At 40.5% G+C, this 140,017-nt stretch overlaps 3 protein-coding genes and 1 long non-coding RNA gene across 7 annotated transcripts; 1 reads left to right on the top strand and 3 right to left on the bottom strand.

The window, feature by feature from the left end:
- Positions 1–39,051: 39,051 nt before the first annotated feature.
- Positions 39,052–41,398, bottom strand: bola1 (bolA family member 1). 2 transcript variants are annotated; one of them, XM_028581156.1, is made up of 2 exons: positions 41,321–41,398; positions 39,052–39,669 (listed from the first exon to the last, which is right to left on the bottom strand). In XM_028581156.1, the coding sequence occupies exon 2, from the start codon at positions 39,644–39,646 to the stop codon at positions 39,194–39,196; it is 453 nt and encodes a 150-aa protein (XP_028436957.1). In that variant the 5' UTR covers positions 39,647–39,669; positions 41,321–41,398; the 3' UTR covers positions 39,052–39,193. The 2 variants fall into 2 exon arrangements, with proteins under 2 accessions (XP_028436957.1, XP_028436956.1); XM_028581155.1 differs by lacking the exon at positions 41,321–41,398 and adding an exon at positions 40,888–41,073.
- Positions 41,399–45,387: 3,989 nt separating this feature from the next.
- sv2a (synaptic vesicle glycoprotein 2A) lies at positions 45,388–92,382 on the bottom strand. The gene is made up of 13 exons (XM_028581585.1): positions 92,249–92,382; positions 69,177–69,977; positions 59,191–59,371; positions 57,306–57,457; positions 56,478–56,611; positions 54,350–54,439; positions 53,432–53,539; positions 52,655–52,743; positions 51,415–51,579; positions 50,044–50,177; positions 47,448–47,654; positions 46,204–46,363; positions 45,388–45,571 (listed from the first exon to the last, which is right to left on the bottom strand). The coding sequence occupies exons 2-13, from the start codon at positions 69,787–69,789 to the stop codon at positions 45,388–45,390; spliced, it is 2,217 nt and encodes a 738-aa protein (XP_028437386.1). The 5' UTR covers positions 69,790–69,977; positions 92,249–92,382.
- LOC114557883 (uncharacterized) lies at positions 61,025–62,709 on the top strand. Its single transcript, XR_003692858.1, has 3 exons — positions 61,025–61,116; positions 61,239–61,364; positions 62,176–62,709. It is a non-coding gene; the product is annotated as an uncharacterized LOC114557883 (long non-coding RNA).
- Positions 92,383–101,087: 8,705 nt separating the features above from the next.
- Positions 101,088–137,167, bottom strand: mtmr11 (myotubularin related protein 11). Of its 3 annotated transcripts, none has more exons than XM_028581214.1 (17): positions 136,691–137,167; positions 128,279–128,348; positions 120,083–120,219; positions 119,823–119,892; positions 118,830–118,969; positions 118,167–118,251; positions 116,287–116,434; positions 115,772–115,859; positions 114,885–114,973; positions 114,085–114,212; positions 112,107–112,185; positions 111,614–111,684; positions 109,793–109,965; positions 109,366–109,536; positions 108,826–109,044; positions 107,828–108,148; positions 101,088–103,261 (listed from the first exon to the last, which is right to left on the bottom strand). In XM_028581214.1, exons 1-17 carry the CDS (start codon positions 136,745–136,747, stop codon positions 102,809–102,811), a joined length of 2,499 nt encoding a protein of 832 aa, XP_028437015.1. In that variant the 5' UTR covers positions 136,748–137,167; the 3' UTR covers positions 101,088–102,808. The 3 variants fall into 3 exon arrangements, with proteins under 3 accessions (XP_028437015.1, XP_028437016.1, XP_028437017.1); XM_028581215.1 differs by having other exon boundaries at positions 107,828–108,145; XM_028581216.1 differs by lacking the exon at positions 136,691–137,167 and adding an exon at positions 136,034–136,105.
- Between the last annotated feature and the right edge of the window lie 2,850 nt (positions 137,168–140,017).

Genomic DNA, 140,017 nt, shown 5'->3' with positions numbered 1-140,017 from the left:
ATGATTTTGAATGAATATTTGCATTTTCATAGCTTCTGGATTTGTCAATTAGATGGCAGAAGTATACTCATTTTTAACAAGTTTCAACTTAGTTTGTGTAGAAAACTCTAGTTGCTGTAACTTATTATTCAAAAAGAATATTTGAATATGCTTGTAAAACACGTCTTTAAGATATAAGAAATGATTTGTGTGGGCCCCGGCTGTCTGATTCTCCGGGTATTTTTAGGGTTGATGACATTAAATAAAAATTAATGTTTTTTCAGAAAATATGTGATGTTGTTTATTATTTTGAGCAAGGACTGAAGGTCACAGTATACAAACCGATTTATCTACCCATGCAGCACTGCTTTGTCATCAATCTTGGGTCAGCTGTCCAGTGCATGTCATCCCCATTTCTAACAGATTAGAATCAACATCTTATTCAAACCCACCTTTAAATATTGTGGCCTAAACTGTACCAAAAAACAACCAATCTTGCAGAATGACTATTTCAAATATCCCAGAAAAACTCCTCTCTGCTCCACAACAATAACAAAAGGTGCCAAACTTCTCACCAAGCCATAAAAACTCCCTAAATAGTTTACCAGTCAAGAAAGTGTTGATTCTTTCGGTTTGTTGTGTAATACAACAAAAGGCCACTGCAGTAATTAACAGTGACAGTGTTGTTCTCTAATGGGGCTTTTTCCACGCCGAGAGCAGCAGGGACCTGATTATTTTCCCAGAAAGTGTCTTGATTTGTCATGTGGAGGTAATTCCAACAACACCACTGCCGGGGGGTCGAGTGTCCCACCGCCCCTCTGTTGCATGGGACTGAGGTTTGAAAAGTGATAATGTGTTTAGACACGCTCTCACACTTCCCCTCTCAGTGACATGGATATATTATCATATCATATCTATCTATCTATCTATCTATCTATCTATCTATATATAGTATCTATCTACATATATATATAGTATATATATATATATATATATATATATATATATATATATATATATATATATATATATATATATATATATATATATATATATAGTATCTATCTATCTATCTGATTGTTTTAAATATTTGGGCTTTTTCTACGCCCGAGACGAAACTCCATCATCAATGATAAATATGTTTTTAATTTGATATGTGTGATATATATGTGATATGTGTGCCTATCAACAAACGTCATGACATTTACCCAGCATGTGCTTGTATTTTTTGCCATTAAATCACACCCGTGTTGTAAAAACAATAAACATAATGAAAAAATAACTATAATAATAACAATAGGCTAATAAAAAGGAGGAAAAGTAAAGTAAAAGGCAAGTGAAACAGCTGATGAATAAGTCATTATTCAGCTATATTTATACAACAAGAGCAGCTGAATACAAAATAGCAGGACCTTACAAACCAATCTTATCTACCTTTAGACACAAAAAGAGGAACAGTAGGTCCCAACTTTGCTTTTTCCCCAAAAGTAAAGAAACTGCTAAAAAGGCAAAAGCACACTTAGGGTCTTGAGTGCAGCGGCGGCCTCGCCCGAGGCTATGAGGTTGGCCCTGCGCTCGCTTTAATTGCTGTCACATGTAACCTTACCTGTCTCCCAATTAGCCCTGACTCGCTATTAGGAGATTCCATGAGCTGTAGGCCAGTGACCAAGGGCACCTCAGGGTTTGGGGCCTAATAATTAGAGTGTAATTCTATACAGCTGAGGCTTATGATGAATTTGACCAGAGAGGGGTTAATTAAATGAGGATCAACTACAGGTTAAGTAATGTATGTGGTGTCCACCTATTAATCCCTCAATAAAGACAATACCCATGCTGACATGTATGTGGTCACTCTTATTTCAAGGACATTTTGGTTTTTGCTTTGTTTTTTCAAAGTAAGAGCCCTGGAGCTGCATCCAATTACAGTAAACAGGAAAACTTGAATGGACACTGTTGGTTATTTTCAGTGAAAGAAGTATTCAGATCTTTTTCTTACTTAAGTCAAAGTATGTAAGTGTTAGCAGCAAAATTGATACTTAAAGTATCAAAAGTACTCATTGTGCAGTCGAATGTTCCCAGTGTTCCCAGTGTCAGTGTTTTACTATTATGTTTCTGGATGTTTATCCCTGATGTTGCATTCTACCGTTGTAGATGTTTAAGGTTGTGCTAATTCTAACTCTTTTATATACTGTTGGGTAGTTTAATCTACAGCAATGCATCACATTCTATAAGATCATCATGTGGTTGTAGCGTTGCTGTCCTGTGAGAACCAAGTATCTCTAAAAAGTTCTGTTTTCAGCTTTGTGACAATGCATTTTCCAGCTGATCCAAGAGGCTCTTTAAAGGGTTTATTTAGCTTAAGAAGTAGGAGAATTTTCTCAACACAAAGGAACACTTCACACCTTAGGTTATCAGAAAAATTCCAAATTTTACTGGACAGGAAGGGGAAGAACAATTAGGTCATCTTAAAAGAACAATAAAAAGAACAATAATTGCCTCGGAGATGAAGTAAAATTAAAAAGTAGCATCAAATGGAAATACTCAAGTAAAGTAAGGAAAGAGCAAATATGTGTATGAAACACACTGTATCTGCTTTGTCAAATATTGTTTTCAGATTCAGGCACAAACCTGGGCTGTTACTAAAGATACTTTGATTTGTTTTGTATTTACAGTAGGCTAAGACAATGACACCTGCAATACAAGTTCACTTAGATGTGGACTTAGTATGTACAGTTTATCTACTGAATCCTCTTATAAGCTTCAGCTGAACATTATTTAATGCCTGTGCATTTCGTTCCCCTTCACTTATATTAAAATTGGACGAAGGGATCTCTTCTTGGCCAGTATGGACAGGACAGGAGGAACAATTACAGGGGCATACCCTGTTTCAATGCACATGGGCAAGTGAGTATTGTCTTAAAATAGACATGAAAAAAATGTCCTTTGACGGTGTTGTTATAAAACATAGGTTTAAAGATGTAATCGTTAGTTTCAAAAGCCAACTTTCAAACTCCTAATTCAAAATCATAAGCAAACCTGGATCAAACGGCACTTGTACATTTTGTTTCATCCGACATCGAGGTTACATAGTCACATAGATACATGAACAATATTCTAGGTAGTTCAAACACTGAAAAGAAAGTTGTGGAAAACGAATTTAACATCTTTTCTGTGATTAATTTAGCTGACGTGCCTTAAATCGTAGGTATCTTAAACAAATGCACAAAAATAGTTTGCCAATTTGTATTTGATGTTCAGTGACGGATGGCTGGACCAACTGGTGCGGTGTGACTCTGACACACGAGGGTGTCAGGACGGGGGCAAGGGGTGGTAAACATGACCGCACCGGATGGCCTGGGAAATGCAGAGGCCACCGGTTTGCTTGTAAATTTATGGACGGCCTGACAACACCAGAGCCCACAATGCAACGCTCTGCTTGCTAAATATGATCCCATTGAGGAAAGGAGCCATCAAGCGACCAGGTATGTAATCTGAGCGCGCTACCAAAATAGAAATTCAAAGCTAAGAATGACATGTTTGTTAAGAGGCCTTACGTCTGCAGCCCGTGTCTTGCATGACCCATGAACAGATACTATCCGGAAGCTCTTGTGCTCACAGGAGGTTAATCGCTGATGCTCTGCTCTAAACCCTGTTTCCACCTGGTTTTAAAATGTCCATCAGTGATCCAGAAAGACTCAATGATGGACAAACAAGGAAAAGTGAATTGTAGTTATCTAAATGTACGTGTGTGTGTGTGTGTGTGTGTGTGTGTGTGTGTGTGTGTGTGTGTGTGTGTGTGTGTGTGTGCACAAAAGACATAATGTGAATAAGTGAATACGTGTAACCTAAATGTTAACATCTGAATCTCATTCAGACACACCGATGATGAACTACAGGGAACTTGTAATTAAATTCTCATTATGCAAGAGTGGATGACCCCACATTTCTACACGCACACAGCACTGGTTTTACACTGTGCAAATGTGCGAGGGTGTTTACATACTGCAGAGACACAGAGCTGATAGTTTTTGAAAGTCAGTGCTGTTTCCTTTGGCCGATTGGGGTTGATTAAGAGGTTAACTGCGGAGAGGCATTGGCGTCTTTAAGGGAGATTTATCTGTTCCTGCTCTGACCCCTCGGGGGTAGCTTCCCTCACCCCCAGTGTCCCCAGGATTTATTTGGTTATTTGTTTATCTGTTGGAAGGGGTCACCCTTTTCTCTGCACTACATCTCAGCCCTGTTTGTGCATCTCAAACCCATTTTTCATGTCGTTTCTTGTGGGATTATGGCGCTGGTTCCATTTGCTGACTAAGCGAAGAGGACACGAGCGAAGGCCCCGCCGAGTCTCGTGACCTTTAACATTTGGCAGCGATCCCCTCCCAAAATTGGTTATTTTCATTTAACACTTATTTTGCTATCTGTTCAACTTTGGCCCCCATTTGGAGGAATTATGGTGTTTTCCTAATTGCTTCCTGACAGTTTTAATTCAAATCCACTTTAATTTATGGTCTTTTATTTCCTATTTTTGCATTATTTCATTAAATTGCTTGCGGATGTTTCACAAAGGCAGCGAACCATAGCTTACAATGCTGACAGATGAAACTTTGGTTCATCATTTCACACAGGAAAATGTATAACCTTTCTAGATTCTTTTTGAAAAACATCATCAATAAACATCACATCAATGTATTGTTGCAACCCAGCATCTCATGTATTTACTTTTGCCATTTAGATTCATCACAGTGTCAGAACACTGAAAACTATTTCTAAGAAGTGGCATTTATTTATTAATCTGTTTAACTGTAGGAAATTAGTCAGCCAGAAAATGTTTTAGATACGTATCTATAATTCACAACTTCATTACATGTTTTATTAACACGCTACCAGATTAGACCTCGTTTTGTGTTTGAATCGTGCTTATATGAAAGTTTAGAGTTAATATCGGTTGTCAGACAACATCTCAAAAACCACCTTCAACAACGTAAAATCCTCAAGTGATTGCTAGTACTCACTATCTCTCAAAATGTCACACGCACGCTCACTCAGGCGCACATACTCTCACACCTCTTGTGTAAGGGGGTTTGTCACCGTTAAGAGGCTGCGGGCCTTTTGCTGGGGTGGAGGGGAGGCAGGGTGGGGTGGTGGGGGCTATACAGGGAATGCTATGTGGCTTGCATGACCTGACATGTCTCTGAAGCTGAAGGGGGTCTCGACCTTTGACCCAGGGCTCCAAAACTAGGAAGATGAAAAAAGGGATAGGGTGGGAGGGTTTCGCCTCTAAACAAGGGCTTCTGTTTCGACCACTCCAGGAATGTCAGCTCCATAAAAAGATGCCTACAGAGAGAAAGAGAGACAGAGAAAGAAGGATGAAAGAAGACAGAGAGGAAGAGAGAGTGAGATCTCTCTATCGATCTATCTATCTATCTATCTATTAGGGGTGGTGAAATTAATCATTGCGTCAATGCATAGTGATGCGGACCTGGACGATTCTGCATCGACAGACCATAATCGATTATTGCCTAATGATGTTACTTGTTGATTTTCCGGTCACTGCTTTTTTTGTTTTTGCCTTTTGTCTGTTGTCTGCTGTGTTTAGACTCCGCTACATTTAGGAAGTGTCTTTTTTAAGAGCAGATACGATAAAAATGGGAGTTCATACATATCTGACTGCTTGAATTTGTTGATAATGCCATGTGTAGCAATATCTAATAATATTGAGAAGATGATGCATCGTGATATCGAATCGAATCATGACATCAGTGAAGATTCACACCCCTACTATCTGTCTATCTATCTATCTATCTATCTATCTATCTATCTATCTATCTATCTATCTATCTATCTATCTATCTATCTGATTCATTTCCAGCCCAGAAACATACGGTCTTGTTTGGTCAGTTGTGGTCAAGCAGCCCTGATTATAAACCGTCAGGCGTTCAGACTGTGACCAATGCACTTAACCAAACGGTGTACTCTGTAGGCAGACTCTGATGCCCCACCCTTCCTCCACCGTCATAATGCAACGTTTACTGCCATTTTTACTTCAAACTGCGGTCATGCGATCAGGCAATAAATTAACCTCTGGACCCTGGCTGAAGGCTGAGCCCTTGTGACTCGCCGGTCGAGGCGAGCTGCAGAACAGTGTTGACTCTGCACTGCAGGGGTTGAGTCAGGAGATAACCTTGTTTTTCACAATGTCTTCCTGGTCGTGGAGTGAAATCTGGCCGAATGCCCAACACGACCCAGAGAAAGCCTGTAATCTGTTCCCCTGCAGAGAGACGTGGGGACTGTTGTGTATCTCAGAGAACTTGGGGGTCATCTTCGTGTGCGCTCAGGTTGTGATAAGGAGGCAAGCAAAAAATTAGGCAACAAGGGAGTTGAGTGAAGAGAGACTGGAGATAGTGAGGGCAGTTCTGATTCATCTCCAAGTGGCTCCTGAGTGAGTTGAACGATGTTCAGATCTGTGTAAAGTCAGCTACATCGAGTGTGTTTGGAACCAATGGTGTTTTGATCAGAAATCAGGGTGTATTTTTGTATGTAGTGATTTGACAGAAAATTAATCAACAAACCATTTTAATAACCAAATACTGATTAAATAAAAAAAGGCAAAAAAAGCCAAACATTAACTGTGAGTGTTTCCTGATTTTCTTTGTATTAGCAGGCCAAAGCTCTGGACACATTTTAAGACGTAAACATTTAAAATAATTTGTAGTTTATATTGTTTTTCCACAAAAAAAAAGTCACACATACTTGTTCTCCCTCATTAAAAATCTATGTATCTATGAATAAGTAATTTCTTATTTCAAAAGTTTAACTGTTGCACACAAGATGTCAACTACTTTAATGAAAAGCCCACTCTCAGTGTATGTGCGAGGAAGGTTTCAAGTTTCCACATCACACTTGTGTAAGTTGCAAAGTGGACCAAGAGTTGCTTCCAGAGTAGTAGTGATGTCACAAAATCCTGCCTGTACATCCACATCTTAAACTCCGATTTAAGGTGAACACATATAAACTTTTCTCCTTCAAGAGATGGAACATAGCCTAGAAATCTAGACGCACCCTAGCGGCAGCAAATGTAATTTGCAGCCAGGGTCAGTATATCAACTTGCCGTTGGCTTGTGAGCTGGAAAAACAGAATTCTGGTCAGGCCAATCACATCGGATATAGAGTCGGTGGGCGGGCTTAACATAAGGAGCTGCTGTTGCTGCTGGCGAACAGCGGCCTTTCGAATCGGCTTTAGCCGCGACTCTGGAAGACTTGGAGTTAAGCACTGAAGTCATTCTTAAAAAAAGGAAGATGTGTTAATACGTCAAAAGTTTAATCTATCAACTAGAGTTGCTCTGGTTGGCTATGAGTGTAGATGGAATTTGAAAGACAACCGTAGGCCTACATCCCGCCCCTTGGATCGAGCCCTGCCAATGGTGAGTTCCCAGACCCAACATCTTGATGTGGGTCTGGCTTGTCAGGCTAGATGGAACAGCCTTCTAGTGTCAAACTCTGCTCAGTGAAAGTGAAACATCCAAATTAAGTAATTATAAGAAAAAAACATTTTTGAGCAAAGGGGGACTTTTAATATCTGTATTTGGACTGTTGGTTGGACAAAAGAAGTGACCTATTCATCTTGCACCATTTTTACTATTTTCTCACATGTTCTAATCTATAATAATCAATTAATCAGAAACAATAATTCATACTATAAATCATTTATGTTGCGGCCCTACTCTCCTATACTTAGACTTTACAAATGCATCAGTTGAATGAAGTACAGGTGAGATTGACAACTGGTCAGCAAGCATCTTGATAGTGATTTTAATGAAAGGTCAGAGGAGTTAACTTGTTCCTACAGGTTCTATTTATGGATCGTGAATCCCTATTGACTGTGCCAGCAACTAATCAGAGGCTCATACATGGTTTTCAGAGTTTCCTTGGACTGATCGTAACCTCTGATTGGATCAGCACTAATCCTCCAGTATGACGTCCCTCTGATGGAATTTCCACTGGCCTACCAACCGACAGTAATTACATGACCCGAGAGATCTTCAATACCCTGAATAAGCAATGGTATTCTCTCAACTTTGCTGTCTGGTTGCTGTGCAGCGCCAGTCAACATGCAGTATACAATCCGCAAAATCCGTCACTGAAGCTGCAGTTGAAATGACCCTGCAGTGCTCTGTACTTCAGTGTACGGCTGCTAGCACACAGGTCTACACAGAGCCTGTCCTCTAACTGCTAAACGTGTGTAGGGGTGGAAAAAGGCCAAATTCCCCTCCCTGCAGTTAAAATCTCAGACGGTGGTCTTTAACACATACTCCCACTCCCACTCCCGCTCCCTCCCTCCTTCAATCCCAATAAAAACCTCTGACCAACAGTTGACCTTTTTGCATGGCCCCCTTCTTGCTGCTCCCCCGTCCTACTCCCTTCTTTCCTTCGCTCTCCTTCTCTCCGTCTCTCCGTCCATTCCCTCTTCCCCTCCGCCACAGCGGCCCACGGCGGGCCATTGGGAACCAGCAGCTGCAGGGAGAGAGGGTTGGGGTTTTGGGTTGGGCAGAGGGGGTTGTCAGGGTCAAGGGGGGTCACAGTACTGGTAAAGTCATCGCAGGGGCTCCAATGCGGGGGCATCGCTTCCCCCTTCAAAGACTGTGCGGTGACGTCCATACACCCCTTGCACCCCTTCTCCTCTCCTCTTCCACCCCCCCCACCTCACTCCCTTGCGGCCCCCTTTGGCCCTGCTGTTCCTTGGCTCTCAGGGGTCAAGACAGCCGAGGGTTAATAAAGTGATACCAGGTGTTGGCCAGAGAGAAGCGTTTTTTTTCCCCCCTTCTTCTCTCTTAACTCCCACCAGCAGCAAGCTATGGGCCCCCCATTTCACACCACTGAATCCTGCTGGGACATGGAGCCTGAGAGCGAGCTCGTTGGAAGGGGTGGCCGTGCATGTCAAAGTAAAAACAAGCCTCAGGTAGCGTGCAAGACATGCCCTCTCTGTGTTTGTGTGTATGTGTAAGTGTCACCCCTTTCCTGACTGTGTGTGTGTGTGTGTGTGTGTGTGTGTGTGTGTGTTTGCACATGTACGTGTTGCACAAAGCTGCCACCAGAAGCGGGGGAGATACTAGCAAGCTGAATGGCATCGAAGCACTAAGGGGCCTCCGGGACAATACGAGGTTAACCGACCCAACAAAGTGGCTGGTTATGTCTCAGTGGAGGAACCTTAGCAGCAAAAAGATCCCAAATCCTACCACTGTCATTCCCCTGGATCAGTGGACACACAAACACACACATGGGCAGGGGGAGGGGGTATGGTTGGCTTCAGGGCTGTGCAAAGAGTTGAGGTGGAATGGTAGTTTCTTCTCTTGACCACTAGAAAAGAGGCTCAATAGCAGCGAAGATCAAACCCAGTGAAAGGGAGTCATTGTGGGTGAGAGCTATTGGCCTCTGACAACGAGCATAGAACAAACAGAAGTGATCTGGCTTGTGTGTGCAAGTGTGAAAATGCGTGCATGAGAATTTGACCATGTGTGCACAAACATGAGCCAGGGCATTTGCAAAAACACCAGCAGCTCACCTCCGCCTTTCAATCCAACCCGCTGAATGAAGCGGGTCCTAATTAACGCTTATTAACATCAACGACAAGTTGGGGCCATTAGTCCAGCTAATCCCCCGTTTACATTTTCCCCTCTTGCAGGAACCCTGCTGACCAATTCTTACCCAGTCACAGAAAGGACGCATTGTTAACGGGCTCGGCTTCAAAGATACAAGCCCCCTCGAAATGAGTTGCCTCCATTAGGGCCTGAGAGTCGGTCCTGATCCGAACACTTTGCTCAAACAGCCCGGGGAGTGGAGGAAGGGAGAGACAGGGAGGTCAAGCCCCACGTTTAGACTGCTCCATCCGATCCATCAATGACTCGTTTGCGCTCTTTCATGATCCCTGGCCATGTCAGAAAAGAAGAAAAAAAAACTACAGTGAAGCATGAAATGGGCAGTAAAGGATCTGATATTGTAAAAAGACTTGAGTGTGATAGGTGTTTTTAAAGTGGTAACCTTCCCATGTAGAAGAAGTAAAGGCAGTGAGGCGTGTGTGAGCAAATGGATAACATGTTCATGCTTTTGAACCAGAGCACAGGTGCTGGTGTGAGCGTGTGTGTACAACAGTGCAGTAAAAACTGTGAAACAAAAGCCCTTCTAGTTTTAGATGCGTAAAACTGGTGGAGACCTAAAAATATCTTTGCACATCATGCACATACTCAAGGACTGGCCAGTGTGCAATGTATTTAGGTTGTTTGTGTTTGTATGAATATCTTCATATATCTGTCATGTGAAAGAACTTTAAATATCTGTTGAGTAAAGACCTTAACATACAGTTTTCTCTTTTTGTATTCACATTTCCCCCAAATTCAGCCGGACATATCTGGTATTTTTGGAAACTTCGAGATTGCCACTAGAATTCAATATAAAATTGGGTTTAAACAATATTTGGCTGCACAGTAGGAGTTTGTAATGACTGATGCCCACCGGCTGGCTTGTTAAGGGGTTAAATTAATTTGCATACACTACTTGCATACAATATCTGTTCTGTGTGATTTAACCGATTCTTTGACCTCAATTTCTCCCCTGAAAACAGCGAACGGCACGGAGAGAGGACTACTTGTTCTGGATCTGCTGTCATTGCACAGTCAAAGTATGGCACTTCCTCTGCCCACCACAAAAAACACAAAAACCGCAGATTGCCAAAGGCATAAATCCACAATTCACATATTGTGAGGCAGAATATAAGACAAAGTAAGTGTCATGAGGGAGCTGGGCAGTTTTCTTTGTCACATTGAAACAGCTGACAAAGAGCTTTTATTGTAATGTATAGCATTTGGTGGGTGTTTTTTTGCAGGATGTTTTGTAGTTCATTGTTCTGCTGCAAAGAGCAACGGTATCAAAAATCGAAAGTGTAAAAGTGTCTTTTTTAAATGTATCTGAAATCTCAAGGTTCTGATATTTAATTAAAATCCGTAAGACGTGACCCAAGAACAAGGCAGTCTTTGAATATCTGTCTTTTGCATTTAAGTGTCACAAAAGTGAAACACTGAGTGAAGCCATTCCCTACAGAGTTTACGCTGCTTTGCCTTTACTCTATTCAGTTTTCATGTAACATTATCACCCCTAAAGAAACTTTTACATCCCGCCGACATAAATCACTCTCTGTTTTTCAGTTGCATAAAAGCGCTCTCGTTATCCTCCTTAATGTTTACTACGTGCTGGACCACTGCAGCTTTTTTTTCCAACCTTTGCTTCTTTACGCTTTGGAAAGTAAATACAATAAATTCCAGCAGATAGCCCGAGCTGCGGTGTTGTGTTATTTTTCGGCACCGCGGGTAAGCACAATAGAAACACAGCTGTGGTGATCAGTCCGGGCACCCCGGGAGCCACCGGAGGCCCGGAGCACATGTTCGTTAATGATCAGTTACAAAAGCCACAATGGGAGTTGCAAGTCGCTGAGATCTGTACTACTTTGCATCTCAAACCATTTGAATGACTGCACCTTCTGCTAAATGTGTAAACCCAGGATGTGTCTCCCTCGATTGATTGCGGTTGAGTCGACAGTTTAAACTCTTACTGAGTGAGGTGTTTTAGTTAGTTATAAAGAGACTTCTTCAATCGGTGATCTCTGTAAAAGTTCTTTATTGTCCTTTTAGAATGCAGCTTTTGGATATTTTTGAAGGAAGAATGGTTTCGACCAATGATTAATACAAGTTCCATCCATCCAATTGGAAACCGTTTAAAAAAAAAACAACTCAAGGAACATAATCTGCAGAATACGTGATTAAGATCCGTCTATCTTCTGTACTCCTGCTCAGTTAAGGAGGCCGACGCTTTGATCCATCAGCCCTGGTTACTTTGTCTCCAATTGGCAGAATACAATATTATCTGAGCAACCAAGATGCTCCATCTTAACAAGAATGACCCATTACTAAAAAGCACATTGCAAATAAGATGACTGATAGCATAAAAGTAAACTCAGACAAAAAAGAAAAATGATTTTGTTTTTTACAAATCATGGCAGGTTTCAAGGCTTCTGACCATAGACTGTATAGTCTATGCTCCTGACTGATATACAGCCCAAAATGGACCTAAAGCATTTTTGGAATAGATGTCTTTCAACTGCGGATGATGTGACACTGAGGTCAGGGGAGTTTAGGTGTTGCCTTATGATGGGTGAGTCTCCTCGGTGACTCCCACAAAGCAGTAAACATCAAGAGAAAGTTCCAAATGCTCTGAGCACTAAGGGCACAAAAAGAAGTTTTAAAAAATGGGCTGCCCGAACCAGCTCACACATAAACACGTATTTGTGGACATGCACGCTCACAACACCTACATGTATGTATGTACTCATGCACACACACACACACACACACACACACACACACATATGCAAGCACCTATCCCTCTAGGGCGATCCATGAACCTCCCCCACCCTTGAAACCCGATCTGTCGGCATGCAGCGCGGAATTCTCCAATCGCCCTGACTTTTGACCTCTGCCCTTTTTGGCAGTGCACACAAGAGAAGATGAAGTGCCCAAGCCTCTCTCTTCCCCAACACAAAAAATCCCCTGTTCTAGCAGCCCTCCCACACATAAGCGGGCACGCACACACACAAACATAGTAGGCACACACACACACACTGATTCCCATTTGGGACGAATTTGAGGCCAAACACTCTCTGTGGTTCCTGTGAGGCGCATGATCAAAATGATTCTCGTTATGTAGGTAGCAGATATGTGTGTGTGTGTGTGTGTGTGTGTGTGTGTGTGTGTGTGTGTGTGTGTGTGCATTCGTAGCGAGGAACTTTTAAAATCCCTTCTTTGCTTCGTTCACAAAGAGACAACAAAGCTGTTAAAGCTTTAAAGGCTTTAGTGAAGGGACAACAGAACAGCCAGTACTTGTTATCATTACCATCATCATCATCATCATCATCATCACAATCATCTTCATTGTCCTCATCAACAGAGAGAAAGAGACTGGAGACAGAGTCAAACAGTGTCACAGCCATGTGTTTCTGTCATTTGCCCCCTTACTCTGTGTTTATGTGGTGTCAGTGTGTGTTTTGTGTGTCTGTAAATAACATTTCTTGTGTGTTTGGAGTCTCACCTGCCTTAAAATCTCCATCTAAACTACCTTGCAGAGATATGTATGATATGATATATATTCTTACTGCCACATCTCTACCAAATGGCAGAGATGTGGCAGTAAGAATATATATTCTGATGTAATTTACTCGTTAGTAGCAACTAAGGTTATTTACTCTGTACATTTTGGCTCTACATGTTTCATCACTGCCTCCAGATTGCAGATACAAATAATAAATGATTTTCTTCACTTTCATCCTGTGGTATTTGGTCGTGTATTTCGTTTTGGTTTCATTTGTGAAGACTTTGAGATCTTTGAGATTTCTGCGTCAACCCAAATACAATGGGAGTGAGTGGAATTTAAAAAAAAAGAACTTTAAAAAGTTCAACATTAGCATCTTTTGTCACTCAGAACAATCGTTTTCATAGAGAATATGCCTTCAGTAGAAAGTAGGTTCAACGAAAACTGCTCCTATTGAGGCCTGTGGGTTATCAAGACATTTGTTACATGAAAGACACACTCCAGTTGAATGTTTTGAATGTCATCTTTCAATGCTGTGAGCACCACAAACTCTCAAATTGCATTCATCTCCATATTAATTGGGGTGGCAGAAATCTTACCTTTGTTTAAGCCAAGGTTGGATTGGAACAAACAAAGTGGTGTTGCATTATGCTGTAGACAAATAAAGTGATATAAATAGTTGTGTGGAGCCAATATTCCACACTTTGGTGGGGGGCGCAGAAAGTTTCCGACGCTGTTTGATGATCCGACAAGCACTTTGTTTAAAGTGTACAACGGCCTTTATCTCAAAAGCTGGACAAATAAATTCCAATCTGCATGTCTAGATACCACCAAAGGTAACAGAAAATATGGAGGGCTTTTTTTTATTTGGTTGAACTGATCCCTTAAAAGTGGAAATAAACTAAGCAACAACAATCATCACATCAAAAAACAACAGAAGTTGGCAGAAATCAGTTCCTCAAATGGCTCTTATAAGAGGATATTGTCAGGACATTCTCAGTATTTATTTCCTAAATTGATACAAAGGTGCCCGGGTTGCAACGTTTAAAGCACCTGAAATCTGGTTTTTAGAACAATTTAAATATGTTTTGTCTGTTTATGTACATCTTAAAATCTAAAGGCCATGACCACATTCTCCAGATTTACAATGAAATTCTGACACAGGTCAACCTGTAAACTGATTAACTTTTATCAAAAGAAGCTGTCATATTTTATCTCACTTATGTAATCAAAAATCGCTCACATATTACAAAGTTGTTTACGTGCCTATTTGTGATGTACTGTATGCTGGGTGAGAGAGAGTTTCCCATACGTCTGTCCCTGTATCCCAAAATGCGTCTTTAAAATCTCTCCCCTCCACCATCTGACCACTGCCATTTGTGCATTGTGTGTGTCCGGCATGACTGCTCTCGTCATTTTCCCCTTTGATTGGCCTTCACACAATGTAATCAGTGTTGCAGCTGTCTGAAAAGGCCTCTTGTGCAGTATCTGAGCAATGCCGATCACCCCGATGCGTCCACAACTTTGCTTTTAGTTCCATTCAGGCGCTGTGACAAACGCCAAACTGTCTGGTGAGCATGTGTCAAGCCACTTGATTTAGTGCTTTGTTTGACTGCACTGGCCCTTTTCTGAATGTCGCCTACGTCTTGTATGGCCTTACTGTATTGGTAAAAATTGCCATGGCCGTTAGCTTGAAATTCTAATGTATAGACAGACCGAAAGAATTGTCCCACTGTATGTGTGAGTCATTTGATGTACTTCCAATACACAAAAGCTGACTTATTCCATAATTTTCTGTTTTTTGAACACGAATGAAAAAATTGACTAAATAATCAATCAAGATCATCTTTGGGTCTAACTGCACAAATTCAGTCAGCTCTCAACTGTCGAAACATAACATAGAAAAAAATATAAGAACCAACATATTTTCCATTTCCAAATATGGAATAAAGATCCAAGCGAGTACATTTCAGAGAAGTGCCATGTGGTTTGAGTTAAATTGTTAGCAAGTGATGTGCTTTTAACTAGGTATAACTCGGTATGCTGGACCCCTAAACTGTAGCCAATCCATTAAGACAAAGCTCTCTTGATCCCTTTCTTTAAATCCTCTACCGTGGCTGATTAAATGTAGCTGATTGTCACGCCTGTGCTGTGAAGTCTGTGAGGCCTGAATGGCCCCTCACAGCACGACCACAGTGTGCTGTCACTCCAACCGCCCAAGGAGGAAGGAGAAGATAATCAGCAGGCTGCTTACAGCTGAACAGTGTGAAGGTACATGTTTTAAGAACCTGGTTATACCGTCATACTCCTGTCCAGATACACACACAGACTGTGTGTGATGTGGACTGTATGTCACCTGTGATCCCTAGATTTGAATGCAGAAAAATCCTTTTTCAATCAAAAGACATGCTGGGCAAACCTTTTAGCCATGCAAGAGGTGTGGCTCAAAGGATGGCCATGGCTGTCTGTTGGTCAGTCCCATAGACTGTATATAAAGATGGAAACGCGACTCCTCTTCCTCCCACTGTACAAAAGTGACGCCAAAGTATCCCAGATACGAGCACTGCCATCTTGTAATTTGGAGCCAGAGTCTGCACAGTAGACAGCAGACTGTTCAATTCAATTCAATTCAATTCAATTTTATTTATAGTATCAAATCATAACAAGAGTTATCTCAGGACACTTTACAGATAGAGTAGGTCTAGACCACACTCTATAATTTACAAAGACCCAACAATTCTAGTAATTCACTGTTGGCCGCGGTATCGAAGTCCCGCCCATACACCGTGTGATAAGAACTACCTATAATGACAGAAAGCGTCTTTGGGAAAAATGTATTTGGTCCAGACTGAAAACCAGGTTTCTTGAATGCATCTTTAAAGCGCTCACCTTCATTTTTACTTGTGTGGTTGCAATCGGATGAATGGAGCCAGATTTTATATCTATTTTATAATTTTAAATAATGTGCTGATTAAGGCATCATTGTGAATTCTGATGTTTCTGACCGACTGTTATAATAGTTCCCATGATGCACTGACCTCTTTCACCTACCCAATCTTTGTTTCATGAGCCATTTCAAAGGAAAATAACCCAATTACAGGCAAATCCAGTAAATTCCTTCCCCCAGATCAGTCCAAACAAAGCATTACTTATGCATCACTTGACTCCCAATACGTGACCCTTCGGACAACAAACTGCCCTCCTCTCTCCCTCTCCCTCCTCCCTTCTTCAAAAGGGTGTTAAAGCCTGTCCCTAATATCCCAAGGGAATGCTGGGAAAGGAAGGCCTCCACATCTGTCCCAAGCCTAGGCAGAAAGAGAGAGGGAATGAGACGGAGCGGGAAACATTCCTTCATCCATGAAACAGAAAGAAAGAAGGCAGGTGACCAACAGCAAGTAGACGGGCAATAAAAGAAAAAGAAAAAGTCAGGGCTGTTATCGTTGACATCAGAGAGAAACTGAAAGGAGACGGCGAAAGACGGACTGAAAATGAAAAGGCCATTTAAAGAAGGAGAGATTTTGTGAATGAGAGATGGATCTTGTCTCCTTATGAAGCCATCCATCACTCCTTCAATAGCCCAGTGGGCAGAGGGAGGGAAGCAGGCACCCCGGGCTCTCCTTCAAAAGGCCGGGAGGAGAGGAGGGAGGAGAGGAGGACGGCTGCAATGTGCTGGTGGAGCTGTGATCTTTACCTCCCTCCCTCCTGTGAAGTCAGCAGGGAAAGTGATTAGGCTTGCCTCTCTCCTCCTCCTCCTCCGCCTCCTCCTTCCCTCCATTTTTCCCTCTAATTCAACAGTTTTAGGCCTCTCAGTGAGGCCTGGTGCTAATTTATTCACCTCACTAATGGAGTACTGATGCAGGCTTTCTGTCCTCAATACACAACTAATACACATGCAATACACAATTTAACAGAGTGCTCCTTTTATCTTCTTTAAGACATCAAACTAAAGATTAGAAGAGACTTAGAAAATTTAAGTTAAAGGTGACAAAAGTGCCACAATTCATCATGAATCTTACTATTTACATGCAGCGACATCCATTTATCTCTGAAAATAATAAACAATTAAATTAATGTTAAAACAGACTTCTGGACCACTACTTTTAATTTCATAGATGCATTTACACTCAGTGGCCACTTTATTAGGTACACCTGTACAATCTATTGCAATCCAAAGCAACTGTTATATATACATATACATATAAATTCTACATTTCATGAAGTTTATAATGTTGAGGTTTTGGAGACACTGCCAGAAATGTGTATATTCAATTATAAGTTTATTATTAAGGATATTGTTATGTATAGGCTAATGCAGTCCACCATCACTAACTGTGACATCATAATAATAAAATATATAATTTAATTAACATGTTTAACAAGCACAGGTGTACCTAATAAAGTGGCCATTGAGTCTACTTTTTTATCCAAAAACTAAACTATCCAAAGAGTAAGGGAAAAAGTAGATATGGGCCTAATAATTATATATTGATAATAATAATAATAATAATAATAATAATAATAATAATAATGAGTCAATATTAATCTGATTGGACAAAATAAAGCCTATTAAGTATCTGAATTAGCCTTTAACATTAATTAAGAGTTTATCATTGAGCCCCCTGGCTTTCTTTAAAGTTAACCCTTTTGTTGTCTTCCATTGGACCATTCACTTGTCATCCTCACAGGTCAAGCAACAGTTTTTCTGATGTTTTTGTCCCTTTTTTTGACACTTTTGGCGCTTTTTTAAAATGTTTTTGGCGCTTTTTTTGCCGTTTTAGACTTATTTTCACTACTATGTATAAACACCAACTTATTACCACTAGTTTTACATTTATTTATATGAAAATTATACCTAATCCTTGAGTTAAAAAAACAGAATTTTTTTATTATCTAGACTAATATTAAAGGAAGGATAATCACAAAGTTCCGTGAGGGTACTGTTTCGAAAACATTTCAATTTCTTTTTCAAATGCTAAAAAATTGAACAAAAGTCAATGAAAGTAGAGATCCGATCTTTTGTGTAATCATCCATGTTATTTTGGGGTAATTAAAATTAGGTAGTTAAAAAGAAACCCATATTTCTAAAATAGAAATTCAGAAAATGGGTCAAATTCAGTTCAAATTGCCTCATTTCCAACAGTATAGATAGAGATATGAGATGTAAACAAACTTTCACACCGGGGTGTGACAAGTGTGAGATGTTGTTGACCTCTGTCTGTCCCCTCTCGTTCTGTTAAGGTCCCTTAACGTTAAGGTCACAACCTAGCACTTTTATTGGCCCTCTAAAGTCATCAGTGCATTGGGATTGGATGAAAGCCCTCTAATGGAGTCAGTAATTGGTCCAGTTTATCAGTTTATTAGGTGCTCTGGCTGTGGGAACAGCTTTGACGTATAAAGTAAAGTATACACCATTAGCAAACAACATTAGAGCATTAGAGCATGTCGTTAATTTAGTTTTCAATTATATAATTTATTTATATAGAAATATTTTTTGGTTTGTTAAAAAAAAATGGAAAACACAAAGTACGCTTTGAGATATTCACGGCTACTGTCTTAATAAATAACCTAAATTTTGATGTTTTCTCTGTATTTCATGTAATAATTCTTAAATCTTAATTTCGGTCCGTAAAGATCCAGGGACCAACAAAACCGGTCAGAAATCAACTACTTCATTTCACAAAAAAATAGGAGTCAAAGAAATAAATAAGCACCTTTTTCTCAACGTATTTATTATTTCATCTATTAGTCTGTTTATTGTCTGACAGCCCCATGCACACTCTCTCACTATTCCTAAACCTGCAAGAGAATCGGCTGCAAACAAAATCCCCAACGTAAGCTGTCATCTAGATATATTGTGTCCTATTTGTTGTCTGGTGCTCAGAGGAGTGACAGGCCGTCAAAGGCTCTGTCCACGACCTCCAGTAAAGAGGAAAGCTTTGGTCTTTGGTCTTTTCTCTCGGGTTCCCCATTATCTGTGTGACCCGTACTCTTAAAACACTTTGGACAAGTGAAAGGTCCTGACTCTGCACTGAGCATAGATGTCAACCTTTGCTATCCAACCTGCACACTCGTACACACCCGCTGCAGGACGAGGAAGCACAAACACACACGCACAAACCTGCAAATCTGCAGGTGTGCAAAAAGGAAAGAGACAGAAACACACATGAGATGTAAAAAATACATATCTGAGGTTTGATTCTGTAGCACACACACACACACACACACACACACACACATATGCGCGCACACACACACGCACATACGCGCGCACACACACACATTTGATGCATCCACTGAGGCTTCATGACACCATAGGAGCCTGGTTCTGGATGAGCTGTCAACAAAGAAGAGGAAAACAACTGTATAAAAGCCCCCTCCCCCACTCACCATCCCTCTTCCCTCCTTACCCACGGACTTCTTTCTCCCACTGACCACTGTTCAGAATTGCCCCCTCACCCCTGTGACCCCCCCATTGGGCCCTTTCACTCTGCGACAATGGCTGCCGGGGGCCGTGTTATTTGAGGCACTAAAGAGCCATCCCACCCGCCCGCCTCCAGGACAATGCCCACCCCCGCTGAGAGCTTTCTTCCCCTCACCTCCCTAATGACAGGTTTCATCCTCTCGGCCCTGACCCCCGGGAGGGGCTGCGGCTCCCGGCTCAGCCCACCGCCTTTCTGCCCGCTGACCCGCTCTGCCAACAGGCCCGCCTCCCACTCACTAATACACATAAACACACTTTCACTCGCTCACATGGACTGTATGCAGTAGGGAGCAGTGGTGGAAAGTAACTAAGTACATTTACTCAAGTACTGTACTTCAGTACAATTTTACAATTTCACTTCACTACATTTCTCAGGGAAATATTGTACTTTTTAATCCACTACATGCTTTTAACAGCTACAGTTACAAGTTACTATATATAAAAACAGCATTATAAAATACAATGCATTGTTAAACTAGTGTTTTTCAACATTTTTGGCATGTGATCCCTTATAAGAAAAAAAGGCGATGTCTAGTTGGGGCTCTTTTTCATGTTTCACATGTCTAAACCTCTCAGATGGTTTTATTTCAATACATGTTTGAGGCCCAAAGAGATAAAATGATCAAATATTTCACCAAAAGCTAAGATTACAGAAAAGCCTGAAAAAAATATTAAATTAGTTTTCTTCTTCTTTTCAACCTCATTAATCAATTAGGGACCCTCTGATTTATCTTGTGACTCTTTGGAGGGAGTCCGAACCCGAGATTGGGACCCACTGAACTAAACCTGACTATATATACAGCAGCTACATGAAACTAGCTCCAACTACAACAGCAATATGCTGTTTATACATGGTTGGATCAGTAATTAACAATGACAATAATGTCATGTATGAAAGCAGGACTTTTACTTGTAGTGGAGTACGTTTACATTGTTGTATTGGTACTATACCTTAACTAAATGATCTGAGTAAGTCTTCCACCACTGATAGGGAGGTAGTGGTCTGACAGATTGTATTATGTTTGATTCCTGTGTTGTTTCTGTCTGTTAACTGAGAACAGGATGCAAAAAATCAATAGGTCAAACCGTGTCAGATAATCAGGAGGTTTGTAAAAATGTAGCAACCACAGATTAGCTTCACATTACTTTGGAGTTAAAAAAAACAACCAACAACAACCCTGAATTGTTGCTTTTGTACAGGAAACCCATGCACAAGTACGGCATTTATGGTTTAAATGAGTCACATTTGATCCAGAAAGTCAAGGTTCTAAGGTGTGGTGATTTTTTATAATGGACAGTGTGGGTGATCATTTTAATGTTTGCATTTGATTTACTTTTCCAAATAAATTTAGACTAACCTGGGCTTTTTGTTACAACAAGTATGACTGTTTGACCACAGTTTCTATGCTTTGAGAGCTCAACAATCCCTATGGTGCGTACAGCATCATCATAACCAATACAACTGATGGCTGGAGCAAAAAATAATAAACCCATTGAAATAAACAATGTATTTCCTCCAAACATGATTCAATGATGTTTTTATGTTGCAAAATATGTCCAAAAGGTTTTCCCGCCCACTTCATGAAGGCCGCCTTCAAAACAGCTATAAACACTTTTGCTTTTAGACGTGTTCGGACGACACATCGCACAAACTGGCCTTAAGACGTAACTGATATGTTCCCCTGGTTGAATCTGACTGGGGAATTTTGTTACATGTTATTTGCCTCTCTTCCCCCACCACTGCAAGCACAAAGAAGACAATTGCATTAACTAACAACTTCTTACCGCAGCAAATACTTGTTTGGCAGGTGTCAGTTGAAATTGCATTAACAGGATTCCTCAAACACAGTTTGACATTTTGTTTGTTGCATTAGGTCAAGTATTCACAATAGTTGAAAATAACATGTGCATCTGTCTTTAAGTTGGAAACCTGTCGTTCAGCAGTCGTTAGATACCTTCAGTTACTTTCTTTCATCCTGCTAAATATTCACATAGGAACACACAGCAGCCTGTTCACCTTATTTAACCTCTCCTCACACTCAGCTTACGGCTGTTGACAGATGAAAACCACCTCCTTTCGTTTACCTGTTTTGGAAATGATTCAACGCCCTCCAAACACCCACAGGGTCATGAAACGTACTCAACACATTGACAGCCTCACAAACTCTAAATTCAAGGAAGAAAAAAAAAACACCAAAATTCAGTCGGGCATTCTTCCATGACAGCTGCATTATTCTCTTGGACATTTTGTTAAAGGAATCCTCTAAGTCGTCACTTAAAAGTTGTCACTCACTGGCTAAAATAGTTTAATGGTCATTCATTATCTGAGCCTAAAGAAGTACACTTTTCCTCACAGGGGAAATCAATCTCTCTGCTCTTATGTAACGTCTGCCTTTGTGATGATGATGTATCACCGTCAAAGGGGCTAGCTTAGCAATTAAGCATGGGAAAGCTCAATGACCTCGATCCAGCCAAGACGAGTTACATTTTTATCGTTAATTAATGACAATGATTCATTCAAGTTGGTCATTTTTGTTCAGTTGCATCCTAGATAATGAAACAAGAGCGGAAACGTTCTTCCTGTCCTGTCAAGTCCCAATTTATACTTTGTAATTTACTATCCAGCATTCATACCGCAATTTCTTCCGAAATTGCATTCTCTAGTTGAGTAATTCCTGAGTAATTATTACCTCAGTTGTGTATTACGGAGCCCCTATCCTGAGAACATGGGTCTAAAGGAAATAGGCAAAGCTTTTAGATGTCAAAGTGATATAGAATTTTACAAGAAACTATACATCAAGATTCGAGTTAAGAAACAGCTGATGTTAATAACACAACTGGTACAACTGCGCATTCAGTGGCCAACATGTAAAGGATTGTAATTTCACTGGGCAGTACAAGTGTGAATAAAGGAAACATCAGGCCAACTGCCCTGAGAAAGAGTTTGTAGCTTTGAAAAAGGAAAAGAGAAATTGTCTTACTAGTGAAAATGAGAAAGTACCCCTTACTAAAAAGGCAAGAGTGTCCTTAGTCTGCATAGCATTCTGTGTAGAAGTGTAGCATTTGGTCTCTCTGCCTCCCCTATGGTGGATTTCTCTCTGGAAAACCTGACATTTACTGTTAAAATCTTAGCTAGCTCTACTGAACATTTATCTGGCAGAAAGTGGCTCAGCATCTTTGCAAAATATTTCATTATTGAAGCTTGGTGATGTAGTGACTATACTCACAGGGCTGATTAGTAAACTACTGTAGCTGGCGGGCTAACTGCTAAAATGCTAGCCAGCCTGGACATACTAGCTCTCATCAGTCACAATAGCTCCCGAGCATCTTTCTATATTTCCTGTACTGTGCCATTTAGTACCCCTAGCATTTTGTTCAAAGGATTATACATCCTTTTATTTAAAGGAACACGCCGACTTATTGGGACTTTAGCTTATTCACCATAACCCCCAGAGTTAGATAAGTCCATGCATACCCTTCTCATCTCTGTGCGTGTTGTAACTTTGTCCGACAGCCCCACCGGTAGCTTAGCCTAGCACAGACCCTGAAGGTAATCTGTTCCAACTAGCCTACTGCTCCGAATAAGTGACAAAATAACAGCAACATGTTCCTATTTACATGTTGTAATTTGTATAGTCACAGGGTATACAAATAACAAGGTCACATGAGACACAGCCATCTTCTAACCATATATAAACTGGGAACTATATTCTCAGAAAGGCGACGCACTGCTACTTCTGCTACTTGGGCGGAGTGATATGCTTGCAGCACCTGAGAAGCCCTGAGCAGAGATTAGCAATGTTTTGCCTTTCTGAGAATATAGTTCCCAGTTTATATACGGTTAGAAGACGGCTGTGTCTCATATGACCTTGTTATTTGTACACGCTGTGACTATACAAATCACAACATGTAAATAGGAACATGTTGTTATTTTGTCACTTATTCGGAGCAGTAGGCTAGTTGGAACCAATTACCTCCAGGATCCGTGGCTAAGCTACCGGTGGAGCCGTCGGACAGAGTTACAACACGCACGGGATGAGAAGGGTATGTATGGACTTATCTAACTCTGGGGGTTACGGTGAATAAGCTAAAGTCCCAATAAGTCGGCGTGTTCCTTTAATAAAGAGTTATCAAAGAGGTTGGTCGCTAACGGGACAATGAGTTCACACAGCTGTAAGCAGTAAGCAGAACGTGCCTCTTTTGAGGAGTAGTTTATACTCCAACAGAGTAGGTGAAATAAAAGTAGACTGCGCAACACAGCTAATAATTTATGATAGCTTCCTCCATTTTGGACTCTCCTGCTCTCCATCGCTTCAAAGATCATGCGGGTTTGCTACTGGTCAATTGCACAAATTCACTGGTCAATATTCACTAAAGTTTAACTCAAAGCGAACAAGTGATCTAATCGCGGTGATTCCACCGATTTTTTTAATGTTTTAAATTCTGGTGTTTTTTTCACACTGATATATCACGCCTGTGTGTGGCCCAAAACCTTCTATTAAAAATACTTATAAAAGGCCTTAATCCAAAAAACTGTGTTCAACCAGTTCATCAAGAATTTGCATTATTGGCACCAAGCCTTGAATGAACACGACACTTTAAGTGTTTGGAGAAAGAGAAACTGTTGCTACCATTTAACAGAAGTGAAGGGTGAGTGGCAATGGGAGTGTCGCTGCTGCCGGGCGCTGAGGTGGAGAGAAGGCGAGAAAAGCAGCCGCTGTGCAGCAGTGACGTAAAGGCGACAGGGTGTGACAGGATGAGCCATCCGACTGCAGGGCACACAAGGGAGAATCTTTAACTTTCTCACACAAAGATATATACACACACAAACACACACACACACACACACACACACACACACACACACACACACACACACACAGATACATGTATATACCGATCAGACAGATCACATGTTGATCAAACACTTTCTTATAAGGGACCTTTTTTGTAAAGGGTTTATACGTTGTACAGTAACTTGCCGTTATTAATGGTTATCAGCCATTATGTTAAGTTTATGCTTTTTATTGTATGGGTATAAATGTTGCTTAATAAATGCTTTATAAATAAATAGATTTAGGTAGAGAATGTCTGAAGCCCTTAAGTGGTCATATGGTTTAATCTGTCAAGGGGAGTTTTCACAACCTGGCAACCCAAAATAGGTTCTTATTATTGGCTTATAACTTACGTATGAAGCATTAGTAAATAATATATAACCCTAATAAAGGCACGTATAAATCCTTGATAACAGGCACGGCGCCAGGATTCCAGTTTTGGATGGGCCAGACCAATTGTGGGTGGGCCTTAAATTAAAAACGTTATCAAATCCCTGTTTAACCTAATACAAATGACTGGCTAATATACTGTTATATTATATATATTATATGTGCTTACATAATAAATATTGTAATAGCTTGATGCTATTTATATGTTGTTGCATAGTAAAAAGTTTCGGTGCAAAGGACGGACCTATCCGCGATCGCTCTCCTTGGTTCTGACCAAAAGAAGAGCGCTTTGGACTCTCCATTACGCACCATACCTGGCTGTGATATAGCGCATCTGTCCTAACCTAAGGCCTATAGACTGTAAAAGTGGTCAGGAATCTAATATTTCCCCAAAACATAGTTTAGTTCTGCTCATAAAACATGAGGCCGAATATTTCACAATTCTTTTCAATTGTTTCAAGTTTTCAACAATATACAAATCAACAACACTGCCCGACAGTTTCAATCAATACTCGGCCACAGAACGTGTTCATTGACAACGTCATCTGTCATGTAAAACAAGACTCAAGTTATTTCCTTACTTTAGTGTGATGATTCATGTTATAAACATGTTTAACAAAAATAAATAAATCGCATTAACAAGCACTAAAGCATTATTGGCCATAACAAGAGAAAACCATGAGGGAACAACAACTTGACAACAGTAACAAGCTGTTATAGAAATACAACTGCGCCTGCAGCTCTGTAGCGGGTTATGTATTGATTATTTTAATCCATATATAACGACATAATAAAATACAGGCAGAGTAGCCACATACCTTACTGTTATCATGGCGGTCCTCCACAGGGCTATATCCATAAGGGCTATATCATCCACTCGTGAGGCAGAGGCAAAGGCACTAGGTGGTCGCGCTGGCCGCGCTAACCGCGCTAACATCCTGCGGTGGCCGAGACAAAGATGTGCTCGGCGTTGTGGATCTCAGCTTTCCTTCATCTCCTGGTTGCAGCGATGACTCTGAGACCGTTCGTGCACGTTTAAGGTACCTAAACAACGACTGTTGCAACCTTGTCCTTTACTGGAAATGATTTTCACACTCTGAGATCACTGGGAGCTAGCCTAGCATACCGACAAGCTACATCCGATCCGAAAACCTCACTGTCTGCTGAACTTGCGCAGAAACATAAAAATAGACATGACCAGCTTTTTTAAATTGTTTTTGAAAACTAAACATTTAGACAATTTTAGCATAAATTATGAGATTATTTGCCGATTTTTAATAATTATTCTCCAAATTATAATATATTAATTAATTAATGTTTTTTGAGGAAATGTTTTGGGTGGGCCTGTTGAAAAGTGGGTGGGCCTAGGCCCGTCAGGCCCACCCATAACGCCGTGCCTGCTTGATAAAGGATGCCTTATTAGAGATTGGTGTCGAAAGACAGAGAGAGAAAACACAAAAACTGTTTTGTAACTAATCTGTGACTAATTGCTTTTGATAATATTAGAGATAGTTATTAAATAGTAGCTTTATAAAAGTGCTAACGCAAGTCAAGCTGGATAAGGATCTACACAAGCTAAAAGGATTTTTACACAACCTGGCAACCCAAAAGGTGTCTTTAATGGTTTATCACTGCTTTGAAGAATTAATTGTTTAGTTCACACCAACAAAGCCAATAGTTTAAACTGTAAAACCTTTATAAAGAATGGCTATTACAAAGTGATACCAAACCATTAAATGATAGTTATACAGTACAGAGGGAAGCATGTCTAACATAAATGATGAAAGATGAAACATGACACATCTTGCATGCAAACTTGTGCAGAGATTTCTGACACTGCAAACACTCTAACCGCATGCATTTGTACACATTCTCTTGTAGAGGAAATACTTGAATGGACATGAATACGTGAGTGACACAGGCAGGCCTGAAAAGTCAAACACACACACACACACACACACACACACACACACACACACACAACTGTACATAGCTGGATTTCTGCCTTCACCCTAAGAGCACTTAGCAGCCCTACCAACCTGGAGCATCTGCACTCCATTACATCAGCAGCAAATGTACCTGCTGCCTATAAATGCATTTCTGCCTCAACATGTGGTCAGTTTGATAGTTTTCTCCTTAGAACATCTGATGTCTGCGTTTGAAACCACCTGCCGACAAGAAACTAAACTGCGAGCACTCAAACGGCCTCGGCTTGGACATCGGAAACTTTCCTCAGGGTGTCAGCAAGTTCGCTGAACCATTCTCAATTGTATTTGACAAATTTGTCACTGAGCCTGAGGTTAGGCTGTTTAACAAGGCTGCCATTTGCATGCTCAGGGAAATGCTACAATACTATATTACAATACAGTATACTGTAATGTATTAATACATAAAAAACAAAACAAATCTACTGCAGGTAAATGTTACACCAGAGCTCAATTAATTAACCTGTGTTGCAAGTATTTTTGGTGTAAGTATACAGGTGTAGTTTTTTGTAACCAACAAAAATGTCTTTTAGGTACTTAGGTACATGGAGTTTCATATACTAGCTTCGTGCCACCAATGCCACATATTATGCCCACGTCTTTACTACACTTTGCTATAACACACACGCCTCACTGCTTGTCCACAGCTCCTCCCTGGGGGGGTCACAGTGGCAAGGAGGGAGGGATTTCACGCTTGACCTTCCCCTCACAGCTTTGGGAGCCCCTTTACTCCCGCCTTGATTCTCTTGACCTACTTGGTCATCCCGGAGCAAGCCACTTATAATACCTACATCTTACCCAGCAGCACGCTCTCTCTATCTCATATACACACATACACGTCTGTCTTGCACATCTGTCTGTTGGTTTCTCCCTCTGTGACTGATGCAAACGTTTAGAGATAAAGGTTTAATCCCTTTGTGCCAATATTGTTTTTGACCGCACTCTGAATTCTGGGAAATGCATTGCCCCGGCTCTCCAATCCTTTTGTTTGTTTTTTAAATCCAAATCTCCTGGGATCTCTGTTTTCACAAGTGTGGAGGGCTACAACACACAACTTCACATCAACTTATATGGAGATGACTTCCTGACACAAAAGGACATCATCATAGAGATGTACATTATATCTAACAATTAAATGCTGGATTTCCTCCCTCAGAAATATTCATACTGTTTGTCTGTGGTGGGAAGGTGGCATCATAATCAATAGTTACGTGTTGTTATAGAACATTTACGGTAAATCATGATCATGTGCTGTTAAGGCTCCACCTTTCACAGTCTCTCTTTGTGCCAAGCTCTGGGGATTCCCCTCCTCTTCCTCATCTTCACCCACCCTCACCCATCCACACCCCCAGAGGAGGTGGATGGAGCGTCTGCAGCACTCAGCGGCATCCAGAGCCCCTTGTTTCTCCCCCCGGGCGAGCACCACTTAAGACCTCCTGTCTCACACTGCAGCCCCGCTGGTAGTTGTGAACCATTTTCTACTCAGATGAGCGCAAACAAAGACATGCATGTGTGGGAGCGAGGGAACAGGGAGGAGGAGGAGGAGAAGGCCGTTGGTGTGTTTGGTAAACAGCAAGAAAGCTGAAGGGAGCAGCTACATGGGAAGAGAGGAAGAGGGGAAGGGGAAGTGGAGGAGAGGGAACACGAGAAGGAGGACAGAAGGGAATCGTACACTGATATGACTGAGTCGGAAGCCGGTAAAGAGTTGAGTAAAGGAAATTGCAGGGGCTTCCATGTCACAATCCGCAGTTGGGCTGATCACAAAGGAAGGGGACGGCACACCTGGCACTAAACAAACACCATATGTATACACAGACACACAGCTGTAGCTATGCATAGTGCTCTATGTGGCACACATGCATCCTCCTGCACATGCAATGTAAACCATCAAATAGTAGAAAGTGCAATCAGATGTTAACAACAACCAAACCTCACTCATTTATTTACACACTGAAGATTCATAGAGCATTGCTCCAGCCACTACAAACAGAGAAAGTGTGCACAACTCTTAATGACGCTCTGTAAGCTCTTCAGTGTTAGCCTTGTCCTATTCTGAGGATATGAGAGTTGAACCCAAAGATGACAAAGTCCTCATATCAAAGCCCACACACTCCCAATTGACCCAGCTCTTCCCCTTGACCCTGTTGTTTTATTTGAGCCCTAATAACTCTCCTAATTAAAGCCCCTTCCTATTATTTTTCTCCCTCCACTCCCCTGTAAAAGGCCTGGGTTTCAAAGTGCTAATAAAATAAACTGAAGGGGGCCCATTTCTTTATTTGTATGTGTGTGTGTGAAGAGTGTGTGGGAGAAGCAGCCAGGGAAAGGAGGGGGGAGTTGAAAGGACAGAGGTTTTAGGTTCAGAGGGGGGTAAAAGAAGCAGAGGTCAGTGGAAACAAAGGAGTGCGAGACCCCAGGGTCAAGCTGCCTGGTGTCCACAGTCACCGGGCTGGCGTTGTTGCAGGGCGAATGGCCCCGCTAGTATAATCGCCGGGGTATGTTTTGTCCACGAGTGTAGGATAGAATATATCACGGCGCTGCTGACACATGAACAATAGATCACGTTTTGTGGAAGTCCGAGTGGAGCCTTCGCAGCTCCTTTGAGTTGGCTGGTACATCTGGAAGAGCCAAGATTAACCCTGTGTTTACTGGCCTCACGTATGGCTGACCCCTCTGACCCAAACTGCAGCTTCAACAATATCGCTTATGGGTTAATATAGGACTCAAAGACGCCCTATAGATGTGGCATCAGTGAATCATCATCTTAAAAGTGGATAGGATACAAGCAATACAAAAGAGCTACTTGTTGTTGGGAGATTACCAGCAAATGAGTCTACAGCCACACTAGTAGCTATGTGAGGCTGTACACTGGCGTGCTAACATGCTGATGATTAGCGAGTATAATGTTGACATTAGATGTTTTTCGGACCAAACTGTTCTACGGACTCCCTCAGAGGAACTGCCCACTGGGGTGTAGAGGGTGACACGGGAATCAGTTGTCGCTCCCATCCCATCCCGAGCCCACGAAAATCCTCCCGTCATATCCCGATCACGTGACTGCCCCCCTGGAAAAAAAAATCCTCTCCTGCAAAATCCCGAAAGAAAGACTCCCAAATCCTGTTTCGTTCCCTATGTTTTCTAAAGTTATCAGACTCTGTTGCCCCCATGTAGCATGTTTGGTTAATCACGGTCAAATCACTGAGGTTGCCTTGGAAATTTAGGCTACGCTATAGGCCTACATGCATTACCTGCAGGCCTAGGCGATTTCATTACATAATCCCTAACGGAGATCTTCTCACAGCTCGTGAAAATGGATTGAGGGGTCCTTCGATGACACTTTCAATTGCAACAGCTTCTTTCCAGAATCCATTTTACCGACTCTCAGTGTAGTCGTCGTGAACAGGGCAGCTGCTTTGTCTTGCTCTGATAGGCTAATCTGAAGCTAGCAGTAGCCAACCAACAAACGTATTGTGAGTTGTAAGTGGTTATCTTTTCTAAAAAGAAAATGCCTCGCAATCTTTGGCCACATTGCGGCGTCATCTTTTAATTTAATCTCCGGCTCCGTCCCGCTCCCACCCACTCCTGTTGATTTCTATGCTCTATTCCGTCCCTATCATGTTACCAACAGTCAAATTGACACGTCACGGTATTCCGCGGGAGTCCAGAAAAATTGTCACCCTCTACTGGGGAGCTCCCCCGAAAACTAGAGGCTGACATGAGTGAAAATTCACTCCCGTGTTACCCTCTACCAAGAACTACATACCTTCGAGGGCTTTTATCTGTTTGCATTTGCACCGCCAAAAAGAACGCTGAAGTGACGTAAGCCGGCCGGTGGTTGATATAAAAAGAAGATTGTTATATTTCCCCCTTTGCATATATTCAATTAAATTTTATTTATAGTATCAAATCATAACAGAGTTATCTCAAGACACTTTACAGATAGAGTAGGTCTAGACCACACTCTATAATTCCCAAAGCCCCAACAATTCCAGTAATTCCCTCAAGAGCAAGCATTAGCAGTGGCTGTTGCGACAGTGGCGAGGAAAACTCCCTTTTAGGAAAAAATCTCAGACAGACCCAGGCTCTTGGTAGGCGGTGTCTGACGGGGCCGGTTGGGGGTGTATATGCTCACTAATACCTGGACTTCACTGTCGGTGTCTGTGCTTTCTTCCATTTTTTTCATTAATGTCTTAGTTCAACATTTTAACATGCTAGCATTTGCTAGTGCAGCTTTAGCTGGTGGGAATGTTATTATTTTTGCAGGTGTACTTGGTCATAAACCAAAGTTATTACAATTCAACCTGATGGGAACATGAATGTTTGTGTCAAATTTCATTACAATCCATTCAACAGTTGTTGATACATGTCACTCAAAACCACAAATGTCAGGCTCATGGTGGAGCTAGAGGAAAAGTCAGGGGATCACCAAAGTCACCAGGATGAATCCTCTGGGAACCATGAATGTCTGCACCAAATGTCATAGCAATCCATCTATGATAATAGATGTTTAGATATTTCAGTCTGGACCAAAGTGGTCGGCCAACAAACACTTCCACTCCAAGAGCCACGCCGCTATCACGTAAACTGAGAAATAACAACAAACACAAACATTTATGTATGTCATCTAAAACTAGGGTTCAGCAAGTGCAAAGTGACACAACCGCCCGCATGACAAAACCTGGTGCTAATCAATTTTTTTTTATGATATTTGAAGCTGAGCTATAAATGTGCTCAATCTCTGTTAACTCTCCCTTTGGTTTTATGATGGTAAACATGTCGGAGTGGAGGTTTATGAGTGTGGCTGGGTCTTTCTGCAGCGACTATAAAAGCAGCTATGTGAATATCATATGCTTCATGGCTCTGCTGCATGTTCCTACAGTATGTGCCGGCTGTCATTCAAATACCACAAAATATTCTAAACACTGGTGTTTAAAAAACTTAAACACTAAAACATCGGCACTGAGTAATACCTAAGGGGAGAAGCAATAACATAATATGGTGATATGATAATAGCTTCACGCTGTGCATGAAATACAAACATGATCATATAGGCTGTCGAGAACTCCAGGGGTTTAAGTGAATGTAATCCTCATTCAGACACAGTGCTAAAGAAGGACGGCAGAGAAAGTCATGTGTCAGGGTTCAGCCATGAACAACTGGGAGCCCTGGAGAGGCTGAGGGAAGATTTGAAGCAATCATTATATCAAGAGAGGACTGTTTTCAATGTTAAATAAAAGTTAATAAGAGGTCAAAAGAAGTTTATGAGGAGAAAGCTGCTTAAGGCAAAGGGTAACTAGCCAAAGTGGGTCATAGCTTGCTCGGAAAATGATGTGATTGACAGCGAGTGGAGATGGAGGGGGTGCAATAGGAATGAGGCACAGGTTCAAAGCTAGCGAGCAGGAGTGGGAAGATCACAGAGGTTGAGCAAAAAGGTTGACAGAGGGTACAGAGGGAGCCCAGAGTGAAGGCCTTGAAAGAGCCTTATCTGTGACCCATCTGTCTTGACATGCACACTCCTCTGGTTAGTGCCCTGGAGGGGAGGGGAGGGGAGCAGCATGTGTGTCAGTAACTGAGTGTGCAGGGCTCAGGGCTAAGGCCTTGGCCTGTGCACTCTGGCCCGAAAACCAGCCTAACCAGCCCTATGCTTTAACACCCCCAGGAAAAACTCTCATGACTTACTGCTGTGATAATGGGATTGAATGAACAAAGCAAGGGTAAAAAAAAAAAAAAATACATTAACAAAAAGGCTGTCACACAGTGAAAATACAGATGTTACTTAATTTGACATTTCACTTTTCATCTTTGCTGTCAGCTGATTTCGTTTTCAGTGCCATTTCTTTTCTTTTTGGTCATTAGTTGAAAGACACAGGATCACCAGATCTGAAATGGGCGGTCTGATGACCAAGTGTGCATTTAGGGAATTTGTTGAGTTGTTATTACAACGTTTATTCTTGTCATTGGAGTGAACCACGAAAATGTAACATTCCAACACGTGCCTGATTGTTTTCCTATTTTTCTCCATAACCTAACCACTCGTTTTACTTCATTAGAAACAAGAAAGGTTAAGTGAAGAATTACAACCAGCTGCCTAGTTACTGATACATTTTGGGGACACCTGATCCTCTTGAAAGTAATTTTCAGAACAGCTATTTCAGGAGTTGTTGAAAATCATACATCACAGGACTGCAAGTCTATCGTTCCCAGTCTCATGAAAGTCAAACCATTTGTGACTATTCACTTAAAATGACTCACTTTCACTTGATACTATCTTATTTCTCCTGAGTGGAATTAACCTCTTGACACTCAGTAGTTTGCAGAGTGTTCCTTCTAAGTAACAATAAATATACATATACACACATTAATACATAATTAGACACATAATTTAGACTTTGTTTATGGTGGTCAAGCTTTTAATGCTTCAACAACAATGGTGGAAGAAGTATTCAGATCCTTTACTTAAGTAAAAGCATATGTAAGTATTATCAGGTGCAGAAAATGCAGAAAAATCCTCACATTTTAGAAACTGGAAACGATCAAAACAGTTGTGATTAATTGGCTAATCATTTCAGCTTTACATGTAGGCCTGTATATTGTTGTGTAGTTTAATTTATAATAAAACAATATTTTTAAGAAGTAACTGTTAACTGTTTTGTGTGCAAAAATCCTAATTTGTAAAGTCACTAGTAACTAAAGCTGTCAGATCGATGTAGTGGAGTAAAAAGTACAATATTTCCCTTTGAAATGTAGTGGAGTAGAAAGTGACATTAAAAGAAAAGACTCAAGTAGTATAAGTACCTCAATTATGTACATAAGTAAGGTACTTGAGTAAATGGACTTAGTTACATTCCACCACTGCTCAACAATCTCAGAAAACAAGGTGCAGAGGTCTACCGGGGATTCCATGTCTTATCTCCTGACAGTGCACAGTAATCATTACATGTGGAGCTTGTTTTTCTGCTACAAACAAGTTGTAAAAGCAAAAGAAAAGCTAAAGAACAAATCAAACTTAAAATTGCATCACTAAGAATTACACCAGTGATTTGGAATCAGTTTGTGAGGTCCTTGCCAGTACCCACCCTTACTGTCCTTAGCAAATATCTCATTCCAAGTTGTTTTGCATCAAATCCAACCTCCTAAGATGTTTGACTTTACTTGCATGTTCGGCACACCTGGGAGATTTACCATAATGAATACCTGATGCGGTGAAGCAGTTAATTCCGCCTATAAAATAACTCCCTTCCTCCTTCCTGTGGGCCCCGGCTGTTGTTTATCAAACGAGGTAACGTCCTGTCATGTGACCCCTCCTCCCTCCCAGAAACCCACCTGTGTGGACTTTTCTCTTAATCCCTCTCTAGCCCCCCCTTTTTTTTTTTTTTTTTTTGTGCGCTTTGAATACTTAGACTACAGAGTGTAACTAATTCTCCCACACAAGGATATTGTCTTCTCCCTATCTCTGCTTTTGTCCTTCTCTTTCAAGCTGGCTATTCACTGATTTCATTAGTTGGCGGTGTGGTGAGAGAGAGTTGGCTGAAGGGGGGGTGGGGGGCTTCCCAATTAAAAGCCTTAATAGCCTATTACCATCACCCTAAATTCAACTCTGTTTTTTTACAACATGAAACAAGCTAAAGATTAATCACCAGACCAGCGTGGGAGCTTTTAAAAGCCATTCTTTGATTAATAAACTGTAATTAGGACTGATGACTGTAATGGTTTAGCTACAACAGTGAGCAACATATTGTAGTACTATTTCAATATTACTATGGGACAAAATTGTGCTACAGTTTCCTTTATGACAAACAATTTACAAACATATTGTGCAATGACATGACGTTTAGCGTTAAAGACAATAAAAGTAATGGAAGTTGTTCCTCGTGAGGGTTTGAATTAAATGCATTTAACAGGCTGCTATTCCTAGACACATGCTGCACAGATCCAGCAGCTGACTAGGGGGGCCAGAGGATGAAGCCAGTCCCCTGGGATGACCAAACCACTCTTTCTCAGACACCCATTTGTCGTACCCACCCCACCTCCTCCTCCCGATGGATGACCCTGCAACCAGCAGGGGTCAGCTGCGCAGAAGGAGCCCCCCCCCGCACCCCTGCCCTCGGTCCGGAGCCGCAGCGTAAATCAGCGGCTGTTCATTGCGGGAACCCTGCCCTGCCCGAGGTCTCAGCCCAGCCTGGCACCATCTGTCCCGGGGCTCTGACGCAGAAACAGCGCTGCCAAGGTGGGTTCCCACTGACCTGCTGCACCCTCCAGGCCATATGGGCCAGACCTGGGACCGGAGACAGATCCATCACCACCGCAGTCTGGACATGGTAGAAAAGGCTTGGTGCACGTCTACTGGAAATTGACTCTGAAAGAGCTGATACATTAGACAAATTAAAGGAACTCCTTAAAATAAAATGCAGTCCATTACATCAATGCTACAAATACACAATTGCTATATATATCTGGTAAATATAAGTCAAACGAATAGCTTATTTATGATATTTATTGTAAAGCCATTGTATCAAATTACATTATTGTGTCCATCCCCATGTGGGGACATTGATGGGCCTTTCAATATTTCTAAATATTAGCCTCAGTGGTGGAAAGTAACAATTTACAGGTTTACTCAAGTACAATGCTTAAGGTGTTTGTACTTTACTAGTACTGTATATTTCCATTTTATGCTCCTTTATATTTTTATTAAACTACATTTCAAATGGAAATATTGTCAGTTTTACTCCACTGTTTATCTCACAAAAGTAGTTATACTTTTCAGATTAATATTTGTCATAAAACATACAGTATATATTTTTATATTAGAATATATTGTTGAAACTAGTGATTTCAAACCTTTTTTTGGCTTTCGACATAAAAGCAGTTTCTACTTTTCAAATGTCTGAGTTGTTAGCAGTTCCACCAAGAGTGATTTTCACTCTGAACTTCTCAAAAAAACAAGTACACAATTAAGTACACAATTAAAAGAGTACACAATTAAAAAACACAATTTAGAAAAATAAATATAGATATATCATTTATCTTCCATTAACCATCTCACAACCCCTCTAATTTATCTTGTGACCCTGTGGAGGAGCCCTGACCCCTACGTTAGGAACCACTGGTCTAAAGTACCTCACTATATTACAGTGAAATGCTGATTACACGTTGATGCGTCAGTATTAAAAATCTAAGAATTTAATATAAAATAAATATCATTCACAGGTGCCAATTTTCTGCAGGGCAAGTACTTGCACTTTTTTTTTTTTATCATTTTTGCTAATGGTACTTTTCGTCAGTAGGATTTTGAATACAAGACTTTTTCTCATAATTGTATTTCTACGTTGTTGCTACTTTTACTAGGTAAACAACCTGAGTACTTCTTAAAGAACTGGTTAGCCTAAAATCATTACCATTTTAAACCAACCCCATATAAACATGTCATCTCATTATAGAAAACAATTCTTAGTTTAATGTGCTTGTATCAGCTTGTGTATGTATGAACTTTAATTTGGCTTTTTAATTGAATAGATTTAATTAAAAAACACATTAATTAATGGCCACTCTAATAAAACGCTATTGAAACTACTTGTATAACATATGAAAACCTGAGCAATAAGATCTAAATAAACTCTGACAGTGCATAACATTGTCTGCATAAGAAAGCAATAACAAAGGGCAGAAAGATTACCACAATTATCTAATCATGATGTACAAGTATTGTTACTCGACAAAGTATTACTGAAGTGGAAGATGACTTGTGTAAAAAATGACTCATGTAAAGAAGCTTTTTTGAAGGTAACACAGAGTGTGGCAAGTGTGAAAGGGCCAATGGGGTGGCCTGATCACTCTGAGTGACGATCTCAAAAATAGTGACCATCTCCTGTTTATGAGAAAGTTTGCTCAGACACTGCCCCACAAAGTTAAATACAAACTTAAATAGACTCCCCCATTCTGATTAGGACTTAATTGCAAAGCTGTAGGCTACTCTCAAATTGCTGTTTTTCTTGCCAAAAGTAGTTGAACAGATTACTTTGTCTACATCTATTGAAGTGAAGGCAAAATTATTGATTTTTAGAATACACTAAACAGGAAAAGTGCATGGAAAAAAGTCAATTAGAGCACTTACAATTCCATCTCTGGCCATAACAAGTCAATCTATAAAGGTGAACTGACCGACCCTGTTACTTTGCTGTATACCGGCCACGGACAAAATAGGTAATGTACTACTCACACATGTAAAACAGGCCAACTTTGTAAGTGCAAGACAAGTCTCTACACTTCACCTAATCACCGTTGACGACTTGACGTTTTCTCCCTCTCCATCATAACAGCACCTGGAATCATGGCACGTAAATCTTATCGGCAGAGACAGTCTGCAGGTCCCCGGGCAGTACAGCACCAGCTTATTGCTTTCTCCCACAGCCCCGACCTTGCTTCTTGCCCCCTTAGGCCCGGCTCTAATGGGTGAACAGGGGTCATAAAGTGGTTGTGTTACTGTTTTCCTTTTTCCAAACCAGTGACACCAGTTGTTCACCCTCCTCACCGGGGCCTTTTGTGAGGCCTGACAGCCTGTCAATTCCAGGCGTAGGATGATTGTAGAAGACGACACGCATTACCTTGAAGTGACACCACATTCCACTGAAGGTCTGTCTTTATGAGCCAACAATAACTTTGAATAGCTTTTGCAGCAAAGCATTACAAGTTTGCTTTGGCTCTGTGGTGTGCGTTTGGTTCCGTCTCATTCTGGTCAAACGTGGACGTTTCTAAAAAAAATAAATAAATAAAAAAATATCTGTAGCAAATTCATCTTGCAGATAAATTATAATTGGGGTAAAGGATCCTTGTTTGTTAAGACTCCCACCAACTATTTTTGACGTGTATGTGTTGTCTTATCACGCTCGTGGGCTTGAGGAGTGAATTTTGGCTGTCATCAGGGTTGATGGTAGGACAAGAAGACCTTTAACAGTGACATATACAACCCCAAACCCAAAAAGACCAAAATAGACGCCCACCCACCCACCCACACACACACACACACACACACACACACACACACACACACACACACTAAAGAGTCATTCTGAGAATAAGCGCAAGTACATTTTGTACTTTTGTCCTCTGGTCTGTTCAGCCAATTGCTGAAAAGCTAAAACAATAATAATCCAATAAATATAATTGATCATTATCATTTATAATTCATGGGATAATTGTATCAAAAACTTTTGTCACCCTTGATTTCAGAGACAATTTGTTCTGTTTTTGTGTCCAATCTGTTGTGAACTAAAACATTTGATTTATGTTTATATTTTTACGTTATGTTATAAAATACATTGAGTGGTTAAATTTTATTGCACATTAGTCCTGGGGTTACTTATTTTATTACTATTTTGTGGTTTTAGTAAAACTACACGTACAATGATGAAGAGAAGATAAACACCGCCCCTCCTACCCAATTCAGTTTGTCATGTAATTGTGCACATACTGCCCTCGTGTGTTTAGCCAGCTGTACTAACATTATTCGCACTACTATCTCACTAGATAAGATTACAATTTATAAATTTGGTTATCTGAGATTATTTAGATAAATAAGCATAAATGAAATTGAACTTTTTAATTATAATATTCTATCATAGTGATGTTAAGTGATTATTTGATGATTAAGATGTTGGTAAAAACTTACATTTAACACATTTGACCAACAGGGTGGCAGATTTGTAGAAGGCATACAAGGCGAGACTTAAGTTCACAGGTTCATTTTATCATCTTAATTATGGTAAGACCACTATAACTGAATTCAAGCATGACCCCTGCCACTCACACATTTTCAGTTGTCAGGTTATGTAAAGAGTTATTTTTTAATAAATGTCCTGCCTGGTTATTAAGACTTTCAATCATCAATCGCAGAAATGTTTTTAGGTTTTTTTATTCCAAGAATACTGTTATTTTGACTCACTTGCATCAACGCAGTAATGACCATCCACTGTTGACATTTGGTAAATGCCATTATTGTTCAGGAAATATGAGCTTTTCTGACAATACAGTTCTATTATTTACTCCACCAATCTGAAATCATGGAGACTAAGAACTATGAGCGGTAGCATTGCTATGGAAAGTCCTCACACTAGCCTATGGAATTGCTCAGTATTGTACCAATTCAACACTAGTGCAAAATATACCTACGACTACAAACTACCTGTTTTGCGATGGGCTATTATAACATTTCTTTGATTGCACAAAATGTAGCTCTAAAACACACTGTTGTTTGTAATGTTTACAATTTATGTTTTATTATGATAGAATAACCACAGAAACCCATTTTTGTATTGAAATCTACAACAGAATCCTGACTGCCATTACATTAACAATGATCTTTACAGTTCAGTCCGACAGCTTCATAGTCCAACTCTTTACTCCCGCCCGGCCTTCAGTTTCTCCTCTACTGTGTGATCTCCCCTTGAGCCTCCCATGCAAGGCGGACTCTTAGCCAGGGAGGGGTCACTTCTCCACTGCTCAGGAGTCTTTGCCTGGATAGATAGTGCATGAACGCAGCTACTCAACTCCTTCTTCAAAGCCTCATTAACCAGACGATGGCGCTTTATCAATGGCAGACCCTCAAACTGGGAGCTGACAACCAGGACACGGAAATGGGATTCAGAGCCAGGGGGCACAGCGTGCATGTGGCTTTCATTGTGGACCTCTAAGTGGACTGGGTCGAGTGCGTCGGTCAGTTTGGATCTGATAGACCTCTCAATGGGCCGGCTCGGGTCTGGGTCCATGGGTGGTCTGAAGTGGGCCAGAGGCCGGCTTAAGGCAAGACTGGTAGAGATGGGCCGAACACAGCGGAGGACAGTAGGCAGCATCAGAGGTTGTGGCAGGAGACCACCTATAAAACCAGATGGGTATAAATACAGGTGACGTGCCATTTAATGACCGGAAAGATATTCTTGTTCTGGTATGCATTTCGATTTATTAACCAGCTTTGAGGTGTACTAACACACTACACTAGTATCGGGTTGGTACATGGCATTGGAAGATACCCTGAGTTTAAATATTGGAAACGGATTCAGGAGAAAAAAAGCTGGTTCAGTGCATCCCTAAACGTACATCACCTACTGTACAAATGCCCATTATTACATACATGTCTAACATCTAAGGAAATAATAATAATTAAGAAGATAATCACCTTAGTAGTTCTATATGCTTTATTACATTAGACTGCTGGCCAGTATGAAAAAAAGGCTCTCTATCCATCCTTATTATGCATTGTAAAGCCTCATCTGACTGCTGCTAAGTGGTAGAAATTAGGCTGATCACGAAATGATCTGTGTCAAGGTGAGACACACATTTGGAAACACGTCAGTTCAATTGTAACACTACTAAATTGACCAAGACAACTCCACCTTTAACTAAAACCTCAATGGTAAACATAACTGAGACAATGTCATCAAAAACTAAACAATGTAAAATAAAAAGGTAGAATTCACAGCAGAGCTGTTTGATTGAATTGGATTAGATTGTAACGTTACATGTGTACATAATAAAGTGATCCCTGAAAGCATCAACAAAAAAATTTCAACGTTAGAGTCATCAATGTTTTATTAGACTCAGTAGTAGCAGCATTTTCTTGCTGCCCGTTAGGTGGATGTAAATTTCGGCAGGGATAATTGTTAAGGGGTCTGCATGCATTATTTGGCAATTTTCGGTAGGCATTAAAAGCTCAACACCTGTCATGGCAGTTCCAGTGAAAGCCTGTGTTATCCACTCAAATGAATAACAGAATAAATGTAGTTATATGGAACTGTAGTAGTGAACCGACTTTTAATAACGGTAATGCTTTTGCAGCGCCAGTTTTGCTAGGTAGCGTATCTAACTACTTAGCTAGCTAAATCTTCAAGCTACACTTGAGCTAATTCACTGCTTGTTTGCTAGCATTCGCTGTTAGCTATCATAGCAAACATCACGTAAGGAAACTGAGACTTAAGGAGTCTCTACGCCGAACAGCCCCATTAAAATATAATACATCGGTATGTGTTTATTAATACACTTCACCTAGTCAATAAGCTAAGGTGTATGTTGAATGTTGTTAACTAACGCTACTTACCTTGCGAGTTCTTCTTCTTCTCTTATTTATTGGCGGATTGCAAACAACTTTTAGGTGCTTACCGCCACCTACTGGACTGGAGTGTGTATCATCATGTCATTTTACAATTATTTTAAATTCTACTCAACAACCCTGCAGCTTTTAAAAATGTAAATAACGCCTTCCTGGTGATCCTGATCTCCTCTCCCTCCCCTTCTGATCCCAGTATCCCTATCAGATTCCATTCCCGCCCTGCCTCCTGAACCTTATCTTTAAACACCTGTCTTTCCACCTCATGCAATGTGCAATACAATATTATATGTTCAGCATTTTCTTTAACCCCACAGTTTTCACAGTTCTCACTATTCCTTTTCCCCAGTAAAAACAATGTGGCATTCAGTCCTGTGTGATCCACCCTGAGTCTTGTCATAATAATTTCCTCCCTCCTGGTTACCTTGCAAGTTGCGTCCACAGACATAAACGGTTGCGTCTCTGGTACCATAAACGCAACACTAACCGGAAGTGCTAGAACACCATCTGTGTTGTGTAGTTGTTGTTTTTTTTAACGCTTTGAAGTCCTGTAGCAGCATCGCTGGCAGGTGCATTATTTTAACCATTTCTAGTGTCTGTTGTAAACGCAAAACAACATTTGTAGACAAAGAAATGACAAAGATTGACTTTTCATAATTTGTTTATTTCGTGGTTCTTTGTTATCCATTGTGATTCCAAAGGGTCAGTTGCACAGCATAGCGCAAACCCAAACAAAAATCAACAATGAGAAAATATAAGAAAAGATCTCACACACCGTTTAACAGAACTGATGTTGTCACATTTAGGCTAACTATGATTCATAACCGGTATTTAACATTGATGTAATTACTTGTATCTCATTCTCATTTACAAAATACACAAAATCAAAGACAACATACAGCATTGTTCATTTACACTTTTTTTTTTATAACTTTTTTTTTTTATATTCATGGTTCCACAGTTTCTATACTTACAATCAACTAGTTTCCACAGCACAGTACAATGACAAAGGTGATAAATTCTTTGTTACATTTAATTAATGGCAATGCAATCTTGTTGACAAAAGCCTCAAGACTTAGGGTTGTTGTAGAGAGTACACGAATGTTAGCTGTTTCATTATTAAGCCAACACTCAGCATTTTAGTGGACAAGGCCAGCATATAGTAATGTTCTCCAATTCCCAGTAGCTTCAAAGAAGAGAATAAGAGACAAATACCCAAACACTTATTGCTTTGTTAACTTTTTGCACTCACGATTGACTGTTGCGCAGGCAACAAGTTAATTATACAAAAACCCTGTAACATAAGCTAAGATATGTATCTACAAGAGACATTTTAACTTGGACTGAGCCTGAACTGAGTCACTGAGACAGGACAGCGCTTTAACAGCATTCCATGTTGAACAAATACAACAGTTATCTTGACATCTTCTTAAATTTCATGGGTGATACAGGACAACATACAGAGAATAGAACTCCTGACGCTTAGCCTTTATATTTGTACAGCTTATGTGTGTTTATATACTGTCAATGTGCTTTTATGAGGGAATATGAGGAAATTTTGTTTTCTGACTTGCTGGCCATTTTGGCTTCTGAAGCCATCAATTCTTGCAGTTTGAAAATAAGTGCACCTGGACTCAAGCAGACAGGTTCTCAGATGAGTTGTGATAAATCTTCATTACTATAATAAGTCCAGTTGTTTTTGTTTTACATGTTAGATGGCTGAAAACCTACAAAGACTGACTGCAATATAGTATATTTCCAGGGGTCAAATGTTTGAAGAGCTATCTTATTAGTTACATTATAAGTACTTTTATTTACATATATTCATATCTATAACAGAGAATTGGTGGTGTAATATGTAAACTCAGGCCATACAAAATATTTGGCAATAATTAATGAGATGTGGTACTCATGGCACACTTATAGATAATGGGTCAGGTGTCAAATTTGGATGATTAGGGATTTATCAGTGTGAGAAGGAGGGAATGAAATATAAGGGGCAGGTCATCAAAGCTCAAAGCACATATGTTCACAACTGCAATCATGTTCATAATCTTGTCAATTGGTAGGTTTTGGTCTTTGTGCTCTTGCTAAACGCTCACCTTGTTCTTCATTAAATCACTAGCAAGACTGCGTCAGATTGTGTCTTGAAGAACTCAAGGCATTCACTATTGTGCATGTACAAAAGTGTACATTTAGTGCAATGGGTTGTCTATTTTATTTTATTATTAACTGTCTTTGAGTCTACGTATGGCTGCTATCCTACAAAATGGCAGTTTGGACGAAAACGTTTTTTGTTAATCTGACATTTTCATGATTGTTTTTCCTCAACCATGCAATTGCGAACATATCACTCTTGCTTTTCTAGATGAGGGGAATGTGGCCAACACTCTGCTGTTATAATGTGGGATATATGACAATCAGCCCTTGGCAGTGAGTTCTCTATGGTGAAGCTTGGGTTTTATTTAGCTACATTTGTATAATAAAGCACTAGTAAACACAAGGTCCCAGTGCACTTGAAATCCATACCTTCATTAGCAGAAGAATCCTTTCAGCTGCAATTATTCCTCATTGTTCAACATGTTATGTGCCCCAAGGGACATCGCAAATTAGTAACATTTTAAATAGAACAACTTTGCCGTACGCTGCTTTCTTTTTTACTTTGGCCAGAGTATTTTTCAACAATTTGTATATTTACTCTACTGATGATAAAATCTCATCGTTCAGCCTGTCTTGATCCAAGAGCAAAAACAGGTTAATTTCAGTATCTTATCACACCCTGTTCACTTATCATTATATAAGACAGCTACCCCACAAACTTTCACTAATCAGGATGTTTGCCAAATATGAAATGGTAAAATATATACATATAGACAAAATAAAATAAAATCTCAATATTGCACAGAGGTTCAATATTGCACTAAGAAGCACACTCACATTAATATAAACATTCAATTCACACAAACAATTAGATTAAAGTCGGTCATCTCTTACACACCTGCACTGAAATCATCAAAACTAAAAGTGAAGCCTTTTTGTGTAACTTTTTTTCTCCTTTGTAATGACCTACTTTTCTTCCACATGTGTACCATATATGATTTAAGGTAATAAAGGAATATTTTCATTTTAAGAACATCCTGTAGAAAGTGCTCTAAGGAGTTCATCAACTGTCGTGGTATCACTGCTACCAACGGCAGAATAAAAGCATGGTGCTGTCTCTTGTGGTTAGGAAAAGTCAAAGCATTACGGGGACTTAAGCCAGACTAACCGATGAGCAAGTGTAACTTGTCCAAAGCGCTGTTTTTACATGTTGTGCTCTCAATTTTCATAAATTTACATACATACTTTGTGACATGCATAACACCCTCCAAAACATTTATTGTAAGAGACAAACATACTGTAAGCCTGGGAGGAGAGGTACTAAGAAGGCATTTCTTACAAAGGGATATCCAGTATGATTGAAAAAAGGTGATTGAGTGTGAGATTCTAAACATTTTCATCAAGTCAAGAAAATGTTGGGGAAATTCACACTGGCAAATAGTTGTGCTTTAAATGTACACTTCAACAAACATCTTCATCTTTGTGATGAAATCATGACAGCACACAATGTTCACTTGGCATGGGAAACATAACCATTGGGCCAACAGATTCGAAAGATCTCATGATCTCATGGAGGCGATCAGAAACAATGTTTTAAAGGGAGAAGGGGCTCGATTGATCTCGTTCTCACATTCTAACAATAACAAAAGCAAACCTGGAATGTTCTATAATCTATAAAATGGCAGTTAATCTGTACATCAACACAAAACCCCAGGAGATAAAGAATGAGGACAGGTCTTTGTTTAAGAGAAAGACAAGAGAGTTGTGTCTTGGTTTTACCACACATGGTCAAAAATGCTTCAAATCAAGGCATCAAATGTCACATTTTTGATTCTATGTCCAACAATGACAAAGAACGCAAGACTTGACAGGTGAGTTGAATTTGCTGAGAAGAATGGAGGTGACTACAGAGAACTCTGTAACAATGGCTAGTGGTCATTTCTATGAGTCTATTTGCATGGCTCATTATCAAGAACCCCCATCCCGACCCCAAACCCCAGGTGTATGTACGGTACTTGTATTTGGGGCCAAATCTAAATGTACTATTTCATCCCAGTGGAATGAAATGTCATGCTCTCACTGAACATGTCAATATTACGTTTGGATCACGTTTCGGCCACAATTCTGAGCAATTATCAGCAATTTGTCTCAGCTCAGTGTTTATTCGAGCATTCTAATAGTTTGTCACAGCTTCACTATTACCTTAATCACCAATCCAAAATATTTACAGCAGATCTGTGTCGCTCTTCTGCATTGTGTTATGTGCAGAAACTTTACTCTATCATTATGAGAGAGGGGTTAGAGGGAAGGATTTGGAAGGCTCTTGAGCTGTTCTTTCACAGTGTGGTGAAAAACTCTTCTGCCCGCCCCCGGAGAGTTGTTGGCGCCACACTATTGCAGCACCTGACCTCGCGTTTCTGGTAGTTTGAGGGCCAGAAAACTGCCAACCGCCAGCGCCCCCGAGGCAAAGAGGATGGGCACAGCCTTGGTGATACCAACAAACGAGGTAAAGATGCTTATGCCTAAAACAGCCGCTAATTTACAGAGGGCGTTGAGGAAGCCAAATGCTGTGGTTCTGAGAAAAGAGAGGGGGCAGATAAAGAGTACAGAGTCAGTCTGTTGTTGTTGAAAATGTATCAAGAAGGAATAAAACAACCAAAGGAGAAAAGCAGTGCAATCACAGAGCAACAGAAGATTCATCTTTCACTTTGTATCTCAAATACAGTCTCAGAATTGAATCTGCGTTTACAATTTATTTAGCTGTAGGGACTCTATGTAACCACAAGGTGGAGCTACATCATGTAAAAGGAAAATGTAAAAGCTGTTCCCACACTGAATACAGATGGGCAACCCAAAAGATACATGCTCTTGCTTTGGTAACATTATTGAATTATGTTATCCACAAATAATCACATCTTGTCTTATATTAGGTTGCATTTCAATGAATAAATCCAAGTAGGATTTACACACTTGGCTATTTCCCTAAAAAATTAAGAGCAAGTCCTACTAAAGCCATTGGGTGGCAATAAGACAGCTAAGTGCTTTACATCACATGCATCACCAATGATTTCACCCCACAATGTCATCCATCCCCGTAGGCCAACCAATCATTGTAGGGCAACTCTTATGACATCATTTGACACGTCATTCAGCCCCACTGACCGTGTCTTCACTTTGTCAAGGAGATTTCATGCCTAAATTTCCTACCTCTTGTCAGAGGGGTAGAGCTCGACAGTCAGCACATCCAGAGCGTTCCAGGAAGCAATGCTGATTCCCCCGAACAGGCAGAGCAGAGCAATCATGGCTGACTCGCTGTTGCCAAAGGACAGGAAGAAACAACTGACGCAAGAGATCACACTGGAGCCAGCTGGAGGTAGACAAAGGGAGACAAAGAAAGGTGGTGGGAAGCAGTGATGTATGAAGAAAGGAAGGAAATCGTGCATATATAAACAGAAAATTATTATTAGCCTGTACCTTTGAACTGTAATGTAATTAGACCAGACAGTGCATGCCAGAAAAAGTGTAATACACATGATCCCATTGCTCTCACATAATGTAGGCAAACCTTTTTTGGGATGTTTTTTTTCCCAGATCCTTTTCTCTCAGTCCTAGATTACAGTAATATCATCTACAGCATCAGTCTCTAGGTGTAATTTATCTCTCTGCACCTTTTAAGTGGGCTGACCTTGTCTCTGTGTCAGAAGAGAAAATCTGGAATTTATCAAAATTGTTCTGCAGAACATCAATCCCATCATATACCCTGAGAGACAGGGTCCACCACAGGGATCCTTAAGACAAAGAGGCACTCTGATTTAAAACTGTGGAAAATGTGTGAAAAAGTATAGTGTCGTACTTGGCTATTTGGAGGACACCACGTCATTAGCTGGGAAACATCCAACCTCATCCATTCCTAATGTGAGGTCACAGTAGCACCCACTGAACTATGCTAACTTTTTTTAAACCGTATTTATCAGGGCATTGGAGGCTTAATCTGCCTCAGCAACTTCTCTGCAATTCCAGTGGTACAGCTATAATGCAAGAAATAAGAAAAGTAAATGGACTGTTCTTATATAGCGCTTTTCTAGTCTCAACGATTACTCAAAGCGCTTTTACATAGTACAGGAACCATAAGATAATCATTCACACACATTTACACTCCGATGCGCAGCATCGAGGCAACTCGGGGTTCAGTGTCTTGCCCAAGGACACTTCGACATGGGACTGCAGGGCCAAGGATCGAACCACCAACCGGCAGGCAACCACTCTACCACTGAGCCACAGCCGCCCCTAAAAGTGCCTTGAACACACCGCCTAGGGTTTGTAAGGTAGAGGATGGTGTTTCAGAATATCTTTTAACACTCAGTTTTCCACTGATGTACAAACTTAACTCCCATTCAACTTTTCTTTTCATACACATGGTACTGAGTAATGTGGCCCTGCGCTCATATTACCTAGCATCCTCAGCCGTCCGATCTTGTCCATGAGCAGCGCGGAGACAATGTTGCCCGGCAACACAGCCAAGGTGCCCAGGAAACTGACGAAGTAGACCATGTATGCATTGTTCTCATCACTGACGTCACTGAGCAGGCAGCCTTCTTTGTTGTGCAGGAAAGTGCTGTTGATGAGCTTGCAGTTGACCAACCTATACTTGAAGAGATCTGGCGAGAAAGGAGGGGGGGGGGACACAAAAAAGTGGGGAGACACTCTTGTTAACAAACTATTATTTCAAACACTTTTTTTGCACAATTTCCCTTTTTTGTGAACACACAATAAGTGAAAGAAATCTTGTGCTGTTGTTTAAAGGACAAATCCTGCGCAAAATGAACTTAGGGGTTAATAACGCATGGGTACCAAGTCGACCGTTCGCTGGGATATGTTTTCATGCTAATCGAATGTGACCAGTTTTATCGCAAACCGCTAATTACCTTATAACGCTAGTCGTCGGAGCAGAGAGAAATCACTATTTCTATACCACTAACAAGGCTCAAAATGGTCGAAATTAGGTATAATGTGGATGTGTTGTCTAAAATAGTGGCATGTAAAACAGTGGCAGGCCTGACAGTGGTTACTATTCAAACCATGGACATATAGCTACAATTCACCTGTCAAACAAAGCTTGAATCCTTTCTTGTGCTCTGGAAAAACAGCATCAGGCTATATAGCTACAGTACTGTATATTACAAATATAGTATGTAGGTTATAGTTTAGAGTTAAATCAGCACCATGGACAGAGCCTCTCAGACATACTTGTGATTCTGTGCTACACAGTAAATAAAATTGACTTGACTCGATTGACTTGACACTAAAAACTTACAAATTGTCACTTTCGGAGTGACTACGTCATCATTTGGGCTAAAGCAACTAGAATGTCTCAACTAATTTCTTGCAACCCCACAGGTATTTTATTATATTAAAATATTTTTTAGTGTGGAATCAAAGCTCAACAGAATCTGCCAAGAGTCACTCCATGGCAGTAGGTGAATATCAATCAACATCTTTCTAATTACTGATCTTACAGTAATAGCACTGTAGGTTGATACATTGTGAAGAATAGCACTTTGAACGTGTAGCTGAGTACATTAGGGACTAACATGCCACAACTGTATAGCCCAACTGCATTTGTCATTGTGGTTTCTTCCCATCATGCCGCATTGTGATAATAAAAACATACACAATGGCAACTATCAGACAGCCTCAAGTTCTGAACAGGGAGCCAAAAAAGAGATTAAGTATTAGTAAGCAAACAAGTTTCTAATTCCCATTCTAATGAGGAACTCCTGGCTGCCGCTGATAGCAGCTGTGAGTGATTGCTTGACATGTGTTAAGACTGCAAACAACTAACAAAGCGAGCGGAAGGTCTGGCTGATATATCTATTGTATGTAAGTGTTTGCATGTGTGGATAAAGCTGTTGAAACCTGTGTCCCCTTTCTAAAATGTACAAAGAAAGTTCTCCTCGGCTTTCTACATGTAATATATGTTGTTATTTCAGCAGAGAAAAATAAATCATAGCGAGAGCTCGGCAATTTTAAAGCTGAAATAATGGAGGATTCAGTCTGGGTTGCTAGGAGACGTTGCTCTGCAATGCTGCATTCGGTGTAGTGCCAGTCAGTCAGTAGAGGGGGAAAAATAAAGTAATTGAGCCATTTTGACAAACAGTTGGAGCTTATTTTGCTGCTCTTTTAAATATCAGAAGGAGAAATACTGTGTCAACTAAAAAAGGAGTATTATCAGATGCAACAAGATGGCTAGGGCTATTGCTTTTGATAATAGATTGTAAAGCTAAAACACTGGTAACTCTTACCAGGCAGGTGTAATAAAGGAACATTATCTTAACAGTTGACACCATCTTCCATCCATCATGATACTAGATGACAACAATGAACTCACACAATCCCTTAGAAAGACTGCATTTGTAGACAGCAAACACAAAAGAGTGAAAGTGTCAAGGGGACAAGATTGTTTGTTAGCAGTGGCAGGGTGGAGGTTCACTGCACAGCTTCCACCACATTTAGACTTTCAAAATAGAGTTTATTCACTTTTTCAATTTTCAAGCCAAAGATGCAAGTTGTAGAAAATTTAGTTTTTTCAAAATCACAATCTTTTTTGAAAATATTGCAATGACCCTCGGTGGATAGGATTGCCAAACTTCACAACCTTTGCCTGCTGGAGGCCTGAGGGGCCGAGACATGAAGCCCTTCTTTTTCTGCATCCACACAGCGCATATTCCACTCATTTGTACATCACAGACAATACTGATATTTCTTTTCTTTTAAATAACATTTATGTTCAAGTTTGTGTGTTTTTCACCTGGCTGCAAGAAAAGAATTCCCTTGCGGACAATAACTTCAAGTAGAACGCTGATGTTATACAGCCATTCAAACATTTGTGTCTCCATTGTTAGATAAAAAATAAAAATAAATGGTTGCAGCTCGTCGTTGCTTGAGCTATGTATCAATGTTCATTATAATTTGTTTGATATCTGGTGTTAGCTAGGTGTGTGTGTGTGTGTGTGTGTGTGTGTGTGTGTGTGTGTATGTGTGTTCTACCTGTGTTGTAGAAGAGGGTGGCGATAAAGGTGCAGTTCTTGAAGAAGGTGTTGCTGGAGGTGATGTCCTCAAAGTAACACTCCTCAAACAGCGAGTCCTCAAACACCATAGATCTCATTTTCAGGTTCATAAACCTGAAATAACACATAGGGATTACAGAATTGAGAAATGGAGGCAAAGAGACATCGAAGAGATGGAGCATGGAAGTGGAGGGAGACAAAAGGAGGATAAGATGCAAAGAGATCAAAGCCTTATTCATATTTTTATCTGGTTTGTTGGCATCCACCACAAAGTATTGACACTTTGTGAGTAATTGTATCCACCAATTATTGGAGATAAAATATACACTACCGGTCAAAAGTTTGGGGTCACTTAGAAATTTCATTCCACTCCATTCCAGACACAATACCTGCTGAGATCAGTTGTATTGTTTTTTTTAACCAGGGCAGCAGTTTTCAGATTACATTATTTGCTTACATAATTGCAAAAGGGTTCTCGACTGTTGTAGAAAGAAGTGGCTGAAGAAACACTTGAAATTCATGCTTTTTGGTCTAAACGTCATACCCAAATTAAAAGTGGTACAGCTCCCATATACTTTGACACTCAGGGGTGTGCCTGATACCATTGGAAAGGTGATTGATGTGGGTTTGTTTGTGTATTTGAGAAGTGTTGTATTTTGTAGTTTTTTGGCTTTTTTATTTGCACTTTTCAAATAGAAATAAAAAAACAGACATATTTGTAGAAAATAATTCATATAAAATCCATTTTTGAGTCTTTTAACTTCTGAATTTTTTTCTGTAGTAAGCTGAGACGTGGCTAATGCTGTGTTGTCTGTCACCTGTCAGATGTGTTTACAGCAGTGTATTTTAATAATTTTACAGATTTATAACTTGGACAGAAATAAAAAATCTCCATTCTAGCCTCTGTAACTCTGTGTCAGTAAGGCCTAGAATCACCCTGACACAACTTGAGGGTTTCCTTTCCAATGATATCAGGCACACCCCTAAGTGTCAAAGTATATGGGAGCTGTACCACTTTTAATTTGGGTATGACGTTTAGACCAAAAAGCATGGAATTTCAAGCATTTCTTCAGCCACTTCTGTCTACAACAGTCGAGAACCATTTTGCAATTATGTAAGCACATAATGTAATCTGAAAACTGCTGCCCTGATTAAAAAAAACAATGCAACTGATCTCTGCTGGTATTCTGTCTGGAATGGAAATTTCTAAGTGACCCCAAACTTTTGACCGGTAGTGTAAAAAAAAATACCCTTGGAATAAAAAGGTACCTGACCTTAATGTGACCTAATTCAAAATGAGTTTGCCCTCATTCGACAGGCCACCACTAAGGAGGAGATGCAGCTCACTCACTTGTCATTGAAGTACTCTCCCTGGCGATGGACCTGGTTTTCCAGGGTGAAGTTAAAGGTGACATGTTCGACTTTCTCCTTGGCGAAAAACTTGGTGCGCGAGTGGTACTCCTGCTTCTGCAGGTACTTGATCATGTCGGGGAACCACACCGTTAGACCGTAGTAGCTGGACGAGGAAAAGGAGGAGAGAGAGAAAGTGAGAGTGCTGCTGTCACAAAAAAGACAAACCTACAGTAACAGGCTAACAGGGAAAATATGATGCCTTTATTGTTGCAAGAATATTCCAGGGACACAAATATAATGTATTTGTAACATATTTTGCCTGTTGGCACCCTTGGACTTTTCAGTGGTGGAAAGTACCTAAGTACATTTACATATGTACTTGAAGTAATAGTTTGACATTTTGGGAAATAAGCTTATTCGCTCTCTGGCTAAGAGCTTATGTATGGAATTACTGTATATCCAGCAGAGGTTTAGCTTAGCTCAAAGACTGGAAACAAGGGGAAACAGCTAGCCTGGCTCTGTCAAAAGTCAACATAAATCTGCTCTAAAGCTTACTTATTTACCTGTTACTGTATATCTTGTTTGTTTAACCTGTACAAAAACTGAAGTGTAAAAACTACACACTATTTCTCGGCTCTGAGTGGTTGTCACATAACCTCTGAAAAATGAGAAATCATCACCTCTGCGCTTTGGTTTTTTAACTGATACTTTTGAGATTTTACTTGTAATGGAGTATTTTTACAATGCTCTATTCTTACTTTTACTCAAGTATGGGATTTCCCCCACTGTAAGTGTCTAAAGCTTCTATTCTGCTGCTTCTCTGTTGTTTTCCTATTTTCTTCTGACCTACAAAGAGAGATACTCTTGTGTAACAGCCGATACAAAATGTAGTATTCTCTCACTGCCATCCTTATTTCTTTGTTCTTCTTTGTATTGCTATTTCAAGTTTTATAAACAAAATGGGATGAAAGCTGTCCAGACTAATTATTACACATCTGGAAATATGAACCTGACATGAGCAGCCTGGACTTGTAATTTGGGCAGAAGATAATGTTGGACAAATGAGCGCTTCCTCTGCATTCAGATCGCCCACAGCTACCTGACAGCAAGCTGTTAAGCCAACAAACAACAACACAATGCTGCTGTGAATAACACTAGCCATCAGCAAATAAATGGACTCAATAAAAATAAAAAAGTCTCAATAAGACCCAGTGCACAGTTCTATAACCTCATTTTACCTGAAGGACATAGAGAACCACACAGCCATCATCATGTAGGTGGTGCGGCGGTACTCGGGGGAGAAAATGGTCAGGAAATTACTCCACACCTGAAGGAACACACACATGGATACGGACATGGAGACGCAGTGGATACACAGAGGGAAAATAATAAATATATACAGTAGTTGAGTTGGATTCAAAGTAAACGTACACCAGACATCACTAAAAAAACAAGTTTCTTTCCATCAGCTACAATAAATAAACACCATGTCCCAGAATCCCTTTCCAGACATAAAGCAAACAAACAGATACAGCCTCAGCAGGACGTGCTGAGAGACAAACACATCCTGACACTAAAAACACTGTCCACAAAGACAAAAGGAATTAACATAGATAAAGCCTTAGCTGAGCCTTGAACTCAGAATCTGAGTTCTGACAGTTGAGTTGCATTTAAGTGCTTTGGGGGCCTTCTGTATTGTAAGTTATTTTGGGGTACGATGAGTAAGAATTGTAAAATAATAAAATATTTTTCATATCTAAACACCATAATAAATCTATTGCTGTTTGGGACAATTTTACTTGGGGGGTTCTCGGGCAGTTGCCTACCTTGCCTAATGGTTTAGTCTCACCCTGGTGTTTTTTCCCCGTTAACCTCTGTGTATCAGACCGTGAGGAACCGCAATCTGGGTGTGTGACGCAACTATGTCATGGCAGGTGTATTGCTCAGGACCCAAGGAAGCACACTGTCGAGTGTGAAGTTTTTGTAAAAGAATAAATAAATAAAAAAACTGTCACCTGATGGAAAAGTGTTGAGAGCTTTATCTTCCATTTCTGATGCCAGGCGGCACCATCGCCCAAGTTTACCAGGTCATCCATCTGCTTCACTGTTTTGATGGTGGTCACCTGGAAACAACAGCACATTTTTGTGTTTAATGATGATGTGTTCCTCTTCAAAGTACTTTGCAGATGCATTCATTGAAAAGGTTTGTAATATTTATTCATGTCCAAATTATGCACAAAAGTCATTGAAAAAAAGAAGATGTGGCGGGTGTGAGAACACAACACATGCTTGTACAGTATACACTCTGAATGTGATTTCAGACGCACAAACCTAAATTAACTGATTGTTCAGTCTTTCAGCATGGTTACATTTGTAAACCTTTGCTTTGAAATATCACAGACGCTCAGTAGAATGTATGTATTTTCCATAGGTTTATTCATCCATATCATTACAAATGAAAGTATGAATCAAAGCAAATCTGTGCAGCAGATTCACAACAGCTTGCAAATGAGCTCTCCTATATAGGCACACAACCTTGAAACAATAAAACAGCTTCATCCATACTTAATTATCATATAATGAGTGGCACCTGATATGTCTCACCATTAACACTATGATATTTTAAACATGGCCAGTTATGATAATTAATTGTACTCGTTAATGTAGTAAGAAGAGGTTATAAAGTATTTTTGTCCCCATATTCCATTTAAGTCTCAATACGAACTGTGTACCTTGAACCATTAAGAGATTACAGTAGTTTAAAGAAAATCTGTCTTAACTTAATTTAATGCAAAGTTATGCAGCACAGAGCTCAAAACCTGCTGCAGTGCATTAGCCTGCAGACAGACACACATATGCATTGTGTGATGACAATACCCCTGCATACAGACATACAGTAAGTGTAAAGCATAAGATTCTTGAGTGTGACTTACAGAGAAGACCCTCTCTGGGTAACCCTTGGCCCTCATGTTGGTGTCATGGACCTGCTTCAGAATCATCCACGCCTCGTCATGTTTCCCATTCTGGAGGAGAGAAACAAAAAGCAGATTTACATGTTAGTCAGCACTCATGTTTTACTGTAGTACCTCCTGGAAATTAAAACCGCATCAACAGGTGGTGTAAACCTTAAGTCATGCTCAATATTTTAATATCTTTTTACAGTTTGCTATAGTTTGTATTATAGTTAGTTTTTTTTTCCTGGTAAGGGATTTGGTGAAAGACTGAGTGATGTTTCGTTTTAATCATTACTCAATTGTAAGACGCTGTGGTGTGAGTGACAAATGGATGTGACACCACAAAACTTTGACTCCTCAAATGTTACATTTGTTAAAAAATCAACATTCAAATAGCCAATTAGGGAAAATGTCACCATACATTTTTCAGGAGGTCAACATGAAGATGTGAAATTGTTGACACAGCTTTGCCCTATTTTGATTAACACATTGATTTAATTTAGCAAATGCTGCTTTACATGCACAAGCTATAGTTTAACTGGTACATATGGTTCAAGATCTTAAAGGTCCAATGTGTAGTAATTTCTCCCATCTAGCGTTGAGATTATATATCGCAATCAACTCTCTCGCACCACGCAGTTCAAAGTACGTATTACAGCTACGGTAGCCTTCACGCTTTAAAAAAGCCGGTCTCTTGCTCTTTTCAATATCCTTTTTCTTTTTTGTGGCGAAGAAGAAGACTCCTGTTCCTGAAATTTGGATTTTGAATACGTGTGGTCCTCCACGTTTCCTTCTTCAAACTTGCCGGGGCTGGGAAGCTATGATACCCATTAGCAGCATTAACAGCACCTGTGAGTTTATCATGTGACAGTGAAAACGCGAAAGGCGGAGCAGTATGTCCTATATGTCCCTTACCGGCTAACGTATTTAAAGATGGCGCATGAATATGGAGCGTCTACCCCAGTTCATGTAAAATTTCAAGCCAAAAGGAATACTTGGAATTGATGGTGGTGGTAAATATTCATGAAAAAGGACAAGTTTGTGAACAGGCAACACAGATTTTGATAATGACCAACTAAACCCGTTACACACTGGACCTTTAAAGAAATAGTTTGACATTTTGGAAAATATGCTTATTCTCTTTCTTATAGAGTGTTAGATGAGATGATTGATACTGAAACACTCTCATGGCTATATGAAGTAAAGACCAACAGCCAGTTAGCTTAGTGGTTGAGGGAAAGGTAACTGTTACTCATTCAGTTCTTATGCACAGATTTGCCAAATTATGCTCTGATACTTAAAGCAATGATCAAAAGCTAGACCAAATCAAGACTAAATTAAACATAGAATGTTGTATTTTATGTCCTTTCATACATCTTTTTTTTTCTCTCAGTGTTTTCTCTCTGCAACCAGCTGCATCTTCATTTACTAAAACGATTCACTGATGCCTTCTGATGTATCAAAGGACGTGCAGGTGGGTGTGTGATAACAGGGTTCTTGAAACATCAAAGTTAAACCAATGAAAAATCATGAGTGTGTAAATTACTACTGAAGTAAGAGTGTCCGTTTGTTTAAACCAGCAATATAACAATATATCATTTGTTGTGGTTAAAATAGCTAAAAGCATCTGAGTAGCACATAAACAGAGCTACTGGAATATGTAGATAATGGACCACAAAAATCACCAGGACACTAGACATACACATACTGTGTACATTCCTTAATGTAAGCCTATCAACATTATCAAAACATCTGAAACATGAATCATCTTAAAACTCTTTTGCTTTATCGCCAACTTTCCTGTTTATCTTTTAGTGTCAATGTTCAAAATATACTGAATATGAATATAAACCAGCAGTATTTTATGTATCTGACAGTACCTTGCAGTTGAGCCTGCTCCAGGATGTAAACATGCACATATTTATTTATTTATTCAAAATGTTCTGGAAAAGTGTGCAAGCAGCACTTTGTCTGCAGAACAGCATCTTCCACTTTGCAAGAGCACTGATGCCTTCTGTTTATAGGCTGTTTATGCATTCAAGGAGTCAAAATGTATTCAAATAATATTTCAACAAGGTCTGAGAGTGGCGAGAGCTGACAGGCTGACCTCCAGGTAGAAGCGGGGGCTCTCGGGCATGGTGGTGAGGGCAGAGATGGCCGCCACAGAGGGTAAGGCACACACCAACACAAAGACACGCCAGCTGTGGAATTGGTAGGCCGAGCCCATTTGAAAACTCCATCCTAAATGAGGAGAGAGAGAGAGAGAGAGAGAGAGAGAGAGAGAGAGAGAGAGAGAGAGAGAGAGAGAGAGAGAGAGAGAGAGAGAGAGAGAGAGAGAGAGAGAGAGAGAGAGGGTTTCAGCTGCAAGACAACAAAACTAGAATTGTGTGCACAAGAAGCTTCCTCTCTATCCCTGGATACTGTAATTGGTTTGTATGCATTTCTTTAAATTGCAGTGATTAAAAACTGCATTGTAGCTTTTTGTCTTGTGTGCTCAATTTTTGTAAGCTAAGACGCTCTCTTTCATTTTGTTTTCAATGCAATTGATCCATTCTCTTTGTACTCAGCACTTGTGTGAAGAGAAATATCTGGACGGTTGTAATAAATTAAGTTGGAACCATAGACTGTATAAAATAGGTTGGAACTGTTGTACAGTATGCATGTCAACATTCTGAGCAGTTGCATGATACAAAAAATAAGTTATTTACTCCATTTCCTTTTTTCAAGTATCAATCACAACATTGTACTTAAGTACAGTACTTGTGTAAATGTATTTAGTTACATTCCACCACTGTCAAATGAAAACAACCATGGCATTACATCTCCACAGGAAAGAGAAAATATTATTGTGTAGCTAACTGACACAATAACTAACAGGCAACATATTGCCTTGGAGAATGATTTCCTGACTGAGTGATCCGTTTGTTTTTCTCACCGTAGTGTGGGATGATGGCCCAGGCCATGGCAGAGGCGTAGATACCACCGATCATCCAGAACATGCAGAGCCAGCTCAGATGCTCTCCTCGCTTCTCCCGAGCCAGGAACTCAGAGTAATAGGAAAACACGATGGGGATGGAGCCGCCAATACTGGGGAGTAAATTGCGAGGCAGGAATTAAAAAGGGAAAGACAATTAAAAGAAGAGCACAAAAAAGGGATCCACATGGGGGAGAAGCAAATGGTGGGTGAGATAAGAAAGAGGAGAAACAACAGAGGGGAGGGGAGGCAAAAGCAAAAGAATGATAAATGGTAAAATTAAAAAGGTGGCAAATAGGAAAAGAAAATAATTGATAAAGTTGTTAAGAAAGAAAAGAGTTGGAAAAAAAATACAACAAATGGAGAAAAGCAGAAAGAAAGACAATACATTTAAAAGAAAGGGTTTTAAGAAAAAGCAGCAGGAGATGTGAGAGACAACTGAGCAGCCTTGCTGAGGAGCCTTGTTGATTAAGAATGTAGATTAAAGCTTATTAAAGACGACCAATAATGGCCCGGCTGACTGCATTCAATAGCACCATCTTTATAGCCTCAGTACATGTTCCATCAGAAAAATGTACAAACCGATGGCAAGTCATGCCACATTCAGAGTCAGAGCTCTGCAGTCAAACAGGGGCAGAGGTTGTTAATACAATGAGTCGATTTGGAAAAAGCTGAAAGTTCTCCACACTGCAAATGGCACCAATATCCATAATGAATAGGTCACTATGCACATTTCACCAGAATAAAAGAGAGTTACAGTTTCACAGTCTGCAGATTGTGGAAGGCAGGGTTGGAAGAGCAGTTAACATTTGCTGAGCTACACTATTTTTAGTAAATGTTACTAAAGAAGAAGCCGGTAAAACATTTTTTTTTACTGACAGATATTACTGTTGTTTTACTTTGTAAATTGAAGCCATTAGCTGAAGAATTTGAAAATATTTGACTTTGATGCCCCCGTAGTGGTGCTATCAACAAGATTTTACAGCAATGCGAGCAGCTCCTCAGAGTAGTACTTAAAGCTATAGTGCGTAGTTTCTCTCCCCCCCAATGAGGAATTCTAAGTAATGACAACAACATTGTCGGCACATCCACATGATACAAGCCTTCCATGATCGCGCACAGCCCCCACCCCTCCTCCACCCCTCCTCCACAGTTGCTAGTCGCCAAGGAGGACACGGAGGAGTAAAAAAACGTGATGGGAAAAGGTAATTATCTTTACTCGAGTTTCTGCATGCGATAGTCACCGGACGACACCAGTTTCTGAACATAGCCATACTGAGAAATACAGAGAGAGTTGTGTGGAGCTGATAGTCTTAATTAGCTTTTTAGCAACTCATTTGGCAATGGCTTGAATGTAACGGACGTTTATTAATATCAAAAAGTTATGCACTAAAGCTTTAAACACAGCAGCGCTTTGGGCTAAACACTTACTTCAGCCTGATAAAATGCTGATATTAAACAAACAATGTTTACCAAGTGTACCTTGTATCTTAATTTAGTGCTAATGCTAACATTTGCTTATAATCCACAACACAAACTACAGCTGAGGTGGTAAAACACATCACGGTAATTACAGTTCATCCTGTGGGGAACATGAATGTGTATGCCAAATTTTGAATTGTCAAGACATTCCACTCTAAAAAACTAGATGAAAATTCAGGGGATCATTAAATTAAGTTTCTGAGGGTGGACTTCCTTTAACAGCAATATGAGCTCTATACTTCTATCTGTCCTCTGACACGTGGCATTGCTCTGCTTGTCAAGTAAATTAATGTGCCACAGTAGTCGTGACTATCTCATTTCCAGCTCTGGCTGCTGTGCCTGTGTGACTCATCTGTCTTCTTACCCCACACCAGAGGCTAGGCGGCAGAAGAGGAAGGAGACGTATCCCTGGACGAAGGATGAGAAGAAGGCAAACACGCTGTTGATGGAGAGGGAGATGAGGAGGGTCTGCCGTCGACCAATCCGATCAGCCAGGCCGCCCCACACAAAGGCCCCGACCATCATCCCCAGGTACACGATCAGACCTGGAGAGAGGAAGAGGGAAACAAAGATATGGAAGAAAGAGGGAAGAGTTGGTGGGTAAGACAGATGAGACAGTAATGGCAGGGGCATGCAATGGGACAAGATAATGAGGAATTGAAGAAACAAAGGGCATGATAATGAGTTATTATTCATCAGTAAACTCATTGATATTACTTCCAGCCCTCACATCAACTCTCACTAGATATCCATTGTCCAGTAAATTAGCACATTTGGCAGCCTTAATTGACTACCTAAGTATTCTGCAAGAGCATGAAACAGAGGGAGAGAAGTGCACCATAATCATCTGAACCATATACTACCACAGCAGAGGAGCAAGGGGTCAAGATCATAATAATACAAATACCAACCTTTTTTGTATAGCACTTTTTAAAACAAAATTACACAAGAAAAATCACATGGCAGAACATAAACATCATAATAGGTTAGGATAAAGACAAGAAACAGTTCACCCTGTGCTCACTAGCACGTAGCTCCAACAATGACTATTTTTAACTTTTCTGTTTGCGTACAGATTCAACAAGTACAACACATAATACATGTTAAGTAGTGAACTTTAGAGTTGCCGATTTTTTAGCTTTGGAAAGAGCTAGGCTAGCGGTGTCCTGCTGTTTCCACTCTTTATGATAGCCTAAGCTAATTGCATGCTGGCTGTAACTTCATGATTCACGTACCAACATGAGAGTGGTATCAACCTTCTCATCCAACTCTTGGCAAAAAAGTGAATAGGTGTATATCCCAAAATGTCAAACTATTCCTTTAACATAACAATAATTTTAACATAACAGTCATTTTTCTTAACAGTTAGAAAATAATCAAAGATAACTCCTAACACCTTACAAGTACTGCTTTATACTATTTTCTTGCACCAAAAACATCCTAATGCCTCCACTATCATCTACTTGAGACAGTATAGATTGCTTATCATGGAAAAAGCTGTTAAGGAAATCACCACCAGGGAGCAGACAGGCTGATAACAAAAACAAACAGCACCATTGGCAACCCAGTCTTATGATTTGAGGTGCTAACATTACTCACACCCCATGTGCTTATCGAAGCCAGCCTCTCTGTCTCCCTGTCTGTCTGTCTAGCTTTCTGAAACATTTGCAATCGCGGCCTTATTGACATCCTGCCAGCAGTCTCCACGCTCCCTGAGCAGTGCAGTGAAACAAGTTATTGGTGAGATCTCTCGAGCGAATAAAAAAGAAAAGGGGCGGTGTTTAGTGCCTGGCCTTGACATATGCGTCATTCTCAGTTTTCTGTATGTAAAAAGCTTGGAATATACGCTATATTATTTGCATTACATGGACAAATTAAATCCAGGCGTCAATTTTGTTGATTTTTTAGATTAATTTATCTGACATCTTGGTTTAGGCTTTTTTCTGATGGCAATGTTTTTTTTAATTCTCGCTTTCTACAATATCTGCAAGACTGCCCCAAAACGATATATGATTCCATTCAAGTGACAAAGCCTTCTAGCAGCCGTAATAATTCTGACAAGGGCAAAAGGGCACGATGGAGTTTTAAGCCCCCAACGTCGACTTCAAGGCAGCGCTGCAACTGTCGACTTCAAAGGCAACTAACCCTAACCTTAACCCTAACCATTGCTTAATCCCGGCAAAAGGAGGATGTCCAGTGACGTTATAATAGAGTGACAAAGTTCCCTTAGTGAGGAGGTTGGGGCGGATGGATGGGACATAAAAAACGTTGGACTTTCACACGGAAGACAGTCAGTGTTGTTTTTTTAAAGCATGACCAAGTACTTTCCCTAACCTTAACCTTTTTATTGTAACCATGATGAAGATATCCTAACCTTAAAGTACTTTCTCACACTTAATTTCCTCTCCACAGAAAGAACACACAACTTCCTGCATTGGCACTGGATGTAAAGTGTGCAGAATCGTTGAATAAGGAAGTAATTCCTCGGATACTGGGCTTGATGAAGACCATGTGGTATAGTCAGAAGCTCCTGAAAAAGTGAGTAAGTGGACCTTGATTTGAAATTGTTTTGTCAACTGCTGTTGACTCAAGACAAGAACGAACTTTCAGTTTAATCTGTAAGCGTTATTGTGGTGTTTAGAAGCTAATCGTTACTTTGTTTTATGGTAGGATTACCATTAAGAATTGCACTTAACTATCTTCACTTCACTTTCAAAACTAAACTATTGTTTTAACTGTTGTTTTAAGACAGCTTATTTGGTTGTAATGATCAACTTGCTCTACACTGCTATTTCCCTTAAGGACCAACAATCAAGGAGAAAAGCAGTAATAATTAGGGCACTACTTGTTCCTCCACCCAACGGGAATCACAGCACAAAAGCTGATAGTGTTTGCTGCAAATAAATGACACAGAATCGGCCCTGGCTTCATATTGCTCAATGGGGTAAATGAACCAGACAGACAAGCCATCATGGGTTGTTCATTCAAGCAAGAAAACAGAAGAAGACGCCTACATGGGCATTAAACTGATCTGTTGGATCCCTCTGTCCCTGATCTGTCTGCATATTTCTGTGTCAACAATGCAGTGCTGAATTGAGGAAGAAGGGGACTTTAATTCCCTTGTTTGATTGATTGTAGGGGATTCGTTGTGTGCATATGTCTTTCTATGATCCCAGGTGTGTATGTGTGTGTATCGTAGAAAGTGAGTGTGTAGTGTACTCCTGTGAGTTTCTGTCAATGATCCCATGTTCTCATGTACGATAAGTGTGTACTTTGTGTACTCTGTGTACTGTGCGTGTGTGTGTGTGTGTGTGTGTGTGTGTGTGTGTGTGTTTTTTTACCCTGGCAGGAAAGAGACGGCTGTGAGCCACTTCTCCTGACAATACAGCTCATAGTGGCAATGTCGCAATGCAGCAGCACCGAGGTGGACGAGCAGACAGACAGAAAGACAGCCACAGTGAACCAGGATGGGCCGAAAAGGGAGTATATCTTCTCACATCTGATGTCTGGGGCTACTGTGCTGACCGGCCATCCTGTTCAGCACTCATTGTAACTGAATCACTATCTCGCCCTCTCTATCTCCCTCTGTCATCACATTCAGCAGACTCAGGTCTGTCTATCTGTGTGGCTTGTTAGAAGCTGCATTTGGCCCGAGAGTAAAATTTTTCTGGGAGGTAAAATAATTGATTGGGAAGTGTGGCATAAAATGACATACACTTTGGGGTGCATACTTGTTGCTCACTGGATTTTGGTGTTTAGAGAAGAAGAGAAGCTACCCGGAGAAGAGCCATTCACACCCCTCTTTTATGAAATTATTCTCATGGGTATGATTAGGGGGGGCTTATCAAGCAGAAAAGCAACTAATGTGTGGAGTCCGCTTCCTACCGCCAGTACTGTAATAAATTACCTTCTTGTAAGACAACGGACTGACCAGAGACTGATTTTTAATTCATCAGGAGACAAACTTAAGTGCAAAGCTTGACCGCAAGCCAAATCTTGCTGTCATCAATATGCAAAGGGCAAATCAGTTTGTGACCGCAGTTTGGCCACTAAACAACAGCAATCAGGACAACAGCGAGATTAAGTAATAAAGCCTGAGATTGTGAGTTTATATTTTAATTGCAGAAGTTTGACAGAATGTTACAAAGCTTATCTCAAAAGAAAAAGGCACAAGAATAGTACCTGTGTGTGTATGAGTCACTTTAAAATTGATGACACATTGAAAATTTGGCACCAAATTTGCTTCGGAGTTGAGGAGCTCCATAAACTGGCTTGATTTCAGCTAGCTCTGTGGGGGTAGCTAGATATCTCGCCGGCTGGTCGTGCTCAAAGACCCCGCTGTGAGCTGACGAGCTCTCCTGGTCTCGGAGACAAGAGATGTTCACATGTACATGAGGGTTTATTATGTATTATTAAAATAAAAAGGAACAACTTCAGGCTCCATTTCGGTGCTGTAGTTAACGTTTTGATCACTTATCAGGTGCAGCTGTCAAGGTTGCTAGGCGACCATTTAGACGCAAACAGGAAATGCTCTACAGACCAGACGGTCTCATTTCGGTCTCGGTTCGGCCTTCGTACGTTCCAAAGGATGCGGCCGAGGTAGACTTTGAAGGCTGCAGTCCCTGAATTGGGACACGGCTCATATTTAGACCTAATGATCCACCATAAAAGCTACAAAGCAGTTTCTGAGAGTCTTAGAAACTTACTTATTTGTACCAATTAAGCCTGAACTAAAAGGTAAAGTCACTTAAGGTGGCTATAATCGGTATTTTTATATCAACAATGGATTACATTGTTTTGGTTCACTCTCAACCTCAGCAAGCAACTGTTTCCATCAAGAAAAACACTTTTTAAAAACACTCAGCACCAGAAACATTTGCTCGTGAACATTGTGGTCTACTTAGCAGCTAAACCGCAACATATTTCCCTCAAGAGCTAGTAAAGACAAAGCTAAAAGGAGGGTAAATGTTAGACTTAAATTTGCCAGGTAGCCAGAAACACGACTCTAAATAAACACAAATGTTGTTCCGTAACTGCTGGATGTGTAAAACAGCAACTGTTTGCTTGCAGCCAAGCTGCAGTACAACCCTTTGTACTACAAAATATTGAGCTGCTATTTTCTGTGTGTACAGTAATCCTGCATTTCTCTGTATTCAGTGTCTTGAAAACAGCAACAAGGAGATTCAAAGGCCATAACGAGGTTTGAAGGTGACACATGATTCTGCCAACAAGGATTTTTGCATTTTTAAACATCCAGCAGCAGTAAGCTGCCAACCATTGATTCATGTTATATTTATTTGACAATTTAACACATTATATTATGCATTTTGTTATTGGTAGACAGTTTTTTTTTCCCTGAGGGTTTCATCGCTCTTCAGTATCTACATTTTCATATTTATTTAATATGACTTCCAATGGATTGGTACAGCTAACGGTAAGGTGTAGGGGATGTGCAATATCACAAACTACTATTGCTTTCTCTTTCATTCTTTAACAATTCATATGATATATACATTACTATAAAATACTGTAAAATCTTTTCAGACAGAGCTGAAACAAACAGAGGTAATAAAAAAAGAGAGTTGAGGTAGACGAGGAGTGAAAGAACGAGAGAGACAAGAAGCAGGAATCTTCAGCAGACAGCTGAGCACCTCATCTCTCTGGAGAGGAAGGGGGGAGGGAGAATGGAAAGTGAGGAAGAGAGAGAGAGCAAAAAAAGGGCAGGGGGGAGGGGAGTAAGGTGGCCAGTCTGCCCTGTGACAGGCTTCCCAAAGGTTCCAGGCTAGTGTGTGCTTGTGCGTGTGTGTGAGGGAGGGGGCAGGGCAGGGGGGCACTATTAATAGACAGTTTTCCCTCTCTGCCGGAGCACACGGGGCTTTTTGAATGAGCCGGGGGCTGAGGCTCTTCAGCATCAGAGAATAATGCAGTCTCTCATTAGTTGACTTGGCCAGTGAGCCATCACACATCCTCACTGCTAACCACTGGAAGCTAAAAAAAAAAAATTATTGTTTTACAGCAGCGGCCTCACCCTGTGACAGTGAGTGCTGTGCTGTGAATGCAGGTTGTCATGCCAAACACACCTTCAAAGCGTGAAAATAACTTGTGAAATAAACTGATATAGCTCTATATGGCATATGGATGGAAATGAAATCCTCAATCACATTTAATGTGCTACTCTCTCTTTAATGTCTGTGCTCATTGAGGTAGCTCTTGTTCATGTGGTATTTAAATGCATCTATTAAAGGGGTGCTTATTTGTTGCATGCAGTGTAGCTAATCTAGGTATGTTGTATTCTATTAACAGGCTTTACTATTTTTGGTTACACTGGATAAGAGTCAATCACCTAAAATATAAATGAAATGGAAAAAATTTTTTTTTGTAAAAATCCCAATCAAATATTCTGGGGAATTTAAAACATAATCCAGAGCTCTATGTTTGACATTCTATCAAAACATTATTTCTGACAGCAGGGAAATATATTAAAACCATCTATCACCTGATAACTTGCATGTTCATTTTCAGATGTTAGCTAAATACTGATATCCAAGCTTAATTCATTTCTGGCACACATTTCCATCAAAAATAATGTGTAGAAAAATGTTTTAGAGTCCACTGCCAGCATCTCCTACAGGTGCCAACAAATCAAACAGACACAGGTACATGTAGTCCTTCTCTCCCATCTTCTCTTCATCATCTATCTCCCTTCGTCCTTGATCTTAGCTCTTAATTATAGGTTTATTAAAAGGAAAAGGAGACATTATGAAACACAAAGGTTTATAGGTTTATTTTAGCCTCAGGATTAAGTGTGCAATAGCTTGGTCAAAGAAATAGCTAATTTTGCCAATTCACAGAGCAAAGATTATAGCTGCAAACTCCTGAAGAAGACGCAGACCTCTCAAGTTGCCTCTCTGTCAGCTCTACAACATTTATGCTGGATTGTCTATTTTACGACTTGTCTTGAGTTGTGCTTTATGTGGTTGACGTTGGACAGTGATGGCAATGAGGATAGGGAAATCATCCTGCAACCTGCCTCTCCTGTCGGTTAGCCAGCTGGCCGGTCAAGTTTTCAAATGTAAACATCAGAGTAAACACAGGGGAAAAGGTGAGGTTAACAGCTACAACCTATGGTTACGATCCCGACTATGTGGACCATCTCTGCGGCCATCTCCATCTCTACATCAGAGGGGGCACCGAGGCAAGAGTGGAGGAATTGAACACAGACTGCAGGGCATCCTGCTGGCCAGTGTGCAGGCGTCGGACGGGGAGCTTGGTGCCTGTGTCGGTTTTCAGCAGAATGTCGGGAGCTGTGGTGTCCTATTGCCAAGAGTTGGCTGGATCCTGGAGTGTGGGTGCCATTCAACCGAGTGACTCTTTTCCTGTGTTCTGATCGGACAGTCTCATATATATTATACACCAGGTATTTTTCTCTTTGTTAACAAAATTGTCGCAGCAGACAGAGAACAATGAAGCCTTAACAGTGTAACAATAATATTCTTGGCATTAAAAGTATTATCCAGAGCTGCTGCATCATGTAACAAACCCCACTTTCTTCTTCCCATTACGGCAAACCAACAACGCTGCAGATTCAGCCTCCGCAGCTTCACAACAAGGACAAATCAATGACAACCACTCTTTGCTTCTCTGCTGCCTGTGAAAGTGTCTCCTCTAGCTCATTCTGCAAAAACGCTGCACCACACGGGCATCGCTGCTGACATTTTAAAGCCGTACTCCGGTTTTTCTGCTCTAAAGTTCCTTACTTCATTTGAAATGTCTGTGCTGCTGGAAATGTGCAATGAATATGGGATCTGTGATATGTACTTAGGACAAATCTAACAAAGTCAAAAAGCTATAGAGAGAATTACTTTTTTTGGATGGAGTTTTTTTTTGTCAGCAAGCAGTGATATGTTTGCCTCTGAATCCTTCTCTCTGGGTACATCTGAACGCCTTCTGCAGTAAGGGAGTTAATATTCTTCAGGCGATTACTCCTCACACATGTGCAGGCGCTTTCTGTCACACACAATACAGTACGGACGCACACACACAATACATGATTCCACCACAGTGCGTCATGTTAAAGTGGCTGCATGACGGCAGAGGAAGCTCTATTTGGACTGTGTGGAGAAGAAAAGGGATGGGGGTTGGGGGAGAGGACACTAGAAATCATGGGATGCAGAGAGGCATGAGCAAAGGAGACTAGCATGAGTCAGGCATGTTGCATAACAAGGAGAGGGGAGGGAATCAGGGCCGGTCGTGTCTCCCTACTGGCTCCCCCCTGGCATGACACAAAGCCAACCAGAGAGAAGGGAGGGAGGAAGTATATTTGGTCAAAAGTAATGTACAAAGTACAAATTTGAGGTTAGTTATACTTGATTATTTCTATTTTATAAGACTTACTTATGCGGTTACTCCACTACAGAGAATAATATTGTAATTTTTACTACACAGTTTTATCTGGTGGCTGCAGTAACATCTAACATACAAAATCAAAAAAAATCTTTTTTTCTTTGCTTCCTTAATTTTTTCCTTCCTGAATGGACTTTTACTGGAGCATTTTTCCACAGTGCTATTATTGCTGCTGCTTTTCCTTGAAGTACTTTTATTTTGTTACCACTGCAACACACACACACACACACACACACACACACACACACACACACACACACACACACACACACACACACACACACCTTGTGATGTGCATGGACCACTGGGAAAATCACACAACAAAGTAACCAATTAAAGGCATGGATGCATGCCAAATGTAGTTGTATGTGCAGACAGGAAAACTGGAGTAAAGGCAGAAAGTATGCCCACATTAACATGGCACATAACCCACAAACCCTCACTGAGCAGCAGCAGACACTTGTACTACGTAGAGCTACTAGAGCTGAAAAATAACCTACTGTACTTCCTCAGCAAACTCTTCTTTATCGAGGTGTTTAACAATATTCTTCCCGTCAGAACTAGTGCCAAATCCATGATGTCCATTTTCCAACAGCACAGACACTCAATACACAGGCATCCCATCTGCAGGGAAACAATGTTCATCGACGTGGCAGCAGTACAGTTGAACAGTTAAAATCCTATGAGTGCACTGTTAATTATGTCATTAGATCTCATCTGACACATGAAATTTAAATAACGCAACTGAACATTTTGAGTACACGTCGACATATTGTAAAGTTGATGTCACTTATAGTTGGATTCATTCAGCTCAACAGAACTTTTATCCTCTTCAATCTGTTTAGTTGATAATATCGATAATGTTGATTGAGCAGCATTTTTGGTTCAGCTAAACTAAATTTAGCAATATTTTGAACTCAAATATCATACCTAAATCCAGTGGTATTTACAGATGAAGTTACGGCTTGTATTAGCCTCCTGTTCGTTCTAGATGTGAGTAAATTATATTTACAAAATTTTCCAAAATCCTTTTTTTCAACAACCTACCAAAGAATGGGTGTGAGCTTTACATGTTTTAACATGTCGCATTTATTTTTCATGTTTTACATCAATAATGCTTGCCACTACCAAGCTGGAGAGGAATATCTCACTGTGATGTCCAATGGAATAAAACAAACAACTCAACAATCTCTTTCTGGGTAAGAAAGATATTTCTTCTTGCACATACTGACAGGTTTAATAAAATGCATACTTTATATGGAAGTTCTTTAGGTAAACTAAACAGTATGTTAGAATTTTTGTCCCCAGGAGGCCTCTGGCCCTTGTTCACGTTGTCCTTGCTGGATCGCCAATGACAGATGGTGGGGAAGGTTTGGATTCTAATTGGACATTAGCCCGGAAGATAGGAGACGATTACGAGGTCTTTGTGTTTCTGTATGCTGTGAAGTGGGCAAAGCGACAGACATGCAGCATAAACTATGAGGAGGCAAACAGGAGGAAGACAAATAGAGTACATTATTCCAATCACCTTCACAACCTGACACATATAACACACACACTGTCCAGTTTAAAACAGCTGAACTAAAGCAGAGAACTCAGAGGCTGAGCGTTCCATTAAAATTCCACTGCTGTTCAGAGGCTGCACGGGCAGTTGAATCTTAAATAGCTGTAGTTCCTCTGCCAACAAGGCTGTAGAAAAGCAATTACTGGGGGATAAACTGCAAAGGTAACTGCTAAGATAAGACAGAGATAAAATTTGAAGCAGTGGTACAAACTTCCAAAAGGAGGCACTGAGACGAAAAATAAACCGAGAAAGTGCACAGAGATGAAAGAAAACAATTGCTCAGTGTACAGAAATACAAGAACATGTTGCATTGCAAAGTTATCACGTGTGTTAGCCCTATGTATTTTTAAATGTTTTTATAGAAACATTTCTGGAAATCTTACCCAGCATGCCCTTGTTGGGCTCAGATAGACACATGTCCTTCTCTGCGCTGGGCAGCACGAAGCCGACCACAAAGATCTCCACGCCATCCGCCATCAAAGCCAGCCCCAGGACAAAGTAGAGCGTCCACTGGAACTTCCCGTGGCCACACTCCTGCAGGATGGTCTCGTACTGCTCGGCCAGCTCCTCCTGGTCTTTCCTCCTCTCGCTCTCGTAGGCTGACAGATCCCTGAACTGCTGCCCCTGGGCCGCTGTCACCCCATCTATGCTGCCAGCCTTGCCCGAGTCAGCCCTGGGGATGCCCTGGTACTCCCCTTCGTAGATCTCATCATCCTCGTCATGTCCTTCAGTGGAGTCGCTGTGGCCTTCATCGTCATTGGCCCGGCTATCATTGCGGTAATATCCGCCGTCGTTGCTGCTCGGCACGCCGCCGTAGTCTTCATCATCATCTTCCTCCTCAAAGCGTTTATAGGAGCGCTTGGTATACTCGTCGGCCATTTTGTCCACGCCGCGCCCCATTTTCTTGCCGACCTGTTTCTTGGCCACTTTGGCAATGTCTTTGGCGCCGCGGACGAAGTCTGAGCGCCCGTCTCTGTAGCGCCCGTCGTCGTCCATCTTGGATGTGGAGGTGGTGGTCGGTTGCTGCTAGGAATGGGAGCTATCACAAGCGGCCCAAACACATGAGTGTGCAATGGGGATTTCTGTTAGCTGATGAATTCAGCACCGTGGACAGCTCCCTGCTCCACTGCACTGAGCTGCTGCTGTTGTTGGACTTTGGCCAGCGTGCGCTCGGTTACCAAATCCTGTGGAAAAGCAAAGAAAAGGGTTTGTGTTAACATGATTGATCACACTGGCAGTGTAGCGCATGTGAGGGAGCAACATCCATTATAAGACCATTTTTAAACAATCTAAAATCAGAGCCAATTTATACTGAAGGACCATTGGCATTCACATCGTGCTGCCATTTGCAGGACAGGACACATTATCTGGCTCAGCACTAACGGCTGAAAGAAAAAGGATACGACAGCTTTAAGGTGCTGACATCTGAGTCTTGGAGCTCACTGATCTATATTGACTGAACAGCAGTTAATTCATCGCTTTCTCCTTAGCACAGCTCAGCGTGGCATTTACATAGTGGTACAACCCAGAGCCAAGGTAATGGATCCATGCTGTGACACAGACATCTGTGAGTAACAAGCAGGGCTGCAATGTGGTGCAGTATTAGGTCAATGTGTATATAGATGGTATTACTACTGTTAGGGTCAGATTGAAGTACCCACTAAAGTAAATCATGATTACAATCTGTGGACTCACACTAATGTTAAAACCACACATTTATTGTTAGGAAGGTAGAGCATAAAATCTATATCTTAACACCTTTCATTTCATCTTCCTTCCTTCTACTTATCCATCCTGTGTCATGCTCCCCTCCTCCTACTCTTCACACACCTTCTTCCATCACTACTTTTAATTTCCTGTCTCCATTATCATAGTCCTCATGAAGCTGAGAAGAGAAAATAAAAATAAAGAAAAGAGCAACGAAGAGAGCCATTATGAATCTATCAGCAGGCCACCCTGCTCTTTTCCATGACACTTATGTCACTGTGATGCTGCCCTTGTTTGTCTAACTGGTGTCGACATGCTGCGCCAAAGAAAAGGCTGCAATCACTACAAATGGGCACATCATTAGCACACAAAATCTATACATGAATAAACTAGGGATCACAGCAGCTGCGACACCATATCCGGCCAAGGGCATAAAGTGGGGGGGCCCCTTTCCTACTTCCTACCACCCTACTTCTGGCACCCTTGCTTGGACCACACCCATTTTCAAACTTGATTCTTAACTACACACATGTAAAGTTACTGCAGCTAAAATTCAGTGCAGACGTAGGCCTACTACACATACTTTTTCTTTAACGGTATCAATCTTCTCATCTAACGCTACACAAAAGCAAATATAGCATATTTCCCAAAATGTTAAACTATTCCTTTAAAATGTTTTGTTTTAATTAAATGCATTATGTAAATCACTTTGAATGTGAGTGTTGTATTATCCAGATAACTTGACTTGTCTTAACTAAAAGCAATACAAAATATATGTTTACACTAAGTATTTACAATATCTCAGTGTGTGTATAATGTTGTTTAAAACGAAGGAGGAAACTTTGAGACAAACCTGGTCGGTTCACAGCTACACAGTTTAGTGACAAATCAAATACAGTAAAGTGATGAAGTGAAACCCAGATCATCCTCCATCCTGTTACACAGAAAAACACCTGCCCAGATGTGTTCACCTACAACACAATGTTTTGTACTGAACATGTGCATAAGTGATACTGCAGTTTAAACAGACCGTGTTTTATCGGTGTAGTAGAGCTATAGAGTAATCAACTGTGTGTGGCGCGTGGAGGATACAGAACGGCCAAAAACTTTGGCACACGCTTGCCCACACACGTGTGCACAGCTGTTGTGTTCAATGATGCTTGTTTACATGTACACCTAATGAAGCAGGAGGAGTTCAATGACCATCTACTGTGTTTTGTTAGAGTCGGTTTAACACTGAATATCAAGGGGGGGAAATCTAGCTTTCTTTTAGCATTTGGAGGCATTTAATGACCATGGCCATTACAAATATTTGGAGGGGGATTGCCATTTTTCATATATTGGGAGGTACGTGACTCCATGTTCCAGAGACGGCACTTCTTTTTTTAGAAACACATTTTCATACAAAACACATTTGTTGTACTTAAAAAAAGCTTTGATGTTGTTTAAACACAAGCAGCCATACAAGAACCTTGCCTTAATACAATGCAGTATAAAATCAACCAAATTATGATTCGAATTAAAAACTATCTAATTATCTAAGATGAGAGACATTAGACGTTTACAGTCTGCAACAATAACACATCTTCAGCATGTATGTGCTCATGAGACCAAGCTGAGATGATGTGCCCCCAGAGAGCTGGTCTTTGGGAATCCACTGCAGATGTCCCCAGTCTCTTTAAAGAGAGCAACAGCAGTAGCTCAGTGTGGGGGGGGGGGGGGGGAATGTTCAGCCTGAGGGAGCCGCCAGCACACAATCACATGACCAAAAACACTGACTCGATGTACAGCAGCATAGTGCCGTGTCAAAGGGAACAGCACCGTGAAAACCTATCCCCAAAAGTGCTGCATTTATTTAAATAAAACAAACAAACAAAAAGCTTCATGTCCTGTCATATACCCATTTATACTGAAAGTACAAAATGAAAAATATTTTTTATTTTGCAATACTAAACTATTTTGCCTTTTTGCAAGACATCATTATTTAATGGTTGCTTCACATAGTAACAGTTTATGAAAGAAACCCAGAACTACTTACAATATATACAATATCAAAACGCAGACAATACCAACAGGTGACAGACATCACTTTCCTACTCTCCCTCAGTCTACTGCCCGCAGTAATAACAAGGGTGCTGAAGGTGTTGCAGGAGCAATGCAGGTTAACATATCCTCCATGTTTGTTCTGGTCCAACCCTGCCAACGGTTTAACAACTACCACAACACTCTCTCATAAACCGCCCCAACATCCTTTTTCAGCAGTTGGAAACACATTAAATCAGATCTTACCTTACCTTTAGTGTGAAATATATGGCTCATATCTATGTACAGATGCTAAAATTGTGAGGAATGACAGCTGCTACAGAGAACAAACAGCAATTGAAAGTGGCAGACTTAACATCGTAATTAGTAATTAGTAATATTTAAACCAATGGGTTCTTGAATTCTTACAGAGGCAGACAAAAGCAGCTTTTCATTTCTAGCCGTCACTTTTAGCTGTAGCTATCTATTGTTAGCTTATTAACTTTAACTCTGTGTGGGATCTGTCTCCAATTGTCTCCGTTTTAAAATAAAAACCCTGTAAAAAGTCTTAAATAGGAGTGCCTGGTTAGCTCACCTGGTAGAGCAGATAGATAGATAGATAGATAGATAGATAGATAGATAGATAGATAGATAGATAGATAGATAGATAGATAGATAGATAGATATCATATAACTATAATGCATTAGACAAAACCACTTTATCATACTGTATGTTCAAGTGAAATCTTGGCATTTACAAACATCATGGTATCAATATGCCCCCAGTGCTCTGTATTTATTCATTTATCTGACTGCATTGAGTGCAGTGTAATGGTCAATAAATCAGTGAGCCATGTAATTAATATCAGGTTTGAATGAGTTAAATTACACCGGATAAGTGCCAATAAACTACAAACTAATCTTGGTTCCTGTTCATTAAAATGTTTTTAGCTTATGCGTATGACTATTTGTGCACAATAATTATAGCAAGAAAACGACAGCAGATGTATCCAGAAAAGAGGAGGAAGGGTAGCAGGCAAGAGGGAGGGAGTCTTTGAAAGCTTTCTGTGTAGCCTCAGGGGTGCCGAACAGACAGTCTACTGCCAAGCCAACATCACACAACCCAAAGGTCTGCTGGGAAGACTGGGTTTCTAAAAACACGCTCAGTGAAAGCCAGCTGAAACTGAAACCCAACAAGGAGGGGGGAAGTTTGTTTGTGGTTCTCTTACTGTAGATGTCCCATATGTTTGTTAGGATTTGGACAGAATAATATAATACAGAGATTACCGAATCCAAAACTGGGTTATGATGACAGCTTTGGCAATATGCAACCATAGACTGTATATAAAACTAGTATGCAACTAGATGCAATGATTCATGTTAAAGAGTAATTCATCTAATATAGTTGCACTGATGTGATAATGAATTAAAGATAAACAAGAATATTCAAAATTACACATTAAAAATTGCAGCACGTTTAAATGGGATATTCGGGTGCCATTCGGGTTCCCTCCAGACATACTCAAGGATCTAAGAAACAATGTGTCTACTAGCTACATACTAACATGCTTACAATAACAATGCTAAGCAGGTATAATGTTTACCATGTTAGGAATCTTAGATTAGCATGCTAGCATGCTAACATTAAGCTATTAACACTAAACAAACTATAGCTGAGGCTGATGGGAATTCATGCGTTTTGCAAGTATTTGGCCATTCACCAAAACATTAGACCACATGACAAGTTAAGGGATCACCAAAGTTATTACAATTCATCCCAATCCAGTAGTTGTTGAGAGGTCTCAATCAAAACCACAAAGGTCAACCTTATGGTGGCGCAAGTGGAAAAGTGGAAGGATCACCACAGTGAGTTGGCTTCATCCTCTGGTGAATATGAACGTTTACACAAAATGTAAAAGCAATTCAAATATTTAAGATATTTCAGTCTGGACCAAATGATATCTGGAGCTCTACTCTTGTAATCTTAAAATCAATCAGTACACCAGTACATTGCACACCACCAATGTTGGATTGATGTTTATATTTCTTCAGACAGGCAGGAGGTTTTACAGGTTGCTGAACTACACCAGTGACAAACATTTGGAGGCCCAAAAACAGAATCACTTCGGCCTGAACTACAGGAACATGCAGCCAAGGTGAAATCAATTCCTTGTTTATATCAGTGACTAGAGCCTCAGCCTCAGCCTTTGGGTCAGGTCTCGCTCAATTTCTCACTTAATAGATCTGTTAACTGCTAAGTTTTTATTTCTTTCCATTTCCAGCCTGACAAACGTCCCTTAGGCCACAGGATTTGGACTGATGTGGACAGAAATGTTGGTTTCAGGTAAAGATCTACTGTATACTCTTACAATCATTTAGTAATCTATCTTTCCCTTTATCTATATCTGCTTATCCTTCATTCTGTGGTCATCTAAAGAAAACAAACTGCAGCTCTTTTGTTTCAACAGATTCTCAATCTGACAGGCAGCATCACATCATCCGCAAATGTTGTGAAAGACATTTGGTGTTTCATCACCAGCCTGGATCCCATCCTTTCATTTGCTCATTTTAATTTTCACTTGCATGTTTGTGATAGCTGAGTGACCAATTCCTGATGTCCCAGCCAGGAGATTCAGTGCTTACATTACTAATGGAGTCTGTTGGATAAACGCTAAGTCATGTTAAGCAATTGTTTTGTATTAATTGCTCAGCTTTGACTTACATGTTCAGCAGCTGTAGAAAATGTTTAATAACTACACATTTGCAACCAAGCAGCAACCTCCGATGCTGAAAAATTAAGCCAAAGTAGAAATGCCAAAAATTGTATTGTAGTTCACTGAGTGACCACTTAAAGCTGGCTCCAAAAGGATGTCAGTGTTCAAAAAACTTTGCCCATTTTTGCATTAGCTGGGAGTCAGAAGACACTAGGCACTGCCAAGATGGCGACAGCCAGAGCCATTGGGAGCCCCCCCCCCCAGTTTGAGCTTCATTTTGGCTCTTCAGAAACCTATGAGTGATGTCATGGAGACTACGTCCATAATTTATACAGTGTATGCAACACAGATAAACTGATTTAGACATGCAATGGATTTAAGCATACACTTTAAGGATCAATTCACAAACTGCAAAGAGTGATTATTTTCAATTAATATTTTCAATTCATTGATTAATTGATTTGTCAATAATATATCAGAAAATTGTGAAAAATGCTTGTAATTTACCACAGACCAATTTTATATCTTCAACTGTCTTGTCCGACCAAAAGTCCAAAAGATATTCAGTTTAACAGATTATTCAGTTTTCAGTTTAGATTCAGTTTACCATCATTTATGACAAATAAAAGCATCAAATCTTCACATCTTTACGGAAGGGAATAGCAAACCCTCCTCCGAAACACACTGGATTGGTTTTTGTTTTTCCATTAGAGCCTAAAAACCTAACTTTACATACTCTATGTTTTGGAAGCAGTTTTGAGGGAGATTGCTCCATTAAGAATATATTAAGAGATGATGGCTGTGCTTGCTCACTCCTCTCAGCTCCACCCTGCAGCAGAAAATTGAATTTCATGGCTCAAAACTGCCAAGAGAGCAGCAAGTGATAAAACTCAAACCCCATGCTTCAAATCCACCGTCCCTACAGAAATGTATGGGCGACATCACCAGCAAAAACTATGTCACTATGTTACATTGCCTACAGAATGGGGTTCAGTAAACCAGCAGCAGTGCAAACATAATTAATTAAATATAAGGTCTGTGCTGAAAAAAATAAATGATCTTGTTTGCAGTTTTCATAAAACATTGAAAAGGATGGAGAACCAGGCACAGGGATGGTGTGTTTTTATACTGTATAGTTAAATGCTCATCCTCATGCAGGCTCCACAGAGAGCTGGCTAGAGCTACATAATGAAAATACTATTTAGTGAAAGAAGGAGAATTTTGAACTACAGATGCCAGGAAAATAATAAGTTCAGTTTGTATATCTTCATCAGTTTTGACATTTACCCAGCCTGCCCATTAAAGACAGATATTGTTAAGGGCACAGAGAAGGTTTTACAGCCATGTAAATATGTTGTACATGGAGAACAGGTGGAGGGATTACTGTGTGTTTGTTATTGCTGGTAGCATTATCACTTCCCCTATAAGAGTTTCTCAGAGAAATATAGACCGTATTCAATTGCTAAATAAATAAATAAAATCGTGGTATAGTAAACCATTAGGTGACAATGACATTACAATCCTACTCTGTACTACCTCACAGTGGCTGGTGCATTTATACATTTAATCTGGACCATTAGAGGATAGCACTCAGCCTAGTGAAGGTTACATACATTGAGAAAAAAGAAACCATTGAATTAGGGTTTGGAAAGGTCATTTCAACTATGAAGAATATCGTTTCTTCTTCCTTTTGTCATGTCTCAGCCTACAGTCTCACCTGTGTCTGCTCTATGAGTTTGCTGCAGAGGTTGACAATAAATCTGTATTTTCCTTCCATTTCTCTTTGAGGAGTCAGCCCAATGGTTGATCCTCCTTCATCACTGTGGTCACAATCTTTGTACAAGGAGACTCTTGAGGCCCATCTGAATGCACTGAGGCAGCCCATCACCATCTGATTAGCCTTTCACAAGCCGGAGATACTGAGAGGAGAGTGGGTGTTGGTGGCCTCTCTGCCTATGAATAACAAATACCTTACCAGTGTGCATACATAGCATTACTGTACCGCTATTATATATATATATATATATATATATATATATATATATATATATATATGTACACACACACACACACAGTACTGTGCAAAAGTCTTAGGCAGGTGTGAAAAAAATGCTGTAAACTAAGAATACTTTCAAAAATATAAATAATGATTGTTTATTTTTATCAATTTACAAAATGCATAGTGAGCGGACAAAAGAAAAATCTAAATCACATCAATATTTGGTTTTACTACCCTTTGACTTCAAACAGCATCAATTCTTATAGGTACTTGCAAAAAGTCAGGGATTTTGTAGGATTGTAGTCAGGTGTATGATCAACCATTTATAGTATATAGGTAGTCATACTGCATCAGCAAGGTCTCTCCCAGGGAAATATTTCAAAGCTGACTGGCGTTTCAAGATGTGCGGTTCAAGCTTTTCTGAAAAAGCACAAAGAAACGGGCAACGTACAGGATCGAAGACGCAGTGGTCGGCAAAGGAAACTTAGTGCAGCTGATGAAAAACCCATCAAGCTTATTTCCCTTCGAAATCGGAAGATGTCCAGCAGTGCCATCAGCTCAGAACTGGCAGAAACCAGTGGGACCCAGGTACACCCATCTACTGTCTGGAGAAGTCTGTCCAGAATTGGTCTGCATGGAAGAGTTGCAGCCAAAAAGCCATACCTCTGACACTGAAACAAGGCCAAGTGAATCAACTATGCACGAAAACATAGGATCTGAGGTGCAGAAAAATAGCATTGAAATATTTGGCTGTAGCAGAAGGCGGGTTGTTTGCCGAAGGGCTGTAGAGCGGTACAATAATGAGTGTCTGCAGGTAACAGTGAAGCATGGTGGAGGTCCCTTGGAAGTTTGGGGCTGCATTTCTGCAAATTGAGTTGGCGATTTGGTCAGGATTAATGGCGTCCTCAATGCTGAGGAGGCGTATGATTGCCCCCAAATTTATTTTGCAGCAGGACAACGTACAGCCAAGGTCATTAAGAACTATCTTCAGCGTAAAGAAGAACAAGAAGTCCTGGAAGTGATGGCATGGCCCCCACAGAGCCCTGATCTCAGCATCATCGAGTCTGTCTGGTATAACATGAAGATACAGAAGGATTTGAGGAAGCCTACATCCACAGAAGATCTGTTGTTAGTTCTCCAAGATGTTTGGAATAACTTACCTGCCGAGTTCCTTCAAAAACTTTGTGCAAGTGTACCTAGAAGAACTGATGCTGTCTTGAAGGCAAAGGGTGGTCACACCAAATATTGATTTGATTTAGATTTCTCTTCTGTTCATTCACTGCATTTTGTTAATTGATGAATAAACTATTAACACTTCCATTTTTGAAAGTATTCTTAGTTTACAGCATTTTTATATATATATATATATATATATATATATATATATATATATATATATATATATATATATATATATATATATTCATACCTGCCTAAAACGTTTGCACAGTACTGTATATACACACATATACATACACACACATTGTAGGCTAAATGAAAACTAAATGCTTTTTGGAGTAAAGAGACAATAGATAATATAATAATACATTATGAAGAGTTATTGTAAAACAAAACACTTCTCCAAACCGTTTTGGCATCTGTAATGAAGTGTAAATTGATAATAAATTAACAGTCGAAGTGGTGGTCCGAGCAAAACACCGGCTGTCGTTTCCCGCTGATGAAAGACTTAATTATGTAATCCCATTTTCTTTTTAGTGAGCAGAGAAGACGCCAGAGGGACTTCGGGAAGCCTCACACACTAACACGTGCAACATACAATGTGGATGGTCTAAAAGCATGCAAACAAAAGATGGCAGGAAAAAACATGGGAGCTAAATGAATCATGACATCTTGGAGCTACACCATGCAGTCCACGCTGCACCAAATAATCACACAGTTTTACAGATCATCTGGGGATGGAAACATTGAGGGGTTTGGTTTGGTCTGGATCATGTCTAATCTGAGAGGGTCACCTAACTATCACCTCAACTCTATGGAGCTTGAGCTAATCCACAACTTTTTCTGTTAATTTTCATCACCTCCATCAGTGTTGATTCCAGCGTGGCAGGCAGTGGGTTTCAGAGACAAACCTGATAAACCCAGAGCACACTGCCTGCCGAGCACTTAACGGCAGAGGAGACAAAGTTAACTACAAACTGGTGAACATAGTGGAGCATTAAGTAGGCAAAGAGCCACATATTTCCCTAAGGAGTGGGTGTGGAAACCAAAATAGAGTTAAAAGTTGAGTGAAAAGGCAATTGTGTCCAAAAGCATCAATTAATGTAAGCAGATTTCAAACACAATAATTAGGGTGATAATACAGTTGTGTGGCCAAAAAAACAATTAATGTATATTTGCATCCTCTACTTATGTTAATGAGTGGTAGTAAATTATAGGAAGTTCATGCTTCAATACATACAGATAAAGAGTATAAATGATGACAAAAAAAACAAATATTGCCACATTTGAGGGTGCTGCTGTATCATATTCAACCATCTTTAAAAAGTGAGACTCCAAAACCTCTGCTGCAACCCTAAACTTAAGCACTACAGGGGTAAGAAAATATATTATTTTTTAATTTGGGTAAACTGACATTGGGGGTTATTTTTGCCATTTTTATTTTTATGTTATAATCTCTACAGATGTGAATGTTATCATTTCATCACTGATAGCAGAAAAGACACAAAGAGTTAAAGGACAAAATGAACCTAGGGGTTAATAATAAGTGTACTTGTGTGGCCGGGTTAGCACAGTTGGTAGAGCAGGCGCACGTATATAGAGGTTTACTCCTCGACGCAGCGGCCGCAGGTTTGACTCCAACCTGCGGCCCTTTGCTGCATGTCAGTCCCCCTCTCTCCCCCCCCTTTCATGTCTTCATCTGTCATGTGGAAATAAAGGCCTAAAAATGCCCAAAACATAATCTTAAAAAAAATAAATAAATAACACGTGTACCAAGTCGACCGTTCTCTGCGATATGTTTTCATGCTAATCGAATGGGTCTCTAGCTTAAAATAAGATTAGGAGACACATTCGATTAGCATGAAAACGTATCCCAGAGAATGGTCGACTCCGTACACGTTATTAACCCCTAGGTTCATTTTGCGCCAGAATTGTCCTTTAAGGTTACAAAGAGCCGATAGTAGTGATTGTAAATAATGTAACAGTGAATCATTGGTGGTGTTTTATAAGCTTTGTTGATCTACAACAACAGTCCTGGTCTTCAGAAGAGCAGCATAGTGGGAATATTATATTTCATATAATCTTCTCAACTACTGTATTTACCTTTCAGAGGAGCACTGACTGCAGATCTCCAGCTGCCACTGGAGGAGTTATAACCACATTAGTCCGACTCTGACAAGGCAATTCTTTCAACACCAGAGCATAACCGTCATTCATAACTCTCGCCGATAGCCCTGAGCATTTAACAATTACTCTCTGCTGCACTGTTAAAACTCAAACGTTAAGAGAATCTGCTAAACTGCTGAAACTGAAAATGGATTTCCCCTTTCACATCAGTCCTTGGCACTCGATGATAGGAGCGGGACATTTTATTTAGTGGAAATACAAGAACCATTTAGCAGCAGACAGCTTTTGGCAGGGAAAAAGACAAGCAGTTAAGGGCTCCGAGAAGATGGATGAGAGGAAGAAACCAGTTAACAGTTCACATAGAGCACCGCCACCGTCGCCCTTAAACCACACCACATTAAAAACGTTCTCTGAATAAACTAGCTTTGATGAAATCCCATCACACTCACAGCACAATTTATTTTCTTGACAGCATGAGATACACAAAGTTACTATCTTTTCATTGGCTTTCTTTCTCTTCCCTGATGCCCAAATAAGACCTATGGAAAGCTGTACAAGACTGATTTTTATCCCTAAACTGCACAAGACTGATTTTTATCCCTAAACTGCACCAGGACCTCTCCTAAGTGGAATGCAGCCATCAGTAATGGTTTAATACCAGGACCTCTCCTAAGTGGAATGCAGCCATCAGTAATGGTTTAATACCAGGACCTCTCCTAAGTGGAATGCAGCCATCAGTAATGGTTTTAAATACACCTGGGCTTTTTCTACTATGACATGCCAAATGCCTGCCGTGAAATAGGGTCTATAGTTATAGTTACCCAACATGTTTCCATTAACAGATGTCCACATTGTGGTTTTGTCACATAATCTTTACTCATGTCCACATATAAAAGGCACTGCTGTGTCTTTGATCTGGTTCACCTACTGCACACTTTAGTTTGACCCCATTATGACTGGTGGAGATATGTTGTGCAGTGTGTAGCTAGGTGTAAAACTGCCCAAGTGTTGTTTCAGCATCTAAAAAAGATCCAAGAAAGAGGTCTTCATTTGAGCTGGACAATAAACTGAGATGCTACGGCTGAACAGAATTAACAACAAGTATTTTTTCACCTTTCCGCACAGTTTAGAGAATGCTATGTGCAGCATTTTATCATCCGTGAATCATCTAGCATCACATCACGACGTCACAGAGTTCCATGCATGCTTTACTGATCAATATTTTTATATTATCAAATGGGTCAAACTGCTCTTATCAACCTGGTTTAAAAAAATGCTGACAGACCTACTGCACACAACATAAGCTTATTTCACACATGCACTGCAACTCTGAACTGATTTAGACATTACCCGGCGGAGCTGCACTCTATGTGAGAATGCAAATGTCTGAATCAGTTGGATCAGACAACAGTCTTAACCCTGCCAGCTCCCTAGAACAAAGTCTATGTAATCTCCGATTGAGCCCAAAGGGTGAGAATTCACAGCGAGCTATGGGCGTGTTGATGAAGTTTCTATCGGCTTAAGCAAAACCTGAAGAAAACAAACATCCGAGGGTGATGAAGAAGGCTTATTTACACGAAGACGGCTATGAAAATGTCTAAATGGAGAGACAACAAGATTCTGAAACTTCTGTCGGTAAGAGCCGGCACAGAAATCAGACAAATTCAAGGAACAGCAAGCGACTTGGTGGTTTATGACAAAATTGCGAATCACCTCCGTGACGCGGCATAATCTGCATCATGTCTGCTGCACGCTCTACCCAGCGCCACCCCGCGCCTAAACCAAACGTTAATAACACAATCTCCTGTTGTATGCCACATGTCTGAAAGATAAATTCCGGACTACATCGGGACCTGATTCTCCAGACATTGTCCGGAGTTTACATATGAAACATCTTCAGTGGAGCTTAAAAGCCAGATTATTCCATTAGAAATTGGTAGGGATCAAAAACAAAGCTAAAAAGAGAGTGAATATTGGACTTAAACTATTTGTGTAGCTAGAAACTCCAAGTGGATGCTAAAGTTACTCCATGCTACTGTGAATGTGTAACACATTTACCATTTTAACTTAATAAAAAGGTCAAAGTGTTACACTGCCGCAGAGAGGCCAAAGAATAAATACAGGTTGTGAGCAATAAACAGCATCACAGTAAGACAAAACAAGACCTACAAAGAAAATATTGGATTCTATTTTAGAGTCTAAACTATATTTATATTCACCTGCTGGATTTCTTTGTGACATGTAGAAAGACAGCTTCATGGAACATAAATTAAAAGGCTTCTGTTCTTTCTATGTAAAAAGAACTAAGAGCCTTCAGAGATTCTGGCAAGAACATACTGTAACGAGTGAAATAGTGATGTCGGAAAACCTTTTCAACAGAGCAACACATGAAACAAAAGGAACCCACAGCAACACCAGGAAGCAGTAACAACCTTCAACAGGAAACAATGGGGATTAATTAAACCCAATTGTGTCATGCTGTGCAAACCAAACATTGTTCAAACTAGCATAGATCCAAAAGATTCCGAATATACAAAAATAGTTTAGGCTTAATTTGGGCTAAATTTGCATAAAATGATGCACAAGACATCTAGAATGTTTTTCCATTTGATGGCACAGACAGTTATCTCATAGTCAATGATAATCATTAAATTAACTAAACAGCTGATAAGAGTAAGAATGACATTTCTACTTCATGCCTCTGAAAGGTGTAACAGTGTCTGAAAAAGTTTCTGTTTCTGGAGCTCTCAAAGCCTCAGGTACATTATTTTACATGCAAATTTCTCGTGTTGGTTGCAAAGTTGCATCCAATTAACAGCCCCTTCGTTGGTGTCAGGATGAGTCATTGCCGTCTCCAAATATAACCCCAGCTTTCATCCCCACGCAGATTAACCCACCTTCACACATACACATTAACACATAACTTCATTCATATCACTCTCCAGTAGGGCTGCAACTATTATTTTCATTATCGGTTAATTGTTTGGTCAATTAAATGCCAGATAAAATTCCTGTTAAAATGTTCCACTCCAAGATGAAGTGTTCAACTGTTGTTTTTTCCTGCTAACAGTCTAAAACCTAACGATATAATATAGAAAAGTAACGCACACCTGTAGTGAGGTGCTGATCACCGGAGATAGACTTGAAAATAAGAAAAAAAAAAAGTGTTGCACACTCTGGCTCCATATGCATATCTCTATTCTGACCTAGTCTATATCCACGACATTCCTCCGGGATTGCTCCGTTACCAACAAAAATTCCACCGGATTTCACTCGTCGGCCGGATGTCCAGTTATCTTCCGCTTTCTTTGTGTTGGAATTTTAAACTCTGGTCGTTTTCTGAGGACTATGGTTAACTGCTCCTCCGATCTCTGCAGGGTAAATCCAGACAGCTAGCTAGACTATCTGTCCAATCTGAGTTTTCTGTTGCACAACTAAAACAACTTTTGAACGTACACGTGTTCCACCAAAACAAGTTCCATCCAGAGGCTATTTTGCAGAGGCTCTGTCCGGTGCTTAGCTTAGGTGCGATTGTGATTGGTGTAAAGAAAATGCCAATAAACCAGAGCATGTTTTTCTCCCATCCCGGAGTGCTGTGTGGACTAGCCAGACCCTTTACAACAGTGCTGTGGAGGAGGGTCTGGCAATGCAATACAAATTCTGACCTAACAATAAAACCTATATACAGTTTACTATCGCTCAAACAATTAATGTTTTAATCATGTATCAAAACTGTTCATTTATACTTATTTTCCATTAATCAACTTAATCGACTTGTTTCGGCTCTTTTTTTCATCATACAGGAATAAACAGTGAAGTACAGCTGTGCGGTTTAAATGTATGTGAATGTTTTTCCAATTTGTATTTTTTTTAAGATATTTTGGGTGTTTTAGGCCTTAATTTTTATAGAACATCTCTGACTAAAGTAAACCTCTATATATGGGCGTGCGCTCTACCAGGTGAGCCACCCAGAAGCTCACCAATTTTAACATACATCATGATATGGCAAATATATACCAAATCACAATTCATCAAATTGATGTTGAAAATAATGACAGGTCTACTTTTAAGCATTAAATCAAAGTTAAACACCACGATAAATCACTTACAATTTGCTTGGAATTATTAATTAATTAATTGGTGTTATTGTCTTTTCTCCATTTTTCGTTCACACATTCCCCACACTGAGTTAAATTGTGATGCTCATTTAGACGGCACAGATGCTGCCGTTATTAGTGTGACAGAGATGAGCATGAGTGATGATAGTCTTTGTCAATGTGTGTGTGTGTGTGTGTGTGTGTGTGTCAAGGGGCTGGGGAATGCATTATGTCAATGACGGGTCCCCACAAAGATAGTGAGACGCACGTGTGTGTGTGTGTGTGTGTGTGTGTGTGTGTGTGTGTGTGTACATAGATGCATGTGCCAAGAAGAGAGAAAGAAATGGATGTGAGCAAAAGTGAGCAATTTATGCAGCGTGTGTGACACAAAGAGAAAGAGAGATAGTGTGAGAGAGAGAGAGAGAGAGAGAGAGAGAGAGAGAGTGATGATGATTAGGTCCGCGGTGAATCCTCAGAGCTGCAGATGGCTGGTAATGTCATGCGGTGCTGAATGCATTTCTCTTGAAATCTTTGATTTCTTGTCGTGACGCACGCAGTGAATTTTCTCCTCTGATTGTCCCTGAGGCAAAGCATCAGCTTAAGCGTGATATTCAAAGATGAAGTCGTGGCCAGAGTCCTTTCTAAAGTCAATAAAACTCCAGCAACTGGCTTCTAGTACAGCTTCATGTGCTCTCTTTTTGTTTTTCCATGTTATTTAGGGGCATTTATTCTCCACTGGAGAAAAAGTGAAAACATTATCTATATAATTATCCCTCACAGCCTCCTGAGATGCACATAAAACACCCCTGAAGCACACAATAATAAAATATGACTTTGTCTTAATGTGTAAGACACTGGGTGGCCACGGATATCTCCGTTGAGTCTTTTCTGCTCACATGAGTGCATCAGGAATGATGCATTCTGGGTCGGGTCAGCACAGCCCACGCGCTTGCTCTGTTTGAAGATTTCCCCCCCACAAGACTCAGTCAACAAACACCTACGCTCATAATAAAGCACACTCAGAGGAGATGTATGCTCATTTCAAATCAGCTACCATTAACTGTAGGAGGACTTATAGGTTGCTAAATCATAACAAAAAAATATTTAATTTTATAAACAAACAAACAGTCTTTACATTCTGAAAAGGTAATTTCTTAACAAGCACTTTGTGGCTCGGACGACACACACACACACACACACACACACACACACACACACACTCTGAATTAACCAGCATGTTTTCCATCCGTCCTCATCCATCATTGTTCTATCAGCTACTCTGGTCTGAGCTTCCAGGGCAGTCCTCCTGAGGCTGTGTGAAGGATCAATTATTTAAGTCTTGTTTTCTGGCCAAAAGGACAGAGATGCCCGAGTCGACTCGCCCACTCAGCAGTGACGAATGGGTGCGTTAAAAAACAACTCTTCTCCCAGCTGCCTCGGCCCAGCTCCTGCTCATCTGCACCAACCAGAGTGTGACATCTGCACAGAGTCACACAGGAAGTGACAGCTTTACTCAGCTGCACCATGTTCCTGCGTGGCTTCAGGCCCATCCAGGCTGAGGAGATAACAGCAGCAGAGGGGGTGTGATGATTGGTTGTTAGGCTTACAGAGACATAGCTCTTTCCCGGCTCCAAAGTCCCCTTTGGGAGAATGTGCAGCCTAACATGAGTTACGTCATTGTTCCCTTGCTCGGGCTCTGTGTGCACCGTCACCCTGGTGGCACCAAAGCGGCTAGCAACACCGTGTCAAACAGTGACGTCAGCGCTCTGCTTCCATTTTGGCTTTTCTCACTGCAAAATGGACTGAAGAGGAGTGAGACTGAGGGTAGCCAAGAGGTGCAGTTCAAAACCTGCAGCACAAAATGGTTGTGCACAATACAGCGGTGTGAGATTTTCACAGCACGTACAAGCAGCTCACATTGCTTTCATTTCATGTTTAGCACATTAGTATTCACCACTTGTGTCTCTACAAGTTAATGATGTTGTGACCTGCAGTCATCTCATAATGTTTTTCTTAAACTGAAGTTGTTTGATAGAAAATGACTGACCTGCTGAGACAAATTACCAGAGATGGAAGAAGTATTCAGATCCTTTACTTAAGTAAAAGTACATACCACACCGTCCTGCATTCAAAACTTCTAGGTAAAGGTATATATGTATTAGCAAAATGTACTTAAGTATTAGAGTAAAAGTACTCACTGTGCAGTAAAATGTTCCCTGTCAGTGTTATATTATATATATGACATTTCTGCATTAATATTACTGCTGCATTCATGTAGATGTTCAAGGTTGTGCTAATGTGATCTCATTTATATACGGTTGGGTAGTTTACCCTACAGCAATGCATCATATTCTATAAGGTCATAATTAGTTTGCAGCGTCTCTGTCCTGTGAGAAGCCACCTTTCATAAAACACTGCTCCGTTTTCAGCTTTGTGACCATACTCCAGCTGATCCAAGAGGCTTTTTAAATAAAGTTTATTTAGCTTAAGAAGTAGGAGAATTTTCTCAACACAAAAGGAACACTTTATCATTCAGTTTATCAGAAATATTCAATTTCATTGTGACCAAATTTAGAGATACATGGTTTTTAACGGACAGGAAGGGGATAAAAAAAAAATGTAATCTTAAAAGTAACTAAAGCTATCAGACAAATGTAGGGAATCTCGCCTCTGAGATGTAGCACAAGGATGAGATGTATACAAGTACCTCAAATATGTACTTCAGTACAGTACTTGAGTAAATTAAGTTTCATTCCACCACTGCAAATTGCAAAAATGAAGGAAACTAAAAACACAATAAAAATGGGTCAAATTAATCATCATTAATCATTAAGTTTGGGGTCACTTAGACATTTCCAGTCCATTCCATTACAGACCGAATACCAGCTGAGATCAGTTGCATTGTTTTTTTAATCAGGGCAGCAGTTTTTTTCAGATTACATTATGTGCTTACATAATTGCAAAAGGGTTCTCCAATGTTTTCTCAGTTAGCCTTTTAAAATGATATCAGATTAGGAAACAGAATATGCCTTGGGAACATTGGATGAATGGTTGCGGATAATGGGCAAATGTAGATGTTGCATTAAAGATCAGCCTCCCACTCAGATCAGCTGGTATTCTGTCTATAATGGAGTGGAATGGAAATTTCTAAAGTGACCCCAAACGTTTGACCGGTAGTGAATTTCACTCTTGATTAAAGTAGTGGAACTACTGACTTTACCATAATACAATTGTGAAAATAAAAAAGGGCCCTGAGATGTTAAAAATCAGGTGAACATGCTCTGTGCAATAGTGAATCATGTACTGCAAGACACCACCACTACTACTTCCAAAGAGAAAATGAATTCTTCCTAGACACCAAAGAATATTTAGGCCAAACTCTCTCTATACATCACTTCCACTGCACACAAGAGATGCTCTGCTGCAGCTCTTCTCTCTCAGTGAACAAAGGGTGTGATGTTTTTTTTTTATGGTTGTTTGAATTAAATTGTTGCCGGTACAAGCTTTGCTCTTCCTTCCCTGTGCATCAAAGCTATTTGTGTTTCTGCTGGAGCTGCGGCGTGTGTCATCTCATCATCACTGCGCTCAGCTCAAACTGCCGAACACTTTGTCTTGAAAGTAGTGGAGCAGAAAGGAGAGGCACTTTATTTAACAGGTACCATGATTTCTTAATAATCTCCTGGAAGGTTTCTTGTCAGGTCTTTGTAATTAGGTTCAAATCACAGAGGAACTAGAGACAATAATCTGAGAAAAGACACATTTTGAAAAATATGCTTTTTTTTGCTTGCTCGCCGATTGTTGTGTGTTAACTATGGAGCGATGTGTGGATGCAATTAGCTTAGCCTAGCATAAAGACTAGCAAGGGAGACAGCTAACCTTGCTCTCTCCAAAAATAGGCCTAACAGCACCTGTGAAGCTGACTAATTAACATGTCATTTGTTTAATCTTTATACACCATTATTTTATATATCCATTATTTATTATTAACCAAAATGTAAAAAGTTGTGTTTTTACTGGGAGCTACGTGCCACTTCCTTGCTTTAAGCTAAGCTAACTGCCTTCTGGTTCCAGCCCCATCCGTAACACACAGAAAGTATTTGTCTCATCTTCTCATCCAACTTTCAGCAAGAAAGAGAATAAGTATATTTCCTAAATGATCTAGCTCTTTCTTTAAGTAAATACTCATTTAAAGATGCTGTAGGTACGTCTTATAAAACTAACTTTCTGTCATATTTGCTGGTGTCTAACTACGTGTCAATCAGGCACACGCATTCATTCTCCCTTGTGAGGGGAGGGGCTTAGGAGACCATCAGGGTTTTAGCAGAAAGGGGGGAGGGACTGAGAAGTTGTTGATGTTCAAATTCTTTGGCTAAGTCCTGGATCTTCACAATCCTACCTACAGCACCTTTAAAATTGTTTTTCAGAAAGAGCAAAAGGTACAATTTCCTTAAAAGAACTGCTAAAATCTTAATGATTTGAATAGCTGACATTGAGATGATCAACTCAAGTAAATATTAATGTATTTTCTAATTGTACACTTTCCCAAAATTCACAAGTATACTGAAAAAGCTACATGTTTACATTGCAGTTACTTTGGTAAAAACAGCCTAAACACTGTCTCCATTTGCAATATTAGCAAATTACAGAGCAGAGCCCTTACCAGAAACCTCCCTATCTGAAATTGCACTTACATACAAGTTTCTTTCTATTAAATATTATTAAATTATTAGAATAGTTTGGGACCTGTATTATACCTGATGGGGAAAATACTACTGTAAAAATAGATTTCACAAATTTAAAAACAAGCTAAAAAGGCAGGGCCAATAAATATTAAAAGCATTTGTTTAAAAGCAGAAGCCAGTAGTCAGACATCTCCTCTGGTGAAAAAAAGAAAGAAACAAATGCACTGTCAGTTGTTAATGGGAGAGTTTGGCTGTAATCGCTGCTTCGACCCACCAATCTGGAGATGACAGAGAAAGCCATCCATTATCTCTCAGTCGCACAGGAAATCTTTAGCGGAGAGCAACGTTTCAGCAGCAGCAACACGAAGCCAAAAACAGATCTGTGTAGAAAGACCATGCAGCACAAATGAACCAGCACCGATCTAAATGTTGAAACAGCTGTGCTAATTGCTGATCTTGACAACACCCTGATTGGGTAGTTGAGGAGAATATCTGTGCTCTGCTGCACTGCAACCTGTGGGGTTTTTAGCTGGTTATGCTAATATATCCGGCTCCACTGCTCCCAGCTGCAGGGAGAGGCGAGCTGTAACTTGTGACAGGGCTAATCTCTGCGGACAGACCGGAGCACGGCCCAATCAGCAGGGGTAGCAGGCAGAAAATGAGAACACCAAACAGAGCAGCTCCCTTAGCTCCTCCTGGTTTCAAGTGGAGCTCCTGTGTGTTAAGCTGTTGGAACAACGTCAGCCTCACCTGCCCCACTGATGTCAAGTCACTCTGCTTCTGTTGTGCTGAGTGATGCTGAGTGATGGCTCGGGGGGGCATAGAAAACTCTTAATCAATTCAACATGCTGTTAACTCTTTAGCCACAGACTGTAAAACAACATGGACACATTGTCAGTAACATCACTCATTATTGGCTCTATTATTTCATCACCATTTTGCCTAAAATGTGATTTCCCACAGCCCACGGTGACACATTTAGACAGCTTGTTACATTCAGCCAACAATCCAAAACATGATATTCAGCTTACTATATGAGGAAGAAAAGCATAAAATCCTCTCATTTAAAAGCTAGAAGCAGCAAATATTTGACATTTGTTTGAACGATTGATAATTATCAAATAGTTGCTGGTTGATTTTCTGCCGATCGTTTCATCGACTTATTGTTGCAGCTCTAAAAGGGATGTTTTGAAGCACAGATTTGGGTTCACCACTTGCAGCTATCTTCACTGCTGCACCACTGCAAAAGTTGTAGCAAACATCTCTACTAATAGTTACAGCCTCTTTTGCTGCATGTTGAGTAACAGCTCAACGAGGATTCATATTGAAAACCTTTAGACAATGATATTACACTGTTAAGAAGGTCTGGAATTCTATTCCTGACTGTTGGCTTGGTGTTCTCCTCCTGCATGTCTAAAGGCTCCGGCTTAACAACACTGCACACGTGTGTAAATGGGTTGAAGGATGGATTGCATAAAAACATAACACTGAATTACCACAACACAAAAACAGAAAAGCATCTTCCTGAATGGATGGGTGCATAAGAAGTCAACATCCAGTCACAAAGAAAAGAAAAAAGAAAAACCTGTCAACAGGATAGTTTGATCGCTGTGAACTCTCTTGAAGACGAGATTCTGTTATGATTGTGAAGGTAAAGATGTAACCAGGGCTCTTGTTGCAGCCTGACAACGGCTAATTAAGAGGCTGAAAGTGTGTCAGGCCTTCAATCACAAACCATAAATCACATTTTGGTTTTTTTTTGAAGAAAAAGAGGGCTGTCAGTAGTCCTGCAGGTTTGCAATGGTAGATGCTCCCCTCACCGCCACCCCTCGTGTGGGTTGGATGCATAAACAGCTCAGAAACTGCCTGAGCTGCAGTCATGGCTGCCACAGGGACAACATATCAGACATGCCCATTTGTACCCACCTCCAAAACACAGAATAGACCACAAATCTATCCAATATATCATGTTCCAACAGCGTATTCATCTTCCTCTTTTAAAAAGGTCACTCACAATATCAAACAATGTCATCTCTGGGCAAAGTCGTTTCAGCACCACCGACATAAACCTCCGCAAAGCAACACCACAGAGGAAAGCATGGGGGGGTGAGATTGCTCATCACTCTTCTCAATCATATTCTCCCCCGATGGGTTTCTACAAGGTCATTTTCACGCACGACGCAGGAGAGGACACCCAGATTCATTGACTCTTTCCCTGATGTTGTACTAATTAAATGTAGCATATAAGCAGGGCTACGCACTCTTCGAAAATCTGAGAAAAAGTAGGTTTAATGGCAGACCTACACATGCGTGACCTGAAGACAGAAGGCGGAACAGGCGACGGAGAGGGACAAGGGCATCGGTGCCCAAACCATCACCAATTAGACCAAACTGGATCGATGACGGGACATAATGTGCTGTTTCATGACATTAAAACATAACACCGTAACCTCCTACCTTTCCCTCCCTGCCTCCTCCTCCTCCTCAGAGTCAATCCTCTGCTCTGGGATGGATGATGGTCGCCGTTACGCACAAGACCTCCCAGCGAGAACAAGAACGCAAGGGCGCATTTCGCCAAAATCTGAAATCTTCAAATCTTGCCTGCACTGCAACATTTCATACGGACAGCCTACATTTGCTTATTCACAAATCGACTTATTCATCGATTTCCTTTCGCGTACAGCTTTAGGGGTCACCGCGTATAGCGCAGGACAGGCCTTTAAACTCGTTTTCTTTTAGCGAATAAATGTCGAGTTGTATCATAAACACATGTAACCTAAATCTTCCTTCCTGATATCCTGCATCTGGATACGGTGCTCCTGCACCGTCGATAACGGCAGCAGACGAGGACATTAGGGGAATTATTGAAATTAAAAAGGAAGATTCTGATTAAATTGCACATTTCAGAAGGATTGTTCATTTGCTTACCTTTATAGTGGGAAGGTCAGCGCGTTTTAGGGTGACCGGGAATCGCTTTTCTTTTTTCTTTTTTTTTTGGTCCGTGCAGGGAGTCACCCCGAGTACCTGAAGCAAAAAGGTCCTGTGTGCCCCTGTGATGTCCACTGACGTAGAAGCTGAGAGCTGCACCCTCCTCCCCCCTCCGCCCCTTTTTACTTACTACAACATCCCTCTTGGATGGAGACACCGCCCACTCCTCCTCCTCCTCCTCCTCCACCACCACTCCCATCTCTCTTCCAGCAGACACCATTCCGCTCAGAAAGAACTGGAGGGGGGGTAGCTGCTTTTTGCATGAAACCTGAAACGGTGAAGGCAATTTATTTTTCTCCTGAGTGGGTCAATCATTAGTGAGTCTAAATATGACAGGGTCACACTTGATGTGGGACGCACACAGCCAGGTGGGGAAAGCACTCTCCGCGCTTAATGCTCGATGCGTCTCAGTTTTAGAATGCCATTGGCTCCATATGAAATGTGCAAGGCGAGCCTCTCCCTGCACGTGCTTTGGGCTCGTGCCTATAATTGGCCATGTTAAAAAGAATGGGGAATAAATCACAAGGATGCCCCTGGTGGAAAACTGCTGAAATCCTAGCTTATTAATTTTCTAAGTATCTTGACACAAATATCAGTATTTCAGTAATATACAGAAACCATGAGATAAAAATAACATCTACATTCAATATTGTAGATTGGCAATAAAGCCTTTAAGTTAACTGAATCAATATAGGGGTTTGTTTCAGGTAATCATATTTCTCATAACTGGCACACACTTTACCGTATGGGAAAAAAACTTTCCAGCAAAGTAAATCTAAAGGTTTCCTAAACTAAATGTTTTTTATTGAAAACATAAAATAATAAGTTGACTGGCTAACAAAGTTCAAACAGTTTGATCAAATATCTTTTATTCTTGATTCAGTACCACCTTGTATTTTGTACAGATTAGAGACATTCTAGTAACAACTTCAGCTACTTGCAAGGTATTTTCTCTGCCTATCACATGTTAATTTCCTTCTCCCGCCCGTCTTTTTCCTCTTTTCTTACTTTCTTTTGCCTTTATTTCTTTCCCTCTTTATTTTCTTCCATTATTCCTTTTGTATCACGATTCCTAAAACTAAAGCCAAATGGTTTAACTGTCACGACAGACGCGAGCGGAAGCAAGGATCGGACCCAAATGCAAACTAATACAGTTCAGGGATTTAGTGACAACGCTAGAGGTACACAAGTTTACTGGCACGTGTAGAAAAATCCAAACAGATCAACAGGAACGGGGGCCGGAAAAAGGTGCAGGCAGATACAGATTCTGGTTAGGTTCAGGTACAAGCAGCTCAAAAGCAACAAACAAAGCAACTTCAACAATCTGTCAGGGAGCGAGGGGAAAAAGGCTGGTTAAATATTTGCAGGGCTGATGAGGAAAGTGGGAACAGGTGAGCAGGTGGATGACAGAGTGAGATAACTGGTGCAGGAGGAAAACTCAGAGGGCAGCTGTTGGACAGAAAGGCTACAATAGGATTTGGGAAAGTGGGAATGTGGCTTGGGGGGAGGGACAGAGAGACACAATATGACCCTGACAGTGATATAAAACTCTAAACTACTTTACAATAAGTGCTTTTATTTTGGATTCTGGGGTACATTTTTACTGTTAATACTTTGAATCTGCAATAACTGATTTTTCAGCAGAAAAAAAGCTGTGAACAAGACAATGTAGATTATTTTATCACCTAATTAAGGTGATTTTTCTTCAGCAGACAATTGGCTATTTACACATTAAGCAGAAACACAGCAATGTTAGCATGCATTTTGAGTCTTGTTTTTGGCCAACTAATGAATGTAAGTTTAATATTCACTCTTTGTTTTGTTCTGTTTTGGTCTCCACCAACTGCTAAAAAAATCTGTTAATTAGCTTTGTAGCAACTCATTTAGCAATGGCTTGAATGCAACAGACGTTCATTAATATAAAAAAGTTACGCACTAAAGCTTTAAGATATAAAAACAACCATCCATGAATAAGCACATTGAAAGCAAACAAATTAGATATTTGAACTTATAAACAACACCAAAAAAAAACTCATTATCCTTAGGAATCCTGATTCATGCCTCCTGGAAATATACATGCAGTCTTCTTTCTTCCCTCTATAGGAAAACAAACATCTCTACATGACCTGCATTCATGGCCACATGTGTGTGTAACACCTCCACTTTCAGTCGGAGTGGCGCCGACACTCCAGCTGTCGTCTGATTGTCGCCACATCAGATGAGGCCTTTCATGTCGCGTCAGGCTCTCAGCTTCTATTGTCTGTTCGGGTCATCTATTGATCAGCTGGCCTGAAAGGCTGCTATCTGCAGGCGCCATGCAGTTGCGTCGTGATTGTGAAGAGCGATGAAGCAGTGGGACTGTTAAAGTGACAAAGTGACACATTATTAGTGGGGGGAAGTTTAATGTGTTTTTGCCATTCAAGAGCTTCAGAAAGAAAAAGCACAACATGAGTGCAATAATATTAAAAATTGTATTGGTTTGAAATTAAAAATTAAAAGGTTTCAATGGGTTTGAGCACTTTACAGAGTTAAATGGCAGCTATTAATTTGAATTCCCAGTGCATTTCTTTTATTTGTTTGGTGGTGCAGGCCTACTCTTTGTAATCTTTTCACGTGGACACTAATTTGTCTCATATCCAGATGTAATTTGTTTCTTATTTTTTCTGTGATCAGTTTACTGCTAACCAAGCTAGCTGTTATAGCTACTAGCTATCTAATGCTAATATGTTGCTAACTTGCTAATGTTCTCAATACTGTTTAATTTACTGTTGTGCTCAATGTATTTTACTCTTTTTACTTACGCTTGTTGACTCTGTAGGCCTATACGTTTGCTGGATCACTCCCTGTTGTAGCCTACTTTATATAGGGACTTAGTAGACACCATAATAGAGCTGAAGCGGTTAGTTGATCAGTTTCAGGATTTCAGCATGTGCTACTGACCCTTTTTTTTTTTTTTTACATCAATGAATCAATCAAGGTTCAAGGTCTTTAGTTATCAAGAACAACAGATACAGGTTGAGCAATCATTATGTGACATTCGACACCGTAGGAAATAGAAATAGAGAGACGGGAAGATAAATCTTTGGCCAGCTGCAAAGAAACCTGTTAGTAATGTGACAGAGTGTGTAACGTTTCCCCGCACTTGCCGGCAGCTGGCCTGGCTGAAGCCCTGACACACCGCATTATCATCTCCACAAACCAAAATTTAGGCTACCTCCAGAAACAGACTTCAGCTCTGCACTTTGTGTGTCTGCAGCTGTCGACTCTACATTTGTTTTTAACTGTGTCCTCTTTACCTTCCTTAACAAAAAGCAAAGTCACGCCTGGTTGACGCACAATTTCATTTTGAAACAGGATCAAATTTCCTGGACACAATGACGCAGCCAGGGCCAGTTTAAAGATGTGCCTCCACCAGCCCTTATCTGCAGTTGTAAATGTAATGTAATGAATCACAGTATAGCAAACAGAGACTTTAGGCTATGTACAACTGCACAGTCTGTGTTTATCAGCTCAATTAAGATGTCTATATAACTGACCATGTGTCCATTGTTTTATTCTGTCAGTATAAACCATAATGCAGTATTATGACTCATGAATCTCTTTGAGGGATTTAATGTCAGTACAACCTCTGACAAATAGTAGCCTAATATTAATGTTTTATAACCAAAATTCACAGTTCATAGTAGGTTTTCCTTTAATGATAGAAAAAAATAGTTCTTGTAAATATGGGATAAAATGATGAACGATAAAATGTTTGCACCCTTTGAGTTGGTTGTTGTTGTTTTTTGGGCAATTAGTTGTCGCCATCTGGTGGTTACTTCAGGTAATGCTTACCTCAAAAATGCCAAACCTTTAGTCCACCTGTAGAACTATTGCTTCTACTTTTGTTACTTCTCACACTGCTCTCTAAGTCCCACACTTTTCATGATTCAAAAATCATATTATAAACAAAAAGCAAAAACCTATAACGACTTGAACTTTGGTGCTCTAACCATAAACTAATGGGGAGAACAAGGGCATGCTCTCCTTCAATCCGTCTTCACTTCCCATTTTTTTATTTAAAAATTCTCAATACTGTGTATTATAAATCATATTCAGATCCTCCTGCTGCCAACAGTACTTTTAATATGATAACATGATTGCACAGTGCAAGAGGCTGAATGACAGTAGCCTGAAAAGAATTTAACATCACCCACATTGGGATAACATTTCACTGGAATTGTACTTTGAACGATTTCATTTGACACATAGAATCGATTGATTGATTGATTGATTGATTGATTGAGTGAAAATGAACTCACTACAGAAAAATGAATGCCTATAGAAATGCTAAAGCTGAATCTCTAGACCCCCACAGTGTTTCCTCTATGTTTATTTGACCGTGGCGGCCCCCCACGGCAACATTTCTGCCCCCCACAGTATCAGAAATAGGGCTGCATTGTTAGAGTGCATGTCGGAGAACGTTTGTATTTTAGGGGCATTATTTACAGGCTGAAGTAGTTACACGGCATTAAGATAATGTAATTAATAGTGGGTTTATTGTTATTTGCTACAGAATGCTTAACCTATATGTCAAGATTAAAGTTGGCCTATATAGAAACTCAAAAAATACGCCTCATTGTGTGTGTGAATAGAGGTGAATATTTGTTTGTGTTGCAGCGAAGTGTTAGTTCCGTTTCAAGGAGGGGTGGGGTGTTCGGACCTGCCCCCACTATTCTATTAAAAAAAGTAAACTAAAGTGTTACCATACGATTTGTTAATAATAGGACCTACTACTGATGTGAGTGAGGAAAAAATAAAGTTCTTGATTGTTAAGTATGAAACTATATGACATATTGTTTTTAAATATCCTACAATATTTAAAATGTATTGAATTGAAATTGAATTGAAATTTAAGATATTTGAATAAAATATTACTTTTTCTATGAAAATATGACATGAGTAGCCCAATAACAGACACTTAATGGTGCAATAAATATATAGTATATAGTAGGCTATATAGAAAAATAGGGTTTACTAAGACACAAGCAAACTGCGATTTTCCCTTTTAAATAGATGTCGGTGACATTATTCTTGTAATTTTTAGTTAAGTTGATACTGGCACAACAACAAAAAGACTTCTTAACTCTTTATTTCTAAACCTCAGCAGTATTTTGAGGTCGTTTCAGTCTCCTGCTCCGCTTTGATCTTATTGGTATGGAAGAAGATGTATTGAGTTCTGAGAAAAAAGTCAGAATTCTGAAAATAAAGTCAGAATTCAAACTTTTTTTCCTCAGAACTAAATAAATTGTTGCACCATTAAGTGTCTTTCTCAGAATTCTGACTTTCTGATTTTCAAATGTGGCCCAAATCCTCTTCCGTACCATTGAAAAAGTCTCGTGCGTGTCTCTCTGATTGATGAAAAATGAAACAGCTGTGGGCTGTACAGCTGCGCCTCTCTGCGGCCACCCTGTGCTACTGCTGCTGCTGCTGCTGCTGCTGCTGCTGCTGCTGCGGAGCAGGAGAAGAAGGTGGGGAGGAGGAAGAGGAGGGGAGGAGGAAAAGGAGAGACAAGACGAGAGAAACCATCGACTCAAACACGCACACAAGCGAGAGTACAGCGCTTTGTTTACCTCCGTTCAGATGCCTGCAGAATGATGATGATGGCACATCCTCCTTAATTCGCATATTTAAACACATAGCAGGATCCTTTTGTTGTCTCGTCCTGAATGTAAATACAGCAGCGACTCAGTGGTGTCGTGTTTTCTTTAAAAAGAAAAAAAGGAAAAAAATGACGCTCGCCAGAAATCAGCTTGATGATATTTGGATTTTACCATGAGAAGAAGCGGCATGGATCTGCTGTGGAGGATCCTAGCAGCTCTCAGCTTCGACTGCTTTAAAGATTCATCGTCGTCAAAGTGAGTGGAGATTGTTCAGCCTGTATTTCACCGCATTTCATCTCAAATTGCTATAATGTTTGCAGAATATTCCTGAATGTGTGTCTGTGGCCATCCGAAATGAATATAGGGCAACTTAACCGGTTTTTCCCGATCTCCTGTGAATCTACCTGTTTTATTATTCTCTCCTAATTGCTTGTATATTTTAAAAGTCACGACTCTCTGGATAATCCTTAATTGTGTAGCCCTCACTGCAAACGCCCAACGCGTGTTGTCTGGGACTGCGAGGGCAGATTTCATGTGTGACATGATTAAATGTCAGACCAGGCTGTGACAAATCAGGCAGAAATAGATTTTTTTATTTATTTATGTTTTTAAGAGGAAATATCGTCTTCCACTTCACAGTTGTTATGACAACAGGTTTTCATGAGTCACTTGCTCTCATTTGATCCAGCTTTGCCTCACTGAAGGCCAGTTTATGTTACACAACTTAACAGTGAATCTGAAATCCCATAAAGCCATTTCAAATGCGTCCAGGAATGTTAACATCAGAGGGAGCCACTTAGATTTTAAGAACATGTCTAATTTGGCTTCAGACAATTCTGTTCATTTGCTAAAATTATCCACTGCACCTATTAATGAGCTCCAACAGCCTGAGTCCGAGTCTGACACAGAATATACAGTCTCAATCTAAAGACAGCAGACACACCTCCACACTTTAAATTATGGAGTATTTACCAAGCTCCACCCTTACTGAGATCACTTCAGGTCTTGTTTTACCAGTTATTTATTCCCTGGAACAAATCTGTTCACCAACGTTACACTGGTGTTAGTGTGCACCGGAAAAGCCTGATCCCAGTGTTCCCATGATCTCGTGTTTTTAAGGTTTGGTTTAGAGTGTCAGGTGACTGGATCATTTTAAGTCTTTTATTTTTTTTTCCCAAACAAAGATGTCAAACATTCTCTAGTTCCAGCTTCTCTAATGTGAAGATTTGCTACTTTTCTGTTATATTACTGTAAATTGAATATATTGGACAAAACAAGAATCTAAAGAGTCAGCTTGGACTTTAATGGACATTGGTCACTATTCTCTGGCGCTTTATAGAAACGATGACTTGATAAATCAAAAACATGTTAATCAATAATATAAATATAATTAGTTGTAGCCCTAGTTTGGCTTGTTTGCTTTAGATTTCAAGCAAATCTGCTTTAAAGAAGAGCAACATGGAGCAAAGTTATACTATAAAACAGTGCTGAAATGATTAGTCGATTCATTTTGGAAATTTTTTGTGTCCAGTAAAAATGTGATTTGCTTATTGTTCCCTGTTATATTTAATTGCAAATTAAAAAACATGTTTTTAATAGTCTGAACAGTGAATCGATAAAAAAGTCAAACTATTCCTTTAAAGAATTGCGATCAAGATATTTAGTGAAACTAACAAATATTTTCCTTAATTAGTAATCAGTCAAATAACTTTTTATCGTTTGAAAAGTGCCGATCAGAATCTCTCAGGGCCACTTGTGAGGTCTTTAAATGTCTCGTGTTGTCTGACCAACAGTCAAACAACTCAAAGATATTCAATATACAATGATATTAAAAGCAGAGAGAAAAGCAGAAAATGCTCCCATTTGAGAAGCTGGAACCAGCCGAGGTTTGCCTTGAGAAATGACCATTAAAACAATTAATCAATTAACCTTTTTTTTTTTTTTTTTCTTTCATTTAGTTGCCTAATCATTTCCGCTGTGCAGTGTGATTGTGACTCATTTGCTGTTGACATCCTGACTGTCCCTCTCAGGTCTCCCACCAAGCAGAGCTCCAGCCAGGCCGGCAGCCTGGAGAGCAGCTCCCTGACGGGCTCTCTGTCGCTGGGCCCCGACCTGCCACACTGTCAGTGCTGCATCTCCTACGAGGCCCGCCTGAAGCGCCTCTCCTGCGGACACCTCTACTGCGACCCCTGCTGCGACCAGATCGTCAACCTGGCCTTCGAAGATATCGAGGGCCTGTCCGACTACCCTTGCCCCATGTGCAAGTCCATCCGGCAGCTGGGAGGCCTCGGCCCGTCCTCCTCCGGCTACTTCTACGGGCCTGATGGCATCCTGCAGCAGGAGCAGTGTACAGGGAAGGAGCACGGCAATCGCTGGGGGTAAAGTTGAAGCACGAGATGAATGTAGGGTCTCTTCTGATGTCGGACTCGAATCTTTTGCTTTCTTCAGCTATGAGCTGGTTGGTTTTAAAAGCACTGCCACTGCCGTTAAAGCTATGTGGTGACATGGACTGCAACTAACGGCCGTCCTGTTTTATTCTGTCGTCTGTGTTCATCAGGTGAACCGTGAGAATGCATGAGACTAACATCCATTGGTTCAAAGGGCCAAAATGCATCTCGGTACATGGTGGAAAACCTGCATGGCTTCGTAACAATTGTGGAAGAGAGGTCTCTTACATTTCGGTTTGTGTGGTGAAACAACATAATGAGCCAGAAAAAACACCTCCATTCATATTTTTAAAAGCCTGCAGGTTTTCGGCCTACTTCTGTATAAAAACACTGAGTCGAAACACTGGTTTTCATTCTACTGAACATGTTTTAACTGGAGAGACCGAACCGGAGCTTTACATGACTTAACTGTGCAGTAGATATTTTGTATTCAACATTTCCTGTCAGGCGAGTTTTTACTTTGTACATTACCTGTGAAAGTATTGAGCATTTTGCACATGATTCTCAAATTGTTTAATTCTAACTATACATATCATGCCAAGCGGTTGGATTTTAAATGACATGTACAGTGCCATGCTACTTTTTAAGTGTTCCAGATCATATGTAAATATTTATTTTGTTAAAAAATAAAGTTTGTGAGCGGTGTATGACAATTGACTTTTATTTTTGTGGCACGGATTATGAACACAGTTGAGTTTATGAACTAATAACACTTTATTTATCAGGATCCAAACATGCTGTAACAAAAATTATGTACATCTGGCAAATTTAAGTGATGTTCGTACCAAAAACATTAAATTATACGATACAGACCAACAGCTGTAGCAGTAGATCAAATTGGATTTTCCACGTGACAGGACAAAGACGACCTTATGTTTTTTTCCACAGAAGGCAAGCGAATGCATTGGCATCACACCTGGAAAGTTCTGAAATTGTAGCTATCGATGGGTCTTGCTATTGATGAATATTTACAACAATTTAATAATTCATAGTGCTATCATGTGAGGTACCTTTTGCCATGAGGGAAGGTCAGCATCAGTCATACATCTGACTGTCCTCCTGCCTAAAATAAAATTTAGAAAAAAAAATGCTTTTACAAATTCATAACAATTTCATCCGTCCGTGGAAATGACGCCAGTACATCTACTTGACACCCACATCATGCGAACAACAACCTGTTTGGATTTAAAGGCGCAGGACCAGTCAGACACTTCCAAGTCCTTGACCTAAATGCTGGCTGCATACTAATACACCTCCAGGCAGGAAAATAAAGAGAAGTAAACAGAGAGGAAAAAAAGCTTCCCTTTGCTTCCAACACTGGTACCTTTTTTAAGGTACGGCAATCAAAAGGCAGAATAATGTTGGTGTTTTTTGAATTACACCACGAAATGATAGAGAAACTCTCAAAATAATACTAACTTTGGTCAGAAACAATTCATAATTCACACTTATCTACATGTAGGACATCAAAAAATAGACCGATAATGGTCAAAGATATTTGAAAAAGATAAAAGTTTAGATAATATTTTATAACTAAAGCCCTGAAATCATGTCAGTCATGCAGGAGCTGAACTATACTGCAAAAAATATGTAGTGACTTAAGCCACATAACTGAATATAACTGAATATAGGCCTCTCGCTGCTCCCAAGTATGCATGCAAGTGGAGAGATATGATTAGAGCAGTACCAAAATAGCTTCATGCCCTAAATTCCACATTAGTCACAGCGCCTGCAAAAATTGTAGTTTTCAAAAAAGAAAATATTATAATAATCATTATCCAAACAATATTATATTATTCTATTTGAAGCTGCGATACAAAAACTAAGAAATTAACATTTTGCACATCAGCATGACATAATAAAGATCTAAAATAGCTAGTTGTCAAAAAAAAAATCTTCTGGAGACAAGTAGTCAAGTTAGATCCAGTGAAAACCAAATGTGTCCATTCACTGCAATGTGTCCTGTCAAAGTGCCCTTAAGAAACCGCCCTATCACCCTATTATCTATGACCCATTTTGGATAAGAAGCTAAAAATGGAAACTACAAGCTTTCGGTCTTTCTTGAAGGGTGACGTGACATGACAGCTTCTACTGCATTTTAAGATACTGCAAGATGTGCCTATGAAGCTCTGTTATACATTGTTAAGCATCTTCTTCACCTTGTCCTTTTTGTTTTAGATATATTTCATTGGTGGAATATCGAATAATACAATTTCTTTCTTTTTTTTTAATCACCACCAAAGTTTTTCTATCAAATACTGTTTGACATGAAACATGCGTCTTGGTCTCCCTTAGTACTGTACATGATACCAGTGAGGGATAAGTCAGTTTCATATTGTGCAGACAGATGATTTGGTTATAGTACCCGGTCGTAGATCGTATATGAGAACAGTAAAGACAAGGACCAGACCTCAGGAAGATATCGAGGACCCGTTGCTCTTAGGCAGCTTGGCGTTATTGGGTGCTGGGTAATAGCGCTGGTCAGGGCGGGCCTCTGCTACTGAAGAGTGGCCAAACAGGAAGGTGTGTTTGTTGCTGCCGCCATTGTCTTTGTGGCCGGGCCTGGATGGTGGAGCCGAGGCGGGCGGAGCGCCCTTGGAGGTCTGGTGGTTGGTGGAGGTAGGAGGGGGCGCCGCTGTGGCTATCGTCGCGCTCTGAGGCCTTGACGCTGGGAAGAGGAAGGTGCCATTGTTGGTGTTTTGGTTCAGGTTGGTGTCGGTCCGCCGGGGCTCGGCCATCATGCTGGCCGGCTTTATAGCCGTGCTGGTGGACACTTGCGCTAGCTTGTCTTTGAGCTGCTGCACCTCCCGGGCCAGCCGCTCCACAGGGTGGGGGTGGTTTGCGGAGATAGGGTGGGAGAACGCCTGAGGATGGAAGGCGACATGGTTCATTTTTCTTACATAAGGTAGTCACTAACTTAACATCTTCAACGGCATCGCACCCACCAGAGGGGTCCTAAGAATAATCTCAGAAGTCTTCATTAAAGAATAAGTCTGGTGATATTCTGTTTTTTCTTATTCTTATTGTTAACAAATCCCATGAAAACAAATGCACCATTTATTGTTGTTTGAGTAACATTTGTCAAACACTACAGTGCCCAGTTCTTTTAGAAAACATATTTTGTCTTTTTAATAGAAAAATTAGACTATATACAGTGACCTGATTTTAAAGACTAACGCCTTGGGTAGGGACAAATAGGCTTCAGGCTGAAAGCCACAGACAGGGTAGGGAAGTCACAAAGTATTGAGAGATGGACTAACGCATTGTTGATTTTGTTAACAAAAAAATACATTTCAAGCATTGTTATGTCAACATTACAAGGTAAAAGTTTATCATGTACACCTGTACAATCTAATGCAACCCAATCGTACAACCCTGCAACAAATTCTGCCTCCTACTTACTCCTAAGATTTCAATATTTCCCTTTTTCTTGACACTGTAAGGTGCCACCAAGCGCTGCGCTCAAAGTTCAAATTATTTCAACTTTGACCTCGCTGCTGCTGACCTTTCCAAGCGAAACCAATGAGATAACGGCTGTATGTGATATAGCCAGAAGTGATGATGACGTACACCTGCGCTATGCTTTGCATCTAAAGTGCCTGCACTATGCTCTGTGGCCTACCTGGCAGTGCGGGAAGAGTTCATTTCAGGCAGCTTTAGGGAGGTGTATAGTAACGTTTGATGCTGTTAGTTAGTGGTTATGTTGTGCCGAAATGCATTATACATGAGAGTTGTTTAGTGTTGTGTCAAGACTTTGATACTGTGAAAAAAAAAGACGACTCCCAACAACAACCATATTAAACGAGAATTAAGATGGGTTCTTGCTCCAGTTCTCTGGGTAATGAAACTTGTAACTGGTGTTTTGTTGTAGTGACTTCTGAATGAATAGATATATTGTGTCAATGCCGCTAAGAATAAAGAAAAGGGATTTTGTCAGCCTGGGGGTGGGGGACTTTAATGGTGTGTGGAATTGTAGAGGAAACACTAAAATTTCCCAGAAAAACATAATTTACTCTAATCTCTCTACACTGTTAACCTGAGTTGGTGTTTTAGCGGTAAGTTTGACTTGTTCCTTTACAGCTCCCTTAAAACCGAATAAATGACTGCACCTACTCACACAGCCCTTAGTCTCGCTTTGCCAGACCCTCCTCCGCAGCGCTGCGAAGGAGGGTCTGGCTAGTCCACACAGCATTACGGGATGGGAGAAAAATGTGCAGTGGTTTCTTATTTCTTTAAACCAATCACAATCGTCATGGGCGGTGCTAGGCACTGGGAAAAGCAGCGGTGCCGCTGCAAACTAGTCTCAGGAAGGAACTTGTTTTGGTGGAGCATGTGTACGTTCAAAAGTTGTTTTAGTCGTGCAACAGAGAACTCAGATTGGACAGATAGTCTAGCTAGCTGTCTGGATTTACCCTGCAGAGATCTGAGGAGCAGTTAACCATAGTCCTCAGAAATCCACCGGAGTTTAAAATTCCAACACAAACGAAACGGAAGGTAACGGACTTCCGGCTGATAAGAGTGAAATCCGGCGGAATTTCCGACGGCAACGGTACAATCCCGGAAGTGGAACATCATGGATGTAGACTACACAGCCCTCGGCTATTCCTAACATCACAATGGGGACACTGACAGACGCGCTGTTGCACAGACATCACAAAGGCTGTACCACGTCCATAGTGGGAGTTTGTCACTCAACAACTCAAACTAATCTACATATCAAAGAGACAACGTCATCTCTTGAACAAGCAGTCATGATGTGAGAGGATGCAACCCAGCAGATGGGTGGAACCTTTGTGTAGGATGTCACCCACTTGATAAACCCAATGACAAATCGGCACTTCCTGTAGACACTCAACCCTGCATTAGGTAAATTAGACAGCAGATGAGGAGTGCTGCTTATCTGATGGTTCTGTATACTTATACACATGTTAAATATATATTTGGCTTTGAATGCATGCCTGAAAAATCTACTCACATTATAGTGTAGATACTAAATGTCAAATAGCGTTTTGTGTTTGTGGTTCGCCACTTACAAACCCTGATTTTGTTGAAGCACCAAATAATCAGCCCAAATCCAAACATTTCCTCCCAGCTTGCTTTTAAAGTTTTGAAAGCTCTGTGGTGAGTCGTCAAAATAATCTACATTGAGCTGGGAGGAAATTTGTGAATTCAGGAGGCTGTAACAATCTCTTAGGGCCCTATCTTGCACTCAGCGCAATTGCCTTTGTACACCGACGCATGTATCATTCCTATTTTGCACCCGACGCACAGCAGACTTTTCCCTCCACAGACGCACGTCAGTAAAATAGGGAATGTATTTGCGCTCCCGGGGGCGGTTCAGCGAAAAGAGGAGGTGTGTTCCGGCGCATACGTTACTTGGTGCTATTTTGCAGTTTCAGAAAACAAATCCGCCACTGACCAGGAAAAACCTGGTCTAAAGTCAGTGGCGCGTTATTCAGATGCTATTTTAGGGGCGCATGCTTGGCCATAATGTAGCGTGTGCACAATGCGCATACACTTCTCTCATCTAAACGGACGCAGCAGTTCCCATTTTTGCAAACCATACATAATTACAAAGGAAAATATGACTGAAAATGCGCTTCAGGTGTTTGGATCGGTCAGGAGGCACTTTACAGTACAGTCCTCAAAAAGTCGCAGCATTCTTTGTGGGTTGTTGTGATTTACACAACATTTCCATGAATCATGGATGTGTTGATGACATAAATGAGGAAATATTAGAGGACTTAAGAAGACGTGATGTTGAATTACGGCGGGATCTGGTCCGGGAGTAATGCGCGATGTGCTCCTGGTGGAGCGGGTGGATGGAGATGGAGTTGGGGGAAGAGGAAGGGGCACAACAGGAGCAGGTGGTGCGTTTGGAGGCCCACGCTCCATGGCTGCAGTAATCTTCTCCAGACTTGAGGAGATACGCCCGAGAGGAGCAGCAACATCGCCACCCGGTCAAGACGGGCATTTATTACTTTGCCGCATCCCGGACAGCTCCCGCTGGCGTGCGCCAAGCAAATCCGCCGTCATAATAGCAATCCGCCATGGAACAAGCGCGCCTGCTCTTAAAGGGAAGGTGAGATGACGCTCTGATTGGTTTATTGCACGTGACGCCCAAACCACACCTAGCTACTTCAGACCAACCCATTTTAGATTTGCGTCGGGCGCAAGACTCATTTATCCCGCCGTTAGAACAGCAACAGCGCCCGAGATCCGCCCACAAAGCTACTTGCGTTTTGCGTTTCATACTTGCGTTTCAGATCGTTAAAATGCAGCAGTGGAGTTTCAAATACGGATATGTCAACAAGTTGAACGGTATAGCTCTCTGATGTGTGTTTTTAATGGGTCGTACAACAATGGAGTTCTGTGGCACAGGGGCATTGGCTACAGCACAACATCATTGTTGGGTTTTAGTCTCCTCGGGAGAATTTAGGATAATGATAAAAAGATCAAATAAGACCAGCCTCAAACTTTAAGTCAGTTGTTCCAAACCATGCTGACTTGTGACCCTTTTAAACAGAGTAATGTCTATTTGTGGCCCCTCATCACAGATAACGGCCTAAGTGTGGACACTTCAACTAAGGGGTGTTTTTTCCATCTCAGATTTTTAGAGGACTGAAGAGGTGGGGAAAAATAGAGACAAAATATATATAGCGTAACAGCAGAACAGTATATAATATAATATATATAGACCACTAAAAAAAATACACACATTTTGTTTTCAAGATTTAGTTGAGAATTTAGAGAGATACAGTATATGAAGTTACGATTCTGATTCACTATCATTCTTATTTAAGTATTCCAAACCACCTAGAGGTGCAAGATATATCGACTCAATATTGTTATCGCAATAGTTTGTTTATTTTGTGGAGCGCTGCGTCCCGTCCGTGGGCTGTGTGGCTTAGTTGTGTTCGATTTAGAGCCCGCTTGAAACGCTGTAATGATCATGTTTCATTGGCCAGTTACCGTGCCACTTGCACATGTTAGTGCACGTCAGCGCACGGGTCCACTACGTGACAAACCCTATGGAGCGTACCACGTGTGTGCATATTTAGACAGAGGGACAGTGTAAGTGAAGAAATAGATAGAGACAACAAAACGGAACGAATCAAGAGAAGCGAAAGAAAAGTGGTGTCTTGTTCTCTTCATTTATTTATTTTCTACTGTACAACCAGTAAAACATGTCCTGTTCTGGTCCTTATGTATCTGTTGAAATAAACCTTGTGTTGTAAGAAAACTTTAAAACTTTAATTTGTTATGAATCTATTTTGATGCGTTTTCCCGTAACTTTTGTAATTTTACATATATTTAAAAATATCAAAATTAATATCTATATCGCAATATTCATAATCAATATCGCAATACCACATTATATCGCAATACCGTGCAACCCTAAAACCACCTATGAAACACTTCCATCATACCTGTGCATGGAGAGCCCCCCGGAGGTAGCACTCCCTCCACAGGCCCATGCAGGGCCCCATGAGGAGAGGCAGTAAGGGCTCAAAGGGGTCAAGTGGTCCTTGAGGTGCGGAGGTGGAAGTGAGGCCTTGGGGAAACTCAGCCAGGGCCCACGCTTTCAGCAGCCTCTCCAGGCCAGGCACGTTCTCAGAGGACGGCGCCCTGCGATGGCTCTTCTTGTAAACGCCTGAAGTGCCGCTGCGCCAGGGAAGCAGGTTAGCAGGACAGGAGAAGGTGCCTCGAGAGAGGAGGAAGACTGAGCCGGGGATGGTGTCAGTCAGCTGCTGGGCAGGAAAAGATACTGTCAGTCAACGTTGCAGACACCTGCAAAAGTAACCTAACAATTGAATTGTCATTCACAGTAGTAGTGTACTGTGGGTATGTGTAAAGAGTGTAAAGAGTATGTACTGTAGGTACCTATTTTTAAATAATTAACAAAATCTCGTATTTCACTGATCTGCACTTCTCTAATCAGAGAAGAGCAAGAAATCAGTGATGGTCAGTGGGAACAGCATTATGTTCAGCCTGTTCCCAAGGAGTCGATTTGATTTGGTTGCATGTTTTATGGTTGCCACAAGAGGGTGCAGTGGCCTGTTGCAAATACTATGTCAGCTCCATAAGGAGATTAGACAATTTCCCAATAACAAATTCTGTAACAGTCCCTCATGTTCTCTGGTACTGATAACCCATTACTATGTACTGACTTAAGTTTTTACCTTTATTCATCAGTGAAGATTATCTGTTGAAAACATTGTGTTGCGTTCTAGCAATATCACAGTAAGCATCCAAACTGACATTTGTATATGCACACAATTGAAATTATCCATTTTGAGTCAAAAGCTGCAAAGAAATTAACATCCCAACATGGGTTTGGTCTCTGATGTAAGGCACTGTTAAACCCAGAGCTCCCAACATGGCCACTAGAGGGTGTGTTGCATCATGAAAGAGTTGGCAGCCCTACCCTGTGTGCGTCTGGGTTGGTGTTGAGGTTTCCATTGAGCAGCGGCTGGAGAGGAGGGATTGGGGGGACGGGTTGGGTGAAGCGGTCTCGTCTATGCTTGCTGTACTGCAGCGACCAGTCCCACACCGAGGGTAGAGGAGGGTCAGAGGGATCTGAGGAAGAATCCGGATGAAGCACGTCTCTCCAGCCATTGACTGGTGTGTAGGACTGCCCGATGTTCTGGTTAGAGTAGGATATACATTTCATTTGTCTATGTTCATACCAACATTTCTTTCTATGTATGTTTGTGCACCAATTTTCTAATATACCCGCTGTAATCATTTAGGTGCTATGTCTAAGTCTGTTTTAATAAAACAAAAACAGGTATAGAAAACAGAGCGTATCACATAGATCCAGAAATATCTCTATAATATATAGATGCAGCAAATGATATTGTGATGACTTTAAAATGTGATAAAATGTCGCTGTCTAAGGCTCTATTATAAAGATGACAGAAACAGAGTTGTCAAAATACCAAAGCCCCTCTCAATTGTCCAGTACCTGGGAGCGTTTGCATCTCTCTCGCTGGCAGTTGGCCAGGAAGCTGGAGAAGAGTGGCAGGTGGATGCTGTCATGCAAGGCCAACAGGAAGTCATCTGTCAGCTGGAAGCGAGAGGGATACTGGGACAAGAGCTGCCAAACACAGTCCAGGAAGAGCAGGAAGACTGGAGCCTGCAGGGACAGAGGGAAGGGGAGGTTAGTTACTAAGTAAGTGAACTTTATTTCTTTATCTTTAGCGTCTTTCAAAAATCAGAGTTACAAGGTGCTTCACAGGTCCACATAAAAAAACAATACCATAAAATACAACAATAATTTCAGGTCAAACACTGGTGAAATAAAAAAAATATAAAAGATAAATAAAACTCTGTATAATTCTATGGTTGCATAGTTTAACTTGCGATTGTCACTGTCCAATGCGAGCTCTCACCTCCTCCTTGTCGTTGTCGCGGTGGTAGTTGATGCGGCTGTAGAAACGGTGGCCTGCCATCACCCACTCCTTCTGCACCAGGCTCTGGAAACCTTGCTGGGTCCGACAGTGGGGGTCACACATCACCTGCACCAGGCTGGACACCACACAGGCCATGTCCCGGTCATCCGCCTCTGTAAGTTCAAAACAGTGGGAAACACTATTACCGGACAGTTATTTTTTACATCAACCTGCTGGAGATGTGGCAATGTCTGCCGTTTACAGTGTCTGGTTGTTCTGGCTCGACTATAGACCAACTGACACCGCTACTGTTTCCAATTTTAGAGCACCACTAGGGGGACACACAATCCTCTCATTTACAACCACCATTTCATTCTGCTCTTATTCCTCTTAAGGCTTGTGCTTAACATTAGAGAGAGGGAAATACAAAGACCCAGTGTCAGACACAACAAGAGAAAAAAGGGAGAGGCACTCTGAGAGACAAAAGGTGTCTTGGGCTAGTGTAGGCAAATTTCTGCAGTCTAATATTTATGGCTGATCCAGCAGCCAGACACAGATCTGCTGCATCAAGGAGACTTAGAGCACGACTGATATATGAACTTCTTAGCTAAACAGGCGTTGTAAAAGCCAGCCTGATGTTAAGTCACTTGCAGCTGCAGAGTGGCTGAGAAAGTCAAACACAAGTAGCCAGTTGTAAACATCCTTAGCTGAAAACGGCCATTGTTTGAGTAAGCAGTGTTGAGTCTGTCTCTCTGGGTGTTTATGAATGCACCACAGGCAGCCAGACCAGATGATTAGAAATCAACAACAGCCTACTGTGTGTAAAATGAGTCATAAAATGGAATCTAAGGAGTTCTACAAAATATTATTTATTAAAATAACCATTGTTTTGCCCCTGTTCCTTCACCGTCAGAAACATCTATAAGTGCTCCACGTTACTGTTCCTTGGTAGCCTCAGCAATTACAATGTCAGGAGCCAGAACAACAATAACGCAACAAATCAGTTGGCAATAACTTGAGGAGGTGAAAGCTGACAGGAACCCCAGCCAGACACTCTGAGGTCACCCTCACTGCACGTTTGGGTCTACCTGGTGTGTCCAGTAGTGTTCCCCGTCACCTGATCCACCTCACTGCCAGTTGGTGATCAGTTGACACTTTTACTCCACAACAAACAACAGTCAGCACGTTCCTTTTCCTGACACACCGTCCTATAGCGGTGACCCTCTTGATTTAAGGGGTAAACTCCCAAACAGCAACATTCAGACGGGGGCTTGGGAGTATCCCCACACCTGCTTGGTACCTCCAAGGCAGGAGAAGTTTGGTGCATGAGCCAGTGCTGTGTGAAAAAAATAAGCCAAGCTATATCTACAGTTGGTACCACTGCTACCTTCCACAGTTAGCTATGTCTCCCTCCCCACCAAAGAGGCGGCCCTTTTACGTCCAAAGAGCCAGTCTTCAAAAGTATACATTTTACATTTACTTTGTGTACAAAGGGTCTTAAGATAAACGTATGTCTTCAATAATATGTTTTTATTTCATGTCATCAATTATTTCCATGAGGTAGATGTCATATTTCGTATATGGAGTCTATACTGCCTTTCACAAGCAAACACAACAGTTGCAGCCAGGTGTTACTGTGTCTTTAGAAGCCTGTTGTTTGGAGGCCCATTGACTGTGTGCATGTAGGCTCAGTGGAGTGTGCTTGTCGCCGGTACATAGCTACTTCAGGGCAAGCCCTAATGTGGAATTAATGAGAGGGAGGCACCGTGAATAATGAATGGATTGACTAATATGAGCCGGGGTCCTGGTCACGTGACTCACCTTGCAGTGCTACAGTCAGGTGACCGCCGCGAAGCAGGCAAGCTACCTCTGAAGCTTTCCTCAGACAGGACCTGGAGACAGAGAGGCAGGTGGATAATATCAAACCAGATACATCTCATTACAGTTACAAACACAGTAATCACAATACAATTATTCTTTTATGATTTACAAATCGGTAAATAAATATAGGAGTTTCCCCTTCAAGAATAATGTATTTAACAAACATACAGTAAATTGAACACGTGAACATAAAGCTGAAAGTGTGGCTGTATTTGAATATAAACCTGGTACTTTAATTAGCATCTTTTTACTTTTACAAACTTACAAAGTCCTAAGTTCAAGGATTTTAAATGCCCTAGATCACAACTCCAAACATTCCTTAGCCAGTTATCAGTCAGTCAGCACACGTTTAACAATAAAAAGCCATGGGTAGGAAGATACCATTTTATTACGGATGTCAAGATTTGCCAGACAGGCCAATCAGAGCGGTTACCTGGTGTAATCTAGCCAGTGGGTGCTTTCCAGGGTAGATAACCATTTGTCATCAGGCACAGACATTGAGGTGGAGATATCTAGAAGCCAAAACAGTATAAAGACAAAACACGTTCAGACATTACGAACGGTTTCAGTACGGAGGATGAAAAAGAAGTTGAATTAAATGTCTTAATTCCCTTTTTCTTTTTTATCAGGGGCAGTTTACCCAGTAATTAATCTTGAAAAACATTACAAAAAAAACAACATATAAATCAGTACATTTACAAAACTTAATACTGCAGTCTAGTTGTTACCGACTGAGCAATATTCGTTAGACATTAGACTGAAAAAACATTTCACACCAACAGAACTACCTCCTCAAAATAAATCATCCACATCTTGAATGGGACCCTAAACGCAAAATCCACATAATCTCTGGGAGATTAGCCTTTAATACAATCCCTAAAGTCCATTTTCATTTTCTGTCTAGTTGTTGTGAAGACTCAAAGCCCACTGCTAGTAAGCCGACCAAATACACCGGAGTGGCTGTTTTTACAGGACAATCCTCTCAGCTGTGAAGCCTTCACCCAAAAAAGACAAAACACTAAACTGACGAATGTGTGAACCGTGATAATCAGTGCCCTTTACGCATTGTACGTGTGTAAAAGAGTGGGAGTGTGTATGAGTGTAAGATAGGTCAGCATTTCAGTTCCAGGGCCAGTAGTTGTAGACGACCATGAGTTTTCTGTGTTTACTCAACCATGGAATGTGCTGTGTGTGCCTCCATTACAAAAAGACTAAAATAAAGACCATCTCGCTAAGCCTATATTGAGCTGCCACTGTATGAGTTTCAGACCCAAACAAATCTGAAAAACAGTGATTTAATTATACAGTTTGAAATGTACAACAAAAATAAAGAACATAGGAATTCTGCTCTGTAGGAATTTAAAGAGCCTCAGTGATTTGGATAACAAATTGACTCTCCAAATAAATAAGTGACTTAAGTGAATAAATATTATCAAATGCAATGACACCTGCCGAATGTTCAAGATCCTGAATGGCAAAGCTCCTCCACCACTCAATACTTTTATTTAGCAAAAAAATTCTAACAATAGAACGACTGGGTCTGTTCTGAGAGGGGACTGTGTAACCCCTTACAGGTCCAGCTCCTTTAGGCAATCATGCTTTTCTGTTTAGAGCCTCTAATAGGTGGAACACTACCAAATGAAACAAGAAACTGCAACACCTACCATAACTTCACGCAAAGTCTCAAGGCCTGGCTCTTGGAAAGTCAGACTTGTCAACATTTTTTATCTCCTGGTAGTTTTATATTATTGTCGTTATCACTGCTGACCTGCTGCTAACATATTTGATGTTTGATGTCTTGCCCGGTGTCAAATATAGCCCGCACTGCATTTCTTGGGTATGTATGAAAAATGTACTTGTATTTTAATTATTTTACCATCTAATTAACCTGTGCTGTATTAACACCTCCCTCATGAGTGATGTAGCCTATTTCATCTTTTTATTACTGCTGGTTCCAGCTTTGCATGGTTGAACGGTGCAAGAACATGTCTCGGGTCTGTGTTTCTTGGCTGCTTCCTGTAGCTCTGCATGGCTTACTGAGAAAGCGTATTTGTTGCTCTAGCTGTCTGTATGGTGTCTTGTTGACTTCTGTCTCTACAGTTTAAGCAGTACTAATGTCTTGCTGTTTCCGGTTACTCTGGTCTAAAATCATCTGGCCAAAGGACTACAGTTGAGAACACTGGCACATTTACAGAAATGTTAATTAATGTCATTTAGAAAATAAATAAGAAATAAATATGTTTTTTTGTGTCAAAAACCCCTTAGTCCACATCACTGACATGATAGAGTTTTATTTTTATAACAATTGGAAGCTTAGCTTGTCAAAATTCTATATATGGTTTAGTTTTTTTGGTACTGTGTGTGAACACATATTTGCTCAGGGGTTGTGTGTATTCATGTCTTATCCCCACCTCCCAGACAGAGGGCGCGCAGGCGGCTGTGTGCCAGCTGGATATCTGCAGGTGAGGGTAGCTCCTCGCCCAGCTCCACCACCACGCACAGAGAGGAATGGCAACCAAACAGGATCATCTCCAGGTTTCTATAGAACAGCACATCCTGTTGTTAACACACTGCCACACCTGCAACAAGCTACTTTGGAACTAAGTTGACTTTCATTGGCTTTTTACTCATAGCGTCATAAACAGTGGATTTCATTTCCAAAGACTTGACAGCTTAATGTGAAATGCCTTTAAAAGTCTATAAGAACACATCATATTTTCCCCAGAAATGTTCTTTCAGTTGTAAAAATTGGAATGCAAGTTGAGTCTGCTATTCGGATTTCACACTGTATTGTGTTGCTTTTAAACCGCAGTCTCAAGCTTCTTTAACAGCTTGCCATATTTACAGTAATTGTGGCCAGCTTCTGTTTAAGTGAAGACTATTTCAGCAGTTTGGTTTCCTGTGTTCAGATAACTATCAATAACAACACTGCATCTTCTCTACAGGATGACTCAAATAAACTGACGGAACTAATAAACTGCACGCAGACAACTCTGCTGGACTGTGAACAAAAAAGGGTTTTACAGGACCTTTAAGACCTAACATCCCCTAGTTTTTAGTTTACTGTAACCCATGCTTTGCTTTGTGATAGTTACAGACTGCATTCAAGGCTACAGCTAAATCATCTTAAACCACATTCAAATGTTAATGCTTACACCGACAGATACAGGAGCTAAAATCCATTTGGAAATCATCAAACACACGTACACACCTGATGTCGTCTTTCTCGTGGTAGATGTTGTTCTGGAAGCTGGACATTCGCATTAGATCACTGCCTCGAGGGTGTCGCCAACACCAGCGCTGCAACACAAAACACAATTTCCCCCTTTTTAATGAAACGTTCTACACTGTAAAAAAAATCCCCCAAGGCACTTACTGCATCTGAGTTCATCTTGTAATTTGTCTCACAGTAATGTTAATAAGAAGGGAAAACATATCTAAAAGATGACTGATGAAGATCATTCTATTACAATATATAATAAACACTTGGGAAGGCAAGAATTTCTACTTTTCTCAAGTTCCAAATTTAGCTTTAAAAGTTAGCACCATCTTCGGCTGTACTTAAAATACTGGGAAAAAAAACAACGTGCTGGTATTGCCTCCACGCGGCTCTCACAGACCATTTCCCAACGCGTGAAATACCAATGTTTTTTTACGGCGACATGCACTTACATGTGCACGCTGCCGGATTGGCTATCAAAACAAAGAACAGAGAAGCCCAGATTACATCACACACAGAGGTAGTGTGAATTAATTCTCTGCTCAGGACGCCACTTCACCATATCTTAACATAGGAAATATTTGTTTGCTGCTATAGTAATGTTCTGAATGTCGAGGACAGTCATTTTAAAGCATGCAAAGTCAAACTGGCAACTTGCATCCCCCCCCTGGCAAATCATAACCTGATAAAAATAATATATAAAATCTGTAGAAATTGTATACAAATAAAATATTATGAATAAAAATGCTTTGAAAATAATATTTCATAGGACTGAGGCTGCTAACATGAATGATTAAACCACTCTTAAATGAGTGGCTTTAGGTAGTGATGGAGGTGAAGGTTAAATCAAAATGTTTCTCAATACTAAGTGCACTTACTGGGATGCGTCCTTCATTGAAATGGGCGAAGCTTTTCTTCAGCTCAGTGTCTAAAACCTTCTGTGGAACCACGATGGACCTTGGCAGGCTGACAGAAAACAGAGAGAATACACAGTTTTATTGACAGAATATAAATGGTAGAGTGATGGCATGGATGAGATTTTTATGTTTTCAAAATGCCATCAACTTTGGCCTTTTTAAACACATCAGTTGAGCAAACTAAGTGGTCTGCTTTGTGTCTTTTATAGGAGTTTTGCCTTGGCTTTGCCTGAGATTCTCAATTTCCTTCATGTTTTGCGAAACGGTGCTTCTCAGACATTCTCTGGTAAAGGACTTGCAAGCAGATGTATTCACACAGTCCAAAGAAAAGTGTTGCTGGTACAGTAGATAGCATTTTGTGTTTTTCAACACTCTTGGTTAGTAGAGAACACTGAGGAGAGGATATCTGGAAAAAAACTGACATACCATAGCATACCACATTTAAACAAAGATGTGTTTGCTACTATACATTTTACCTGGTGGACATCTCGAAGCGGTCATTGACCGAGCTGACTCTCCAGCCAGTGGCCCCGCATCTCTCCAGCTCTTGCTCCCAGTCTGAGGCAGACTCATACCAGTTCATGTGGGTGTTTCGGTGACGGTTGCTTAGAAACTGCTTCATTTCTGGAGGAAGAAAGTGATTTCAAACATCTTAATAATGCACAATATCTTGGTTATCAGAAGGTTAACATGCTTTTGGTGTTGACATTTTCGGTGAGAAGACCAAGTAGGAGTATGTGATGATATTGTGACTTTTAAATCATCACTTATATGACTTTCATATTTTAAAAAATTATCCATTTTGGGAAATTTTCTAAAGAGATGAATCAGGGGCAGCAATTTTGCAAAATAAAACAGTGAGCCCAGGTGTGGTATAAAGCTACTGCAGAGGACTGATTAGTAACTAATAGGGTATTAGTCTTGTGTATCATGAGTAGAGCGGATTAATTGTTGAGGTCATTTCTGTGAAATATTTTTGTTTCCAGGTGTGTGGAAAGTGAGGTCGTCAACGCATTGACCACACCAGACACACTTGACCCCTGCGGCAGAGTTGAATTGTGGGTCATCTAGCGACTTGTTTCAGAGGGAGGGCTTGCATTATTTATCCAACAGCTGACAGTCATCCACAGCCTGGTCAGCCTGGTGTAGCTTTAACATATTACAATGTAATGTACAGATGGGCTCGTATTACTCTATATGGTCGAGGTGAACAGCCAGTGGCTTGCTTACAAGTGGGCGTAATGGCGGAGAGTTTTCGTTTTGTTGGTGAGATGTCCTACTGAGTTGGACTCCGTCTCTCCGATTAATTTGCTTTCCCAAATTGAGGCTTTCAATCACTGTCAAAAGCCATGAAATGTTTATTGAGCCTTGCCTTCAAACCACTCAGAGGTTTCCTCACATATGGGCATGGTTTCAATGGTTTTCATTGCATCATTTTTTTAGTAGAACATTTCTAATTTTGCCAGCCACAGCGGATGTGAGCTTTATTTTTTTCATTCCGCTCTACACAGAAACCATTACATTTCCTGTTTAATATTCTTTCCAGTCTTAAGAGGTGTGACATGTTCTGATGGTACGCCAAAAAGTTAAAATAGAATCAACAAACAACAACAAAACTCAAACACAAAACTAGATGAAACAGAGTTGAAGTCATGTATAAATGACAAACAGTGTTTTTTGGGTACATTCTGTCCCTGGAGGGTGAAAAATCAAACTGAAAACAGACGTGATGAAGGCACACCAAGAGAAAACATGCAAGGTTTTAAAAAGGAAGTGCAGCGACTAACACATTCACGCTGCGCTTCAGATTTATGTGGGCATTTGCTTCTCACTCTGAGCTGTTATTTCTATGAATATTCATCACAGTGAAATATGCAAAGAAATAAATTAATTATAGAATAATTTACTGATAAACACTTTAAAACGTCGAAGCTCAATCATTTCATGTCATTAACATCCAAACAGACACATGGATAAGGCTATAGTGCCTGAAACATGTATTCATTTTCCACATATCTCTGATATATACCAATATTATTTGATCTAGGTCCAAAATAGATCTACAATTTACAGGACATCTGTCGGTATATTAAGGTTGGTGTGACTGGGTTCAAACACACAGTAAACACCCTTTGGACCGAAGAGCATAACATTATTATAGCGAGTCTCATACATACCAAAGCAAAATCATGAAAACCCAGCAATGAGTGAGCTATATTGAAGCATCCCTCTATGTTCTTGGTGACTCAAGACAGCAGTAGGATGATAGACAGACCGATGAGGTATTGGACCAGTGCCAGGGAGGGAATGAATGGTTGTACAGTATACATGAGGGTGCATGCATTAAGCTACTCACCTACACTCCCAAGGGCAGCGTTCTGGAAAGATAAAACTGACCCGGGTTTAGGAGGCTGGTAGGTCTTGGCGATGGTGTAGGTTATCTGAGGAGGGGAAAACCAAAATGAGCCTATCAACATGACAAAGGTCATCAGCTTTCAACATCAATGCCCTGTAGTGTCAGATCATTGCTGTATGGTACAGATCAACTTCTCTACACAGAAGTGCTCTGAAATGACTAGTGAACAGTAGGACAGTGAACAGAGCCTTGAATCTAACTCAATTCACACACACACACACACACACACACACACACACGGGGACACACACACACACACACACACACACACACACACACACACAGAAAATTGCAGTTGCAGACAAATATTTACCACCCGTATTGCGCAAATATCTGCTCTGAGATGAATTTGGAAATTCCTTATAAGAAGGCATAAAACGGTACACTGAAATTCACCCATTAGAAAGAGCAAAAAAGAAGACTACATAAAAAACAATTCTATAAAAAGTGTTTTTAAAGGCTGAAAAACCACAATCAGTGGTTGTCTGCCAATTCCTGTTTTTAGGCTGTGCACTCACACATTCAGAATTTAAGCCAGTATTAGTCCTGGTCATGCTTAAAATGAGATCACTAAGTTCCTAAAATCAGGATATGGACGCACACCTCTATGACTTGTGCGTCAGGAGTGAGGCGGTCAAACAGGAAGCAGACGACTCGCAGATCCCTACAATAAAGCACCAGCTCCTCTGGTGTGAACTTGAGCGAGGAGTTTGGGGTCACCAGCTTGGTCCTGTTTGGGCCCACTGCAACACAGGAGGGGAAAAGGGGCTTAATTAGATATTAAACGGACAAATGGGTCAAGAGAAAAAGAACCCTAGAGTACAGGTTACCTATACTTACAGTATGTAGCTAAGATGTAATAGTGCTCCACTGAAATTTACTTTATAAAGGGAGCCAAAAACCTGCACAGTCTAACATGCAGTATCTGCTATTTAAACATCTGATTTTGCATGATAACATTTAAATTATGATGTTTTGGAAGTGCTTTTATCACCTGAATTAGTATTATTATGAACACTTTGTTTAGCTTTAATGCCACTTTATAATCCTTAAGATTTGAATGAAATCAAACCCAATATTTGATACTATTTATGGTCAGTATTTTTCTGCAATGTCCTATATTTACATTCAGGAAACAACTCTCTAAATAGCAGTTGATGTAATTAGTAATGGCGGAGTCCACGTTTGCTGCGGTATTAAACATCACTCTCGGTTACCACAATATCCACAGGTGTTGCCAAATCAACCAAGACTGAAATCTTAACGCTAAACCCTTTTTAGATCCAAACCAATGTAGTGATAATATAAGCTATCGGTCAGAAGTTATACAATCGCTGTTTAAACAAACTATGCAACGTGTCAGTTTCCTAATCTCTTCATTATAAGTAACATAAGGATGATAGAGTGGTGCAACTGTTGTTGCTGTAGCATCAACCGCAGCACAGCAAAAAGCATGCTATACTGTAAGTACAGTATACCAGTTTGTGATTGGACACACAGTGGGCAGTTACACATTAAAGTAATACTTGTCAATAAATCTCCATTCATTGCATGAACGAGTTTGTGAGTAAAAATTGGGCATAAGGTTGTACTTACCAACCACAACCTTCTCTATGGACGCCAAAGCCACATCATGATCTCCTAAAAGCACTGGGTCTGCATTGTCCTGCATCATGGATGTTATTTAAAGAAAATATACACATACTGTACCAGAAAATTTTTGCTCTCGTTTTTCTTAATGTACTTTGCTATGTCATCCTTTAAACATCCATAAACAGCCAATAATAACACATTATTAAACCATATAAGAATATGAATGAGTATTTCAATGATTACAGCTGTTAAGAGGGACTCACGTCAGCTTTGGGACTGTCCTGGGGAACGAAGGCCACTCTGAAGTGGGTACAGAAAAGGGTCCCAGACACCCAACCTCTTCCTTCCCTGGCAGTCAACTTCTTCCTCACCATAACAGCTCGCTGAAGTACACACTCGCCTAGTGGGGACAAAGGGGAGAAGTAGTGCAGAGTTAACAGGATGGAATTTCTTTGTAATGTAGTTTTGTAAGTTCCTGATAAAATTGCATAACTAAGTGTTGTATTTGGGGGGCTTCAAGTGAAAATACATAACAGGAAGTGTAGAGACAGAGAAACAGCAGCATGGAAGTTCACTGAGTGAGCTACTGGGAGTGGGTGTAAGAAACACCTTTAAAAAAAAAAAAAAAAAAAAAGGTCAAGTTGTTGCTTATTGTTGCAAGTTCTCCGGCCACGGAGGATGGGCAGGGAGGAGCAGGAAGAACAAAAACGGCATCTTACTGATGACCGTAACTCTGTTTTGAATAACATTACAACAATTTGGTTTGCAGGTAAAAACTTGCAAATTTACATATGAGTGAAGTACCAAATTGCAGTATGAGTGAACATTCACACTGTAGTCGTTTGTCTAAAGTACAGCTGGATATCAAAACTCCCAAAACGCTTAAATACTAATGTTTTTTCACGGCCACGTGCACTAACATGCACACGCAAGTAAATTTAAACTACAAATCGTTGTAGATATTAAATAAGGAACTGCATGTCGTAAGAAATAAAATTCAGTAGATCATTTATGAGAAATGTAATAATGTTCAATGGCCACTAATGATAAGGATAACTTCAGCATAAACAAAGACCAATGAAAGCACAGAAATTAATTTTGTTTCCCTTCAGTTTTAATAATATTTCATATGTTAAAATATGTACGTAATGTGTGCATGACTTTATTCATAATCTGCTGATCCTGTATGATGGATGGAAAGGAAGGTTGAAGAAGCATCTGAAATTCCAGGACAAAGCTTCCAAAAACAAACTTTTCCCTCAGAAAATTCTTACACACAAACACAGATGTGCATAAACACTCTGAAAGGGGAAAAAAAAGGAAAACAGTTTCTCTAAAACACACACACACCACACCACACCACACCACACCACACCCACACCACACCCACACACACACACACACACACACACACACACACACACACACACACCACACACCACACACCACACACCACACACCACACACCACACACCACACACACACACACACACACACACACACACACACACACACACACACACACACACACACACCAGTGAGACAGCACATTTCTAACAGTCTCCCTCAGGAATACAAAGCCTTTGCCAGCTAGACTGTGGGTTTCCATGGCAACAGAGTCCAGGATAGGGTAGACGTGGAGAAAATGGCCTTTTTGTCCACGACAAGGAGTGTTTTGCCAGACACATGGCGAGGCAAATGTTTTCATATTCGCTCAAAAGACCATGAAAAAGATGAGGTTAGACTGCTGGTTCATTGAAACTGAAAAAAAAAAAAAACATTCTTAGGGAACACACAATTCCTCCACTGCACATGTGGAAGGAACTAGGAAGGCCCTCCAACTGAATATCACAGTAGCAGTTGGTTCCGAGCCCAGTCTCTGCTGCTCTCTTAGCTTAAATAGTGTTTTGGGGGATAGCGAGGCACAAACAGGAAACAGCCATTTTTAGGGAGGAAGAGGAGCCTTTACTTCCAACACCATAATTTACTGATTGCACAGGAGGAGTTTAATTCCTAGGGTGTGCTCTATGATTAGGCTTATGCCCTTCAACCTCCAAAACCACGCCAGAAAACCCTAGACTGGACTTATCAATTAAGCCCGACCACACATGATTTAGCAACAGAGGTTTAAAATGCTTAGTATTACAGTGAACACAAGTCAACCCTTGTTGAGAGCTTGTCTTTCAAAAGGACAATCAATCTGTGGCTTTCCGTGCCTCATTTTAAATGTCTCCCCAGGTTGCAACAGAGCCGAAAACATTCCTGTAGCCTGAAGATTTGAGAACTGGGGGGGTGCGCCAGCTTCTGGGCCTATTTGCACTCTTTGGTGAGGTTTAAAAAGTTAGTGTTAGCAGGTGGTTCAGCCCCAAATGAGTCAGCTGTACAAGTGAAGTGTTTTACGAGAAGGTTGTCCTTTAATCAAATAAAATCTTCTACGTGCTTCCTGGAGAGTGTAATGCATTCTGTACTAACGCAGTATTAGTGCACTTGTAGCTTCTTTAACAATGTTTAAAGCCACTTGGGGCACCTGGGTAGCTCCCCTGGTAGAGCGTGCGCCCATGTACAGAGGCTCAGTCCTCGCCGCAGCGGCCAAGAGTTCAATTCCGACCTGCGGCCCTTTGCTGCACGTCGTTTCCCCTCTCTCTCTCCCCTTTCAGGTCTAAAAAACAATCAAATATCAAATAAAAGGCCTAAAAATGCCAAAACAATAATCTTTAAACAATGAATAAAGCCCAATTATGTAATTTTTTACATGCCAGACTCCCTGTGTTTTCTGCAGATTCTTCAAAGCCAGTGGCAGCTTTACAGATTGCAGTTACATCCACCTCTGACAGCGTATACAAAATAAAATGTTGGGTTGGAGTGTTGACCAACTGTGGAGCAGCACTGAGATGTTGTGCCTTGTGCCATTACATAGTTTTATTACACTGAAACCCAGCAGTTACTGGTATTTCTTATCTGTACTTGAATAGGGGTTTCACATGCCACCACAATTTGGGATTTGGCTGTCGAGATAGTAGAGGAAAGCAGTTCAATTCGAAAACTGAAAAAGTGTTTGACTAGACGTTTTCAGGAGGCTATTAAAAGGATGTGTGCTCCTCTGAAGACCAAGTCTAGTTGTTGTTTTAAATACACACAATTTATGCGATGCCTAACATGCTGTTGGTCACTGACGTGGATATGAGGAGAGAGCGACTTGAAGAATTGACCTGAGAAAATACAGCTGAGAGAGATCTGAACCACATGCTCTCTTAGTCTCGGTTTTATTTGTTTTCATCCACATGTTACTTATTTTCAGCTTGGACGCATGCAGAGCGAAAAGGTTTCTGCCCTTCTCAACTCCCTGGGAGGAGTAAAGACCAGGAATAGGTTATGTTGGGTTAAATGTAGGCATACAGTTGTTTTGACAAACTAGCAGCTGATGAGGATATTTTCTGTATAAATAACAATGAGAAAAGTCCTGCCTGGAGTCTACCCTATAATTTTACACAGCACAAAATGTCCAGTAGACTGCTGACGAACAGTTCAAAACCCCTATCCTTCATGTGATGGAACATCCACAAACAGTCACTGTGAAAATGATGACCAAGTTAGGTTAGCTTGTCATGTAATACAACAAAAGCAAAACAATTTTTCACTTCACTTTCCCGTCATATGTAGATTAACATATAATAACAATATATATAATATAATAGGGTGTTATTATATTATAATAAGGGTGTTTATTGTGTAAATGTTTTTTTTATTACTATTATTATAATAACTAATTCTATTTTTTATTATATTATATATTTTTTTCCTATGCTTACTTAATGTGTATTTGTGCTATTCTGATGTGTGTAAATTTTTTTCTTTTGAGCTGCTGTAGCACAGGAATTTCCCCAGTGTGGGATTAATAAAATCTATCTTATCTTATCTTAACTGTAAATGATAGCCAGTTGACAGGACATATGTATATATGAAAATTCTAACAATAATGTTACAACTATTTCTCTCCAGACATATTGATTATCATAAATACAAAATTCCCAAAACATCTTCTTGTTGTTTTTTTTTTTTTTTATCTCTTTTGTCCTGTCATGGACAATAAACTGGAAAACAGCAATTTAAAGTCACACAAATAAAAAGAATGTAATACCTTTTCCAATATCAAGATCAAAACCCAAGTATACAAATATCGATGCTCTGGTCTCTTGTCCATCAATCAACAAGGCATATAGCTGAATGACAGCCTTTTAATCCCACAGTAACATAAGACTGTGGAGAAAGGGGATTGTTAAATTGCTCTGAAGGGGGTATTGGACTCTTGGCATTGTGTGTGAATGGACAGTATACCCCCTCCCCTACTCACAGCATTGAAAAGGTACATGATCTACCTATGGCTGTCCTGACCCGTTTGCCCTCCCGCAGGCCGGCTCGGTTTCTGCGGTCCTGTGTCCCGGTGTCACATGAGAACACTGTAGACACTGAGCACTGCCCGTAACTAATGGGAGAACGGGACAACTTCTGCAAACATATTTCTGATTTTGTGATTCCTATGGTTGTTCTCAGCTTGTCAGTGGATCGAGTTTGAGATAGGCACTTTTTTTTTTTTAGCACAGCCTAAAGTTACCCTACGATGCAACAACAGCACCACTGGGTTATTGATATGAAAATACATTTTTATGCAGGGTTGACAAGTTATCCATCCTTTTGCAGAGTGTGTGCATGCGTGTGTTTGAGAGAGAGAAAGAGAGAAGGTCCACAGGTGCAATGTGAGCCCTTTCACTCGGTGGGGTAACACTGACTCGCGACTCCTTTGTGTCTGAAAGTGAACTTGTTCTCACAAATTGTCTCAACACTTACTCTGCAGAGTGTGCACAGAGCCAAAGGATAGATTTCCCTGCCTGAAATCTGAATTGGTAAAAAAAAAAAAAAAAAAAAAAAAAAAATGTCCAAAATAAAATGAAATGCTACATTCAAAGCAGACTAATAGTATTTAATTTTAGCTCACAAAAGGAGCTCAATGGAAAAAGAGAAGAAAAAAAACCTAACAGTGCTGCCAATGCACATGTTTCTTCTTCATTCTCTTAATATAATACAGGTTTTTATGGACAACTGTGTTTCTAATCTGCCTGGAATGGAGGTGGAGAAAGGTAAGAAAGACAGAGGTAAGGGAACAGTAGGATGGCGTTGGAGATGGAGATAAAGTTGAAAGCCAGCAGGGGGAAAAGTACGGTAGTCGAAATTTCACAGGGAAATGTTAACCGCTAAGAATACTCTCTGTGTGTGCTGTCAAGGACCAGCCGAGTCTGGAAAGTATTTGATGAAAACACACTGCTGGAAAACCAATTAGGATGACTCAGTGAATGAAAATAACGAAGTGTGTGTTTGTGAAAAATATTTGTGCATGCATGAATGTGTGTGAAGTGTATGTGTGTAACAATACATGTGTATGTTTCAGTGTGGTCACAAGTTCCTATCATAACATAACCATAACTTAAAATACAATTTAAAATACATGACAAAAAGATATCCGTCATCGGGTGGCAGGCAGAGACTGAATCACCAAGGAAGCATCTTCCCACCTCATAAACTCTCCTCACACCCTTACTAACACTTAATTACAGTTAATAAACACTGATTTATACTTCTGCGTAAAATCTATGCCGTTGCTACGCACGTAGGTACGTGAAGACACAAACCTATGCCGGACCCTACGCCGTAGCCTGACGGGCACCTCTCGAAAAATTTAACTACACGTCGCGGCGACGCACGTCGCTCGGCCCTGGCTTGGTAGCGTTGCATTTCCCCCCCCGACTCATATCCTGGTTCTCCTCCTCCATAAACAACAGGAAATCAAGGAGAGGGTTAACTTTTCCTGCTAAAGATTTCCCACCGTGGTCAGAAAGAACTAGGAAGTTTCTCTCACTATGACTCCAGAGTCTGTACTCGCTCCGAAGCTAATCGCCGTCACTCTCTCACTCCTCCCTCGTTCTACCACACGCTCCCCCCATACAAGTATAAACATCAGGCCACTTACGTAGGCTACAGCGAAAGCTCTGCGTGGAGCCTCTGCAGAACCATAAAACAGCCTTTAACCTACTCTGGGGAGGAGTGTTGTGACTAACTGCTGATACAGTATGCAGCGTTAAAGAGTAGCTTGTCTCAGATCTAGGCCTATCTGGTCTGCTGCCATTCTTATGAAAAGCTCATGCAGGCTGTTGCTGACACAAGAATATGAGCAGGGTAGGGCTGGGAAATGATTTAGATTTTCTGGGATGTCTGCACCAGCCAGCAGATTAGCCCATGGGTTAAGAGGGTCGACCTCTGGCTAAAACTAGCTGGCTAGACATTTGCTGCTGGTCATACATTTTATTGTGTTGACATCTGAGCACATTTCCTTACACAATAAAGCATCTTTGCTACACAACTGTTCATTGAGGCTCCCAGTCCACTTCAGATTAGCTTTGCAACAGTAGATGTTTTCCCACCTCAAAGGCAAAACACCTGCTGTGACATTCCCGGCCCGGGTGTGGCTACAAGTGCAATATTTCAAACCACAGCGAACAATGAATGCAGCAGCAGTTTTTCTGCCTCAGTATTGAGAGTTGATATCTGGAGCAGCACGGTCGTTGTCAACTGAACTTTGTGCTTTGAGCTAGGTGTTGTATTATTTAGTACCTTTAAAATTGTATTATTTCAGACTGGCTGTGATGTTCATCTGCAACCTGTTTATTGTTAAAGTAGCTTGAATCATGCTTCATTTATTTGGTCAAGATGTGTGGATTTGTCAAATATGATGGAAGGTGTGGGGATTTGTCGAAATAAAAAAGACGTTTTGGAAGTAAGAACCAAACTGATGCATTGATCAAAGTAATAACTAAGCAAACATACATATTTTTAAACAGTGAGCATTGTCATCGTAGGTGCATGTCCACTGTGAGAGACATAATCTAAAAAAAAAAAAAAAATCCAGAAATCACAATATATGATTTTTTAACTATTTATTTATGATACAGCTGCAAATAAGTATTTGAACACCTGTCTATCAGCTAGAATTCTGACCCTCAAAGACCTGTTAGTCTGCCTTTAAAATGTCCACCTCCACTCCATTTATTATACTAAATTAGATTTACCTGTTTGAGGTTGTTAGCTGCATAAAGACACCTGTCCACCCCATACAATCCGTAAGAATCCAACTACTAACATGGCCAAGACCAAAGAGCTGTCCAAAGACACTAGAGACCAAATTGTACACCTCCACAAGGCTGGAAAGGGCTACGGGGAAATTGCCAAGCAGCTTGGTGAAAAAAGGTCCACTGTTGGAGCAATCATTAGAAAATGGAAGAAGCTAAACATGACTGTCAATCTCCCTCGGACTGGGGCTCCATGCAAGATCTCACCTCGTGGGGTCTCAATGATCCTAAGAAAGGTGAGAAATCAGCCCAGAACTACACGGGAGGAGCTGGTCAATGACCTGAAAAGAGCTGGGACCACCGTTTCCAAGGTTACTGTTGGTAATACACTAAAGACGTCATGGTTTGAAATCATGCATGGCACAGAAGGTTCCCCTGCTTAAACCAGCACATGTCAAGGCCCGTCTTAAGTTTGCCAATGACCATTTGGATGATCCAGAGGAGTCATGGGAGAAAGTCATGTGGTCAGATGAGACCAAAATAGAACTTTTTGGTCATAATTCCACAAACCGTGTTTGGAGGAAGAAGAATGATGAGTACCGTCCCAAGAACACCATCCCTACTGTGAAGCATGGGGGTGGTAGCATCATGCTTTGGGGGTGTTTTTCTGCACATGGGACAGAGCGACTGCACTGTATTAAGGAGAGGATGACCGGGGCCATGTATTGCGAGATTTTGGGGAACAACCTCCTTCCCTCAGTTAGAGCATTGAAGTTGGTCGAGGCTGGGTCTTCCAACATGACAATGAGCCGAAGCACACAGCCAGGATAACCAAGGAGTGGCTCTGTAAGAAGCATATCAAGGTTCTGGCGTGGCCTAGCCAGTCTCCAGACCTAAACCCAATAGAGAATCTTTGGAGGGAGATCAAACTCCGTGTTTCTCAGCGACAGCCCAGAAACCTGACTGATCTAGAGAAGATCTGTGTGGAGGAGTGGGCCAAAATCCCTCCTGCAGTGTGTGCAAACCTGGTGAAAAACTACAGGAAACGTTTGACCTCTGTACTTGCAAACAAAGGTTACTGTACCAAATATTAACATTGATTTTCTCAGGTGTTCAAATACTTATTTGCAGCTGTATCATACAAATAAATAGTTAAAAAATCATACATTGTGATTTCTGGATTTTTTTTTTTTTATTATGTCTCTCACAGTGGACATGCACCTACGATGACAATTTCAGAGACCTCCATGATTTCTAAGTGGGAGAACTTGCAAAATAGCAGGGTGTTCAAATACTTATTTTCCTCACTGTATACATTAGCTCATAAAAGCACATCTCTACCTGGTAGGCAGCGTAGCCCAAACACATCTCGACTCCTTGCGTTCACCCCACTCTGACTCAGCATCCTCTCCTGGAAGAGAAACAGAGCAGACATTAGTATGATTTAATCTTTCTTCTTTCCAAAGTAAAGCTCTTTATTTTACATATCACTGTAACAGAGAGGAGGTGCCCTGTGTTTAAAAGTAATAGTTTGACATTTCGGGAGCTTGCTTATTCGCTTTCTTATTCGATGAGAATATCAGGCTTTATGCTAAGCTAACTGGCTGTAGCCTTTAATATACATAGACATAAAGTGGTACCGATCTTCTCATCCAAATCCTCACAAGGAACCAAATAAGCTTAAGTCAAGTGACCTTTACAGTGTTTCCTCTAGGATTTTTTTTAGCAGTGGCTAAACTGGCTGGAATCATTGCACACATCCTCTCCAAGGAGTGCACCAGCTGTAAAATGTCCGGGAGGAAGTTTATGCAGCAACTGGCAGAAGAGCTGAGAGCCGGTTTCTTTTTTTCCTTTCTCCCTTTTCTCTGAGTGGCACGCGTGCCCACTCGCGTTGTGAAGCACGTGTCTGCGCTATTCTCCGTCGACGTGCTCTTTACAATCACTGCTGATAGACGGCTTTTTGTATATATATTTCTGATACCGTGGCGGGAGAAATCTAACAGTGGCGGACCGCCACTTGCCAATCAACATAGAGGAAACACTGCTTTAAATAAAAGCGACATAATTGAATAATTGTATGTTGACAGCATGCTAAATTACACCTCACAAGAACCTAAATACCCTGAATGGTTAGGAAAACAGTGTTCATTTGAAAGGAATAATGTTATATATTTCTAAACAATGCCCACAGACTCTGTAAAAGTCAAGAAATACACTAAACAGATCACACTAAACACAAGGACAGAGCCTTATGTCACCTTTGGTCTTGTTGATTATATTTAAAGTGCTCATATTACGGTCATTTCAGTTGTATAGGCCTAGAGGTTGTACCAGAATAGGTTAACATGGTTTAATTTTCAAAAAACACCATATTTTTGATGTACTGCACGTTGCTGCAGCTCCTCTTTTCACCCTGTGTGTTGAGCTCTCTGTTTTAGCTACAGAGTGAGGCATCACGCTTCTGTTCCATCTTTGCTGGGAGTCGCACATGCGCAGTAGCTAGGTAAGGACTACTAGCCAGTCAGAAGCAGCGTATGAGGGCGTGCCACGCTAGCAGCTAGGCGAGCATTATAACGTGTGTTACAAAGTGACGCACGTTTGTCACGGAAGTAAACTGGACTACAACAGAGCTGTTTGGAGCAGTTGGTGAACAGTGTTTTCTGTTGGAGATGGTAAGTGCCTTTGGGGTGGACTTGGGACTTTTTCACTTTGCAAACCTATAACATGCACAAAAAAGATATATAACACAATAAAGGAAAGGGACAAAGCCTAAAAGCATAATATGAGCACTTTAAGTTGTGGCTCCGCCTGCTTCTCTCATCAAAGTCTGGCTTGTCTCAACAGACTCATTTTCATAGACAAAGAAACCGCACAATGCTCCATGATTCTTAGTTTCCATTTAGCTTGTTTGTTCCTGCTTTCTCTATAATAGTCACAAAGTCTCACGTACTTGAGTCTGTTCTACAAGCAAGAATCCATCCCCACAGAGCAACAGAGGCTTCAATATTCAGGCTGTGAGCTCAATAGCACATATGCTTCCACTTAACTTTGCCACTAGCCCCCCTTGTGAAGGCCATTTACGTTTATCGGCTTCGAATCCCATAATACGCCAAGGCCTGCAATGTCAGAGGACGCTGTGATTATACAGGTGGTGAACAAGCTTTATAGTAGTACAGAAATAGAGTAAGAGTTAAGGCCCTGAGTTGACCTCAAAGAAAACTATACATTGTGGAGCCCCAAAATGTCTCTCTCAGCAATTCTGTTCTGAGTTTTTCCCCACAATGAAACTATTAATTCTCGTTTCATTTACAGCCCCAGGTCTATCACAAAACACCGGGATTTCTTTGAGTCAGCTAGGAACAATGAATCTACTCAGTCGCCAATGTTATGCTAACAATTCTGCAGTGTGGTGGATTCTGTGTTAGCAGCCTGCTCATGAAAACCTGAGACTCTAAGCTTGTGGCCCCACATAAAAACAATGAATAAAGAGGACCTTTGCTCCTTGAAAAGGTAGTAAAATCACACTTATTCACAGCTGGTTGTTTTCTATGTATGTGAGATTGTTTTATTAAAAACATAAACACACTGATGCTGCAGTTTGCTACCGGTGGTATCTTGATGCCATCTTTAAGTTTTTAGTTAATAGTTTTTTTTTATATATATATATATATATATATATATATATATATATATATATATATATACACACACACACACACACACACTGGTAATGGTATACACGAAACCAATATTTTAATACATATACTGCAAACTTTCAATTAACCATTTCTTTTCTACATTGAAAAAATTAAATATTATGTAGAATACTTTGTAAACTGCAAAAAAAGAAAGAAAGAAAACCTTCCTTATTTGCCAATTAATTAAACTAGGGCTAAGTGAGCCATGATTGTGATAAAAACAAAGAACGGTTTTAATCAATCCACATAATATGAGCACTAATTAACTGACAAAAGTTAGCTCTGTTGCAATAGCTTGCTATAAAATGGTTCTGCCAACTCCAACTGCTGCTATAAAACTACAAGTATTATATAGTATATGGAGCGCTCCCTGAAATATATGTCAAATATGGTTATAGTTCCAACAATTCTGATTTCATCCAAATCCAAGTTAAAAGGCTGAAAGCTCCATAGCAAAAACCACTGGAGAAAATAAAAGCCTTTTTTGATTGTACAGCAGGGCACAATTTTTTTTTTTTACAAGACTTAGTTTCTGCTTGCCAGAGCATTGTTCATTTCTCTTCCATCTGGCTTTGACATGTTTTATTCTTTCCCTCAGTCTCTCCATCAACACCCACAGCAAACCCGCAGCTGAATTCCTGATCCTCTTTTATTAATAACATCAGAGGCTATTCAGATCCTGTTTTGTTATTCCTTTCTAAAATCTATTGTCTTAGATCTGTCCTCTGACTCAGGGTCTTGTGAGGCAAGTGAATTCACTAGATAACAGTGCAATACACAAGCGGAAGTTCTGCTGGCATTCAGCTGCAGACTGGGCTATGCACATAATAAGACTTTTGTGAACACAATAAATGTGACAGAAAGATATACAGCCAATGCATTTATATGTGAAATCCAGGCATGTCTCCTTCACTTCTTCACAGTTTTGCTCAGGAGGTAAAACAAGCAACAAAGATAAAGAAAATAGGAATGACATAATGTCTAGGCAAAAACTTGCCTTAGTGAAAGCAAGGCTGCCTTGATCTCGGAGTCACAAATAACTTAAAAAAACCCACATTTCCAGGGCTGTGTTTAAGCTGACGTTTGACTTTCGCTTTAATTGTGCAGCTTCAGCGTCCCCACTCTATCACTTTCATTGCAGCTTTCTCCCCCCGTGCTGCCTCTCTGCCCCACTTTTGCCCTCCTCTGCTCCCTCCCTTCATCCCCAGGGGCAGCGGCCAAGGCTTATTGCAGTTTCCATTGCTCATGGCTTTCCCTTGCTACTGCCGCCAGACTTCTGCAGAAAGTGTGCTTGTTCCTGGGTCTGGAACATTCTTCTCAAACTCATAAGGAAAAAAGAACAAATGGGAATTTTGGAGGGACACCGGAGAAATAGCACAGTAAAATCTTATTTTATGTGGGACAACTGACAACGAGAGCGGTTTCACTACAATTCGGTTTCCAAGTTGTTTTCTGAGGGGGGAAAAAAACGGCTCTGGGCTGACACACTGCCACCACCTCTTTTGAAAATAAAGCTGTACCAACAAGCTGAGCTGCATTTGAACTATGTCTCAAGAATATGATTTTCAATTCCAAACAAGACTCAATTACTGACTTATGGATACTTTTTTGCAGAGACGTCCCAAAACACCCTGTGGACCTAGCATCCGTTCGGAGTCTCTTCTGAAAGCTTATCCTTCTGAGTTACGCTCCGCTCTGGGCTTGTAAAACACGCATTAGCTTTTAGCCACTGTTCACTGTACTGAAAAAGTCACAGCCAGTTCATTAGTATTGTGCTTTTCATTTCCTCACATTAATGGGGACAGTCGTATGGCATTGGGAACTGGCTTGGAAGGAAAAAGAAGACATGAGGTAGTTTTGCTAAAGGGGGGGGGGCTCACTTTGAATTTTTGTCTGCAGAAAAAAAAAAGCCAGACTGAGCACTTTCATAATTTTTTGGATCACCATGTCTTTCTTTAATTCCTTTAGAAACAAACCTGCAACAATGCACTGTATTTGCTACATTGTGATAGAAACAGCCTCAGTGGATGTATACTACCTGGTGTATCGTATAAAGAAACGCAACAACTGCATTGCAGAAAAAGCTGCAATTTGGCCTCAATATCAAACACAGAAATGACAGAAAAGACAGAAACAGATTCCGACATATAGAGGTTAGTACTAAAATAAATGTTTCATGAATTGGGAATTCACATGTTTAATAATCAATGAGACCATTTCAGCTTCACACTATAGTGAATATCCAGCTTTTAACCCATTTCTCTGCAAAAGCCTCACGCAATTAGCGCAGCTCTCCCTGCTGTGACGTTTTATTCTGAAACCTTCCACAAAAGCCTAAAAAAAAAAAAAAAGGGAATATTTACAGCAGTGTCTGCATTCTTATCCATTCTTGATTAGAAACACAATCAGTCTAGACTTCCAGACGCAAAACAAAAAGATAATTACTGGCTTTTTGAATGGTATCCCTGCTGCATGATTTGAAGGGCGGGTCTTGGCGTGGCCATAGTGGGATTCGTAATATCGCGTACAGGAAGGTTCAAAGGTCATCTGAAGCCAAGTAAAACTTATGCTGCTTATGCTGGCGGCTCTGAGGCTGTACTTAGGCACAGCGGTGCGTTAAGTTAAATGCTAACATCAGCATGCTATCACGCTTACAGTGATGATGCTACTGTTTAGAAGGTATATTGTTGATCATGTTCACCATCAAATGTCATGTGTCAGCATGCTAACATTTTCTAAATATGACAAACACAAAGTACGGCCAAATTTGGAAGGCTACACATGTAATATTTCAATGTGTCACATACATATTTAATCAACATTTAGAGAATTAAGAATATCAGATCCAACACGATCTAGGAGATACCCAAAATGAAAGGACTATGATCTGGATTGGGTCTGAAAAATCTTAAACCTTAAATCTTGGACATCCCTTGTTATAACAAGTTGTCCTGAGGGGAACGTAATGTCTGCCCGCATTTCAGAAAATCGATCCAATAGTCGTCAAGACATTTCACTCAAAAGCACACACGCCAACCCCATGGTGGCGCTCGATTAAAGAAATGAGGATCACCAAAGTCAATAGGATTCATCCACTCTGGGGACCATGGATATAGCTGTACCAAATGTTGAGGAAATCCAGCCAATAGTGATGGACTGACTGATCAGCATTTCAATGTTGCGGGCCACGCTGCGAGCATGGCTACCATCATGGTAAAAATGGCAATATTAAAAAAAAAAAAAACAACATCAAATTAAAAAGGCGCCAGTTTCCTTTAGCCTGCATTCACAAATCATGCGCTATTTGATTTTTTTTTCGTCGATACCTATACTGCCTGTCAGTGGAGCCCTGACATATCAGTTTCCAGGATTCTTCTTTTAAAAAAAGGACTGGAGGGTTGTGTAGTGGCCAGACAGACCGTTGGACTGTGACTGAAGGATCACATCTGACGCCCACAACATGCAGCGTGTTCATCAACAGCAACATCTCCTCCTCTTGGTCTCTGGAGCACACTTGCATCTCTAAACCCTCTCACTAATGGTACATCATCGCAGATGCCAGTGTCAGGTAAATGGCTTAAGTGAAAATCTAATGCTGAATATTGTATTCTCAGTGGCTCATAATCATCTCTGGTATAAGAGGTTTTTCACAGTCCCCTCTACTCTGACAGCTCAGGTCCCATGAGTGAGATTATCCAAGCCATTACATATAGACTCAAAACAGACAAACGGCCTAGCCTCTCAGCCCTATCTCAAGTGAATAGTGCCTCTGGTTAATTATGACCCAATGCCAGATCAATACACTCTCTATGGTGACCATAAATCTGCCTTGCCATTAAGACGAGCCCATTGTTGTGCTCTGTTTAAGCAGTAGAAGCCTCTGTGGCTCAGGGCCTGGCAGTGAATGTGACGTTTGGATCCAATGGGAGCGGGTGTGGGTGACTGTACTGCTTTGGCCCACTCCTATCAAGCTTGGATCTTCAGCCACATTGAATAGAGCTCAGATGGTCCCTCCTCTGGCATTTTTGTTTCTGCGGAGCTTTGTGCTCTGTGCCTTTCATGCTGACTGCTTCAAAGCTGGCTGCGAGATGTAGATAGAGTGAACTCAAGGGGATAGGCGCAGCCAAAATAAGGTCTGCTATTCTGTCAAGATGCAGGCCTAAGCATCCTTGTGTAGCATGTACTGCTGATGTATTCTCATTTATATTTTAAGCAAAAATCTCAAACATTTCCTAATTAAAGCCTTTTAAATTGTGAGGATTTGCTGCTTTTTTTTATCTTACGTAAGTATAAAGTAGATCTATTTGGATGTTGGTTGAAAGCTATTTAAAGAGGTCTCCTTAATTGTGATTTTTATTTTCTGACTTTTTGTGAAACAAATAATGGATTAATCAAGAAAATGATTCGCAGATTAAATTATAATAATGAAAAAATAGTTGCAGCCTTATCATAATTCATGCCATACAAAATGGCTTGGGTGTTACACCCTGATTGAGGAAGATAAGATTCATCAACACATGAAAACTGCCAAGCCATCTGGTCCACATTCAGCCAAGGATTGGATTCAGTTTTCTAAAGCAGTCTTAGCACATGTTCATGGAAGAGGAACCCACAAGAGTGTGTGGGTGGCCTGTGCACATATTATACACAGCCTACTACCCTAAATTAACATATCTAAGGCTCAGCCACATTCTCATACTTTTCAGATTCAATTGGTGGGGGGCTGTGATGATTTCTGTGCGTCTCATTCGGAGGTAATCAAATTCAAAACCCCTCTACCTCTCAACTGCGGTCTCCATGGCGACAGCCAGATGTTGTGCAGTGCACATCACCCCCACTCCACATGCAGGCCTCGCCTGAGGGCAGAGTGAAAAGGCATCTGTTAGCGTTTCCCCCTGCGGCTGCTGAAAATAACCAGGGAGAGACAAAAAGCCACGGCAAAACAAAGACGGTGCCAAGTTCCCAAAGGAATGAGCAACTCAGAACACATTCATACTGTGTACGTACACATTGCTTTGTGCTGTCTAACAAACTAAAGGTAGTACTTTTAACCTCTAACCTCCTCGGGTGCTCCAAAACTGGGGCAGTATCTTAGTGATAATTTGAAATGCACGGATTTCATCTTCAGCATTTCAAAGCAATTTCTTATAGCACCATGTGACCTTTCAAGGCTTTGGCAAATTAAAGCAGCTGAACCTGGCTACAACTGTTCACCGCAAAGGAGATGATGATGATGGTCGTCTGCAACATTTGTCTTTGTGGGCAACAACTTAATCCCATACGAGGCAAACCCCCACACACCTCCCTGCCACACGAGAAGTGATTAAGATTCGCCACCACTTCACCGGCCTTTAATAAGGCTTGCAGCCAAAGCTAGAGCAACATTGTGTTCCCTTACAGTAATTACTGTATGCATCTCCCTGTTGTCCAGACAGAAAGAAACAGCAGCCCTTTGTAGCCTTGTAGTCAATCCCCCATCCACTCTGTAAAGCCATCCTGAGTTGTGAACAAAAACAACATGAGACAGTCCACATTCACATTCACATTCACACACTGAACAGGCTCACAGAGGGATCTCTGAGGAGGGGACCACAGGTTTCTAATCCAGCCAGCCTGCAATAACTACCTGAATGTACATTTATAGCTCTGCATTGTAAATGATGGCCGGTGTTTCCTGCATCATCTGCTTCCTGTCCTCTCTGGTGTTCAATCACATGAGTGTTGGTGTGTTTTAGCACTGAGCAAGCTAAATTGACTTAACAGCTTTTACTATAACGTTAGTGGCATGTCCCAGAGCAGAGAATATTTAAAAAAAAGATACACAAACATATCGCTATATGTCCATTCCCAAATGTCTAGAAATTAACATCTTGTGTATTAGAACATTAAATCACTCAAGACTGGGTTTTTAATACCCAAAACTATAGCTCAGTCTAGTTATGCGACAGTACAAAACAGGATAAAACAAGTTAATAATAGTGCTGTTACAAGTCTACTAAACAGAGCTAATATAGTTAGCTATTGTCACATAGCTAACTTAACGTTATGACCTTACCTTGATATCTGGGAGCATTTGTCTCACTTTGAACGTGGTTTTAGATCCTGTCAACATTTTTGACGACTGGTCCACTCGACTCGAAAAGAATACGTGCGAAATAAAGCTGAATGTTTTTGTTTTTTTTATGTGTGAAAACGGTCGCTGTGTTAGTGTTGTCCTCTTTCCATTTTTAGCCGAGAGAAACCGTCAGAGACCGAAGAAAGGGTCCGGAGTCCAATAACGGTTAGCCTGTATCACCTCACCGGCTGCTACAAACGAGGTGTTCAGTGTGGACAAGCCAACTATTTTCGCTCTTTTCATCGCTATTCGCACTGACAGCATCCGTGTCCCGAGAGCACACCCTGCCGAAACCCACCACCAGTCACCGGACTGTTACTAACTGCTGTTAGTCACTAACGGGGAGACGTGTTCACCGTTACTGCTGCTTTCCACCCACTGGGCTCTGTTTGTTTATCCCCTTCGCCATAGTGAAACGCACACTGGTGGGAGGAAAAACACTAAGTGCAGCGGTGGAGCTTCTTAAAGGGCCAGTAGGCTACATCTGGAAAATAAAACAGTATTTCCATGAGAGTCCAAAATTGCAGTTGAGTACAGTGACAGAAGGTACAAAGATGTCAGTTCTCCCCGCTTTCACTAGACTCCTCGAACTCACCACAAACGCAACACTGACATTTACACAGTGGTAGAATAAGTACCAGAATGTAAAAATACTCCATACTAAAAGTCTTGCATTTAAAACAAGTAAATGTACGATACAGAAGTATTATCAGCAACATGCACCTTTAATATATTTTAGTTCATATACTTCTAATTATTATTATGTTTTACTCTCTATTCATCTGTACTCATGTCTGTCCTTGTGCTGCAACACCCAAATGTATCCTCTGTGGATACAAAAAAGGCCTACCTTATCTTATCTTAGGTAATTTAAGTGCTTTATACAAACATTGGTAGTTTAACCCATAACAATATGCATTTTATAAGAGTTAATCATAAATCCTATATGTCTAAAAAGTGAAAAGGTCAATATTTCTCTCTGATATGTGGTGAAGTAGAAGTATTAATTATGATTAAAAGGAAAGGACCCCTTGCACATATACTAGGAGGGTTATGCCTTGATGCAGAGGTCCAGGGTTTGAAACCAACCTGTGACTATTTTCCTGCATGTCTTCCCCCTCTCTCTCTCTCTCTCTCTCCCCCCTTTCTCACCTAGCTATCCTGTCAAATGAAGGTGGAAAAGCCCCAAAAATAATCTTTAAAAGGAAGGAAAGTACCTCAATACTGTAATGTATGCGGGTACACGCACTTAGTTTCTTTGCACATTTATAAAACTCCTCTCAATTTGTATAAATAGTTTCGAGTTAGACTCCTTAAACTCAAACTGTCCACGCTTGTTATTCTATCTTGTCCTTTGTTTTGACATTCATTTCCTACATCTGTGCCCTTTGTTGACACGCATGATACATCTTTGTTTAAAGTGGATCTCATAATGTATAAATTTGGCTTTATTCTCCAGTGGCATTCAATGTTATGCACAAATGAAAGAGCCAGGTTTGATAGGTTTCACAGTGAGTGCTCTGGCATTGTAAGCAAGCCAACATCCATAAAACCATCAAACTCTTGACCTTTTTGGTGTTTCAGTCTTACAAAACCGCTCTTAAAAAAAAAAAACGTACCTTCTACAGTCTCTTTTCGGTCAACAGTACCTTTTTTTCTGATCCTTTAGCAGCTCTGTGTTGGGACTGGCTCCTCTCTCATCCAAACTTGTGACAAGAAAACCACCGATAACTTGCTTCCAGGCAAAGACAGGAGGCCAATGCAGAAATTCCTTTTCCAGAGAGAACAGGGACAGTTTGAATAATCCTGAGCGACAGTGTGTCCTGCTTAACAGGTGGGGAGACGGTGTCCTTGTGAACTATAATAGAGAGAGGTCTGGATTTTTTACCACATGGGAAACTGTTCAATATTACATAAGGGTCTCCGATTTCTCTAATACATAAAACAGTCCCAGACACAGGACCTTGCATCATCTGAGCTGGAGTTATTCAACAACGTATAATGCGACCAGGTGAGGGTAATACTGAATGACACAGATAACAAATAAGCATTTACAATAAAATATATAGCTGAGCTCTGTGTTTATCTATTTATTTTTATTCCAATGAATTGTCTCCAACTATTTTAGGTCTCTGCAGCTCCACGTTAAAAAGAATGATGATAATATGTTTGATAGATGAAGTAATTCTGTTTTCTCTACACATAGAGTCGGGAGTTATATAACAGTGATTCTGGTGCTGGTCGGGATTTAGTGCCTTGCTTAAGGACGCTTTGGCAGGACAGATGCTTTCTGGTGTCTCTGTCCAGTTAAAGGACAGTTTCACACCATCACCCGAAAACCTTAAACAGCCTGCAATTGAGGATTATTTAAATTTTGGAATAATCTGTCAGTGCCAACAGTCCAAAACCCCAACTATATTCAGCTTACTATCAAATAAGACATAAATGCAGCTAATCTTCATAATTGAAAGGCTGGAACCAGGGCTTCTTTTAGAGTAAAAAATGAAATAATTGATTCATTGGTCAATGATCAGTGGCCGATAATTCCAAGATATCCCAGCCAAGTGCTGAGATTTGATGTATTGACATTTTAAATGTGTAAAATCATCTTTATGTCATTACATCTATTAATGTCAATTATATTTTTATGGAATTAATCCCATATCAGTGATCATTTATGATCCAGATATATGTTTTTAACAGCTTTTTTTTTATATGAAACAGAAAAGACAGGAAGCACAGCCTTCTTGAAATACATTGAGAATTTATTCAAACGGTGCAAAAAAATTAATAATTATAATAATAATAACCTAACATAAAATCTGATGTTCTTTCTATCCAGATTGCACTGTCACACAGCCTTAGGGCTCTCCTCTCAAAAAGAAAACAAAAAAACAAAACAATAAAACGATAAAAAATAAACATCAAAATACCAGGACAACTGAAATCAAGTTAAAATAATGCACAAATTTGGTAAAATGGATTTGCCATTTACATGCAACAGTTCCAGTCCCATGCAACTCGAAGTATTCCATGTTAATGTCACTGATGATGAATATTCTGCTCACACAGAAAATACAGTGTTGTACAATATATAAAAAATATATCAGTTGTGTCGCAAAACTAATTCTGAGCCATTTCTCTTCTGGTTTGGAGGAAACGAGCTGGGTCAACAAGAACGCTGCTGTCATGTTTTAGCATAGCACGGATTGGTGGCTGTAGAAAAAAAAAAAAAAAAATAAACAAAATGTAGAAATAAAAAAAAAA

The sequence above is a fragment of the Perca flavescens genome, chromosome 6 (assembly GCF_004354835.1).
Source record: "Perca flavescens isolate YP-PL-M2 chromosome 6, PFLA_1.0, whole genome shotgun sequence".
Lineage (NCBI taxonomy): Eukaryota > Metazoa > Chordata > Actinopteri > Perciformes > Percidae > Perca > Perca flavescens.
This window is presented reverse-complemented; position numbering and strand designations above follow the sequence as displayed.

Coding starts and splice junctions, on each gene's coding strand:
- bola1 (XM_028581156.1), bottom strand. CDS start 39,646: ATGCTGCCTACTGTCCTCCGCTGTGTTCGGCCCATCTCTACCAGTCTT.
- sv2a (XM_028581585.1), bottom strand. CDS start 69,789: ATGGACGACGACGGGCGCTACAGAGACGGGCGCTCAGACTTCGTCCGC. Junction 47,655..50,043: donor CACCCTCTTCTACAACACAG/GTAGAACACACA, acceptor CTTTCTCGCCAG/ATCTCTTCAAGTATAGGTTG. Junction 46,364..47,447: donor CGGACGGCTGAGGATGCTAG/GTAATATGAGCG, acceptor GTCTACCTCCAG/CTGGCTCCAGTGTGATCTCT.
- mtmr11 (XM_028581214.1), bottom strand. CDS start 136,747: ATGTTGACAGGATCTAAAACCACGTTCAAAGTGAGACAAATGCTCCCA. Junction 128,349..136,690: donor AAATGCTCCCAGATATCAAG/GTAAGGTCATAA, acceptor TTTCTCTTCCAG/GAGAGGATGCTGAGTCAGAG. Junction 109,537..109,792: donor GCGACAACGACAAGGAGGAG/GTGAGAGCTCGC, acceptor CTGTCCCTGCAG/GCTCCAGTCTTCCTGCTCTT.